General features: G+C 34.0%; 4 protein-coding genes across 4 annotated transcripts; 1 reads left to right on the plus strand and 3 right to left on the minus strand.

The window, feature by feature from the left end:
- Positions 1 to 5,124: 5,124 nt before the first annotated feature.
- Positions 5,125 to 12,634, plus strand: LOC127878619 (putative nuclease HARBI1). Its single transcript, XM_052425145.1, has 7 exons — positions 5,125 to 5,351; positions 5,579 to 5,616; positions 5,876 to 5,976; positions 8,073 to 8,305; positions 10,930 to 11,083; positions 11,768 to 11,868; positions 12,416 to 12,634. The coding sequence occupies exons 1-7, from the start codon at positions 5,125 to 5,127 to the stop codon at positions 12,624 to 12,626; spliced, it is 1,065 nt and encodes a 354-aa protein (XP_052281105.1). The 3' UTR covers positions 12,627 to 12,634.
- A 1,385-nt stretch (positions 12,635 to 14,019) lies between these two features.
- On the minus strand, positions 14,020 to 59,722 carry LOC127878620 (serine/threonine-protein phosphatase 6 regulatory ankyrin repeat subunit B-like). The gene is made up of 6 exons (XM_052425146.1): positions 59,360 to 59,722; positions 58,744 to 59,071; positions 40,839 to 41,272; positions 40,089 to 40,410; positions 24,885 to 25,887; positions 14,020 to 16,017 (listed from the first exon to the last, which is right to left on the minus strand). The coding sequence occupies exons 1-6, from the start codon at positions 59,720 to 59,722 to the stop codon at positions 14,982 to 14,984; spliced, it is 3,486 nt and encodes a 1,161-aa protein (XP_052281106.1). The 3' UTR covers positions 14,020 to 14,981.
- Positions 59,723 to 80,586: 20,864 nt separating this feature from the next.
- LOC127876410 (uncharacterized) lies at positions 80,587 to 86,163 on the minus strand. The gene is made up of 2 exons (XM_052421643.1): positions 85,707 to 86,163; positions 80,587 to 81,500 (listed from the first exon to the last, which is right to left on the minus strand). Exons 1-2 carry the CDS (start codon positions 86,145 to 86,147, stop codon positions 81,480 to 81,482), a joined length of 462 nt encoding a protein of 153 aa, XP_052277603.1. The 5' UTR covers positions 86,148 to 86,163; the 3' UTR covers positions 80,587 to 81,479.
- Positions 86,164 to 95,599: 9,436 nt separating this feature from the next.
- On the minus strand, positions 95,600 to 103,980 carry LOC127878621 (ankyrin-3-like). The gene is made up of 4 exons (XM_052425147.1): positions 103,002 to 103,980; positions 96,407 to 96,670; positions 96,035 to 96,200; positions 95,600 to 95,882 (listed from the first exon to the last, which is right to left on the minus strand). Exons 1-4 carry the CDS (start codon positions 103,978 to 103,980, stop codon positions 95,600 to 95,602), a joined length of 1,692 nt encoding a protein of 563 aa, XP_052281107.1.
- Between the last annotated feature and the right edge of the window lie 24,159 nt (positions 103,981 to 128,139).

Genomic DNA, 128,139 nt, shown 5'->3' on the forward strand with positions numbered 1-128,139 from the left:
TATGAAATCTTCATTTCATGACGCATTCGTCTCTAAATAAATCACCGAAGGTGTTTTAGTGGGGCAATGCTATATTTTGAAATGATTTTAATTGTTTTTATTTCAATGATCAATAAAAATTGACAGCGCAGCCACACACATGAAAATCGATAGAGCGCATAGGATAGGTCCGTATCAACATGGCAAGAAAAGACCAATAGTTGTCAAGTTTAATTTTTATGGTGACAAAGAGACCGTGAAATCATCGGCACGGGAAAAGCTTATAAACAGTAATTTTCGCGTTTGTGACCAGCTTCCAAAACCAATCCAAGATCGCCGAAAGAAACTGCTGCCATATTTAATTGAGGCGAAGCGGAATGGAAAACAGGCGAACCTATCCTATGACGCGCTGTACATCGACCGCGTCAAATATACTCATGATCGTCCACCCCCTGGCCCAGTACCGGAACTGCCCCCTCGTGGCCGTCGCGAATACGGAAGTCAGCGTCCGAATAGCGCCGGAAGTAACCATGACCATGAGCGTGAACTACCTTAGGGAGACGACCGGAAGGAGCTAACTGTGCTATCATGGAATGTGCAGGGTCTTATTTCAAAATTAGAGGACAGTGATTTTTTAAACTTTATTAATTCGTATGACATTTTAATATTTACAGAAACTTGGAATGCCAAATCTACTAATATTCATATTGACAATTTTGAGTGTTTCTCTTGCCCTCGTCCAAAATGCAACAGAAACGCGAAAAGACACAGCGGAGGTGTAATTGTTTACTATAAAACTGTATATTGTGATAAAATTGAACTTATAACTTTAAATGACAAAGGGATTATTTGGTGTAAATTATCTAAATATTTTTTTGGCTTTGATAACGATGTATATATTTGTTGTTGCTATATACCACCAGCTGATTCTCTTGTGTACAGTAATGTAAATTCTATACTACAAGATTTTGATTTCTTTGACCAGTTATCAGACGATTTAAAAATGTATTCTCAACTTGGCGATGTTATTTTAACGGGCGATTTTAATTCACGAATAGGTCACAGATCAGATCTTGTAGATAATTTAAATCTCGACCGCTATGTTGATATGCCTGAGCCTGATTTACCTACTGATTTTTTACCGCAACGATTATCGGCGGATATGCAGACGAATTCGTTCGGACATAAACTTCTTACGCTTTGTAAAGAAAATAGTGTTTTTATTGCGAATGGGCGTTTAGAACCAGGGCTTAATACATGTTATAATTTGTGTAGAAACACTGTCGGTGCAAGCACGGTTGACTATGTGATTGTTAATTACAATATGTACTCGCGTATAAGCTCTATGAATGTACTTGATTTGACCGAATTCTCTGATCATTGCCCGATTGATTTTACTTTACTTTGTGATAAATGCTTATCAACAAACCAAGGTCATAGCTTTATAAAAATTGATTGGAAACAAAATAATGTAGATTTCTTAAATCATACTTTGGAAGATAAAAGATTAGTTTTCGACGAAATAACAAATAAATTGCTATCGGACCGTGACACTATTGATAACTGTGTAGACGCTTTATCGAATATAATCTTTGATATCTCTTTTCAGCTTAACGGTAAAACTGTACACACAGGCAGTAAACAGGGTAAAATTAAACGCGTGAAAAAATCATTGTGGTTTAACGAAGATTGTAGACTGAACAAAAACGAGTTTTATGATTGTAAAAGAATTTATAAAAGTTATCCTTGTGACGCGAACAAGATTAAATTTTTAGATTCCAGAAATAAATATTGCCGCGTTAAAAGGGAGACAAAACGTACATTTTTTAATAAAGAAAAGCATACTTTAGCTAAACTAAGCAAAAACAATCCAAAACATTTTTGGCGATATATAAACAAATATAAAAAGAAAAATGTCTCAAACAGTAATGGGATCGACATGGATCAATTTTTAAACCATTTTAAACAATCATCAAATACTGCACATAGCAGTACATTTAATCCTAATGACACCTATGACTTGAATTTGTTGCCATCTATTGAAACGCTTGATTGTGCATTTACTGTAGAAGAAGTGAAAACAACGATATCTAACATGAAGCGTAATAAAAGCTGTGACTTGTTAGGCAATGTAGCCGATTTCTTTATTGATTCTAATGATTTTATCTCACCATATCTTACTAAAATTTTCAATTATATTTTCGATCGTGGTATTTATCCAGTTTCTTGGTGTAAAGGTGCTATCATACCAATTTTTAAAAAAGGGGACAAGAAAGAGCCTTCCAATTATCGAGGAATCACACTTGTTAATATAATTTCTAAAATATTCTCATTATGTCTACGCAACAGAATCAATTGCTGGTGTGAGGGAGAAAATATGTTTAATCCTTCTCAATTCGGTTTTAGAGACAAACGTAGTACAAGCGATTGTATTTTTATCTTACATAGCATTATACAAAATGTTCTTTTGCAGAAACATAAGTTATATTGTGCTTTTATTGATTATGAAAAGGCTTTCGATACAGTAATCCACGAAGCATTATGGATTAAATTAATTGAATCAGGTCTCAGTTGCAAAATAATAACAATGATAAAAAGTATATATGCAAATGTTAAGTCATGTATAAAAAACACACAGGATATGTCGTACTCCGACTTCTTTGATGTATCTCTTGGTGTTAAACAAGGAGAACCCCTGTCGCCGCTACTTTTTATATTGTTTATAAATGATATTAAAGATTGTATAAATGTTCAAAATCTGTCAAATGCAGATTTGCATCTGCTATCTGTCTTTATGTTGATATTTGCTGATGATATTGTATTATTTACTACTAACCCAGTAAGCCTTCAGAACCAACTTAACAATTTATACCTTTACTCTACTAAATGGGGTCTTAAAATTAATATAAATAAAACGAAAATATGCATATTTGAAAAACGAAAATGCAGGTGCAACTACACATGGTCAATAAATAACGAGAACCTTGAAATTGTCAACAGTTTTGTATATCTGGGTATAAAATTCCTTTACACGGGAAATATGTCTAATACTGTAAAAATATTAAATGAACAAGCACTTAGAGCATATCATCATCTTGTATCTATTTTTGGCCGTGTCAAATTAGATGTCAAAACCAAACTAGCTCTATTCGATGCATTAGTAACACCAATCATACTTTATGGTTCTGAAGTCTGGGGCATTTATGACAACCCTGATATTGATAAATTACATTACAAATTTTGCAAAAATATTCTTTGTGTAAAACAATCTACTTCTAACTATGCTGTTCTTAGTGAATTGGGTAGATTCCCTCTAGCCGTTTTATGCAAACTTAGAGCATTACGTTATTGGATGAAAGTCGCAAATAACCAAAATTCATTATTGTACCAAGTTTTTATGGAACAAATGAATGTTTTAACCAATTTCAATTGTACGGAAAATAATCGATGGTGTCATGCTTTGAAGTCAACTTTAGACAATCTTGGTTTGGGTTATACGCTTTATTTATCTGATTTCACGTGCGACATTTCTCACATGGTAAACCAAAGATTAAAAGACCAATTTGTTCAAGAATGGAGCGATACTTTAGCTTCTCAGTCCAAAATGGAAATGTACTTGAAATTTAAAAAAAGCTTCGAATATGAAAAATACCTTGATTGTATATCTAATGAAAAGTTAAGAATCCAAATGAGTCAATTTCGTCTAAGTTCCCATTATCTAGAAATAGAAGTTGGCAGATATAGTGGGCTGTCCCGAGAAGAACGCAAGTGTAAACTCTGTAACCAAAATGTTTGTGAATCCGAATATCACTTTTTATTATGTTGTCCATTATATAATGATTTGCGTGTAAAATATAATGTCAGGACACCATGGCCTTCCATAAGTAAATACATATTAATGATGTCTTCCAAAAATGCTCTTAAGTTAAAAAGCATTGCGAAATATTTAGTTGAAGCGTTCAAACTTAGATGTGATACTTTAAATCATCTAGCTGTTGTATAATTGCATGTTAAAAGACATAACTGTATTTAATAGTCAAACATATATGTTTTTGATTGACATATTTGCTCATGTTTAAATTGTATTATTGCATGATTCCCTGTCTTGGCCATATTTCTATTGTATATATGTTCTTGGCCAAAGGCAGAATGCCGGATTGCCAATAAACTTTGAAGTTGAAGTATTATTACAAATATTTATTAAAATATGTAAGCGCACAGGAGGTCGCACGCTCTTCAAAAGTGTTTATCCTGTCCATTAAGATTACAGTCACCTACATATGATATCTAGTAAGATACTAACAAACTGTACAATCAAGTTCTGAGTACGTGACGTGGTTTTGGTGATATTTATTTACATGAAAATGCTCATCGAAAAACACACACTCAATCCTTACACTAGAAAGCAATATCCAGCAAATAACAGTTCTCTGTTTATCGTGAATAAGAAGGTGAACATCACGATTTTTTCATGTCACGTATACACAAGTTGTGTCTCTGATTAAATGATGCACAGCCCTATATGGACCGGTATATTTTGGACCAGGAAGTCGGCAGTAGAGTTCATAATGCACAAAACGACCTATGTAACGTACAAAACCTTCATAATACGAGTAGATTTAATACGGATGTACTTTATTAAATGTTTACTTTGATGTTGATAGTATTTGTTTTACGCATCTCTTTACTTTACTGTCCAGGAATCTCTTTACACTGAAAAAATACCAGACAATTGATAATTTATATAAACTGTGACTACTTTTTTTCTCTTCCATATGGTGGGCCATATCCATTTTGAATGTATAATTGTCTGTACTATATGTCTTTATTTCTCAACATTCTATGTAAAACTAAAATAAAACCGAGTATGTGATATAACAATAAAATTAATATCTCATATTCACTCTCTTTTATCGATTATCGAGAGGGGACCAAGAAATACTGTTGAATTACAGTCTTAGAGTGCGTTTCACTAAGATGCGTACGCAAATAGTCTCCGTAAATATTTGCGTACGCAAATGTTATTCTCAAAAACGCGTTTCACTAAACAGCGTAAATTAACGCTGTGCGTTAATTCTGGCGTACATTTACGTCACATATGTACTTCGCGTAAATCAGAAAAATTGGCGTAAATCTGGAAGTGTCATGGCTGCCATTGCTGAAGCGTTCGCAGTACGCGAGATTCGTCCTCGAATATTCCGAGCTCGAATCGACACCTTAAGCTATCTGAGCGAAAAGCAAATCGTTGAGAGGTATCGTCTGTCGACGGAGGGTATTATTTACCTCGAGGAGTTAATTCGTGCCGATTGCGAGCCTATGAGTGACAGGAGTCACACACTGAACGTCAGAACAAAGGTCGGTGTACGTTGTTTGTTTGTCTTTTCGAACATGAATACCATATTATATATTATAATCCTTTTTTTGTGCAATTTAGTACCACATAACCGACACCTGTTTTCGTTGTTATTTCCCTTGAATACACGGACGCCATATTGTTGTGAACGAAAAGCTGATGTGGTATCTCCACAATTTAGTTTGGAATTTTATTCTTGTTTGTTTCTCTATCTAAACATATAAGTCTTAACATTATATACCGTAGAACATGCACGAAATGCATTGATTCATCTGCTTCTTATGGTACGAGTTTATAGACCTTCAGTTGAATTTTTTTTTGAAGAGTAACTGATTTTGACAATGACATTTTTTTGTGTGTTATTTATTAATATTATTTACAAACAAACTTGTGTTTGTGTAGTCCCATTTTATAGTTATTTCTGAACAAACGTGGATAAACTATTGTTCAGGAAATTTAATAAAGGTTATATATCACATAAGTAATTTTGAGAGACAAATTTTATTAATATTTTGTATTGGATTGCATGGGTCTCTTTTTCAGCTCCTAGTAACACTACGTTACCTTGCAAAAGGAGATTTTTTAGCGAGGTTGGAGATCTCCATGGAGTCAGCAGGAGCTCTGTGTGCCGGTGTATTCAACAGGTATGCCTTAACCCTTTGCATGCTGGGAAATTTGTCGTCTGCTAAAATGTTGTCTGCTAAATTTCTAAAATAAGCATTTTCTTCGATTTTTTTCAAAGAATACTCTCTGAATAGCAAACAGTTCGGATCCTGATGAGACGCCACGTTTTGTGGCGTCTCATCTGGATCCAAACTGTTTGCAAAGGCCTTCAAATTCCGGTTCCAGCGCTCAAAGGGTTAAGAAAACTTTATTGTGAAAACGTTCTCCTAAATTAATTAAACAATTTTCAATTAAAAGCTGTTTAATTCTTCTGCGGTTGAAACGCATCATTGCTAAAACGAACTTAGCTAAAGTATGCCACTAACCAGGCTGACATATTCCAACCTACAGCGATATAATGGTTAACTAGAAATGGCGCGGCAGAGGCCGACGCGTATCCCCACGCCGAATGTTTGACCTAGGTGTGCCCCAGGGTTGGTAATGGGGCCATGCATAGCTGAGATTGACCGTATTGTCATAAGAGAAGTTCATCATCAATTAGAAGTGAATTGGTGTAGAAATGAAGAAGTTATAGTAAAAGGCAATTTTGGGTGGGTGTGACATATGTGGGCAGGGCGCCCCAGGGTTGGTAATTGTGCCATGCATAGTTGAGATTGACCGTATTGTCATAAGAGAAGTTCAGTATCAATTTGAAGTGAATCGGTGTAGAAATGAAGAAATTATAGTAAAAGGCAATTTTGGGCGGGTGTGGTCTATGTGGGCGGGGCCCAAGGGTTGGTAATGGGGCCATGCATAGTTGAGATTGACCGTATTGTCATAAGAGAGGTTCAGTATCAATTTGAAGTGAATCGGTGTAGAAATAAAGAAATTATAGTAAAAGGCAATTTTGGGTGGGTGTGGTCTATGTGGGCGGGGCGCCCCAGGGTTGGTAATGGGGCCATGCATAGTTGAGATTGACTGTATTGTCATAAGAGAAGTTCAATATCAATTTGAAGTGAATCGGTGTAGAAATGAAGAAATTATAGTAAAGGCAATTTTGGGTGGGTGTGGTCTATGTGGGCGGGGCCCCAGGGTTGGTTATGGGGCCATGCATAGTTGAGATTGACCCTAATGTCATAAGAGAAGTTCAGTATCAATTTGAAGTGAATCCGTGTAGAAATGAAAAAATTATAGTAAATGGAATTTTTTGGTGGGTGTGGCCTATGTGGGCGGGCGCCCCAGGGTTGGGATTGGGGCCATGCATAGTTGAGATTGACCCTAATGTCATAACAAAAGTTCAGTATCAATTTGAAGTGAATCCGTGTAGAAATGAAAAAATTATAGTAAATGGAAATTTTTGGTGGGTGTGGCCTATGTGGGCGGGGCGCCCCAGGGTTGGGAATGGGGCCATGCATGGTTGAGATTGACCGTATTGTCATAGGTGAGGTCCAGTATCAATTTGAAGTGAATCGGTGTAGAAATAAAGAAGTAAATGTAAAATAACCTAAAAAAATGAGTGATAATTTCTGACGCGGCCCCACCCCAACCCCTATAACTTTTGACCCAGGGGTCAGATCAAAATTCCAAATAGTGCAGGGTCGCACATATGCTCATAGATACCATGTGTGTAAATTTCAAGGTTCTAGTGCTTTTAGTGTAGGAGGAGATAGTGGCCAGGACGGACAGACAGACGGACGGACGGACGGACGGACGGACGGCGGAGATCACCACAATATCCCCACCTTTTTTTCAAAAAGCGTGGGGATAATGAACGTTTTGCTGATAAAAAATGATTTTATCGGGTTTGTACCCTTAAGGCAAAAAATGGTTCATGTATACTAATGCACCTCAATGTATGCACAAATTATGTCTGTTTCCAGCATCTTATTTGCATAATTTCCAAAGCTTTATTAATAAATTAGATGCCCTAACATTCATGAAGCGACTATTTATTACTGCTATTTACTATTGTGTAAACTGATATATGTTCTAATGAATTCATTGAAAAAAAGGAATTATTTGCATATATGAATAACATTAGCACATTCTTTGTGGAGGCCATCTTCTTCATCAAAAAATAAAAACCAGTCGATTGTAATATTTAAGATTATAATATGAGACATTCTATAACTTTCAGGTTATAAGTGCCATTAACCGAAACCTGAACAACATCACCTTCCCAACATCTTTGCATGACCTTGCTGCAACAAAACAGAAGTTCCATCGTGTAGCAGGAATCCCGAATGTTATTGGCGCTGTAGATGGAACACTGATCCCAATTCAAGCTCCATCTGAAAATACTCAGACGTATGTGTGCCGAAAAGGATACCATGCTGTAAACATTCAAGCTGTTGTGGATAGCAGCTTAAGGTTTGTTTATTTTGTTGTACCCCATTGGTAGGGAGAGGGGGGCTATATGTGTAGTTTTCTAAGCATAATGCTTGTGCGTAAATTGTCATCCCTAATCATGGACGACAATTTATGCTTTAACCCATTTATGCCCAGTGGACTCTCCCATCCTTTTAGATTGGATCAATTTATTTCCAAAATAAGGGATGTCTAGTATATTTATTTCTATATTTATGCCCCCCTTCGAAGAAGAGGGGGTATATTGCTTTGCTCATGTCGGTCGGTCTGTCTGTCGGTCCGTCCACCAGGTGGTTGTTAGACGATAACTTAAGAACGCTTGTGCCTATGATCATGAAACTTCATAGGTACATTGATCATGACTAGCAGATGACCCCTATTGATTTTGAGGTCACTAGGTCAAAGGTCAAGGTCACGGTGACTCGAAATAGTAAAATGGTGATTTGAATGATAATTTTAGAATGCATACGCGGCCAACAGGGCACACTCTGAACAATATTACTGAAGCAACTGGTCTGTAATTCTAAATCTATAATTATCAGTCCAATGAAACATCATCCTTTTAGTAAAATACAGTGGATCAGTAAAAATATTATCAGAATATGAGATTTTTTGTATATTTTGTATATTAAATATTGTGTTAATGTTTAATTTTGTTGATTAATATAAATATAAGCAGGACAGGGGAGGTAATACACTACAGGGGAAACAAATGCAATAAGTTTAAATTTATTGTTACAGATTTGCCTCCCTTGTAATATATTTAAATTTTACCAAATGTAAGGCTAACTGCATTTTTGTAATGCATACTACTACTACTACTACTACTACTACTACTACTACTACTACTACTACTACTACTACTGCTACTACTGCTGCTGCTGCTGCTGCTGCTGCTGCTACTACTACTACTACTACTTCTTGTACTACTACTTCTTGTACTACTACTACTACTACTACTACTACTACTACTACTAGTACTACTAGTACTACTACTGCTACTACTACTTCTACTGCTACTACTACTACTACTACTACTACTACTACTCTACTACTACTACTACTACTACTACTACTACGACTACTACTACGACTACGACTATACTACTACTACTACTACGACTACGGCTACGACTGCGCTACGACTACGACGACGACTACTACTACTACTACTACTACTACTACTACTACTACTACTACTACGACTACTACTACGACGGCTACTACGGCTACGACGGCTACTACTACTACTACTACTACTACTACTACTACCACTACTACTACTACTTCTACTACTACTACTACTACTACTACTGTTTCTTTTGCTACCACCACCACCACCTACTACTACTTCTACTCTATTACTACTACTACTACTACTACTAATACTACTACTACTACTACTACTACTTCTTCTACTTCTACTTCTACTACTACTACTACTACAACTACTACTACTTCTACTACTACTCTACTACTACTTCTACTACTACTACTACTACTACTACTACTACTACTACTACTACTACTACTATTTCTTCTGCTACCACCACCACCACCACCACCACCACCACCCACATTGACAAAAAACGTATTCAGTGACAAAAAACGTCTTCACACAATTGCTGCTACTACAACTGATAGCCCATATAGGGGGGGGGGAGGCATGCATGTTTTACAAACAGCCCTTGTTAGAATATTACTTACTACAATTCCTGTAAGCAAACAGCGTAGACCCAGATGAGACGCCGCATCATGCGGCGCCTTTCTGTCTACGCTGTTTGCAATGTCCTTTTTTCAGGACACTAGGCATGAATGGGTTAATTGAATTTATTGTTTAAATGATGTAAGAGACATATAATCTTATCGAAAATCTAGTTAGGCGAAAAGTGTCCTCCCTGATTAGCCTGTTGGGACTGCACAGGCTTATCTGGGCTGACACTTCACGCACATGCATTATGCCCAGTTTTCTCAGAACGCCACAAATATTGCAGTCACTCTGTCATGGGAAAGAATTACATCGATATCTCCATGGTGGAGGTCACACTTTGTACTAATTCCTTAGAAATGCCATTAATTAGCTTCTCTTTTTTTGTGAAGACAACATGCAAAATATTCTGTTTCAATGTGTCATGTGGAGGTATTCATAACGTCTATGAAAAAGCTTTAGTTTTGTTTTGTTCCCTTAGAACCAGTTTCAATAACGACATAGATGTTTGTATTTAAATAAAATTACATCACTAATTGTATAAACCTTTTTCATATAGTTATAATAATTATGTATTTTTTTTTTTAAATAATCAACAATAAAGTACATCATTAACTTAAGGGGCATATTGACAGTATTAACCTATATAAATGCTACCATTAAGTATAGCACACAGTCCAATTTTTACTAATATAAGAAAATGAGGAACACTTCTTTATTGATGAAATAATTATTACAACAACTTAAAACGCCTAAAAATATTATTCCCAACACGATTCGAACTCTAGCTCAACGTAACTTCTAATTTTCAATGAATATTTTGTACACTGAAGTATTGTTCAAAGTCCATTTTAGTCTGTTAGCATGCGGTTTGAAATGCACTTTTAAGCATTTGATACATTGTCAAAAATATGCACAGGTTTACCAATGTCAATGCAAAGTGGCCTGGTTCAACACACGATGCAACAGCATTTGATAACTCTTCACTGAAGGACCACCTTGCTACCAACAAGCCAGGATGGCTATTGGGAGATTCTGGTTATCCATTGAGAGAATACCTGATAACACCCAAGGTATTTTCATGGATTGTAGGTTTTTGTTATCTTCTTGTTGTATTAAAGGGGCATACTGACGGCTTATGCTCTACAATATTATCAACAATAAAATAACCTTTTGATCAGTAATTGAAATTAATGGAATTTTGTCAGTACAGAGCTATTTTCTCAGCAATTATTGCATGAAATGTAATTAAACTAAAATAAATGTGAATCATCATAATGCGGTGGTTCATTACATAAATGTTGTAGGGCTCGACTTCGTATTTCAAGAGTACTGTCCTCTTAATTGATTTAAATTCAGTATTTTTTTGGTGTTCATTTCTAGAGTTATGGACCTTTAAATGACTGATATTGAGCATTTTGTATGTCTCGGCTGTAGTATGGAATTTAATGAAATTCAAACTAAATGTGTATTATCATCCTTAGTGTATGCAGGATGATTATGTCTTTTCGGAGTTGTACCTTTTATTAATTACATCTAAAGAACTTTTTATTCGGCGGCGGATACCAAGTAAATGAATTTGCTTGTTTATATGGAAATAAACATTTCCATTATTATTTTTTAAATTTCAGAATAACATTCTCTAAACATTTATTTATAATTTTTAATTTGAAAAATATTTACAATAGATTATTCAGATTGTTTATGAACTACTTTGCAATTTTCAATGGTTGAAATGAATTTTCCATTTGTTTTAGAACAACCCACAAACAGCACAAGAATTGCAATTCAATGGGGCTCACAGCCGAACTCGAATTTGTGTTGAAAGAGCATTTGGACTTTTGAAGGCTAGATTTAGGTAAATTTGAGTGTTTGTTCAAATTGCATACTTAGTATATTATAAATAAGTATTCTGTTTTTCTTAAAATTGTGTAGCTTGGCAGAATTAATGTCAGTTTTTTTCATGTTGATTTATTTACATGTATCACTATTTTTTAACTCTTTTTTTTAAAGCAATTTAAAATAAAACGGGTACGTGTTATGCATGCCAATAACTATTGTTATCAAATAAGAAATATTGTAAGGATTGTATTTAAATCTTAAGCTTGAGTAGCCGGTCAAAATTGCAGGATTGTATTGCTTTATTTGATTACCATAGAACTATATATTTATATATTTCAATGACAAAATCTTCCAAATGCCCTTGAAGCATTGAATATTTCTGTGTATTTCCAAAATTAGCACAATTCTAATTATGAGAAAACGGTCAAGTTTAAAAAAACATGTTGAAAAAACAGTAAATTCTTTCATTCTAATCTCTACTTGGGAGAGTAAAAAAACGGTTGGGTCAGTTAGAAAAAATTAGGGTTTGCCATGTTAGTGGTAATATGAAAAAACAATTTCAGGTGTCTGCATAGAAGTGGTGGTGTCCTTCCATTCCGTCCTGGCAAGTGTATGGAGGTGGTTGTGGTGTGTGCCAAACTCCACAATTTGTGCCTTGACCTCAAGATACCTTTTGACAATGAAGAAGAAGTGGACATTGATGATGATCCACAGAATCTGTATCCTGAGGGCAACAATCAGCAATGCAGGCAGAGACTAATTGCAATGTTTTAAAGGATATGTTCTTATTACATGCTTCATTCAAAATTTAAAGTCAGTCGAATGATACGCCTGCATTGTGTTCTGATTGACTAGGGCGTATCATTCGACTGGCTTTTAATTCCCACATGGAATTGTAATTATGTGGTTGATGTTGGTGATTATGTTCAGCAAGTGAAAATTTACCTGTTTCACTATTGATTAAGGAAAATTAAGTATGTACTTGTAATTATAATTGTATGCCCCCTTTAAAAAAAGGGGGTATAATGTTTTTGGCCTGTCTGTCTGTCTGTCATTGTGTGTGACTGTCCCAAACTTTAATCTAAGTTAGAGTTTTGTCATAACTTTTGCAGTATTGATCATAGCAACTTGATATTTGGCATGCATGTGTAACTCATGGAACTGCACTTTTTGAGTGGTGCAAGGTTGAAATGGTTTCAAGTCATTAACTACAAGTACTGGAGTCCTGACGATTTATACTCTATTTAACACTGATTTAGCATAACAAATGACAATAGGGCATCCACAGAAGTATGGATCTGCTTCAATTCCTCCAGCTTCTGCTCTTCAACCTTTCGCATCTTCTGCATTTCCTCTATTTTCATTCGCTTTAGTTCGAGCTGCTGCTCTTGTAAGTCCATGTAAGATTTTTTTCGCAATTAGTTTTTTTCCAAAATTCATCATTTTAAATTAGTTTTTTTTCCTACAATGAAACCATGTAGAAGAAAACGGCAGAACGTGTATTATTTACAGCTTCTCTATGTTCTGTACTTTTGTTGTGCTTGACTATGGTGTCTCTTTGAATGTTGCACGAGCCCTCTCTCGCCCAGACAGACGCCACATTGTGTTTTATACGAGGAGAACACCTCAAATGAATCAAATGAATATCGGCATCCGAGCCTTCAATCTGTAACCAGGGAAAGTCATTTTCCATGCTGAGATCTGTTTTTGCGTGATACCGCGATGTTTGGGTTTGGAGATCTTTGATTCCACCGTTTTTGACACTATATAAGATAATAGTCTGCCAACAATAGACTTTGGACTTTGATCTCGTCGCGAAATGAAACTAAGTATACTTGGCGCTGTCACCGAATGAAGTTTCTTTTGAACTCGTCCACGCTTTACAGCCGCCATGTTCAATTTTGTAAACAGAAGAGCGGAAACGTAAATGCGAATATTATTGGTTAGAATCAACTAATTCGCGGACACGGTATTGGAAATCTGGTTATCATTTAAGTTTCGCTGCGCAGAAGTCGGAAATTCTGTACGATCAAACAGCCGGTCATAATTCGGATCCGTCTGTCTCAATTCGTTTTGATACGATGGATTTTGATTTTCTTTTCGTTTTTCTTTCAAAACAAATCGTAATAACGATAAAACGATGCTTATCTGGAGCTCTGTTAATTTATGTATTAGTCATTGTACATAGAAAAATAGAATATAATAGTAATTACACGAATGAAAGCTTCGAATAGTACCGATGAACACTTGAAATTCCGATAAAATTACACAATAACAGACAAATGCTTTATGAAATACACACATGCATTGTATGTAAAGTATACATATGAACATAATTACATTTACTTTTTCATGTTCATTGTAAAACACCAAAATATATTCAAACGACGGATTTATACTAAGACAATTATACAATAACGTCCCATTCCCAAATAGCACGAACAACCGCGGAATTTATGGGGCAGCCATCTATTTTATACTAACAAACAACAAGTCATATGAACATGTTTGCTAGGACTGAGATTGATATAATGCGATATAATACTGATAATTAGGTTGAAAATACAAAACAATGATTTGAAATCGTATATAAATGAACAAAGACCTCCTTATAAAAATAAAATTGGCTACATGAATACAAAAAAGATATACTTAACAACGTGAACCATGCAGTAATAACCATTGACTACATTAAATATGCATACCATTTGCAACATGTTTCATGCAAAAACAACATGAATAGATTGACATTAATTAAAGACAACAATTGAAATATGATGTTAACAATACAACATGACATCTGGGACAGAAATATACATGTATATTCAAGATCAATCGTCACGTGGTATCTAGCCTATCTCCGGACGACCTGAGTACAACCATCACTTGTCAATAGCAACTGATCCGTTTGGAGTACTTAATAAAGTGTATGTTTTACTAATAACGCGTTGGACCAAGGGCACAGTTTACAGTTAAACTGTAAGTATGACTAGAACATATATACATGTAAGAAACCGAGTGCAGAATTAGTTTATATGGAACCCTATTCAAGGGATATGTAAAACGAAATGAGGTAAATGTGAATTCAACAAAAAGATAAACTAACGTTAACAGAAACATATTGATACTTCAATCTGTGTCACTGTCCACAGATTCGGTGCCATGTTTCGCGCCTGCAGCCGCAAGGATCGTGTATACCCCGTCCTGGTGATGGTCACGCGCAAGGTCAAGGGGCGTGTACCCGCTGTACGTCCGTGCGTCTATATTGCACGATCTAACACTCATTAACGTCCGCACCAGTTTGACGTTACCGCTAATACACGCCATGTAAAAAACAGTTCTACCCGCTTTCCTCTCAATTATGTTTAAGTCTACGTCGCGTTCGATGAGGAGTTGTAATATGTCCACGTGTCTATTTATGACTGCAAGATGAAGACAGGTCAAACCATCATAGTTCGCGATATCGAAATCCTGTGGAATGTTTTGATAAGGTATATCGAAAGAATGGCATTGGATTTCGCGGTTTCGCACTGGCTCTAACAAACAACGAGCAATTTCGTACAAACCATCACGAAAAGCTATATGAAGCGGCGTATTTCCGTTCCTATCGACTGCCGTGACGTCTGCGCCTGTGCACACCAGCTGCCGCGCGATGTTCATTTTGCGCATTATAACCGCCAAATGTAGCGGCGTTTGAAAGAGTTTGTTTCGTATGGACAGAAACGTACACGCTGGGGCCATTTTGATAATTATAGTAATCAACCACAGCTTGTCCAAAATAATTGCAAGATGCAAAGGCGTATCGCCGTCATCGTCTTTTTTAAACATTTCTGCAGTATTACGCACGATGTCCTGTTGAAGTACATTATTGACATTCACACTATTAACATATTGTTGTCCATTAGCTTGAAGGTCGGACAAGTTACATGAGTCTAGTTCATCAGACAGCGTTGTCACCGTTGGATATTTGTCCGTCGCTGAGTATGGATCAGTTGTTACTTCTGATGACGGTGATTCGTCTGCCCGAAGGCAATACTCCTCCTCCTCTGATATTTGCCGGGCATGCGTTGGCATGGCTAATCTGGATTTCTTGACATTGTGGTGCGTTCCTTCCATATTGCAGTTCAAATGTGGTTGGTTGCTTTTCGTAGAACGTCTCCAGTATCTTTATCTATGTTATATAGATTTACTTTCTGAAATATATAACATTGATAATTAGTAACATTTATTAAACGTGATCATTTAAATACCAATACCATCACAAAGGCGACAGCTACACTAATCGTGTTGAGCATAAAAGCTATTTTCGAAAATCATAATTATTGAAAGAAGTTCTCCTCTTTGACCCGTGTCCGTAACTATTATAGACATGGTCCCAAATCTTGATCAACTAACTATAACCAGAACACAACCATGGAGAATCGACCGTTTCATGATTCAAATATAGATTCAAATCAATATATATTAGAACTATTAAATAGACATGCCAAAATATGTTAAATCATTATTTACGTTACAAAGCCCCTTGTAAAGTCAGTCAATTGAACGCATTCATCTCAATTTTTTACCTTTCGGTGCGACTAATAATAATGTTTACATTAAACGTGGGTTGTAATGATTTGACATTTTATCTCAAGGTTACTGGGACATAGATTGTTAGTTTCTTTGCTGGTAGCTATCAGATAAACACCCCACATAACAACTTAAGTCTGCACGTGTGACGCGTCCCGCCTAGTTATGCAATACAAGGCGGGGGAGTAATTACATGTAACTCGAAACATTAATTAAACACTGAACAACACTCTATCTTCAAGGGGCTCCTGAACTCTATATTGGACACTCGGATGTATGTACTTAAACATTCTAAGCACCGGCTTGAGCATTAAACGGCTTGAGCATTGTTACATAAAAATGTATACAAGTTTGTGTTCAGTTGAGAACTTGCCGAAGTTGTTTTATTAAAATAAAAAATTCATGCTTCTAGTTTACTTTTTCATTATTGAATGCATTGAAATATGTGTTGCAACCACCATTTCATTTTTATTTTCTTTAATATCATTTGTCATAACCAACAAATGGAAATTTATAATTGTAATGTTGGTAGATAAATATCCGTTCAGACGTGCACGTGCGCATTTAATGACCGATACGTGCACATGTGGAGATCTGCAGTTACGCACGTTAAGACTTGCTCGAGGAGACCAGTACACGCGCACGTTCGGAACACAATAGTTAGGATGTCAAATTCATGCCACCTTAAATAATATCGTATACTATCACACTGTATTTAAATATGTGTTCGTTGCTGACTTAAGTGAAATAAGCTATCCAAATTACCGCTACGTTTAACTAAAATTGTATTTGCTTATAACTAGACAAATATTGCACAATCTGTCGCAATTTAGGATTGTATAACTCTTTAGCCAATTAAGTGGTTAAAATACCTAATCATAAAATATATTTGAGGACCGTAATCACAGTTTATTTGTCGTTTAAATTTCACTGTTGCTATGGTAAACAAGCTCCGCACTAAATGATGATATGGTTTGTTCTTCAACTAGCAAATTCATAACTGGTCAATGTTAGTGTTATTGTATAGGCATTTCGTATGCGCTTCGTTTAATGTTTTTAGGGAATAGGAAATATGTCTGTTGGATGCTTATTTAGTAATACGAATCTATGAAGAAAAAAACACTCACGAAACAAAACATTAAAAGAATCATTCGACCAACTGTGGTAGTTTTTTATACATATTTTGTGTCAGTTTGTATTTGTCACAAAAATCCACAATATTTTTTTTGCTGTCATAATAATACGGTGAATACCTGTGATTTGAGTTCAAAATTGAAAATAAGACATAATCCTTATTATTAAAGGCCTTTTAATAAGTTTGATACACAAAATTAACAGTAAGTGTTATCACTTGGTTTACTTAACGAAATACAGTAAAAATGGTGTATTTGTTCAATTCATAGAACCTGTCACTGAAATATCCCTCAAGTTTACAGCAATACATGTATGTACATCTAAATGAAAAAAAAATGATACTTTTAAAAATCAAGTAATCTCGCAAAAATGAACATATAGTTCAAAATTGATAAAATGGAAACTTGGAATAAATAAACAAAGATATATTAAAAACACCATCTATATCATAGTATATGAGCGACCAATACAAAACCTCAATTAACAACGGCACATATGATACAACAAACTTAAACGTTTATGTAAATAAAATACACAAATTAGTAGACAAAATTCTTACCACGTGCTAACCATGCTTGTTTATGACAACTGCTTACAAAAGTTGTATTTATCTCGTCTGCACTTGGAGATCGTACTCTTTCGACTAATTTCGGTTTATTCCGGAACAATCCGGTAGATCGACGTACGCAGTGAATCACCATTTATATATATTTATAGAATCCGAGTTTGTTTTATTTCTGTTGAAATAATGGGATCCCAGGATGTTCTATGTTTTAATGTCGAATGATCGTTGATTAACTGCAATAAATAACGATTTGCAGGTCTGATGTGTTAGTAATTAAATTTGATATGTGTTCCAAATACCTATTCCGAAGTGCAGGAGTGTCGATAAAAATATTTCACAGATTTTGGCATGTTTTGAAGTTTGTCATTAAATGCTTTATATTTATAAATGTTATCATTGGATATAAAAAGCTCCAGTAAAAAATCAAGAATAAAATAAGAAAAAAAATGTAACCCTCAGCAGAGCTCGAACCACTGACCCCTGGAGTCCTGAAGTAAAAGGCCTCACGCCTAGACCTCTCGGCCATCCTTCCAGATAAAATGTTATGTGTTTTTTATACTTCATAAAACCAATCCTCGTAATTTGACAAAATATAACGACAACAACAGAACTATCCAAATTATAAATTCGTTTCGCGTTGCAACGCTTTATAATTTTCGGGTTTTTCAACCGTCAAAAGATGCATATAATGGCTATTTTAGAGCATGGTAAATGTTCAGTATTACTGTTTCCTCACAAATATCATAACTTAAACGTACATTTGCGAATCTGAAACAACTTCTTTCGGCGTAGCTGTATAAGCCAGCTTTTCGCCTTAACTAACCTTTGTAAGTGTCCAATAAAATTCAAATAAAATTTCCCGCGGCTAGATACGAATGAAAACACTTCATTTTTTCAATTGGCTGATTTGAACATACAACCAGAACATTGGAAACATGACCGCGTCTTTGTAACAATATTTTACTGCGTTTTCAGCATGAAACAATTTTTATTTGTGAGCTGGCTCACAAATAATGCAGACGCAAAATTTCAAATCGCTTCGGCTTATCTACGGGGAGCCTAACTACGCTTTACACATGCCGTATCCGCGCGAGAAAGAGTTGTATAATTTATGAAAGAGGTTTGAGTTCTCCAACCATATTCATTCACAAATGGAAACATTATACGAATATCGTATTAAATGTAATAGTTTCGAACGGAGCTTATATAGAAAATCAATCAATAAACAATGATTGTATTATACCTGTCGCGGAAGAGATTGTTTATGAATAAATAAAATAGTCCACTTTCTGCTACGTCTTCATGACGTAGTATTTTTGCTCAGTTCATTCATAATTTGAGGCTATTAATAGATGCGCCTGTCGATAAACAAAGGAGAGTCCACTTGCACGGGTGATAACAACGCAATATATTACGCTTGTTTGTATTCACAGTTCTCAGTTTATAAAACGTTGAACATGAGTTCAACAATTACTACAGGGATACGATAGACAAAATCAAAAATGCTTCATTATCGCTAAAACCGATTATAACAAACAATTATGTATAACAAGAATTATCTTTTCAAAAGGTAGTCTTGCTGTTTTTTTAAATAAAGTTTGAAATTTTGTTTCTAAATAATTTAATTGAAAACAATAGTTAAAGTGATATTATGGGCATTTTTCACTGTTGAATTTAGCTGAAAAGAATTAACAGGTCAAAAGAGTTAGTTAAAATGTGGTTACTGACCAATTATCTGCAACTCATAATGCTACCAGTTGTTTATAAAAATATATATTTTATATTTGATATTCTTACGTGACTCACCCAGTCCTCTAAGCCGAAATGATACGAAAAACAAAATTGTGTCTTTGTGTCGAATCTGCACTAAAACTCAATTTAGGTTTACATGCATGATCAGTTGTCAAACGAAAGTACGGTTGATATTGAAATGCATTATTTTTCTCTTTCCGGTATATTGTTTTAGTATGTTGATGCTGCATTAACAAATATAAGTGTATATGAAGTGAAAATACCAAAAAATAAACAACGATTGCGATATACACCTATAAACTGCAAGATGCCCATAATATCACTTTTAACTATTGTGTTGTTGTTTTTTTTACTTGTTAGTCGCATATTCACCGCATGAAATGTGTGTTATAATAGGCAAACCATAGATCTACATTAGTATAAGTAGATACAAATTATGCTATGACCGCCATCATCGCAACATATCGTATGTTAATATTTGATTAACATGCAGTTTTCTTTCCAAACATTTGAATCACACTTGCATTACCGCGTCATGCGAAAATTAGTCTTGTGGTCTTTCGACCAGCGTAGCTCAAGTTTTAATGTGTTTTGCTTGAAAATTTAATACAATGCTGTTTATTACCAATACATTTTTATTTGTGAGCGAAGCTCACAAATAATGCAGACGCGATTTTGCAAATCAGTTTGCCTTAGCAACGGAAGGGCCCGTAACCCATGACTGCCTGTGTGGATAACTCCAGTCAAATTTAGCAGACGACAAAATTAATGCTTAAAGCGTTTCTGTTTATACTTAACTGGTACACTTCAGCAGACGACAGCCTGTAATTAGTAATTATGTAAACAATAGGTTTAAGAGCTTGTGGGACGTATTGGCCAGTCTAGTGTTTAAAACAGCGTGTGCGATGACATTGGTAAGTTTATCATTGAAATCTGTACATATTGGCTGCTTTCAGGGAAAACGGGGCTTAATGCAGCATTTAAAGTCACGTGGGCAAAATTGTTTCTCAATAATGTAAAGAAAATAGATAAAGTATTAGATACACATATCACAACATGTACATGATTATAGGCTTGTTATTCTTTAGCAAGGCAACCACAATTCTGAAGATGGTTGCCAGTGAAGCGACAAGTTGTGAAAAAAGACAAATTGTTGTTATTTTGTCAAAGTTATCTCAATAACATAAATATGAGGATAAACAGTCACACATATCTCGACATGTGCTTTAAGACACAATCTTTAAAATTTGAATGGGTTGTCTTCCTTTCAAACTTGCGATATAAAAAGCTATAACATTAGTTTGAAAACTGAGTTGCTTCTAAGATTATGCAATAGCGAACAACTTCAGTGCCTTCAGCGCTTTGATTCAATATTTATAAACGTATGTATACACGTAGAAATCGACTGCTGTTAAAAACAGCCTTAGTCACCTTACTTTAAAACGTGATATGTAAACTAAATATATACATTATGTTTACGTTTATGTTCTCCTATGATCGGGTATTGCGTAACATAAGCTAGACATTGACAAAACAGATATGCTGTAGCAATAGGTCATTCGTCTAGGACGGTGCAATATGACTATGCATTTCTTATTTTAAGACAAACATTAATGAAAAAGAATTAATTTTAGTACGATTTAGATGATAATCGAACCATGATATTATTTGTTAACTTAAATTGGCGTATTCCAATCAATTTTACACATCGAGTTGAATTACTTTGTTCAATAACAATTTAGAAGGTATTGTACGACTATCCATTCAAAACAAAACTTAATAATACTGTTTTCAATATCAAACGAAGACTGTAAGTTTATGGGACTCCAAGTGATCGGTTTAGTTTGTTTATATGCATACTTAATCGTTGTTATTCGGAACTCTCCAGTCTGGGTTTTTCCGATATTTGAGCACGCGCGGTAGGTACAAAAAAAAGCTGACTAGCGTATTTTAAAAGAGAGTGAATCAATAATTTCTCTTATCGCTGAATAGTAAAAACCACTTGTTCTGCTCAAACGTTCATTATAGTTGATAACAATACCATGATTTAATCATTTTTCATTAGGTGAACTAATCTCGATCGTGTTTAATTTGTAAGAATACTATGTAACACAATATAATGCTGCATGTACATATCAACAGCTTCGGTCACGTAACTATGTCATTGTATTTACTGTGCGTAGGCCTGGGCATAGAGTGTTAATGGAAGTTTGTCAACGAAACTACCAAGACATTGACTCCATCGTATATATATTATACTATTCAAATATATTTTAAATCATACAGACAAGTACCAAACAACAAAAACCTTACTATCCTCAGTCCATTCGTATTACTAGAACTGATATATCGTTCCATATCAGTTGGATATTTATATGTCTATTGATAAAGCTCTATTGCGATGCTTTTCTTTAATCTAATATGTAAAGTAAAGAAAATGATTCGCTTAAGACTAAGACTTTAAGTTTAGAAGGCACTTCAATAAAGAGCTTTACCATACATTTCTTTTATTTGCCATATCTATAAAGCATGCCAAACAAAACAAGAACATGAATAATGTTTTTCAGAAGAAATATTGCATATGTCAAGCCGTTTGCATAGGTTCCTTCATTACCACACAGCTGAAAAAGTCTGTTTTTTCATGTATTTTAAGGATGTTAGCTACTGGACCCATTCGTATAGGCGGCTTTACATCTGAACGGTGTATTTAGACTTTAATCATGTATTAAACGTCTGACATTCATGTATATCATTGTTGGATTTGTTATGTGTAATTATTAATAATAATAGTTATAGTAATAACAGCAGACTTGAATTTTGACATTTCCTAAAAGAAACACTACTGTCGTTTAAATACTTATTATCCACTACTGATTAGGAACCAAATCGGATATCTACGTTACTGGTCATTACTGTATTTATGAAAATGTTTGTACCTCCCGCGCGCGCTCAGCAGAAATCGGAAAAACCCACAGCGCGCGAGTTCCGAATTATATCTATTAGACTACGCTGTTATTTTGTTTGCATTCATAAACAGTAAGATAAGACTTTGCAGTTAGTTTGTTTACTTGCATGATCAGTAAGACAAGACAAGGTTTTTAGTTTGTTGAAGAATGTAAGACGTGTACACTTCATGCGTCAATAGTGCATTTTGCATCAGTTTGCATCGGTGAAATTACTGGACAAATGAAGCTGAAATGTGGTATGTCTTGAGACGGATGTTTCTTTAGAGCAGTATTTGAATTTCATACATGTACTTGCATGTAAAATATTTGAATTTATATTGTAACTTTAATGTACTAATATCACACTATGATGTAAAGATAAAGCTGTTTTTTTTAATTAATAAATCAATTACTGAAATAGAACATACACACGTGGTTCTGTAAAACGTTCATATTGAAAACGCATTTTTAAGTATCATATTTGTATAACCCAAGCCATCACATTCGCTACAAATGTACAGTGCTTAGACAGTATAATCGAAAAACTAAATTAAATATTATACCTACACACACAGTCAGTTAAATCTGAAAAACTGATGCACAAAGTTGTAATTCATTTTAATAACAAATCCTTAAAAACGTAACATACTCATACACACTTACAAAAAAAAATTGCTAAAAACACCTATCCCTTGGGACTTGATTAACATAACGACAACACATAGATTGACAGAGGATATAATGGTTAGTTTTTAATTATCATTTTAATAGCAAAATGCTGATTCAGATCTTCATGTTCATAATTAAGCACCATTCTGCAAGTATACACACGCAGACAATCATCTTATAATTTGGTACAGGTAAAAAAAATGTTTTGGAATGTTCCAGACGTTATACCGAAACACAAAAGTATTGCACTTCGCCCTCAAACATAAACCAACAGAAATCTAAATTATTGGTGTTTGCTCAAACTGTTAAACAGCCCATGAATGTAAAAGTACACTGAATTTAATTCAATAACAGGTAAATCAAAACCATATAGTCTTAAATTATACAGAAATACTGCATATAAGCCACTGTTGGTGTTAAATATGACAACCTACAGAAGTACATTTGAAAGTGTATATAGCAAGGGAAATAGAAACACGAATTTAGAATTTGAATGCCGATGAACACCAACTTATTGCAGATCTAATTATGTATTATTCCGATAAAACAATTACACTTAAAAACGAATTATACAATTACGTACATGTATCTATTCTAAACTTAATGAACAACCATGGAATTAGTGGGACAGCTACACAATAACCAATAATAATTAACACGTCATATCGCAACGTTTGTTAAGCCTGAGGCTTACATCATATGAGCTAATATGGATAATAGTACAGAAGAACAATTTACAAACAAACGGGAAAACAAAATTCATATAATCACAAACAATAGGCACAAACACGTATTTACAATAACTTTAAATCGTGTGTAAATTGATAAAACCCTTCATGTTTAAAACAAAGTTGGCACCATGGTTACAACGATGAAAAACTTAACAACGTGAACCCTATCGAGCCGACGGCTCGATAAAGGGGCACTAGCAGTAATATAATCAGCGAAAAAAGATGGGCATATAATTTGCAACACGTTACTTGCGTTCAAAATGTTAGTTCAGCAATATTTAAAGACAACAATCGCATTATGCTATGTACAATACAACCTTACGCCTGAGACAGTAATATAAACAAAAGATTAATTGTCAAGTGGTATTCTTAGTTTATCCAGTCTATTTGTGGACAACCTGAGTACAATAATCGGTTGCCATAGCAACACGTTTGCAGTACTTAATTAATAATATTGTAAGTTGTTTTACAAATAATGTGTTGGAGCATGGACACAGTTTACAGTCAAACTTTTAAGTATGACTGAAACTTAAACTTAACACTTACCGAGTACGAAATAAATGTGCATGGTAACGTATATGATATGTAGGAATACATTAGGTAATAGTGATGCCAACAAAAAGATAAACTAACGTTAACAAAAAACAACATATTGATACTTCACTTTGAGTCACTGTCCACAGATTCTGCGCTATGCTTTGCGCCTGCAGCCGCAAGGATCGTGTATACCCCGTCCTGGTTATAGTCTCGGGCTAGGTCAAGGGGCGTGTACCCGCTGTACGTCCGCGCGTCTATATTACACGCTCTAACACTCATTAACGTCCGCACCAGTTTGACGTCACCGCTAATACACGCCATGTGGAAAACAGTTCTGCCCGCTTTCCGCTCGATCATGTTCAAGTCTACGTCGCGTTCGATGAGGAGTTGTAATATGTCCACGTGTCTATTCGTGACTGCCAGGTGTAGACAGGTCAAACCGTCATAGTTCGCGATATCGAAATCCTGTGGAATTTTCTGATACGGTATATCGTACGGATTGCATTTGATTTCGCTATATCGTACTGGCTCTAACAAATGATGAGCAATTTCATTAAACCCATCACGGCAAGCTATATGAAGCGGCGTATTTCCGTTCTTATCAACTGCCGTGACGTCTGCGCCTGCGCACACCAGCTGCCGCACGATGTCCATCTTTCGCATAATGACCGCCAAATGGAGCGGCGTTTGAAAGAGTTTGTTTCGTATGGACAGAAACTTATGCGCTGGGGCCATTTTGATAAATATACTAGCCAACCACAGCTTTTCCATAATAATTGCAAGGTGCAAAGGCGTATCGCCGTCATCGTCTTTTTCAAACATTTCTTCCGTATTACACAAGATGTCCTGTTGTGTAGTCCGTTGAAGTAAATTATTGACATTAACACTATTCAAATCTTGGTGTCCATTAGATTGAACGTCGGACAAGTCACATGATTCCAGTTTATCACACAGCGTTGTCATCGAGGGATATTTATCGTTCGCAGAGAATGGGTCTGTTGTGACTTCTGAGGACGGCGATTCGTCTGTCCGAAGGCAATGCCCCTCCTCCTTCGATTTCTGACAGGCATCCGTCAACATGGCTAATCTGGATTTTTTCACAGTGTGGTGCGTTCCTTCCATGTTGCAGGTCATTCAGTTTCGTCATATTCGCTTTCAGTTATTTTCTGAAAAATATTACATTACCCTTACGTTAATTGTGAAACGTGAAACAACAATCGCTACATGTATACCCATACCAACAAAGTGACTGAGGCCACGGGTAATATAACCCAGCTTTGAAAATCGTTAATTGAAGATGATTTCTCGATTACCCGTGCCTGCAACTATACTTGACATGCTTCGTCGAATATTGGGAAATGTACAAAAATGGAAAATATAATATTTTAAATCCACAAGCAAACTATCAAACAAAATGCCAAAATGTAAACATATTCTTAAACTTCCAAAGTCCCTTGTTAGCTAAATGCAATGCATTGTTGTAAGATATATTGAACCACACGGTGCATGCGATATTAAGTTGTCCAACGTTGGTTGGTATTCTTTTGTCATAAATCATAAGTTTTCGTGTGGGTTGCTGTGGAAGAAACATCCACCACAACGAGATACACCTTTCCTGTTATGCGTCCCTCCCTGTTATTCAACACCAGGCGGGGGAGTACTTAGAACATGTTAACTCAAAACACAAATTAAACACTTAACAGCACTCTTGCTGTAAGAAGGTTCTGAACAGTATTGTGCTCACTCAACCTTATGTACTTCAAAACTAAATGGATGTCGGTACTAAACGCTTATCGTTCAATAAACTACAGATGTTGTAGGAGGAACTGTAATTAAGCCAAATAAGTAAGTTGTTTGTTTGCATTATCATCGGCAATAACCGGTTGGTAGATCGGCTTAACGGTTGTGTGTGCATTTCGAAATTTATGACGTCCTTCCACCGGAGGCTACATTATCAGAGGGCTCGGTTTGTGTCCGATATCTAAGTCAGATAGTATCATATCTCTTACCTAATATATTAACTAGAGTCACGAAAGTCAGGACAAAGTTTAAATTATTGCTGAAAATACGCCTGCTATACAAGCTCTATTATGTATATTGATTATATTTTATCTTAATCATGAAAACTGATACCAAGTCGGTATAAGTATTTTGTCATGGGTATGACGTATGAGCTTCGTTGTTTAAATTAAAAAAAAATGTAAGTTGGTCTTTTGTTTTCGTAATTGCTATATTTTTTTATCTTAGAGAGTACACACATACAAACTGTACAAAAAAAATCATACGACCATCTGTGGTAATTGTTGTACATAGTTTGTGTCAATGTTTTGGTCGATAATGATATTCTCCCAAATTATTTAGCTTAAGTTTAATTTTGAATGACAGGCATACTCTTTATTAGATATGGCCTCCAAATATGTTTGCTATTTCTTACGATACTTCGTGCTATTACCGGGTGAAATGAACAAAATTCATTATATATTTCCAATTTATAGGAATTGATGTCTATTGTATATCCCAAAAATTAACTTTAACACAACAATCTTACTCAAGTCACTGAGTTTCTTATAAAAAAATAATTTACCTGGACACAAATAAGATACATTTTGAAGGAAATTGCTAAATGAGAAACTTGGAATATATAAACATAAATATGACCCCAAAGCAAGTATACGAGCGGCCAACACAAAACCGTGATTATAACGACACTTTACGACACTTAAAATACTAATACATAATTTTTAAGTACCTGAAAACTCTTACCATATGCTGACCTTGCTAGTTTATGACTACTTTTAAAACATTCAGTATTTATATCATGACAAGGTGATCGTTACACATTGTTATGGCATGTTGGAAATCCAGTGTTTCACAGTTTGAACTTCGACCTTGTATTAAACGTCATAAAATATTCATGGTCGATATTCGAGATTTGAATTTAATACATAGACGAAAATGTTTGCAATAATTAATGCAAAATATCAGTTGTATTTAAGTGCCATTTTCATTAACCCAGCAATCTGTGATTAAATGCTAATGCTTCTACACAAACACAATTTATAACTTTTGTCTCAAAATTAGTCGTTTGATGGGCTTTTTGCAACGCTAAGATTCCCGGCTCAAAAATGGGTTTCCGTTCATTTAGCATTTGTATCATCCACATGTATCCCTTCAAACAAATTTAACAGGCTATGGGGTTAGAGATCTACTATTTACCGCTATTGTAAGTCGAATGGAATGACCGCAGTAGACCAAGAAAAATTACGAACACATTTTCATTTTGAATGTTCGAACATAAATGTTGTACAATAATTTTTGAAATTGATAAAGAAACCCGTAGATGGTGGCTTACAACAAACGCTTTACTTAGCTGTGTTTACATAAAATATTCTGGAATTCCGTCAAGTTTCGATTTGTATAGTTCGAGAATATTTCACTCAGATGAAAATAATACGTTTACTAAAGAGGATTATTAAACATGATTTTTTAAGAAATTTGTTTTAATGTATTCCTTTTCGAGAAAGGTTGGTACTGTGATCTTTTAATGTATTATTCGACTATTTTTATGATTGTGTTGAAATGTTACGCAATATTCAATTAACACAACTAGTATATGGATAAATTGGTTGTACATGTTTCGATTTAGAACAGTGTAATTATCTAGGGTTTCGTGTGTCCTTAAAAACTTACGTATTTAAAAGTCTTCATTTTAATATTGAGAATGACACACTTTGTAACTAAAATATGAACATTGACATTTAGTATTTTGAAAGGCAAACATCAGCTATGATATGTCTTAATTGGTTGTACATGTCTCGATTTAGAACAGTGTTATTATCTTGGTGTTCGTGTGTGCCTTGTTGTTTTACTTATTTCAAGGCCTATATATTTATAGCGAGAATCATACACTATGTAACTAAAATATGAACATTAAACTTAAGTCAGTTGACAGGCAATGATAGGTACAAACGTGTTTCATTTTACCAATTATATGAAGCTTATACATCTTCATGTATATCTTAGCTTTTTAAAAGTAAAAAGAAAATCGAGCTATTTAAGTGTCTGTTTCAAAATAGACAATATTACTCCAACGCACATTCCGTTTTTAAGATTTAATAAACGGTCTATTAAGCAATTTTTTTGTCTAAAGATAGATTTTGAGACATGACGTATACTAAGTCGCAATAACGAATAGCTATTTATGTACTGTTTTCCATAACTGACCGTTTTTGTGTTTGACACCTATTCTTTTTTAAGCATTTTGTAAACGGTCTATTATGCTATGTTTATGTTTAAAAATAGAGTTTCAACTATGACTTAAATCTGGGACGCAATAAAAAATTAAAGTCAACGGAATAACGTGCTTGAAATAAAAACAAATAATTATTGCTAATCATCTTATAATTGATAACTTCAAGTTTACCCCCCCCCCATAATTCAGCGTTATTTGTTCGTGCAATTTTGCTAGTAATTCGCAAACCGTATTTAATGTTATATTGTGTTATGTAAATAGAGTTATTACTTTGAAGATCCATAAACACGCAAATTCAACGAATACTTCGTAAAATTAAATTTAACACATACAAATCAGTATTCCTGATAACGATAGTCACAATTTCATAGCTAGATGTGATCTGGTAACATTGATTTCACGAGATACAAAATGCTTTTTTTATTTTTTGTGGGACAATATATTCCATTTGAATTTCCCGCGACGATATCCGAATATTTACGAGCTGCTCTTAGCAATTCAGCAAAAAAAAAGGAAAAGGAAAGAGAGCGTGCAAAAATGCAAGTGTATGTGAAGCAAAACATAAATGAATGGAACTTCTTCAAGGAAAGAATGCAATTGCCCGTTATCTTAATAGCGCGCGGACCTAACAGGAAGCACTGGCAATTGCGATCCAAATTATTCAAATTAACGCACACCGTATGAATCCGATCCAGACGCGAGTTCATCCGTTAAACGAAGCAAGATGACATATTGAAACATTTTTTAGATGCTTACTTGTTGAGGATGTTTGTATTTTTACGTGTTTACACCAATGATGATTGTTTTAGAGTACTTTACCTTCGTATGGCACTTTTTGTTGTTGGAAGTTTTTATAAGCATAATAGTAATGGGCAGTGCTTAGGGATCTTTAACATTCAAATTACGCCAATCGTAAATTAACTAACACGCATTTATGTCTTTAGTAAAACATCGATGCGTTTTTTATTTGTCTAACTCGAGGCCAATATATATCAATACATTGATTTGGTGTAGTGTGAAGTCAAAGAACCAAGGCATTATTATAACTTACATTTTATCAAGGTTAATAATTGTCTCGGTTGGACGTGTCGTACCAAAAATAAATGTATTAACACATGAATTGTTTTGTTTTGTAGATATTTTTTATGAAATCATATATTGTCATTAATATGATATGGTTGTGGAACTCTATTCAGGGGCCAAGAAATCTCCCTCAACTAGAAAATAAGAACACATGCTGGTAAAAGTATAAAATCCTAACATAATATTTACTTTACCTTGCTGTCTTTTACATGATAGTTCATATCCATTGATATTGTAATGCAATTGTGTATGATGCTTATAAGATAAAAAAAAACTATCCTTACGCGGTTTCTTCATAACATCGCCTTTATATATACGTAAAGCATGACATACATCTGAAAGAATAGGTAACTACAAAATAAGAAATTGTACAATAAAACAAGAATAACATGATTTTCCTTTTTCTTGCTCCATGTGGGCGTATAAAGTGCTTTGAAATCACGACCACTTCATTGGAGTCTCGCTTATTATATTTGTTAAATTCCACAAAAGATATCTGACTCAAGTTCTATAAAATATATCTTCTACGTAAGAAACATCAGTTTCTCTTAGGAATCTTCTTACTTCCGGCACGAATAACACATGACACATTAGGAAAGTATGTCTTGTCAAACAGCTGACCTTGTATAAACCGTTCTGTGGTTGCATTGGCTTAAAAAATGAAATAATTTAAATAATCTATTATTATAGTTGATAAACATATTGGTTATCAAACTTAAATCGCTTACATGTAAATCATTTGAGTTTTTCTCTAACCTGGAAAAATTAAAGGACGTGACAATTGTAGTGTAATTTATTGCTAATTTCTTGCGCAAGGAGTTCATCCGGGAACTAAAATGCGATTAATAATATCGTTTGTTTACGTGGTTTAACAAGTGCTTCGTGGAACAAATAGGGAAGATGATTTGCTTGTGTGTGGCCATTGTTTATTTGTTTATAAAATCCGGAAATTGTGCTCTGTTTAAACCGGAAAACAAGCTCCGATAGTTTATCTATTTCAATACAAGTATCCGGTACAAATTAACCTAAATACTACAATAAAAATAGTCATTAGTGAACATGATTGTGTATAGTCGCATGGTAAGCTTAAGCAAACCCATTATAAATAGCTGAAAATAACTACTTAGAACTAATGTTCATGTTATTTCCATATACACGAGCATTTAGCATTACATTAATTGACAACATTGAACATTGAACGCATGCCTTATGCACTAAACAATGGACAGTTATTGTTTTAACGTATGTATTACAATTCTCGTAATTCGATCGTGAAGACGCCCATCAGATTTTTGTATTTACTGAGAATATATATTAAATGTTGTTGCAGTAATCTTATGTAATGTCCGAAGACAAATTAAATTTCAAGCAATGCGTTGTATAATTATTTCCAACATACTAAACATTTTAGAAATATTAGTATAGATACGTAATCATTAAAAATAAAGCTACTGTCCGAAGGCAGGAACATGGACGCAAATACCCTCGACCGCTTAATCGAAACAAAAAGAAAGAGGGTTCAGCACAAAATAATGTTCTTGCTTAAAATTATTATTTGGATTTTATATTATTCCTTACATGTGTTGTTTAGGCATGCAGAGTAAAACGTTATTGTGTTTAATTATAAAATAAATGTGTACGTCAAACTAGTCATAAAACTCAGTAGTATTTCCATTTACAGAATTTACAAGATTTTGTCGTTCTATCCTGTCAGTCAACTAGCATAGTCAAAGTGCAGATCACTGTTGTAGTTATCGCAGTTATCGAGCAAAATTATTCACGATGACAATATTGTAGCGACAGTTAATTATGTCTTTTATATAAATTCGAAATTCAAATGATTACGTTCCAATATTAGACTGCTTACGATGTCTCAAATGTCTCAAACCGGCAACATTTCCAAAAACAGCGTTTTTCGTTCATACACTTTAAGTAATGATACATATATCGCAACTAAATTCCTCTCTATATCTTTTAAATAAATCAGCGTGCATTTTCGGGACTTTACTTAATGTTTGATAGTTATCGCCTTTTAAATATTTTGATACATTTCCTCATAACATAAATCTTTATTTGTTACAATGGTATATCTCGTGTGTAGGTGAATTCCCGTTAAAGATCGAACATTAAAGCCTCTATAGTGTTCATGTGTCGTATGAATAGATATCGTTGCGGGAAATTAAAATAGAATTGTATATGCTAACCAATAATAAAAACGAGCATTTTTTATCTACAAACATCTATTTTACGAGATACCATGTGGCGTTGAAATTTCGGCAATTGCCATAAGGAACACTGATTTTTAATTGGTTACGTTTATTTTACGAACAATTGTACGAAATTTTCCTTGATTATGTGTAGTAATGTTACTTTAACAGTTCATAACAGCCGGGTTTGATAAGTGCATTAAAGTTATGTATTTTCTTCCCCCGTACACACCGGTACTGATTATATTTGATATTCAAACGACGTAACACATTTTGAAGAACTCGTATTGTTTAAATAAGACAGTGGTAAGATTTGCTGTGGATCATGTGATCAGTTTTAGGGGATATTTTCCTTGATATGTCGTGCAGGCATGCTTAAATTGTGTGTGTTTTAAATTATTAAGATATTATATTGAGACATGAAACAGGACTTTTAAAAGATATCTTCAATTTGTTTTCTTTCTAATCAGCAATTTAAAACATGCATGTCAGTATTACATCAAATGTAAATAACATACTTGTTTAACAATAGACACAATGTAACGTACAGTGATAACAGAGAAAGATAATCATTGAATAATCTCGCCTACTTTCGATATCCTGTGAGAAACAAAATATATTTAATAAAACATTTGGTTGAAGAGTAAATGTGTGATGTGTTTAAGAAATAATTCGTGTACGTTATAGTTTGTTGTCGAATAACCCACGACCGGAAGTTTAGATGCGTAGGGATTAAATCACGAGTGCGAAGCACGAGTGATTTGAAACCACGCATCTAAACTTCCGGCCGTGGGTTATTCGACCACAAACTATAACGTACACGAATTATTTCGATTCTAACACGATTTTTACTAAAGATTTATAGAATGTATCTTATTTTTCTTGCATACTATTTTATGTGAAGCTCCGCCCATAAAAATAGCTTTCGGCTGTTCTGTCGATCAGATCTCCGCCCTCAATAACAGCCAAACTGGATGGAAAAAACCCATTTCATTTCTCACGTTTGGTTAACTAAGAACAACAACTTGCGTAAACTAACATGTTTTCATTGTACTCTTTAAATTAACGCAAGAGTGTTGAATCTACAAGACAACAACTCCGATTCGAACTTTAGCCATTTCAGTATCGAAGCAGCAGACGAACACCGTGGGAAATTGGGTCAAGTTTACGCATTTCTGTTCATAGCGTAGTATTTTGTCACGTGACTTTCATTCATAAAATACCGGATTATTACGCTGGTGGAAAATGTATCGGCATGTTTTGTTTAGCTACAGCGCGTGCTTTCAGTGTATAAGCTCCGCCCATAAGTTATTGCAGAATAACCCACGCTTGATTTCCTTCTTTGTCTATAGAAAACAAGTCACGTGCCGTGTAAGAATATTTAATAAACCATGTTAAAAATCCAACTGCTTGGAGATTAATGTATGTGCTTTAAATCGAGGCGGCTTGACGAAATATATACCGAGTTATATGTATTTTATAATATATTCGTGTATTATAAATCATGTGAGCACGGAAAAAAAAATCATGCCCATCTTTCAAAGTGGTAAAAGAAATTGTAATTTATTGCAGCTTACTTTAACACTATTCAACAACGAATTTTCAATTTCTGGTTCACTAAAAAGGATCTGCTAACACTGTGAGGTGTCATTTTCATTTAGATGATTGGCTTTAAACAGTCCGTCAAAAATGTGGCACCCTTTCAAACATGTGTTTTGGCTATCATACGTTAGTAACTTACAGATTTAACATGTTGTAACATGATAGGGATATTAATTCGAATAAAACACTTGTTCTTGATTTAATTTGCAGTATTTTCATTAAGTTGAAATATGCACTAATGGTGTTTATGGTGACTTTCGATAAAAGTTTCTAGTTTTTTAAATGAAATCCGCTGTTCTTTTGCAAATTTCATTCTTTGGAATTCGAAGTTCTTTACAACTTATCGGCAAAACAATGTTTCGAATGAAACAAGAGAACAAAAACGAACAACATAAATGCAAAAAGCTAAGAACTCACTAGATTCATTTAACATGCCTATACTTATAACTATTGTATCGTAGAGATATGCGTGTTGTTAATTCAAACTAGCGCGTGTCTACACTTTTGATGAGCAGGCTGAAATGATGCTATCTAGGCATTCAAATTGAAGTCACTGATGCAAACAATCGAACACTTTAATCGACTATTGTTAAATTACTCAAAACCTAACGTTTATGATAATATAAGTGTAAGTGTAAGTGAACTTGAATCGTTGTTGCGCGTGTGTCATGTAAGTAAAACTGAAGTGAACGGAAGGAAATTGTTAAGACGTCTTTGGGCATTGGACGTTTTGTTACACTAGACATCGGTTTTTAGCTTATATGGCAGTAAAACATGATCAATGCTTATTACTCATAGATAAACTATTAGTCGTGGGTTATTATTTAATCATGTCAAAGTTCATGGTGGTGACATGAGCAGATTGGAATTGGTTTAAGATGGCGTGTCTGTCAAATGCACGCACTTGAAATCGAAACTAAAGAAACACAGCCTCATTGTTAAGAATGTTATTTGGATCGGAAAAAAAATACTATAAGTCATTGCGTACATTACTGAGATGTTTTCTGAAAGTGACTCTACTCGGGTTTTTGTCGAGACAATCGAGCTAATTTAACTGATACGCACATTCAGGTCAAGTTGTGGTACAAATAATTATGTTACGTCATTATTATGAAAATGTCCAATTGCTTGTTTCTACGGCACCGATCTTAATGGTCAATTCTTAGAAGTCACGTTACGTATAATATGCTTGGCATGCGTGTTACTTTGTGGTAAAGCGTGCGCTGAGTGCAATGTTTAACCCATTTATGCCTAGAGTCTAGAAAAAAGGTCTTGGCAAACAGCGTAGACCCTGATGAGACGCCGCATGATGCGGCGTCTCATCAGGGTCTACGCTGTTCGCTTAAAGGGATTTCTGTAAGAAATATTCTAAATATCGATATAAATATAGACTAGACATGCCTAATTTTTTTAATAAATTGATCCAATTTAGAAGGATGGGAGAGTCCAAAAGGCATAAATGGGTTAATTACAATAAATAAATTATTTAATACACTGAACACGGAAAGCTTGCATATTATATTCCGAACCGACCTGATAGCAAAGTTATTTACACGGTTACCGCAAAGCAGAACACTAAATCTATACAGGGGAAATACAATATGATTTCCACCTTACGTCTGCGTAATAAATTAAGTTGTTTTGTGTCTTTTTACTATGCAGTTTATTCATTATATCTAAAAAGCCTTTCCATAAATTATTATAAAAACACACGATTTTAATTTTTTTTAAATCATATTAATTGAAATGTATTGTTGAAATATGTAAAGTGTAGGAAAGTGTATGAAGCCACTGAAATCTCCTTCACATTTTCACACTCTGCGTTTAAACATATCATTATTACAAGCTATTTAATGCATGACATCAAACGGAATTCGAATTATCATATCCATTTTAAGTCATCTTGTTTGAATATAAATAATAGCATAGTTCGTTTTCATTCGCTGCGACGTGTATTACCGCCTACCAGTTTGAATTTTAAACATTAATTCATGCGTGTAACTTCGAAATATTTGTCACGCGGGTATCGGGCTGAGCGCATACCACAGCTGATACAAACTGTAACAAACTAACATGTGTTCCCAGAAGAAGTTAAACGGGGGTGCAGTGTATCTATTCACCGGAACTTTAAAGAACCAGGAGTGCCTCTGAATTCGCGGCGTCGTCTGTATGCCACTCAAACCCTCACTAACACCTGACTCGGTGCGGAGTCTGGAGAGAACATTATCAATAATCATATAAAGTATTCAAACTATACCAAATAGCAAAACTTATTTAGTGAAATTTAATTCGTAAAGTATTATAATAGCCATATTAGGATTATACCCATAATCACTATATAACTACCGAAAATTAAAAGCGAATATGTATTGAGGCAATACATAACAATAACAAGAGATGTGTTCGTCAGAAACAGAATGCCCCCTATTGCGCCGCTTTGAAATTAAACATTTTTTTTTACCTTTGACCTTGAAGGATGACCTTGACCTTGAACTTCCACCAATCAAAATGTGCAGCTTCATGAGAACGCCGCTTTGAATTTTATTTTTTATTTTTTACCTTTGGTCTTGAAAGATGACCTTGAACTTGAACTTCTACCACTCAAAATGTGAAGCTTCATGAGATACACATGCATTCCAAATAATCAAGTTGCTATCTTCAATATTGCAAAAGTTATGGCCAACGTTAAAGTTTTTTTTTTGGACGGACGGACAGACTGACATACTGACGGACAGTTCAACTGCTATATGCCACCCTACCGGGGGCATAAAAAGTAATTATCATGTTTTAAACGTAACACATAATAAATAATAATTTATTAAGAGTTCTAAACTCTTTCGGCTTCCAAAATATTATTATTACATATAAACTGTAAGGTTATCTCCGTATATTATGATATTTCATAGCGCCTTTATCTTTCAACATCCCAATCACCGTCTGATGATCCGCAGATGAAACTATCTGCCACAGTACATCGACCACCTTGCAATGTTTTCCTCCAAAATCCAGTTTTGGAATAATTAGAGAAACTTTGAGTTTTTAAACAAAACTTTATGAAGAAAACTTTGTTAACAAGTCATTATTTTAAAAAGTTTCATGTTCATGTACACTTTACTGTAGTACACGTTTACTTAAACACGACGTAGTATGAATTTACTTCTTTACACCACGATTACAGTGTAATCTTTAATTGATATGCATTATGCTTTGAGAAAAATTCCAAAATAAACCCCACCAGTCATTTACAATATGCAAATGACACATAGTGTTCACTCTAAAAAGATATCCATGTAAATACATTGCATATACTCATATAACATAATATAAAGTCCACTTGGCCAAACAAATGAAGGATACAATCTATGACAATATATGAATTGACAAAAATAAATGTGAACTCAATACTAAGTAAATACAATTAATTATTAAATGCTTATGCACAACTACATAATATATATTGAGCAACGTTATGCGAGAAAAGACGCACATACAATTTGGCACAGGACATAGACATCAGATATGTTACCTGTTTTAGAAAGATCCAGGAGATAAACACAACTAATTATCATTTCCCTAAGCGAAAACACATGCAATAATAATCACAGGCGTAGTAGGTTTGCTCCAGCTAATTGCAAAATGAAGAATGGATATACACACTAGAACAGTGGCATCGCAACTTGTTCGATCAAACTGAGGACTTATATTGAATATATTTGCAACGTCTCATTATAATCTGAAAAGCCTACTACGCCAAGTTTACAAACAAGCATAAAATTAACAACACACAAAAAAAGAAGACAATATAACCTTGTTATAAACGCAAATATTATGCACGTCATTTAACTCATTCGTAAGTTACTATACACGTACACTGATTTAAACCAACTATACATGGCAAAAGACACAAATATGTGAGATTATATGTCATCAAAAAATCAACTGAATCATAAAAAGTACATGTTTCATTAATGTGTTTGTGTGCTTTATTTTTTCCGTTTTCACACACGCTGAATCAAAATTTGCATCATTTACTCCCAAATCGAACAAAGAAAATAACATGTAAGCCACTGTATATAAATAATTATATTTTATATCTACCAAGACCAATTGCCCACAAAAAAATCAAAAAGAAGGGATGAGCGCCAATCAAATGTAAAGGGATAAAACAAATTTTATAATATCAAACGAACGTTGTATGAATTGTATGAGGGTAGTTAATCATTTAAGTATAAACCTGTTTGAAATAAGAAAACAACAATTCAGTTTTAATTTTCTAATTTTCTAAATAAAACAAATATATGAATTCCAAATTGCATAAATATAGGTTGATTTAATGGAACAACCTTCACACTTTCATAAGAAACAAAATATCATACCAAAATTTTCAACGACTTAAATATTACATCATATGAGTTGAGACTACTAATATAATACTATACCAAAAAAGCGCATAAAGCAAAACATAATAACACAAAAAACGTACTTAAACGTTCATACAATATCATGAAATCTTTATAAACATGCAACGAACGTTCTTATTTTACATTATAACATTTTAACTTTACAAAAATAATTTGAAAAGCACCATCAAAATAAAGAAATATCAACATAAGATTACTTTCAAGTCATAGACTGAAATATATAACAACAGTTATAACAACAACCTTGATCAGAAACATTGAACACGTGAATTTGCAACAATTTTTTAACGGCACATAATTTTAAACCTACACAATAATAAAAATAATTATCGCACAAATGTTTCAAAAATGCCATATAACGTATGTTATGTATCAATTAAATAATAAGTGTAATAATCTCGTATACAAATATAATAAACTTACAATCGAAGCCGTTCGACTTTACCTGTTACATATTTCCCTGACCAGCAGGACACAAACACTGAGACAGGTCATTTAAATACGTTCCAATACGGCAAAAGACTTATGATGACTATATATCCACAAAGTAAATATGACATTACAGCGTATTAACTGCTATATATAAAAAATATATGACTACATGTAGAACAGAGAGAATAAGTGTTACAAAATGTAAATCAATTGATCATATTTTGGAATGTATTTAACAAGTATATCTTACTATAAACTGAATTCAATTATAATTGATGTACATGTCTTAATATTATTTGTTATTGTCGATCTATCCTGGTGTTGTCCGGCTAGCGCAGTAGCTGGTACACTCGCTTTTCACCCAGGCGACCCAAGTTCAATGCCCGTTCCCGGCAGCATGTGAGTTTGGTTGGTGGTCACCATACCAGACAGGTGTGGTTTCCACCAGGTACTCCGGATTTCTCCCACAGCACAAGACCAAGCCAAAATTTAAAAACTTTCAGTAACAACGAAATAGCTTGAAATTGCAGCTATGATTCACAATTTGTCCCAATTTTCATGAGTCTAGTAAGTTAATTAGGTAGGAGTGCAGGGGCACACTCCGGGTCCATACAAAATGTAGCCTCTGGCTCGGAAAGGATCTCATAAACTTCGAACTACAGATATATTGTCAGTTTATCCAGTCAAGAACAAGCATCGATTTTCAATAACAAGTGATTTTGTAATGGATTAGTTTATTTAATTGTAATTATTATTTGCATGCATTTTGATGATATTCAAATGTAAAGGACGCTTTTATTGCTATGTTTCCTTTAACACTATCAAAATTCAATCAATACGAAGACACGTATACGTATATCCAATGTTAACAAGCGAGGTAAGCTAAACGTTGATGTTTTAGGTACTTTCAATGGTAGATTGTAAGACGTTTTTTGGAATTCTAGTACCTAAAGCTTAGGTCTTTATTTGCTATGTTTCCTTTAACACTATCAAAATTCAATCAATACGAAGACACGTATACGTATATCCAATGTTAACAAGCGAGGAAAGCTAAACGTTGATGTTTTAGGTAAATTGTAAGACGTTTTTTGGAATTCTAGTTACTAAAGCTTAGGTCTTTTACAGTATACAATGTATAAATACATAAAAAGAACGTAATTGGTGCAGCATAAACACACGATAAAACGTAGTGAGCATTTACACTGAAATAAATTAGGTAAATATCAATGGAACACATATGCCATTTACCCTCAACCGAAAAAATAATTTGGTTATCCTAGCTAATAAAATAATATTGTTGCTCTAGTCCGAGTCACTGTCCATCGATTCGGCACCCGGTTTCGCGCCTGCAGCCGCAAGGATCGTGTATACCCCGTCCTGGTTATAGCAAAGGGCCAGGTCCAAGGGCGTGTACCCGCTGTGCGTCCGAGCGTCCATATTGCATGCCCGAACACTCATTAACGTCCGCACCAGTTTGACGTCACCGCTAATACACGCCATGTGAAGAACAGTTCTACCCGCTTTTCGCTCGATCATGTTCAAGTCTACGTCGCGTTCGATGAGGAGTTGCAATATGTCCATGTGCCTATTAATGACCGCAAGATGAAGACAGGTCAAACCGTCATAGTTTGCGATATCAAAATCCTGCGGAATTTTCTGATAAGGTATATCGTAAGGATTGCATTGGATTTCGCTGTATCGTACTGGCTCTAACAAATAACGAGCTATTTCGTGTGCCTATTAATGACCGCAAGATGAAGACAGGTCAAACCGTCATAGTTTGCGATATCAAAATCCTGCGGAATTTTCTGATAAGGTATATCGTAAGGATTGCATTGGATTTCGCTGTATCGTACTGGCTCTAACAAATAACGAGCTATTTCGTACAATCCATCACGACAAGCTATATGAAGCGGCGTATTTCCGTTCCTGTCGACTGCCGTTACGTCTGCCCCTGCGCACACAAGCTTACGTACGATGTGCTTCTGGTTCATAATGACCGCCAAATGAAGTGGCGTTTGGAAGAGTTTGTTTCGCATTGAAAGATACGTATACGTTGGGGCCATTTGAATTATTTTACTAACCAACACAAGGTTATCCAAAATGATTGCAAGATGCAAAGCCGTATCGCCATCCTTGTCTTTTACAAACAATTCTTCACTATTACAGGCTACACCCTGTGCATAACTTGAATTGTTAATGTGAATACTGTTTGATTCTTGTTGTCCACTAAATTGTAGATCAGACAGGTCGCATGAGTCAAGTTCTTCACACAGTGTGGTCAAGGAGGGATATTTGTCCGTCGAAAAGAACATATTGGTCGACACCTCCCTTGTCGGGGATTCGTCTGTCCTAAGGAAGCCCACGTCCTCGGGAATAAGAAAAGCAACAGAGAACGTACGCCTGTACTTTCTTTTAGTGTGATATCTAACACCCTCCTCCATATCGGATCTCTGTGGACAGCTGTCGTTATGACCGTGGTCGTTCTGGTTTCCTAAACTGCCGTCGGTTCCTGTTACTGTCATGGTTGCTGTATACTATGGTCTGCAATAGACATTAATCAGACGGTTGTTTATCAGAGATATATCTATACAATTTAGTAGCGTGTAATAAATGAATATAGGAAGCTTACATAATTTACATTTATCGCCACCAATAAAAATAACATAAACCTATGATCAACAACATGTCTTTTAAATGGAATACGATACAAAATTAATGTATGAGAATGTGTCATTAAAGGCATTTAACCGTAAAGAAAATGCCCTTTGTTTTTTATATACATCGCAAAAAGTAAATGAGGGTAAGTAGTCGGCTAAACTTTTATTGAGATATTTTTACGATTCACCATTTGAAAAAGATTAAGTAATGATATGCAGAAATCGTCCCAACATCTATTTACTTAGGTTTTATAGTTATTGTGTGCTTATTACAAGCCAAAATGTAGCAAAATTGTGTGCAAGCTTAATAGTTTATATACTGAATATCATCGAATTCAGCAAAACTGATCACAAATTCAAACTGGAATATCAAAAACAAAATTAAGGATATGCACAAAAAAGAAGTGTTGGTCGGTTTAATGGAAACTTTTTAACGCCTTTTTCAATTGAATATAAACAAGCAAAATCCGCTTGTCTACATGTAGATTGTACTTTACGTCTACATAGCGTGTACTTCACTTGATAATACGCATTATTGGCTGACGAGAAACCGCATCAGTCATTAATGTGCAAGGTTGTTCAATTCAGGTACATTTTATCAAACATAACAGCGGTTGTAACCAACGGTGGAACTATTTGAATTTATATTATGAAATACTGAAACTGGCTAGGCGCGTATAATCTCCTGTCTTAATATTTGGGATACATACTTATATGTACAACTAATATGCAAATATGTTGATTTTGTTGCACAACACAAAGTATATTAATAATATTTAAACACGTCTTTAAACTACTAATTATGATGAAATAAACACATACTTCCGCTAGTCACAATTAATGAATTAAAGCCATTGTATACGAGCATTCATAGGTTAAATTAAAAGTACAATCAAATTTAAATGTTACTTAATTTTTATATAAAATAAAAGTAATATATTTGTACACTATTTCTTCCCTTTTTAATAGCATATTGATAATATTTGTATCAACAAACAAACAACGCGTTACCAACCGTTCAAACGTTGATAAACCCCTATTGCTACTGCTATTGCTACTGCTTTACCTGTTATGAATAAACCAGTTTTCGGTTTGTATCAATCGACATTAGCGAGCTATTTTATACACAACTGAAACTATTAATAGGTGATTATACGTCACTACTATTTAACTCTGGACCCAACCGGCTTTTTGTTGCATAAACCAGTACTCTTTACGGAGACTCCGGAAATGGACGTAGTGTTACGATTGCTATTTAACTGCGAATTGTCCAATCGTGATAGATCGACTATCTCAGGAATCCTCCGTAAGATTTAAGCAATAAATCGTCTGCTGATCCAGAGTTAGTGTTTTCTTAACGCTATGGGAGGCCTGGTTGCCGGTTTGTCCGAGAATAGTACGCCTGGTTTGTCCAAGAATAGTTCGCCTGGCACATACAGAACCCAACACAGTATGGATAAATTTCGTCTGAATCATTCGCCGTAATCAAATATTATTTCTATTACGTATTAATGTTTTGGTAAAATTCCGGAAATGCTAAACGTAACGTCGACGCTAAGGAAGCAAACATGTGCGGGAACCGCAGCTTGTTAACGGTGGAAGTCGGCCGACTGAGCGATTGGATATCGGGAAATAGCAATAACAACGTTTCAATTTTAACAAGTATGTTATTGAGAAACATTACGCAATGAAATAACATGAACAGCTCTAAAGCCGCCCAATATCACAAGGTCTACTTCATCATGGTTACATTATTTTTATATCCTGGGATCCCATGCAGTTTCTATAAATTATAAGTCGGAATATCCAAGCTCACTTGAAAGTGTAACTGTTACTATATGAAGGATATTTAAGAATGTTTTTTTAAGAAATCTTAGTTGGACTATAATTCCTATTTAAGCAGGTATGTTGTGTGTTATGTAATTAATTTAAATGTTCTTCTACTGTGTCTTTAGATAAAAACAATTTGCATTATTTTTGCGTGGTCTTATTCGTGCAAGTTTCCATTCAAAACACAGTACGATTATTTTGGTTTTTTGTTCATGGTGTGAGAAAACGTAAATAAATGTATTATAATAAAATATAAAAATGTTATTATCTCTGTATAAAATGAGAGCTGTGAATGTCAGTACTGTTGAGATAAAAACATTAGTAAATATATGTTTTATTGAATAAATATTAGCTATGTTAGACCACGCTCCATTATTGACATGTTGTCCAAAGATTAAGATTTTAAATTATATATATGAAATTCATATGTCTTTACATCCTAGTTTCATCGGCGTATAACCGGATTATCAAACCAATTTATTACGTCTAAATTTAGATTCCAGTGCCTGACCGACAATTAATATAGGACGCGATTAAAACTAATATGTTTTCATGGATATGTTCTGAACTAAATATAATCAAACAATCGTCATATTTTATATGTTTTATGCAAACAAGTTAAATCAATTTATTAAGATATTTTCCTTGCAAATATTCATTGACATGTCCTATTTTCAGTCTATGTTGTATTGACGTATTAAATCTATTTATGTATGTGTGCTGTGCGCAGTGATCATGAGCGGTAGCCAATAAACAACATATCCGATTACGATTTTATAAAGAACACACGATTCAACGTGATTAAAATGACTCATTCGTCTCCAAATAAAACAAACAAAAACACTGAAACTGTTATATTAAGCCATTATTATATTTTGTAATGAGTTTGTTTTTGAAATTCACGGAAGAGAACTATAACAAATATTTATTTAAAGATGTGGGCGAAAACGAGGTCGCACACTCGTCAACTAAAAACGTTTATCTCTGTCACTCAACAGTACAGTCACCTTCATATGATAACTAGAAAGATTGTGACAAACTGTGCATTCATCAACCTGTACGTGACGTCGGTCTGGTGATATTGATTAATAAGCAGATATAAACTATCGAAATGACTCCAATTTCGTGATTTATAAATCAATGAACGTTAAAAAAAATTCAAACTTCTCTGATTCTCAAGCATAAGAATGTAAAACATCACATGCACAAGTCGGTTCGTAGTTCAACAGATACGATGTCCTGAACCAGTATGTTTTGGACCCGGACATTACTGTAGTTTAAAATGAACTAAACAACCTATGTAAAGAACGACAAGATCATTTCACGAATCGATGTAATTAACTTGTATTTTCTTAAACGTCAATGTTATTTCGATATGATTTGCGTTACGCATCTCTTCACATTTCCTGTCAAGGAATCTCTTTACGGTTAAAATACCAGACAATTATAATACAGATTGTATTCTTCTTCTACCTTCGTTTCTTCCATATTTGGGCTCATATTCATTTTTATGTTATGATTTGTTTGATTATTCGTCGTTATTTCTTTGTGTTTTCCATAAATATAAAATAGTTATTGTGACCGCAATGTTATTTTAAGTATCATATTTTTTAATAAAACATAAAACACAAATCAAATAATTTACCTTGATTGCTTGATTTCATCGATTGGCTGGTGGGCACCTGTAAATTCTTCAAATTTTAAGTCTAAATCATTGATATTTATATTGCCTGGACGGATATAAAACTCCACTTCTGATTAATTGAAATGTCCATGAACAAAAAGGACTTCCGGTTTTGAACATTGTTAATTACATGAATCTACTTCTAGTAGCTCTTTGGGAAAACATTCATTGACACATTTTTGTTACCTGAGCATGAATGTTAAGAATGTTGATGTTCTTAACGAGAACCAAGTACATTTTATTTAACTGGAATAAGGAGTTGTTTTAGATATAGCTGATATTTTGTAGGTAAATAAGCATGTATAAAAAAAAAAACACGATATTGTACGTTATGTTCCTTAGACAAAATTCTGTTCATTTGTGTTGAATCACGCTCAGAACTCGCAAACGCTGTTTTATACTTTGATCCTATTGTAAGTAAGATATTTGCACTATGAAAAGTGCAATCGCAACTTAAGTTATTGCTAAATTATATTACAACTTCCAGAGAAGTAATAGGACGGATTTTTACAATAATATTGCGAATCTAGGTTATTGTAGTTTTATTTGCATGTGCAATCGTTTCGCAGAAACAGAAAGGGAAGCGCAATTGTGTTAACTGCACACTATGTTAAAGAAACCCCGAAATATTATTAAATACTCTTGATACGTTATGTGTAGGTCAGATGATGAGTTAAAGTCCGTTCAACATACACATAGTTCTAGAGAAAAATAATAGAAACACAACATTTGGCAGAGATCTTTTCTTTCAAGCATCGTACTGATAAAATACGATAGCAGCATACCCAGTTCAGACACTTTTTGGTACATACATGTATTTATTATTTAACCGATATAACAAGGCGCACATTCACGCAAATACCATTAATCACTATGAGAGCTAAAGCGGATCATCCCGAAACACTTCTTGAGACAACCCTTGCTTAAAATATTAATAATAAGAACGTTTGTAATAGAACACTACTTGCCTATTTTTGTCATTTAAAGTTATAGTGTTGTACTTTGTATTATTAAATGTATAATTATTTCATATTTTATTTCCATCATAAAACATGTGTCTTGCCGTTTGAATGTAACCTCTGAGCGTTAATCATGGGTTTCGATGTCGACACTTTTTTCAAATTGGCGAATTTAATTACTGACACTATAATTGTTGTCTGTGCTAAAGATGGAACGTTATTATGACAAAACCAAAAAAACAAACATTTTGTGTTTTTGTTTATTTATGTAACTGAACAATATTAGTAATAATAGTTTATTAATTTAATTGTTTGGTTCACATTTAATATAATATCAGCATTCATGTGCCTTTTATAAATGTAAAGCAAATCTATCGTCACCTTATTATGGAAAAAATTCACGGGACTTTACGTAAAAGTGTTCAGGTATATTTTTAATTCGAGTATTTTATTATTTATATTTATGATATACCTTATTTGTTAAAAAATGATACAACGCCCATATTGATAACGTCCTCATCGGTTTTGAAGTGTTAAATACACTTAAAATACAGGGACAGACACGTTATAGGGGTTGCTACTATAATCAAACTAACGAATTCTCTTGTATATCATCATTCTGATAAGCTATCTGGTTGAATTCAGCATATTTGAATTATTGGGTCGCTGGCTGAAATATTAAACACAGGTATTATTTACTAAATTTCAAAGCAAAAACACTGTGAACTTGTATTTGCTATATAAAAGGGATTTATTGACAGATGTTCGTAATATTTAAAATGTCATTAAATATGTTAACTCAAACATGTAAAATGTTTTGAACAGTATGATATAATTATAAAAGCAAAAAATGAATAAAAAAATGTACCTTCCCCTTGACATCTAGAAGCAAAAGTGAATGTGCTACGATTACGCCACGAAGGTTTACTTCCTGTGTGCGAAACATGAACGTTACATCAGTAATCGATGCATTTGCCAAATTATCGAGGAAAAGCGTTACAAACGCTTTATTAATTTACCGAATTCGAATGATGATTATGCATTAAAGAAACAATATTTCATGTCAATTGTGCAAGTTTGCTAGTTAAACATAATTTGTACATACTCTTTAACCTTTGACCATTATTTTTTTTAAATCGGCATATTATCACATTGTGAGAAAGTCCCTTTAATATGGAATTTAGCAGTCGTCCTAGTTTGTGAACATATAATGGTGGGATTCCACACTTTCTTTTCTAAATTTAAAAACTAACTGCAAAAGTTCTTTTAAGACATTTTCTTATGGTTTTATATTCCTTAAATCAGAAGTTTGACATGTCTGTCCGGTATATTAGGTTAATTACTTTATACATTTAACGATTTCTGGGTAATATCTTTACATTGAAAACTTTATCGTATGAAATGTGTTGATCGTTCTCACCTTCTTTCTATATCCAATGTGAAACGAAAAGCTTATGTAAGGACAACATTTATTACTTGTATTTATAAACGTATACTTGAGTTCCAAATGTTTAACTCATCTGTTCAAAGCTGTGTGACTTTTTTTGTTTTTAAATGAGATAAGTGCATGTTATATATACATAATGTTTAGATGTTCTCGTATGTTAGAGTACTGTAAATTGCATAAGCATGATATTGAAAAAAATATACATAATGTTACATTGCGTCCTGAATCTAGGACGGTGAATTTTTTTTTACTTTACAGAGGTTGACTCATCGGTGTTCTCATTTAAAACGTAAAAACATGCTTCTAGAAAACTCTACTTATACAATATCCAATTATACTCTTAACAAAGTCTAGTTTTATGAAAGATGATTCCAGAACGAACCAACTTACGTATATATGTACAATTATATCTGCAAAGCAATGAGCACCAGTAAAGGAGAACGAGTAGTTTCCCCTTTGACAGAGTATGGCAAGTGGACTTCTATTAAAGCTATCATCATTGGGTATAGTACATTTGCTTCTAAATTGTTTTAAATCATTTCAATCACAACGTATACAGTGAGTCCATTAGCGACTGAAACGAAAATATTTACTCAGAAATTCGGTAATTTGCTGACGATACCAGTCTGTTCATTATTGTTGAATCACTCTCATTAACCTTGATCTCGATTTCGTTCATACTTAGTCTCTATCCTTGATCGTCTCATTTATAAACACACTAAAAAAATTTAACAACGTAAACACAGTAGCTTCATTTTGTCTCACGACTCCCGATCAGGCCGATGGTCTGAACACATATCTGCCGCTATAGCCAAAACCTAGAAACGAATCGGCATTTTGAGATCTTTGAAACACACTGTACAGGTCTAACATTTAAAAATGTGTGTTCATTTTCACCGATTGCTTCTAGAATATGGAGAAACAGTCTTGATGACTGCTTAAGGGAGTTAGGCGCATAATTAGAGGCTGTACAAAATGAAGCAGTGCGAATATGTCCCGGCGCAACTATAATTTGTAATATTAATTCGCTTTTAATCGATTATCGGTTTAATCGATAAAACATAAGCTTTCCTAAAAAAATATTTAAAAAAAGACTTACCCTAAATAACTTTTAGTACTCATTCCATTCAATCGACAAAATATTTTTCGAGTTTAGATATAACATGTTATACTGATATAAATATATGTATCATAACTACACACTGTTGTGCCTAGATTTAGACGACACTACATTAAATCATACTATATGCTTCCATCAAAACAATAAGCTCGGATATACTCGCTTAAAATATCTTTGAATGAAAAAGGTATACACGAAAAGAAATGTATGCATATGAAAATGCTTACTAAAAATATATTCAAATGAATGGTAAAGCTTTCTGCATTAGTCGCACACATACAGAATCCCGCCTTTATAAGAATTAACAATGTCTTTTCTTTTTCCTTCCGCAGTTCACTTGGAATAAGTAAAGCATGTGTCTGTGGAATTGTTGTCTAAAAGCAACCTTTCATTTATGATAATTATTGAGTCTTAAGTTGCTGGTAAGAACTGTCAAACGTAATGTAGACCAATAGCGAGCAAACTGTTGAGGGAACTCTGCATTTGTATCAAGTGTGTTAATGAGTGTGAATTAGTAATGAAATTGTTAGAAAATATCAGTAGCTGACCAATAGTTGTTATTCGGAACTCTCCAGTCTGGTTTTTTCCGATATTTGAGCACGCGCGATAGGTACAAACAAAAGCTGACTAGCATATTTTAAAAGAGAGTGAATCAATAATTTCTCTTATCGCTAAATAGTAAACGCCACTTTTTCTGCTCAAACGTTCGTTATAGTTGATAAAAATACCATGATTTAATCATTTCTGTTAAGATGAACCATTCTCGATCGTGCTAAATTTGTAAGAATACTATGTAACAAGATATAATGCTGCATGTACATGTATACATCTTCGGTCACGTAACTATGTCCTTGCATATACTGTGCGTAGGCCTGGGCATACAGTTTTATTGGAAGATTGTCAACGAAACTACCAAGAAATTAACTCCTTCGTATAATTATAATATTCAAATATATTTTAAATCATACAGACAAGTACCAAACAACCAAAACCTTACTATCCTCAGCCCATTCGTAGTGTAAGAACTTATATATAGTTTCATATCAGTTCCAGATATTTATATGTCTATTGATTTAGCTCTACTGTGATGCTTTTCTTTAATCTAATCTGAAAAGTAAAGATAATTATTAAGACCTTAATATTAGAAGACACATCACTAAAGAGCTTAACCATACCTTAGTTTTATTTGCTATATCTATAAAGCATGTCGAAAAAACAAGAACATCAATAAATGTTTTTCAGAAGAAATATTGCATTTGTCAAGCCGTTTGTATAGGTTCCTTCATTACCATACAGCTGACAAAGTCTGTTTTTCATGTCTTTTAAGGATGTTAGCTACTGTACCCATTCGTATAGGCGGCTGTTCATCTGAAAGGTGTATTTGGACTTAAACCTGTATTAAACGTCTGAAATACATGTATATCAGTGTTAGATTTGTTTTGTGTAATTATTAATACTAATAGTAATGGTTATAACAACAAAAGACTTGAATTTTGACATTTCCTAAAAGAAACACAACTGTCGTTTAAATACTTAATATCAACTACTGAATGGGAAGCAAATCGGATATCGACGTTACTGGTAATTACTGTATTAATGGCAATGTTTGTACCTCCCGCGCGCGCTCAGGAATCGGAAAAAACCCACATCGCGCGAGTTCCGAATTAAAAGGTCGTATAAGATTTACGCAGTAATGTGAACACATACCGCATCCTGGGATCCCATGCAGTTTTGATACATAATTCGGAATATTAAAGCTCACTGGGAAATGAAACTGTAACAAAGAATGATAATTAAAACAGGGTTTTAGGAAATCTTAATTTGACTATATTCCTATTTTAAAAAGGTTATTTTGATGTGTTTTTATTAAATTGAAATCTTCGACTAATTTGTTTTTGTAGAACTTTATAAAAATAAGTAAATAATGTTAAAAAAACACATAAAAAAGTTTTACGTGGTCATGGTCGAACAATTTTCGATTTTACACATTTTGATTATCTTTGTTTTTTGCTTATCATTTGATATTTTTAAGCAAATTTATTATTTTGAAAACTGAAAAGTGTATAAACTCTAATTTAATATGAACTTTGCATATCAGTAACGCTTAGAGGACAAAATAGTAAATAAATGTTTTATGGAATGCATTTAAGCTGAGTTAGACTACACAACATTATTTACTTGTTATCAGCGTCGTAGCCACGCTGAGGCACAACGAGGCAGTTGCCTTGGCTAAAATTTGCAGAGCAATCGTAAGATTACAAGAAAAAAAGGAATTTTTATGTCAAAAAATAAAATCTATATAAGAGATTGAGGCAATTTAATGAATTTTAGGCACTATGATATTCATAAACAAATATTATCGTTGAGTAAAACTGGTTTATGTTGAGGCAGATAATTATTGCAATTTAATAACTTCAATTGATGCCAAAATGGCTCAGCAAATGATTTGGAAAATCCGTATATTTAAAAAGCGTGTCACTGTACACTTCGATGCTATAATCATGGTGGACATCGGAACGTTCCGGGCTAGAATCCGGTGTTTCTTCACGGCCAGATCTGGGTCTATTTTGGACCTAGACACACTTCGGGTGGTTGGCGTTTTCGGCTTTATTCGTATTCTCCTCTTTATGGCCTGCGTCGAGTAAAATCCGGGACCGTTTCAATTGGTACGATTAAAGAATCTTTGTTTACATTAGAATTTTCAAATTATGATATCCCGCGTATTAAACTGTTTGATATAAAGAAGCTCAATTCTTTTATTTTTAATAGTCAATGTAGCTGATTATAGAAGTGACAGAAAGAAAATGATGACGCGGTGCTAAAACACAATTTTACACAAGAAAATGGAAAAAAATGGCCAGAAACTTTACTGATTTAAGCTCAATATTTGTACTCCTCATGATAATTCCTGTGACGCAATTGGTAACGCGTCAGACTCTGGATAAATTGACCACTATTATATTGTATATTGTCACTGCGTTGGTTCGAACCCCAGTATTTCCGTTTTTTTCCAAATAACTATCATCAATGATCCTTTTTATATGTGCTTATCATTGTAAACGCTTTTGATTTAATGTATTTAAACATTTTTTAAAGCCCTATGGTGATTTCAAGCTCTAAATGGAAAAAAATTGTCCATGAATTTTTTCACGGTGAACTTGTCTGAATTACAGCAGCAAGTTTGCGGAAGCTGATTTGATGTAAACTCAAAAATAAAATTTATAAGAAAACTCTTAACGAATAATATTTAGGTAACAGAATCTAAAATTGACAATACACTTTTAGCAGATATTTGTGTTAACTTTATTGATACTAAACGATCATATATAGCGTCATCTATTCCGATGATTTAGGTATAAAATGTGGTTTAAATGGCCTTTAAAACGCAAGAGACGTTCTAGGTATAAACAAATTTCCTGGGGGGGGGGGGGCGACATGCCGGACCCCCTAGAATGACCAAAGATACTCGGGGTTCTATCGACTGCTGTGACGTCTGCGCCTGCGCACACCAGCTGCCGCACGATGTCCATCTTTCGCATAATGACCGCCTAATGGAGCGGCGTTTGAAAAAGTTTGTTTCGTATAGACAGAAACTTATACGCTGGGGCCATTTTGATATTTATACTAACCAACCACAGGTTTTCCATAATAATTGCAAGATGCAAAGGCGTATCGCCGTCATCGTCTTTCGCAAACAGTTCTGCAGTATTACGCACGATGTCCTGTTGAAGTACATTATTTACATTCACATTATTTACATATTGTTGTCCATTAGCTTGTAGGTCGGACAAGTCACATGAGTCTAGTTCATCACAAAGCGTTGTCACCGAGGGATATTTGTCCGCCGCAGAGAATGGATCAGTTGTTACTCCTGAAGACGGTGATTCGTCTGTCCGAAGGCAATACTCCTCCTCCTCCTCCGATATCTGCCGGGCATGCGTTGGCATGGCTAATCTGGATTCCTTCCCATGGTTGTGCGTTCCTTCCATATTGCAGTTAAAATGTGGTTGGTTGCTTTTCGTAGAACTTCTCCAGTATAGTTAAGCTTTTAAATATTTACTTTCTGAAATATATTGCATTGATCATTAGTTACATGTGTGAAACGTTACCATCACAAAGGCGACAGGGACCGCGGTGTCCGCGGTCTCGGCTACACTAATTGTGTGGAGCATAAACAGCTATTTTCGAAATTTATCATAACTTAAAGAAGTTCTCCTCTTTGCCCCGCTCCGCAACTATTATAGACATGGACCCAAATCTTGATCATCTTACTATTACCGGAACACAACCTTGGAGAATCGGCCGTTTAATGATTTAAATATTGATTCAACTTAATAAAATAATGAAACTATTACATAGACACGCCACAGATGTTAAATAGTTATTTACGTTACAAAATCATTTTTTAAGACAGACAATTAAACGCATTCATCTAAAAAATTTTTACCTTTCGGTGCGAACTATTAATTTTACATTAAACATGGGTTGTGATGATTTCGACATTTTATCTCAAGGTTACCGGGACATACATTATAAGTTTCTTTGTCGACAGCTGTCAGGTTAACATCCCACACAACAACTTAAGTCTGCCCGTGTTACGCGTCCCGCCTAGTTATTAAACAAAAGGCGGGGGAGTATTAACATGTAACTCGAAACATTAATTTAACACTGAAAAACACTTTTATCTTCTAGGGGCTCCTTGACACTATCTTGAACACTCAGATTTATGTACTTGCACATTCTAAGCACCGGCATGAGCATTAAACGGCTTGAGCATTATTACATTAAAATGTATACTATGTATACATGTGTTTAGTTGAGAACTTGTTAAAGTTGTTTCATTAAAATAAAAAGTCATGCTTCTAGTTTACTATTGCATTATTGAATGCATTGAAATATGTGTTCCAACCACCATTTCATTTTTATTTGCTTTAATATCATTTGTCATAACCAACAAACGGAAATTTTTAATTGTTATTTTGGTAGATCAATATCCGTTAAGAGGCTCACATGCGCCTTTAATGACTGATACGTGCACATTTGGAGATCTGCAGGTGTGGACGTAATTAAAGTGTACACGTACAGATTTGCACATGATTGTAAATACCCGCAATTAGGAGATATTAATTAGAAGCTCATAAGCCACAAATAGATTCGCTGATCTAAAATAACGTTAGCAACTGAAGGTGCTCGAACACACGTCATGGACTTATATTCACTGTTCGGTTTATTCTGTGTGGATAATTGTATAATACACTTTTAATGAAGTTTTGCATTTTTGTAAAGTATTTATTCAGGAAACATTATTTTTTAGAGAGCATACGTGTACATTGTATGTATAAGTATTATATCTGTTTATGTTTTAGCTTCACAAATAAGATGCATTACATATACTATGTACATCAGAAAATATATCAAAATATATAAGAATTAAGGCAACTCGGTTTTGGCGATTTTCTTTAACATATAAAATTAGATAGTACCTTTTTATATTTCTTGTTGCATTTAAAGTCAGTAAATATTAATAGTTGACTTTCGAGATTTCCATGTAATTTATTAATGAAAGTTTTATCAATAATACATGCAATGTATAGATGTCTTTGAATTACACGGACGTTTATATTCAACAACTAAATATACCTGTTAATTATCAATTGAAGCTGAATGTCAACATAATACCGATGAATAATGCTATCGGTAACTTTTTTTTTTGGACCGGCTCATTTCACAAAAGTGAAAGCTTGTTTGATTTGAACCTCAAACAATTATGACTCGTGGAAGTAAGTAGTTTGTTTCCCATTCCGAAGATTATTTTATATAAATTATATTTATTTGCATTGAGTAATTGAAAACAGAATATATTGAATTTATTATCCGAAAACATAATACTTACATGGTTTGTTCACGCGTGATGCTTTATTCTCAACCTCTATTACATATTTGTCATTTCATCTGTATATGGAAAATATACACATTCAACAATTTTGCAATCAGTAACAGGACTTAACTTTAAGTTTTCAAGTTTATACCTTATTGTTTTTTTCTCCTTTATAATGTACTTAAACTGCTAAAAAAGATCAAGCGCCGATGTTGGTGAATTCCCTAGATAAGGGCATATTCGAAGCAATTTAAAATACAGAAAAAGATACAGATGCATTTTAGCACATTTAATCAGAGTAGACACAAACACATGTATGTTTTTTCATCATAAGATCAGAAAATACATGAGTATATAAGATTTCATGCGACAGGCTGAATTCGGTATAGCTTTCTATTTGAAATATGCTTCGTTGGCTGAATCCCTTGTATCCCATTTTTATTCCGCTATTGACGGTTTAACACCCCATGTAATAAACCATCCTGTATCCCACCTTGTTGAATATACCTGTCGCGTGCACGGACTACTTTTTTTTCTACAACTGAATGATTTTTCATAAGAAATCTTTAGAGTCGAGAAAACTTTAGCTTTAAAATTATACGACCTTCAACCTTTAGATCTAGTCAAGGGACATAATTTTTCGCTATCCGCATAATGAATCAGCTGATTGATGGCGTCATAAAATGACATACTTATTGCGTCATTTTCCAAAAATATGTGATGTCATCTTTTGGTGTACACGAAACTAGTATGCGATGTCTGGGAATAAAACATTGAAGACGCGCATTTTTTCGTGTTAATTTATCCTGGATGTAATTATGAAAAATGCATATTCTATGGACTACTTACCTCGGGTGGAACGGTGAGACGAAGGATTTAGATCTACATGTAGATCTTGCTTATTCGTGTTATTGATTTTCAGAATAAGCGTGCCTATTTGGATGTGAAATTGTGTGTGTAGAACATACTGATGGGTATGTATTTTGGTTCAGTAATCTATTCGAATTGTTTTGCGTTTGGATGTAAGTTAACGTACGGGTATTTTCTTTGATGAATAAATTTTGTCTTCATTATTTTATCAAAGAAAGTCTTTTCAGTAAGAATAACCCGTCTGCAACAAGTGTTTCAAAGCTTAATAGTCTAGAATTATTACGGATTATCTTGTGTTTGGGTCACAAACAACAGAATGTGAAGGCTAGATCTAGACGTCATCAAAATCTGCAGCGTCCATACAAAATTAGGCGAGTGTAGTTTTTTATCATTTATGTTTAGAACGGCTCTGTGTGTAAATCTACATGTACATGTATGTTGACATCGACATCATTTTGTCAAGAGCGATCGCCGCCATATTGGATTTTGATCATTTTCTTTCGAAAATAAGATAAATTATATTTAAGTAAAATCTTCTTTTCGCGGCAGTAATGTGTTACAATTTGCATGGTGCGTAAAGTTAAATCGATGCATATGGTGATAAAGTTTCAAGTTTAACAGTTTTTGTGTGAATTTTTTAAAGACTATTTTGCGTACCGCATGGTTACATTCGTTAGATTTTAATTGCTTTTAAGATTGACTTAAAATTATTGTTAAGGTTATCAGATCTAGTTATGCTAAATGTCACGTTGAAAAAAATAAATGGGATAAATATAATACTAAGATAAGCGTTGAATAGACAGAAGTTTATGTTGCTCGGCTCAAACACCGAAAGCGCTCACCAAGGCTCGCGCTCGCGGTGTTCTAAGCCTCGCAACATAAACTTCTTTCTATTCAACACTAACCTAGTATTCTCTATATAAACCAACAGCATTGTACTTCCATAGTTTTAAATAAATGCAATTTGTTTTGATAAATTTATAAACGTATGTATACATGTAGAAATCGACTGCTGTTTTAAACAGTCACTTTGCTTTAAAACGATATACGTGGAGTAAATACGTACATAATGTTCACGTTGTGTTCTCCTATGTTCGGGTATTGTGTAACATACGCTAGACATTGAAGTAGTAGGTCATTAGTCTAGGACGGAGCAATATGTCTATGAATTTCTTATTAAAAGACCAAAACTTAGTGAAAAAGAATGAATTTTAGTACGATTTAGATGATAATCGAACCATTATATTATTTGTTTACTTAAATTGACGTATTCTAATCAATTTTACACATCGATTTGAATTACTGTTTTTCAATATCAATTTGGAAGGTACTGTACGATTATCCATTAAAAACAATAACGTAATAATAATGTTTTCAACACCAAAACGAAGCCTGTATGTATATGGGACTCAAAGTGATATACTTAGTTTGTTTATATGCATACTCTGTTGGACTAAGCTATTATTTTGTTTGCGTTCATACAGTCAGATAAGACTTTGCAGTTAGTTTGTTTACTTGCATAATCAGTGATAAAAGACTAGATCTTGTAAAGCGTCAATACTGCATTGTTAAATTAAGTTTGCATCGGTGAAAATACTTGACATATTATGCAGATGGAATGTGGTACATCTTAAGACGGATGTTTCTTTATGACAGTATTTGAATTACATAAGTGCATGCTCAAGATTTGAATTGATGTTGTAACTGTAATGTACTCATATTCACACAATGATGTAAGAATAAAGAAGTTATTTAGATCTATAAAACATTGACTAAAATAGAACATACACACGTGGTTCTGTAAAACGTTCAAATTGAAAAAGTATCTTGAAGTATCATATATTTATAACCAGAGCCATCACATTCACTACAAATGTACAGTGCTTAGACAGTATAATTGTAAAATTAAATCAAATATCATACTTACACACACAGTCGTTTAAAATATAAAACAACTGCTGCATAAAGGTGTAATTCATTGTAATAACAAATCGTTATAAACGCATAATATACTATTACACACTTACACAAACATACATGTATTGATAAAACACCTATCCCTTTGGACAGGATTAACATAACAACTATAAATAGATTGACAGAGAATATAATGGTTAATGTTTAATTATAATTTAATAACAAAATGCTGATTCCGATCTTCATCTTCATTATTAAGCACCATTCTGCAAGTATACACACGCAGATAATTATCTCGTAATTTGGCACAGGTGAAAAAACAAGTTTTGGAATGTTCCAGACGTTATACACAAAACAATAGCATTGCACTTCGCCCTCAAACATAAACCAACAAACTTTTAAACCATCAATGAATTTAAAGGTACACTAAACAATTACAGTATAAATATCGTGAAAGGAATTCAAATTTAATTCATCAACAGCTAAATGAAAAACATATAGTCTTAAAAAATCCAGAAATACTGCATATAAGCTACTGTTGGTGTTTAATGTGACAACCTACAGCAGTTAATTTAAAATTGTAAAAAGCAAGGGAAATATAATACACGAATTCAGAATTTGAATGCCGATCAACACAAACTTATTGTAGATCTAAGTATGCATTATTCCGATAAAACAATTACACTTATAAACGATTGCTTTACGGAATGTTAACATGCATTGTATTTATAATAAACGTATTAACAATGAAAACATTTTAATGTTATTATACTGTGCAAAATGCATTTAAAAATACGTACAATTATACAATTTCGTTTCTTTTATAAATTTCATGAACATCCGTGGAATTAGTGCGACAGGTACACAATTAAACAATAATAAACAACTAGTCATATTGCAAAGTTTGCTAGGCCTAAGACAGAATAACAATACACAAACAAACAGGAAAACACAATGCATATAATAACAAACAATTGGTACAAACGCGTTTTTACAATAACTGGAAATTGTTTGTAAATGAACAAAACACTTCATGTTTAAAACAAAATTAGCACCATGAGTACAAAGATGAAAAACTTAAAAACATGAACGCTATCGAGCCGACGGCTTGATAAAAGGGGACTAGCAGTAATAAAATCAGCGACAAAAGAAAGGCATATAAGTTACAGCACGTTTCGTGCGTTAAAAATGTAAAGTTAAGCAATAATGAAAAACGATAATCGAAATGTGCTATGTATAATACAACCTAACGCCTGAAACAGTAATATATATATATACAATATCAATTGTCACGTGGTATTCTTAGCTTAACCAGTTTATTTTTGGACAACCTGAGTACAATAATATGTTGCCATAGCAACACGTTTGCATTACTTAATTAATTATATTGTAAGTTGTTTTACAAATAACGTGTTGGAGCAATGGCACAGTTTACATTCGAACTTTAAGTATGAATGGAACATACATACATTATAAAATACTTACCGACTCCGAGTACGAAATAAATGCGCATGGTAACGTAATAAGGAGATTTGTAGAAATAAATTAGGTAATAGTGAAGCAAAAAAAAAAAGATAAACTAACGTTAACAGAAACATCATGTTGATTCCTCAATCTGAGTCACTGTCCACAGATTCTGCGCTATGCTTTGAGCCTGCAGCCGCCAAGATCGTGTATACCCCGTCCTGGTTGTAGTCCCGGGCAAGGTCCAGGGGCGTGTATCCGCTGTACGTTCGTGCGTCCATATTACATGTCCTAACATGCATGAACATACGCACCAGTTTGACGTCACCTCTTATACACGCCATGTGAAGAACAGTTCTACCTGCTTTCCGCTCGATCATGTTCAAGTCTACGTCGCGTTCGATGAGGAGTTGCAGTATATCCATGTGCTTATTCATGACTGCCAGATGAAGACATGTCAAACCGTCATAGTTTGCGATATCGAAATCCTGTGGTATTTTTTTATAAGGTATATCGTAAGGATTGCATTGGATTTCGCTGTATCGTACTGGCTCTAACAAATAACGAGCAATTTCGTAAAACCCATCTTGGCAAGCTTTATGAAGCGGCGTATTGCCGTTCCTATCGAATGCCGTGACATCTGCGCCTGCGCATACCAGCTGCCGCACGATGTCCATCTTTCGCATAATGACCGCCAAATGGAGCGGCGTTTAAAAAAGTTTGTTCCGTATGGACAGAAATTTATACGCTGGGGCCATTTTGATAATTATACTAACCAACCACAGCTTTTCCATAATAATTGCAAGGTGCAAAGGCGTATCGCCGTCATCGTCTTTTGCAAACATTTCTTCCGTATAACACACGATGTCCTGTTGTGTAGTTCGTTGAAGTAAATTATTGACATTAATTAAATCTTGGTGCCCATTAGATTGAAGGTCGGACAACTCACATGAGTCTAGTTTATCACACAGCGTTGTTAATGAGGGATATTTATCTTTCGCAGATAATGGATCTGTTGTGACTTCTGAGGACGGCGATTCGTTAGTCCGAAGTCTATCCCCCTCCTCCTTCGATATTTGCCGGGCATCCGTAAACATGGCTATTCTGGATTTCTTCACAGTGTGGTGCGTTCCTTCCATATTGCAGGTCAAATGTGATAGTTTACTACGAATAGCATCTGCTTCTTTTCCATTAGTATCATTCAGTTTCGTTATATTTGCTTTTAGATATTTTCTGCAAAATATTACATAACACTTTAATTAATTATGAAACGTGAAACAACCATCGCTATACCACTACCAACAAAGTGACTGAGGCCACAGGTCATATAACTCAGTTTTGAAAATTGTTTATTAAAGATGATTTCTCGATTACCTGTGCCTGCAAATATACTTCACATGCTTCGTCTCATATTTGGAAAATTACACAAATGGAAAATATAATATTTCAAATCCACAAGCAAACTATTAAACAGACATGCCAAAATGTTAACACATTCTTAAAGTTCCGAATTCCCTTGTTAGCTAAATTCGATGCATTCTTGTAAGACAGATTGTAACCTCACGGTGCATGCGATATTAATTTTTCCAAACGTGCGTTGCTATTTTTTCGGCGTGGCTGTTTAACGTCACTTTTGACCTTACCTGACCTTTGTAAGTGTCCAATGCAATTCAAATAAAATTTCCCGCGGCTAGACACGAATGAATACACTTCATTTATTCCATTGGCTGATTTGAGCATACCACCAGAACATTGGAAACATGACCGCGTGTTTGTAACACTGTTTTACTGCGTATTCAGCATGAAACAATTTTATCTCTAATAAAAAGGCTTGATAGATAGAACAGTTTTACACTCAACTCTTGACATCAATACAGTTTGTGCGTGCACCTTTTATTTTCAGAGGATTGCCAGCGCTAGAGCGTTTGTACTTAAAGGCTATATTCTCATATTTAGTAATTACTTCCATATTCCTGTCTGTGTACTAGTTTATTTAAGTTCATTAAAGTATCGTTTTTCCATATCCTGATAATCGTTTTGGCCAAACCATTTTAAATTGTTTTCGAAATTGAACATTTAACATGTAAAAGTTTAAAGTTTTAAACAAGCCGTCGTTCCAGCAGTGGAAGCGTGGTCTTACTTTAATGCATTGCATTCCAACCCGCAAGGAATAAGGGTCAGTTCGCGGCCAGTAAAATAATCTTTATATAATATAGACGCTATCGCGTGAACTAGGTGAACTGGAATTTTCTTTAGACCAGAAATATGTTAAATGAAGATATTTAGCGATATAATTATGGTATGTCAATAATAGATGCTTAATGTATTTTCAACAATACCATGATAAATATTATTTTTGATTAATTTAACAAGAAATATTCCACCATATTGACTAATGTATTAAGCATGAGCGCAATGATTCTCGATACTGTTAATAATCGAATCAAATAGCAATGCCCGACAAACCACTAAAACAGTTTTGTTCGAAAAACGCGCGTATAAATATTTAGAATATGTACGGATACTTCGCGTGTGGACGGTTGACTCATATGTTTTAATTTCACTTCCATTCTTCTTTTGGTTTTCTGTATTGTATCTATAGGTTTATGACAAGCAATATGTAATAATGTAAAATAAGCCGCGAAAACTCCGCGTAAAATCCCGTACTGCGTTTGATGCAGCTAAGAACTGCACAGAAAAAGACATTCGCTATCTTTGATCTCATTCATTTAACTCTTTACCTTTCACCAACTCCAACCACAATCAACGCCGTATATCTTTTTTTAAAGATATTTCTTGTTGACACTTAACTGGGACATTTATCGTAAGTTTTCGTGGTGGTTGCTGTTGGATAATATCCCTAACAACGAGATACATCATTGCTGTAATGCTTTCCTCCCTGTTATTCAACACCAGGCGGGGGAGTACTTACATGTTAACCCCCTAAAAAAATTAAACACTTAACAGAACGCTTTGTGTTACAAGTTTCGGAACAGTATCGTGCTAACTTATCCGTATGCACTTCCAAACTAAAACGGATGTCGGTACTAAACGCATATCGTTCAATTAAATACAGATGTTGTAGGAGGAACTATAATTACGCCAAATAAATAAGTTGTTCGTTTGCATTATCATAAGCAATAAACGGTTGGTAGATCGGCTTAACGGTCTTGTGTGCATTTCGAAATTTATGACGTCCTTCCACCGGAGGCTACATTATGAGAGGACTCGGTTTGTGTCCGATATCGATTACCTAATATATTAACTAGAATCAATCACGAAAGTCAGGACGAAGTTTAAATTATTGCTGAAATTTGCCTGCTGTACAAGCTCTATTATGTATATTGATTATATTTGAACTTAATCATGAAAACTGATACCAAGTCGATATTAGTATTTTTGTCATAGGTATGACGTATGAGCTTCGTTGTTTAAATTAACAAAATGTAAGTTGGTGTTTTGTTTTTGTAATTGCTATGTGTATCTTAGAGAGCACACACATTCAAAATGTACACAAAAAACAATCATACGACCATCTGTGGTAATTGTTGTACATAGTTTGTGTCAAATTTTTTGTCGATAATGATATCCTCCCTAATAATTTAGCTATCTAACATTGTGGCCAATACCGGTGATTTAAGTTCAATTTTAAATGACAGGCATACTCTTTATTAGTAATGGCCTCCAAATATGTTTGCTATTTCTTACGACAGTTCTTGCTATTACCGGGTAAAATGAACACAATTATTTATATATTTCCAATTTATAGGAATTGATGTCTATTGTATCCCATACATTAACTTTAACACAAAAATCTTACTAAAGTCACTGAGATTCTTTTAAAAAATTAAATTATCTGGACACAAATAAGATACATTTTGCAGAAAATTGATGAATGAGAAACTTGGAATATATACACATAAATATGACACCAAAACAACTATATGAGCGACAAACACACAACCGTGATTATAACGACACTTAACGACACTTAAAATACAAATACATAATTTTTAAGTAACTGAAAACTGAAAACTCTTACCATATGCTGACCTTGCTAGTTTATGACTACTTTTAAAACATGCGGTATTTATATCGTGACCAGGTGATTATTACACATTGTGTTGAAGTGTTGGAAATCCAGTGTTTCACAGTTTAAAGTTCGACCTTGTATTTAACGTCATAAAATATTCATTGTCGACATTCGAGATTTTAATTTAATACATAGACGAAAGTGTTTGCAATAATTAATGCAAAATATCAGTTGTATTTAAGTGTTCTTTTCATTAACCCAGCAATCTATGATTATACGCTAATGCTTCTACGCAAACACAATTAATAACTTTTGTTTCAAAATAAGTCGTTTCATGGGCTTTTTTAAACGCGAAGATTCCCGGCTCAAAAATGGGATTCCGTTCATTTAGCATTTGTATCATCTACATGTAACCCTCCAAACAAATTTAACAGGCTATGAGGTTAGAGATCTAGTATTAACAGCTATTGTAAACGAATGGTATGACCGGAGTAGACGAAGAGAAATTACGACCACATTTTCATTTTGAATGTAAGAACATAAATGTTGTACAAGAAAATTTGAAATTGATAAAGAAACCCGTAGATGGTTGCTTTTAACCGACCAACAATAAACGCTTTACTTACCGGTGTTAACATAAAATAATCTGGAATTCCGTCAAGTTTCGATTTGTATAGTTTGAGAATATTTCACTAAGAGGAAAATAATACTTTTACTAAAGAGGATTATTAAACATTATTTTTAAGAAATTTGTTTTAATGTATTCCTTTTCGAGAAAGTTTGGTACTGTGACCTTTTAATGGATTATTCGATTATTTTTATGACTGTGTTGAAATGTTACCCAATATTAAACCAACACAACTAGTAGTATATGGATAAATTGGTTGTACATGTTTCGATTTCGAACATTGTTATTATCTAGGTTTTCGTGTGTCCTTAAAAACTTACGTATTTAAAGGCCTTTATTTTAATATTGAGAATTACACACTTTGTTTCGATTTAGAACAGTGTTATTATCTTGGTGTTCGTGTGTGCCTTGTTGTTTTACTTATTTCAAGGCCTTTATACTTATAGTGAGAATCACACACGGTGTAACTAAAATATGAACTTTAGTCAGTTGACAGGCAATGATAGGTAAAAACGTGTTTCATTTTGCCCATTATATAAAGCTTAAACATCTTCATGTATATCTTAGCTTTTTAAAAGTAAAAAGAAAATCGAGCTATTTAAGTGTCTGTTTCAAAATAGACAATATTTTTCCAACGCACATTCCGTTCTTAAGATTTAATAAACGGTCTATTAAGCAAATGTTTTCTGTCTAAAGATAGATTTTGAGACATGACGTATTATTTATAAGTCGCAATAACGAATAGCTATTTATGTACTGTGTTCCATAATAGACTGTATTTGTGTTTGACACACATTCTTTTTTAAGCATTTTGTAAACGGTCTATTATGCTATTTGTTATGTTTAAAAATAGAGTATCAACTATGACTTAAATCTGGGACGCAATTAAAAATTTAAGTAAACGGAATAACGTGCTTGAAATAAAAACAAATAATTATTGCTAATAATCTTATAATTGATAACTGCAAGTTTAAAACCCCCACATAATTCAGCGTTATTTGTTCGTGCAAGTAATTCGCAAATCGTATTTAATTTTATATTGTATTATGTAAATAGACTTATTTATTTTAAGATCCATAAACACGCAAATTCAACGAATACTTCGTAAACTAAGTTTAACCCATAAAAATCAGTATTCCTGATAAAGATTGTCACAATTTCATAGCTTGATGTGATCTGGTAACTTTGATTTCAAGACATACAAAATGCTCTTTTTTATTTTTTTGTGGGACAATATATTCCATTTGAATTCCCGCGACGATATCCGAACATTTACGAGCTGCTGTTAGCAATTCAGCAAAAAAAGGAAAAGAAAAGAGAGCGTGCAAAAAAGTGTATGTGAAGCAAAACATAAATGAATGGAACTTTAAACAAAGCGGAGTGTATTATGACAAGTTAAGTGCAGATAAACTTTGATTGTTTTTTTGCGATACACAAGCCCGTAAAGGAGATGTTGGAAAGCAGATATAAGCACATTTAACTATGTTTACTTTGTATGTCAAGGAAAGAATGTAGTTGCCCGTTATCTTAATAACGCGAGGAACTAACAGGAAGCACTGGCAATTGCGATCCAAATCATTACAATTAACGCAAACCGAATGAATCCGATCCTGACGCGAGTTCATCCGTTAAACGAAACAAGATGACATATTGAAACATTTTTAGATGCTTACTTGTTGAGGATGTTTGTATTGTAACGAGTTTTCACCAATGTTGATTGTTTTAGAGTCTTCATATAGTACTTTACCTTCGTATGTTAATGTTTGTTGTTGGAAGTTTTATAAGCATAATAGTAATGGACAGTGTTTAGGGATCTTTAACATTTTAATTACGCCAATCGTTAATAAACTAACACGCATTTATGTCTTAAGTAAAACATCGATGCGTATTTTATTTGTGTAACTCGGCCAATATATATATATATATATATATATATTGTGTAGTGTGAAATCAAAGAACCAATGCATTATTATAATATACATTTTATTCAGATTAATAATTGTCTAGGTTGGACGTGTCGTACCAAAAATAAATGTATTAACACATGAATTGTTTTGGTGTTGAAATATATTTTATGAAATCATATATTGGCATTAACATGATATGGTTGTGGAACTCTATTTAGTGGCCAAGAAATCTCTCTCAATTAGAAAATAAGAACACACGCTGGTAAAAGTATCAAATCCTAACATAATATTTACTTTACCTTGCTTTCTTCTACAAGATTGTTCATATCCATTGATATTGTAATGCAATTGTGTATGGTGCTTATTAGATAAAAAAAACTATCCTTACGCGGTTTCTTCATATCATCGCCTTTATATATACGTAAAACATGACATGCATCTGAAAGAATAGGTAACTACAAAATAATAAATTGTACAATAAAACAAGAATAACATGATTTCCTTTTTCTTACGTTCTCCCATGAAGGCGTATAAAGTGCTTTGAAATCAAGACCATTTCATTGGAGCATCCTCGCTTATTATATTTTTTTCAATTCCACAAACGATATCTGACTCAAATTCGATAAAATATGATTTCTACGTAAGATACATCAGATTCTCTTAGGAATCTTCAAACTTCCGGCACGAATAACACATGACACATTAGGAAAGCATGTCTTGTCAAATAGCTGACCTTGTATAAACCCTTCTGTGGTTGCATTGGCTTAAAAAATGAAACAATGTAAATAATCTATTATTATAGTTGATAAACATATTGGTTATCAAAACTTAAATCGCTAATTTGTTAATCATTTGAGTTTTTCTGTAACCTGGAAAAGTTAAAGGACGTGACAATTGTAGTGTAGTTTATTGCTAATGTCTTGCTCAAGAAGTTCATGTGGGAACTAAAATGCGATTAATAATCTCGTTTGTTTCCGTGGTTTAACAATTGCTTCGTGGAACAAATAGGGAAGATGATTTTCTTGTGTGTGGCCATTGTTTATTAGTTTAGAAAATCCGGAAATTGTGCTCTGTTTCTTACTAATACATTTAACCCGGAAAACAAACTCTAATAGTTTATCTATTTCAATACAAGTATCCGGCACAAATTAACCTATATACTACAATAAAAATAGTCGTTAGTGAACACAACATGAGTGTTTATAGTCACATGGTAAGCTTAAGCAAATCCATTATAAATAGCTCAAAATAACTACTTTGAACTAATGTTCATGTTATTTCCATATACACGAGCATTTAACAGTAAATTAACTGACAACATTGAACGCATGCCTTATGAACTACACAATGGACAGTTATTGTTTTAACGTATGTATTACAATTATCGTAAATGGATCGTGAAGACGTCCATCAGATTTTTGTATTAACCTCGAATATGTATTACATGCTATTGCAGTAATCCTACATAATGTCTGAAGACAAATTAAAGTTCAAGCAATGTTTTGGTAATTAAAGCATATTGCGTTGTATAATTACTTCCAACATGCGTAACATTTTTAGAAATATTATTATAAATACGTTATCATTAATGATAAAGCTACTGTCCGAACACGCTTCAGCAGACAGACGCATGAACGCAAATACCCTCGACTGCTTCATCTAAACGTTAAGAAAGAGGGTTCAGCACAAAATAATGTTCTTGCTTAAAATTATTATTGATATTTGGATTATATATTTTTCCTTGCATGTGTTGTTTAGGCATGCAGAGTAAAACTTTATTTTGTTTAATTATAAAATAAATGTGTATGACAAACTAGTCATAAAACTCAGTAGTATTTCCATTTACAGAATTTCCAAGATTTTGTCGTTCTATCCTGTCAGTTAACTAGCATAGTCAAAGTGCAGATTAATGTTGTATTTACAAGCTGTATATTCTTTTAAACTGAAACCTTATATTTAGGACACATCGAAGTTACCGAGCAAAATTATTCTCGATGACAATATTGTGGCGAAAGTTAATTACGTCCTTTTTATATATTCGAAATTAAAATGTTTACGTACCAATATTAAACTGCGTATGATGTCTCAAATGTATCAAAGCGGCAACAAAGAAACAATTACAGTACGTATCATTTTATAAGAGTATGTCCGTTACCATGTTCCTTTAATCTTGTAGACATTATGCACTTGTGCGTCTTTCAATATCTATTCAAATGAACTTTTTCCATCTTTTTTTTAATATCCAAACACAGCATTTTTAGTTCATACACTATTAGTAATGATACATTTATCGCAACTAAATTCCTCTATATATGTAATAAATAATTGCGCATGCATTTTCGGGACCAAATGTTTGATTGTTATCACCTTGTAAATATTTGTGTTACATTTCCTCATAAGGTAAATCTTTTTTTGTGTGTATGTGAATTCCCGTTAAAGATCGAACATTGACAGTTCATAACAGCCGGGTTGGATAAGCGCATTAAATAAATTTACTTTCTTCCGCCGTACGCACCTGCACTGATTATGTGTTGATATGCAAACGATATAAGCAGATTTTGAAGAACTCGTATTGTTTAAAATAAGCCAGTGGTGAGATTGCTGTGGATTATGTGATCAGTTTTACGGGATATTTTCCTTGATATATCGTGCTGGCATTCTTAAATTGTGTGTGTTTTAAATAATTTAGAGATTATATAGAGACATTGAACATGACTTTAAAAAGATGAATATGAATATTACTTAAGTTTGTTATATCTCTGTCTCACTAAGCTTTGACTGTAATATGAACATGCTTATTTAAAGTCAGTATATACGATCTTAATAGAGTGTTCAAAACAGAATAAAATAGTGATGGATGCAAAGCTAGAGTAAGACTTCACAATAAGTGGTACAATACTTTCAACGAAGTTTGAGTCTTATACTATTGCTAATACGTTCCGTTTGTACTGTTCATGTACAGACGACATGACTTATGGTTGGAAATCAAGACTTTCCTGCGCAATAATGGTAACTTAACCTAACATGATGTCAACGTAACCCAACAAAATATCCACTTTACGCAATATAATATTACCTTAACCTAACATGATGTTGAACGAACACTATTTCAACTAACTAAACGTATAAAACATATACATTTATCACAATAAGTCAGTTTTGCCTTTCCAAACTTGTAACGTTGTCTAATTATATTCACAACATAGATTCACCTCTTTTAATCAAACGACCGTTATTCATAGTGCAAGGGACTTGGTGCTTTTAAGTAAATTCTTTGTAAAGACTTGTATTGCTAAATTTGCAAAAGTTAAAAAACGCCATGCACTTTTAAGAAGCTTAATTCGTTATTTATTCATACATGTTATTACGTAGTATTGTCAAACGATATTAATCGTAACATGGAAGTCATTTTCAAGTAATGTACACTTTCTTCATCATAATTCACCATGGTGCAAGTTTGTAAATTGTTTACCATACTCATTACTGTTACATGTTGTCATTTGTCATTGATTTTAGATCGAACATAGCAGACAACCACCGTGGGAAACTCAATAACATTTACGTATGTACATTGATAGCAACTAGGTCTACTATTGGTTGTCAGCGATTGACGTAAATACACATAGCAGGTATGGCCTATGAATTAATGAATCAATCAATCATCGAATTGTTTACCTTTTTTATGCGTGAATCATCAAGCGTAAGCAGGAACATGGCTGTTTTTTATCAAGCATAGGCACAATATGATTTTTTTGCAAATGTTGCATCATACTGACATCGTTAGTAGCAGTAATTTAAAAGAAAGCATATACGATATTTTTTCCAAACAGATAAATCAAGAATTAATAAAACGAAGGAATAAAAGCTCGTAGACGTATTAGTAATGAAGATCAGTAAACAGGTCAGATTGAAGTGCAGGTTAATAAGTAAGTGTATATACGAGTATAAACACTTAGCTGACATGAAAAACAACAAAGAAAATTGAACGAGGTCAGTCAATCAGTATCAGTAAACACATGCACGTCGTGGTCAACAACAGGTTTGCACTAACATCTTTCGATCAAGTTTATGGCGTGCATAGTATATCAAATGGCCATATAAGGTAAGAACGTAATATTCCATATGTGATTATAATTGTTACATCCATATGTTAACCCGGCCACATTTGGTGTTGAAATGAAATACCTTCCCGTAGAATGAACTGGTGAAGACATATTCAAAGTTGCCCCACAAAAGATATTGGTATCTTTCACCATGATTGTTTTATGCATAAGAACATAGTTTATATTACGCACCTATTTATAAATGAAAGATTTAAACAAGTTAGGATTTTGATAAAAAATACAAATATGTATGAACTATAAAACCGAGACTTTGGTTGATATGCTAACGAATGTTTCTCTAATAGTACACACTCAACATCTGGATAATTCGCTATACGGATGGCTCTCTTATAACAGAGAAAATCAACAGCCAAGTCCAAGAAGGAAAGTACCCACTTTTTTATATATTTTTATTCTTAAAATTAGTTTTTTGAAACACCGGACATGATGGAGTTGTTAAATAGTATATTGTCATACGTTATTTTCCTATCTTTTCGTGCGCTATTAGATTTTCCAATTTATTCAATTATAATTTCATTGTGTTGTGTATATCGGGATCTTCATTAATTGTCGTATGACAAATTATTAAATTCTCAATAATTTATAGTTCTATGCGTTCTTCGATTGTCTGTCTTAATATAATATTCCTTAAATAACGAATATTATTTCTACCATTTTTAGCTCACCTGATTGCTCAGGTGAGCTTTTATGACCGGTCTTTGTCCGTCGTCCGTCCGTCCGTTAACAGTTGTTCGTAAACACTCTAGAGGCCACATTTATTGTCCGATCTTCATGAAACTTGGTCAGAAGCTTCTTCCCAATGAAATATCGGTCGAGTTCGAAACTGGGTCGTGCCGGGTCAAAAACTAGGTCACTAAGTCAAAAAAAGAGAAAAAAACTTGTAAACACTGTAGAAGTCACATTTCATGCCCAATCTTCATGTAACTTTGTTAAAATGTTTGTCTTAATAATATGTTGGTTGAGTTCAAAAGTGGTTCCGGTCCGTTGAAAAACATGGCCGCTAGTGGGCGGGCAGTTTTCCTTATTTGGCTATAGAGAAACCTTGTAAACACTCTGGAAGTCACAATTTTTGCCCAATCATGAAAGTTGGACTAAACATTGGTTTTATTGATTTCTCGGACGAGTTCGAAAATGGTCCAGATCGGTGAAAAAACATGGCCGCCAATGGGCGGGGCATTTTTCTCCATATGTACATAGTGAAAACATGTAAACACTATAGAAGTCATATTTTTGGCCCAATTTTCATGAAATTTTGTCAGAACTTTTGTTTCCTAGATACATGAGTTAAGTTTGAAAATGGTTCCGGTCCGTTGAAAAACATGGTTACCAGGGGGACCGGGCAGTTTTCCTTATATTTATATAGTAAAAAGGCTTGTTAACAATCATGAATTAAGGTCATGTAACATGCGAAACAACTCTTATAAATATTGCATTTAAGTTTACAGTAGTTACTCCCCTTTGATTATTGATGTTTTCATAATAAAAATACAGTGTAGTTGTGTGTATCATTTATGTGTTAATTGTTATTCGAGGTTGGATGTTTTTTTAAGCTCACCTGATTGCTTAGGTGAGCTTTTATGACCGGTCTTTGTCCGTCGTCCGTCCGTCCGTCGTATGTCCGTCCGTCCACATTTGTTCGTAAACACTCTAGAGGCCTCATGTATTGTCCGATCTTCATGAAACTTGGTCAGAAGATTTGTCCCAATGATATATCGATCGAGTTCGAAACTAGATCATGCTGGGTCAAAAACTAGGTCACTAGATCAAAAAAAGAGGAAAAGCTTGTAAACACTGTAGAAGTCACATTTAATGCCCAATCTTCATGTAACTTTGTCTAAATGTCTGACTTAATGATATTTTGGTTGAGTTCAAAAGTGGTTCCGGTCCGTTAAAAAACATGGCCGCCAGTGGGCGGGGCAGTTTTCCTTATATGGCTATAGAGAAACCTTGTAAACACTCTAGAAGTCACATTTTGGCCCAATCATCATGAAAGTTATTAAAAACATTGGTTTTATTGATATGTCGGACGAGTTCGAAAATGGTCCAGATCGGTGACAAAACATTGCCGCCAGTGGGCGGGGCATTTTTCTCTATATTTATATAGTGAAAACATTTGAAAACTCTAGAAGTCACATTATTTTGCCCAATTTTCATGAAATTTGGTCAGAAAATTTGTTTCCTTGATACGAGAGTTGAGTTGAAAAATGGTTCCGGTCAGTTGAATAACATGGCTGCCGGGGGGGGGGCAGTTTTCTTATATTTATATAGTAAAAAAGCTTGTAAACACTGTAGAAGTCACATTTGTTGCCCAATCATCATGAAACTTGGTGAAAAGATTGGTTTTATATGTATCTCAGATGAGTTTGCAAATGGTCCCGATGGGTCAATAAACATGGCTGCCAGGGGGGTGGGGCAGTTTTCCTTATGTGACTATATAGAGAGAAACGTTGTGATCGAACACTATAGAAGTCACATATTTTGCCTAATCATCGTGAAACTTAGTCAATACATTGTTTTATTGATTTCTTGGAAAAGTTGAAAAATGACTCAGATCGGTGAAACACCCTTTTTAGCTCACCTGATTGCTCAGGTAAGGTTTTAGGATTGGTCTTTGTCCGCTGTCCGTCCGTCCACATTTGGTTTGTAAACACTCTAGCATTCACATTTCTCAAGCATTCTTTATCAAAGTTGCTGAAAGATCTCAGTCAAGTTTAATGATGAGCAAAATCAAATAATTAATGCCATAATTATATCCCTTAGATTGTCCAAATTCAAACTCAAAATATAGGTCACCATTGCAAATCTTACAAAAAACAAAAACACTCCTTACGCCAGAGTTTTGGTTAAAAAATGATGAAACTTGACCAGGATGTTTGTCTGGTCAATATCTAGGTCAAGATTGACATTAGGTAAAGATTGAATAAACCGACTCCTCACAGGTGAGCGAACTAGGGCCATATTAGCCCTCTTGTTCTAGTTAAGTGAGCGCTAAGCGCTAATACTCTCTGATGCATGCGAGACGTAAATAACAAAGTCGGTGTAAAACAGCCCATTTCATTCCTTGAAATAACATCAGAAGAGCACTGTATAATATATCAAAACAACATAAATATTTGCATGCACAAATATTATATGTAGAATATATTTAAAAATATATGCACCGATATTGATACTCATTATATATTAATAAATCATACAAAATATTATTCTTATTTTTTTCAACTATTACCATTTTTCAAACATAAACATTGTTCTATCAAATCATAAAACATAGAAATTATTAATTTAATAGAAAACTGTACTATAAATTTGTTGCTGGTATAATACTTATGAAATAACGACAATCATAAATACATGTACATAATTTTATTCGGACATTGTGCAGTTAAATAATTTTCCTAATACCCTATATTGAACTTAGTTAAAATGAATGAAAGTAGCGAACAATAGTTAAAGTATGAAAATATTCATTTACAGCAAACAATAATTTAAGTGTGAAAATAAGTAAGTAGTAACAGAAATCTTACCAGAAACAATATCAAAACAGCACTTACCTGTTCGCCTGCGCACTGTCTTAAATATCATTTCAGCATCGATTTCTGAAAATTTCGATCAGTCATTTCCTTATTCGTATCTCACATGATCTCACGTTATTCCGACGTTCCCAACATTGAAAGAATTTGGATAGGAATGTGATACTCATTCCTGGTTCCTTTTGTACCCGGCTTGTGTATCACTGTATTTGTACAGAAAAGTCAATCACCACTGTCTCATTCACATTTCATGAAGCAGGAACGGAGCTATACAAACTCATGAATATAAAATATATCCCTAAATTGGTTTAAGATTGCGTGCCTGTCTTGTATATTATACTCCGCTGGCACCGATCTTATAACAAAGTTATGCACACGGAACACCAAATCTATAAGGGTGAAAACAATATAGTGTCGCCCTAATGCCTGAGTAATAAAATACATATTTTTTGCCTGTGTTTAGCATGCAATTTATTAATTCATTTCCTAATACCCTGTCATTTATGAAAAAACGATTTTAATCCGTCATACAAAAATTGAAATGTATTGTTGAAATATGCAACGTCTATGGAGCCAAATGCGTCACTGAAATCGCCTTCATATTTGCAAAATCAGCGTTTAAAAATATCATCATGGCAAGCTTTTTTGTGCCTGACATCGAACGGAATTCGAATTTTCATATATAATTACAGTCATTTCGTTTGAAGATATATTCATTCGCTGTGACGTTGATAACCGCCTGCTAGTTCGAATTAAAAAAAATCATGCATGTAACTACGCAATATTCGTCAAGTGGGTATAGGGCTGAGCGCATACCACAGCTGAAACAAACTTTAACAAACTAACCTGTTTTCCGAGAAGTAGTTAAACGGGTGTACAGTTTATCGATGATATTCACCGGAAACCAGGGCTGCCTCTGAAATCGGGGCGTCATGTGTATCCAATTCAAACCCCACTCACACCTCTGAAGAGAATAGGATGAAGACCCAAGTAAAGAATTTAAATTTATCAACGAGTAAAACTTATTGAATAATTTTTCAGTCGTAAAGTATTCCTATAACCATAGTATAATTATACCCATAACTACTGCAAATTAAAAGCGTGTACGTATGGAGGAAAGTCCTGAAATAAAATATAATCAGGTTTTATACATAACACATAATTAATAATAATTCATTTATAGTTTTCACATATTCGGCTTTCATATCATTACTTTAACACCTATACTGTAGGGTTTTCTCTGTGTAATATAATATTTCATAGCACCTTTATCGTTCGACATTTCAATTACCGCCTGAGGAGCCGCAGATTAAACTATATGCCAAAGTAGATTGACCACCGTGAACCGTTTTTCTACAAAATTATATCTTTGGCAACCGGGGTAAAATTGACATATACTGTCTCAACATAAACATTTCCCCAGAAAATGAATAACACACACACGGCGATAAATACTAAATATGTAGTCGAAATAGTTAGCAATATTTAAAGTTGATGTTTGAAATAGAATAAAGTGAACATTCGGTGTCACATAAAATGAGTCTGAATGGATATTTATCACTATCTTGAATACACAATAAACTAAAAACTGTCTGTCTGTCTGTCTATAAAGGCCGATCGAACAACAAGTACCTTCCTATATAAGATAAAAAAAACACTGTAAAATGTGGGAAAAATGGGTATACATAGTGTACTGGAAGCATGAACACGCAAAATTATATGAAAGGTTTTCTTGAAATTAACTAAGTGTAACAAACTTGATGTTGGTATCGGTAGTGTTATTTTAGTTCTTCTCAAAACAAAACATATTACACAGAATACATACGACATTTCAATAGCAAATCAATCGGTCTTCCATAGCTAAACTATCGATTTTGTAAATTGTGCTCTTAAGAACGCAATACAAATTGTACTGGCATACTAAACTACTTTCAATCTGGTTCACTTTTATACATCCTTATTACTTTTTTCGACAAAGCCGAATCGTCGTTTACTATAAAGTTAGTAAATTTTACATTTGCTTTTTTTTAACTTTCCAGTTTAACTTTATTCTCATACTTTTCAACTTCTTATTTAAGGAAATATTATTAACAGGCTTCCAAGCAATGAAAAAGAAACTCTATGCGACCACAAGGGACCACGCGATTGTCAAGATGACTGGTGGTGGGCTGAAAATCGAATTTAGTACTGGTATGTATGAACTTTTCAAAAGCTGTGCTGATGAGTTTTACCAGTCTGAAACTTTGAAATTTAAATGTCAAAAAACACCAGTGTATGATAATATTGGTAGTTTAGTGGAAACTAAATACAGGCTATCATCGGGAAGAAATGGTGTGTATACAATTAACTTGTATCACACAAAATGTTCGTGTCTGGTTAATGGGAAAATGGTGAAACAGTTTGCGGAAAGTGACTTATTAGAAATCATACAACTCACTTCAAATAAATTAATATCAGAAAACTTGACCGTCGATGAAGTGAACGCAAAATTTCAAGAAATTCTTCAGGAATGCATGCTAGTGTTGACAAATAAACAAACTGAAGAAAAAGATGTATGTTGTTTGAGACCGGAAATAAATGATTTCAATTTCATGGTAAATACCAAGCAGCCTGAACATTTTGAATCGGTGTTAAAAGTTCAACACGTGAAAATTGACGCAAGTACTCAAACGGAGAGCACTGGGATTGAATTTGATTTTGAAACACTTTTTTGTTTGATTCAAACCATTCAAAAGTCTGTAAGTGATATGCGCAAAGATGTATGTGAGCACAGCTTAAACACCAATCGCGGATTCAATGAGTTGAAAGACATTATCCATAGTGTAAAAGTAATTAGTACAACGAATTCCCGAGGTACGGACGACAAATGCGATTGTTTACAGGAAAACGTTCAATACCTAAAGCAAACACTAGACCAATTAAATATATCTGTACAGAAAAAATTTCAATCGCTCGGAGATATACTTAAGGCAAACTCCCTACCAAGTGTTTTTTCCAAAGGTTATAGGAATGGCTCTGTAGAAGCAACAAGTAAACGGATGTCCGATGATTCCGTTGAAAATGACACATTACTAGAAACCGAACAAATGACACTTGAGCCTAGCCCACAAGCGATCTCCGATATACAAGAAAGTACTGTGCATTTTGAAGAAGAAACCAATAAAGGCGAGCATAGATCGAACATTACGCCACAAACGTCGAAGACGTTACTGATTGGAGATTCAATTTTGAGAGGCATAAATAAGCGAGGATTATGCGAATCTGTGGACATATGTACTTTGCCAGGGAAAACAATGCTGGATATCTGTGAAAAGCTGCAAAAAATGAATATCTCTGACTTATCAAAAATAATAATATTTGCTGGTGGGAATGATGTCTCGAATGGCCAGCCAATTTCAATAATCAAAGATGTAATCTTGCAGACTTCGCAATGCATTCAAGATCAAACAAATTGTGAAATATTTATTTGTAAAATAAGTCCTCGACGTGATGTTGATGTACGCGATTTCAACTCAATGCTAGAAGATGTATCAAGCGAACTTCCGGTAAAGCTGATCGATTGTTATAATTGTTTTGTGTACGGAAACGGACAATTGGTGAATCGACTATTCAGACCTGATGGAATTCACCCAAGTAATTATGGATCAAGTTCACTTGTGGCAGCAATCAATGAAGTAGTGCATATAACTAAGAAAAGAATGCAGCAGCAACAACAACAACATCGTCAACTTGATCAAAATCAGCGGAGGCGAACTTCTAACGGTGACTTCAAAAACGGGCATCGTGAATACCGGAGCGCTAAACCGAACTTCCAATACGGGCTTCATGGCTTTAGGAACGGGCATCGTGACTTCCGGAACGGTTATCATGACTTCCGGAAAGGGCATCATGACTTCCGTAATGGGCACCATAACTTCTTCAGGCAGCATGATCTAAGGAACGCACACCTGGACACCCGGAGTGAATATCAGGATTGTCATAATGAAAAGCGTAACTTCCGGTACGTTCGTCGACACGTCAATCATGAAAACAGTCGACACTGCACGAACTGTGGACGTCAAAATCATATTACACGTGACTGCAGACTACCCAAAAGACAATAGGTTACTGATGACAGACGTACTACATCGTTATATAGCACAAATAAATTTGACATTCTTTCGTCGGTATGTAACCAATGTGACTCGCTCAAATGTAAGTGTAGTTTAATTATTGCTAATGATGATACAAATCAACATAAACCACATTGCTTAAGATTGAATAATGTTAAATGTAGCACAATAAATAACTTAGACACTGATATATCATCCCTGGATAGTAACGTTCTTATGGAATCTCACATACAATCTACTTTAAAATGTAACATAAATAATGATTATTATATTCCATTTACATATAAAGGTTTGCATATTATGCATTTGAATATCCAACATTTATTGCCTAAATTGGATGAAATTCGTGTTTACTTACACGAAAATAGTTCTTTAGATATAGTAGGCTTTTGTGAAACATTTTTAAATGATAAAACGGAGATTAATACAATATCCATTTCCGGTTACAGCATTGTAAGACGTGATAGGGCTATTTCTGCTGGAGGCGGTATAATAGTTTATATAAAAGATAGCATCTCTTTTGTACGTAGACATGATTTAGAAAGTGACGATATTGAATCTATTTGGCTACAAATCAACATTGTAAAGTACAAACCATATCTAATTAACTTTGTTTATCGCCCACCAAATAGCCCTCAATCTTGGATTGACTCATTTGAATTACAGATAAATAAGGCAGACATGGAAGATTGTAATATGTATTCAACCGGGGATTTTAATTTTCACTGTTTAAGCCAAAACATATTTAACAATAAGAAATGGGAAAAACTCATCACTGATTTTAATTTAAAACAACACGTGTCTTTTCCAACAAGGGTTACGGAACGTTCATCATCAATATTAGACCATTTGTATTCAAAATATGACAACATTTCTGAGGTAATCATACCAAAAATAGGCATAAGTGACCATTACCCAGTAGTTTTTACATTAAGCGTCAAAGGTAAAATTGTTAAAACAGATGATCATAAAATTATTAAGTACAGATGTTTTAACAAATTTAATGAAATCAATTTTCAAAATGACTTAGCAAATGCTAATTTTGATATGGTTGAAACAATAGAGGATGCTAATGAGGCATTTGAAGTATTTTATAACATATTAAACTCAGTCCTTAATAAGAATGCCCCTATCAAATATAAAAAAGTGAAGAGATTACAACAACCTGGTTGGTACAACGAAAACGTAAAACAAGCAAGGTCTTTAAGGGATAAATATAAACGTGAATCTAATTGGCCACAATATAAGTTGTGGCGTAATAAATGTAACAGTGCAATCAAAATGGCTAAAAAAGAATATTTTTCGAATGCGGTACAAAACAAAACAAGTGCGAAATCGCTCTGGAAAACTATTAAATTAGCATCAAATGAACACACAGAATCCTCTATTTTGCCAAATGTAATAAGGAAGGATGATCGGATAATATCTGGTAAAACAAATGTAGCTAATGCACTTAATGATCACTTTGTTGACATCTCGAAACTTATTAAAAAGACTAAATTTGCTGAACACGATTTCCACTCACTAAAAACATATCTAGATGCTAAGCTAGAGTCTAAGCATTTCTCTGTTCAGTTTATTACCACATCAGAAGTTAGTACTTTAATTAATCAACTTCATTCAAACAAATCTGCTGGGGCTGATGGTATAGGACCCAGCATTATTAAACTTTGCAAAGATTTCATTATACAACCAATCACTACTCTTATAAATAACTGTATATCACATGGAACTTTTCCCGACATGCTTAAAATTGCAAACGTAATACCTTTATATAAGGGTGGATCGGTAGAAGATCCCAATAATTATAGACCAATATCACTTTTACCTACTATATCTAAAATATTTGAAAAGCATATAGCTAAACAATTGCATATATATCTAGAATCTACAAGTCTATTAAACAAAACCCAGTCGGGTTTTCGCAAATATCATTCTTGTCAAACAGCATTGATTAATATAGTTGATTCATGGCTTAAACAAATTGATAATGGAAATCTGGTAGGTACAATTTTCTTGGATTTTAAAAAAGCATTTGATCTTGTGGACCATAGGGTTCTTTTACACAAATTAAAACTTTATCATTTTAATGATAGGTCATGCGACCTATTTTCTTCATATCTCCGCAATCGACTTCAGTGTATCAAAGCAGAAAACACTACCTCTACTTGTAAAAGCATCATTGCTGGTGTTCCCCAAGGATCTATTTTAGGACCTCTTCTATTTCTTATTTACGTTAATGATCTTTCGCTAGATCTTACATGTGATTCTGCAATGTATGCTGATGATACAACATTGCACACTGTGGGAACAAATATTCAAACACTTCAAAATAAGCTACAAACAAATCTTTCAATTGTAAATGATTGGTGCCAAACTAATAACATGATTATTAATCCACTAAAAACTACTTGTATGGTATTAGGGTCAAAACGGAGAGCTCAAAACATGACCGATCTAAAACTTAAAATTTCAGATACGGTGATCAAAACAATAAATTGTCAAAAACTTCTTGGCCTTTATATTGACAATACTCTATCTTGGAAACTACACATTAACAGCGTTTGTTCAAAAATGTCATCACGAATGTTTCTTTTGCAAAAAATAAAACCATATTTAACCCTTGAAATGCGTAAGCTCTTCTATAATGGTTATATCTCACCTATATCCGACTACGCATGCGTTACCTGGGGTTCAGCGGCCAAAACGGAAATTAATAGAATAGTCAAAATACAAAATTTACTATTTAAAGATCTACAATGGTTGACTTTCGAACAGCGTAATCACTATTTCATGTCAGTTATTGTATTTAAAGCATTTCACAATCAAACCCCAACATACATATGTGACCTTTTGACACCTTCACAAAATATTCACTATAACTTGCGATCTTGCGAAAAGGGGGATTTAAAGCTAGTGCGAATACCCAAAACAAACTATTTCAAACAATCGTTTGAATTTTCTAGCAAAACAATTTGGAATTCGTTACCCCAATCTATACGTCAAACAAACAATTTAATTACATTTAAGAAAAATATAAAAGCTTATCTTTCTTCCACACTTTATGAAATAATCTGAACATGCTTCATGTTGTTTTAGTAAATAACATTAGTTTAATGTTTAAATACTGTTCTTGCATAAATGGTTATTGTAGTTTTATGTCTGTCATTTGTTTTTAATTATAATATATATCATTATATGTGTATGCATATATGATTCTTTATGTTTTGTTCTTATTGCTCAAGATGAAATATGATGTATTTGTTGTAAATTGTATCTTGTTAGAAGACCTTGTTGAAAATAAGAAATGTATTATATAAATCGCATATTATGGAATTTCATCTGATGTATTTCTTAACAAGTCTATCTTCTTTAAATAAAGATTTTATTATTATTATTATTATTATAAGCGATCACTGACAAAAAATGAATAAAACAATATAGAATAGTTTCGGAATAAGTAAAGACAATTATGGATTTTTTAAAGGACAAATTAGAGAGAAAAGTTTTTTGAATAACAATTGTTGAGCACAATTAATACGAAACCTAACATCAATCGAGTTTACAGCTGTATAGTTTGGCACTGGAATAGAAAAAACTTTAATAAATCCGATTGCATAACGTAAAGAAAAAAATATGCTTATAACAAACAACTACCAGACAATGGAACTTTGTAAGGCATCATATTAATGCTTTAGAAACGTGATACGTTATCATACTCATAGTACAGTTAGAATGTTAAATGGGGCTTTTGTACACAAATAATTCAAACACAAAAGGCATAATGTGCATCAATTAACTCTTTCACCACATACCATTTCTAGTTATATCTTCAGGATATCAAAGCAAACACAACAACACGCTACAAACATATAAAGCTTCGTTGTTTATACTATTAGTACCATGTTAACAATGTGTTCTCAGAACTAGAATACCATGCAGGGTTAACATTGATTTCGTAAGAAATCGTACATATAAAATCAACATAAAAGAAAGATAGAGCTTGACATCAATACAGTTTATTTGCATGTTTAAATGCTTCTTAAATCTAGTACGTCAACCAGGATTAAGAAAAAATCCCAATTTGGCGATCGTTTTGCATAAAGGGCACTCTTTTGAGTAGCATAACTTCACTGTATTCTCTTTAGCTGCCCTCATCTGATCTAGATTTGGCGAAGCTACATCTGAATACTTTTTATCGTTCAAAAATTATCTATCATTGGTTTCTTCAGAGTGTTGTGTTGCTACTGCTTCATATCCTCTAAACGATACGATTCACTGCCATTAAACTTGTCTCCGTTCTGAACCAGTCACCTTTCCTCAAATATTTCTCAATCAATATGTTCTTCGTTTTCATTTCGATCATTTTGTTGGTTGTTTAAAGGTTTTATTGACAATGTGTCCATCACTTCCGATGACACAAGTTGAGAAAATGACTGACACCCGTGCACTCTGATCATACCTATTCGTGTTGTAGCTATAAAGACATTCCAAAGATCTACACACAAACTCAGCTGTACTGCACTCAGCTATACGGGGCTTCATGCCGGCCTATCTTTTCAACCGGATACCCGTGCATTCTGAAAAAAAAGGGGAAAAGAAGAAAAAAGGTGAAAATTGGTGCCCGCTTGAAAGTCTTTTTCTACAATAAAATGTGTCAATGCGTCTAGTAGCCATGAATGTGTGTTGTTCTACGCCTGTAGTAAAAACTCAGATATACCTATCATCAAAACATGTTCGGTTTAAAATATTTACACTGCCTTTTCCATTAAAGCGACAAACGTTTTTGAAATGTACGCTCCAGATCCCAATATTTTTATGAACATGTATGTGTACATACAGTACACATTTACTTAAACACAACATTATATGTATTTACTTCTTTATAACATTAGTACATTGTGAGCCATAATTGATATGTATTATCCTTATAACTTAAGACAACTAATTCTTTGTAAAGACGTTCAATGCTTTGAATCTAATTAAACGGTAAACCCCACAATTCAGTTACAATACTTACATGATGCATAACGTTTTCACTGTCAAAGTGTTAATTGTAAAAACAGTTCCTTTAAAATGCATAACATATACCCATGAACACGTATGTAACCTCAATTTGAACACAAATGAAAGATAACATTTAGGACAATATATGAATTGAAAAAACTAAATGTTAACACTAATATTTCCTTAAAGGGGCCTTTTCACAGATTTTGACATGTTTTGAAGTTTGTCATTAAATGCTTTATATTGATAAATGTAAACATTGGATCTAAAAAGCTCCAGTAAAAAATCAAGAATAAAAAAAAAAGGTAACCCTCAGCAGGGCTCGAACCACTGACCCCTGGCGTCCTGGAGTAAAAAGTCTACCACTTAGACCACTAGACCATCCTTTCTGATGTAACGACAGATTATTTGATACTTTATATAAGCAATCCTCGTAGTTTCACAAAATATAACGACAACAACAGAACTCTCCAAATTATTCATTCTTTTCGCGTTGCAACGCTTTATAATTTTCAGGTTTTTAAATCGTCAAAAGATACATAATAATGGCTGTTTTAGAGCATGGTAAATGTTCAGTATTAGTGTTTTCACACAAATATCATAACTTAAACGAAAATATGCGAATCTGATACACTTTTTAAAAATTTTGTCAATTTACCCAAACGTGAAAAGGCCCCTTTAAAAATGCTTAACATGATAAATATTGAGCAACATTAAGCGGGAAAAGATGCACATACATGTTGACACAGAACGTAGAATAAGACATGTTTCTTGTTAAAGAAGTTTCCAGAAGAAATTACACAACTCATTATTATTGCCCTAAGCGAAAACACATACAATAATATGCAATAAAGAATGAAGTAGGTTTGCTTCAGTTAATTGCGTAATGCATAGTAAAAATACACACTAGAATAGTGCCATCCCAGCTATTTCGCTTAAACGGAGGACTTATTCTGAATATATTTGCAAAGTCTCAATAGTACAATCAAGCTTAAAATTAACATCAATACCAAATAGGAAGACACGATAAGCATATTAAAACGCGAAAATCATGAACGTCAATTAATGCACTAACACTCATGCATAAGTAATTAAACATGTACATGGACTTAAACAAATAATAAAGTTTAAAGGACACAAATTTGTCATATTTAATAAAAAAGCAACTGAATAATGTAGAATTGCACTTTACATTAAAGTGTGTTTGTGCTAATTTTTTTCTGTTTTCACACGCACTTAATCAAAAGTTGCATCATTAACTCCAAAATCGAAAACAGAATATAACATGTAAGCCATTGTATAAAAAAACTACTTTATAACTACCAAGACCAATTGCACACACACAAATCTTAATTTGTAAAATAAGGGTTTACCGCCAATCAAATGTGAAGGGATAAAATCGATACAAATTTAATAAAATCAACTGAATGTTGTACGAATTGTATGCAGGTATTAAATACGTCATTTAAGTATAAACATGTTGCACAAAAATAAAACGACAATTAAGTTTTTATTTTTTAGATACGCAAAATAAAATAAAATATATAGATATTAATATCAAATAGCATTAATATACGTAGATTTAATGGAACAACCGACACATTTTAATAACAAACAAAATATCATACCGAAATATTCGATGACTTTGAAATGACATCATATGAGTTGAGACTACTTATATAAAACCATACCAAAACAAAACAAAAACGCATCAAGCAACAAATTATAACAGAAAAAAATGTACAAAAACGTACATACAGTATCATGAAATCTTTATAAACACACAAAGAGCTTTTTAAAATTACATTTTAACATGTAAACTTTACAAAAACATAATCAAAATAAAGAAACATTTATATGCGATTACTATCAAGGCACACACTAATATAGATAAGAACAGTGATAACAACAACCTTGATCAAAACAATTGAACACGCGAGTGGTTTGCAACAGATTTTATGCCACAAAATTGTAAACATTAACGATAATAACAAATGACAAAAACTTCAACGGTGCCGTTTAACGTCTGTCATGTATCAATTGTATAATAAGTAGAATTATCTTTATAAAATTATAATAAACTTACAATCGAAATCGTACGACTGTAGCTACTGTTAAACATTTCCTGGACCAGCAGGACTCAAAAACTCACACAGTTATTCAGTTTGAATCGTTCATTGAAATAAGTTGCAAAAGGAACAAAGCTTTATGATGACCACATAACCACCAAGGCAATATGGAAATACATATTTTAAACTGAAGTAGTATATGACAAGTTCGGAGAGCATACGTGGTACAACATGTAGATTGATTTATCAACACAATTATTGATTAAAATGACGGTATAACAATTCCATTATAGATATAACAAATAAATGCAAAATATCGATAAGAGGATAACTGAAAACATACATATCTATCAACAACATGTAAACTTAAAAATGTGTTGGTAAATTAGTAGGATAAAGGAATTAAATATCGCAACTAAAATCACTAAACAAAATTCAAGATTGTTTTACATGTATAAATAAATTTATGAAAAATAAAATGTAATTAGAAGCACTATTTAAAAAAAAAACAGTTTTCTGAACTCAAATGAGTAATATAAATAAACGTCAAATATGTGTAAAACACTGTCATTTTATGTGTAGTAATCGTATGAACTTTTGCATATTCAGTTTAGAAGAAGCATCGCTTTTAAATTACAATTGATGTGTTTGAATGGCTTACTTAATATTTTTGTAAATATTATTTCCGTGCATTTTGAGTATATTTCTAGGATATGACACTGTTATTGAAAGCTTTTCTTTAAATATATTAAAGTTAAAACAATAAGAATACAAGTATATGTAAAAACAATGTTTACATGTGTGTCAAGTTAAACATTGATGTTGATGTTTTTCTTGCAACTGTAAATTGTAACACGGGAGATTGACTTCTGGCTATAGAAACTTAAACTTTTACAGTTACTGTTAGTGTGGGTATAATTACATGCAAAGATCGTACTGGCTACAGCATAAATACACATGAAAACCTATTAAGTATATATACTAAAATAAATTATGCACATGAAAATGGAACAAATACACCAATTTACCTCAAAAGAAGAATTATCTGGTTACCCTAGCAAATTTAATAATATTGGCGTTCTAGTCTGAGTCACTGTCCACATATTCTGCGCCATGTTTCGCACCTGCAGCCGCCAGGATTGTGTAAACAACGTCGTTGTAATAATCACGGGCAAAGTCAAGGGGTGTGCATCCGTTGTAAGTCCGCTTGTCCATATTGCAACCCCGAACACTCATTAACGTACGCACTAGTTTGACGTCACCGCTAATACACGCCATGTGAAGAACAGTTCTACCCGCTTTCCGCTCGATCATGTTCAAGTCTACGTCGCGTTCGATGAGGAGTTGTAATATATCCATGTGCCTATTCATGACTGCCAGATGAAGACAGGTCAAACCGTCGTAGTTCGCGATATCGAAATCCTGTGGAATTTTCTGATACGGTATATCGTAAGGATTAGATTGGATTTCTCGGTTTCGTACAGGCTCTAACAAATATCGAGCTATTTCGTACAATCCATCACGACAAGCTATATGAAGCGGCGTATTTCCGTTCCTATCGACTGCCGTTACGTCTGCGCCTGCGCACACAAGCTTACGTACGATGTTCTTCTGTTTTACAAGGACTGCCAAATGAAGCGGCGTTTGGAAGAGCTTGTTTCGCATTGAAAGATATGAATACGTTGGGGCCATTTGAATTATTTTACTTACCAGCAAAAGGTATTCCAAAATAATTGCAAGATGTAAAGCCGTATCGCCGTCCTCGTCTTTAACAAACAATTCTTCACTATTACAGGCTACATTCTGTGCATAACGTGTATTGTTAATGTGAATGCTGTTTGATTCTTGTTGTCCACGGAATTGTAGATCAGACAGGTCGCATGAGTCAAGTTCATCACACAGTGTGGTCAAGGAGGGATATTTGTCCGTCGAGAAGAACGTATTGGTCGACACTTCTCTTGTCGGGGATTCGTCTGTCCTTAGGAAGCCCACGTCCTCGGGAATTAGAAGAGAAACATAGGATGTACGCCTGTACTTTCTTTTAGTGTGATATCCAGCACGCTCCTCCATGTCGGATCTCTGTTGATATTTGTCGTTATGAGAATGGTCCTTGTGGTTTCCTAAACTGCCGTCGGTACTTGGTAATGTCATGGTCGCTTTATGCTATAATCTGTAACAGGCATTGATCAGGTTATTATTCATTAAATAAATATGTTAAGAATTTAGACATATGTTAAACGACAAATATATAAGCCTAGTGTAGGCTTTACGGAAAAGCAGTATTTTAATTTTTCCCACCTAACATATCGTAGTAGTATTACTTCAATTGATTAGACGACCAAACAGTGAGGCGTAACAAACACCACATTCCTTAAATATCTTAATGATCTTACTGCTACTATTTGCTAATGATCGACCTTTCTCAACATTATATCAACATATCCACAAACATTGTATTATTAAAATTAAGATGAACCATATATCACTTCCATGGATTACGATACACAATCTATGTAAACCACCAGGCATCATAATACGTTTAAAATATTAAGCCGAAAATAAAATTGCGTTTGTTTCAAACAACATATCCAAAAACGTAATGGTAGGTTGGTTGGCTTCAATTAACAACATCCAGTTAAAATAAGAATTTGCAAAACTATTTCCGATTTCCCCAGTTATAATGAAATATATGGACGCATTTAAATTTAGCAGAATATTTCCGATAGTCACATCAATAAATTCCATTTAATAGGAAAATGCTTTTAGAAAACTATATAATAACCAAAATTACAATAGACTTTACGTATAAAATAATGTTTATTTAAAAATTAAAGTTATAAATCATAGTGTGACTACAATCTTCTTTCTCCCTACACTACTACTACAACTATTACTACTACTACTACTACTATTACTACTACTACTACTACTACTACTACTACTACTACTACTACTACTACTACTACTACTACTTCTACTATTACTACTACTACTACTACTACTACTACTACTACTACTACTACATCTACTACTACTACTACTACTACTACTACTACTACTACTACTACTACTACTACTACTTCTACTACTACTACTACTACTACTACTACTACTACTACTACTACTACTTCTACTATTACTACTACTACTACTACTACTACTACTACTACTACTACTACTACTACTACTACTACTACACTACTACACTACTACTACTACTACTACTACTACTACTACTACTACTACTACTACTACTACTCTACTACTACGACTACTACTACTACTACTAAACTACTATTACTACTACTACACTACTACTACTACTACTAGCTAACTACTACTACGACTACTACTACTACTAATACTACTACTACTACTCTACTACTAACTACTACTACTACTACACTACTACTACACTACTACTACTTACTACTACTACTACTACTACAACTACTACTACTACTTCTAATATTACTACTACTACTACTACTACTACTACTACTACTACTACTACTACTACTACATCTACTACTACTACTACTACCTACTACTACTACTACCTACTACTACTTCTACTACTACTACTACTACTACTACTACTACTACTACTACTACTACTACTACTACTACTATACTACTACTATTATACTACCACTACTACTACCACTACTTCTACTACTACTACTACTACTACTATTACTACTACTACTACTACTACTACTACTACTACTACTACTACTACTACTACTACTACTTTTACTACTACTACTACTACTACTACTACTACTACTACTACTTCTACTACTACTACTACTACTACTACTACTACTACTACTACTACTACTACTACTACTACTAGTACTACTACTACTACTACTACTACTTCTTCTACTACTAGTACTACTATAACAACAACAACTATTGCTAATACCACTAGCTACTACTTCAACTACTGCAAGTGTACCGCCACCGTCAATATGGCCACAATCACCACCACCACCATCACTTCTATTACTACTACTTCTTTCAAGAAAAATACCATTAATTAAAATAATAAAACATATTAAAAACAGAATCAGTCAATCAAAAATAGAACAATTGTATAAACAACTAAACTCATTATATAAATACATATAAATACATCATACATATAGGTTTTAATTAAAATGTATAAATACGTATAAGTACAGCATACCTATAGATTTTTTTTATGTGGTTCATGATTTTTATTTTTAAATTGATTGTCATTCAATGTGGTTCAATGTTAAAGCGAACATTATACCTGCTGTGTGTAAACCAAAGTTTGATTTGTACGTTAGTGTGATAAAGCGAACTATTTATACAGAATAGCGTTCTAAATATACACTGATCTCATAGATACGCTTGGTCTAGCTCGTTCTAACTGGTTCTTAAAACCGTTCTAAAAATAGCGCAGCATTCGATAAAGATGTGTAAAATGATCGTTGAAGTGTGGTCATGAACGTCTTAAATATAAACCTATTACAAATGTATCTAAATATCAATAATATTATAGCATGTTGAACTTTATTTATGCGCAGGAATCAGTTGTCCAACCGTGTACAACAATACCAATATACACACGTAATACACAATTATTAAGACGTCTCCGGCAGATGTGTTTAAATATATAATGTTTAACAACTTTCTGTTATGTAAAATAAGTTAATAGAAGTGATTAATTTGCCGAAATGTATTCATGTTGTTTAATTCACATAGCAAAAGTACACGTAATTTATAAGTATGGAGCTCAATTAATTTCACATAACTCGATCTGAATTCACTTGTTTGATATTGATTAAAATTATGTTATTTACTCTCGCTATTATTTTCTGACAACATTAAATCGCTAAATTTGCCTGTGAATTTATGAATCAATTATGTTAACGAAAATTACCGTAGTATTTACGTTATTTAAGCGATTAAACTATGGCTGTATCTGATCGCATTATTCACAGAACAAATTATGTTTTGCGAATGAATTTATCCCGCCGATTGTCCGGTTACATATTGTGGAAAATACGACCATAACTTTTCATTTCCATCAAGTATGTTATTGAATACAATATCTGCTTACATAAGTAATACAATTTGGTAAAATCACAAAAGGATGACAAATAGTATAAGTCTTACGTGGCAAGGTTAACACGTAAGAAATCATTGGATCCAATGAAGTTTGGGTTTATAATGCGGAATAGTCAAGCTCACAAAGAATTGTAACTGGTACTAGGCCTATTGAGGATTATTAAAGATTGGATTTTATGGATTCTTAGATTGACTATAATATTCCTATTTGTTTTGTGCTATTAAATACAGTGAAATTGGTGACTGATTTATGTGTGTAGAACTTTAAATTAAATAAATTAACGCATCCTTTATTTAAACGGGGGCGTGGTCACACAAGTTTCGATTTTACAAACACATGCCGATTGTCATGGTTTTATGGTGGTTTATCGTTTGAACATACTTTAAAAAAAATATAACATTTAAAACTGTATAAACCTTGTATAAAATATTAACTTTTAATATAAGTGACGTTGTTCGGCAAAATTAGTAAATGCATGCTTTATTTAATACATTTAAGCTATTTTAAACTGAAATTAATTATTGACATAATATACATAGAGTCTGGAGATAGAACTTATATTTTTAACAAATAATTTTCTATACGTCCCTGTTTCATAAAAATTCATTTCAAAACATATTCCTCTTTGCAACAGTGTTTAACCGGACTATCAAGCACACTCTATTGCGTGATTTATGACAAATATGGGACGCGATAAAAACTCATGTGTTTTAAAGGCAATTTTATAAACGTAATATTATCAAAGATCGCTAATACTTTAGATCTTTCATAAATAAAATATTAAAACTTAGCATTTGGACACGTTCCATGCAGTATTTCCCATGTCCTATTTCAAGGGCATATTGTATTGACGCACATGGTTAATGTGTCTACTTGTAAAAATACTATCGGGTGGTAGACAACCCGTATCGAATTACGATTACATTAAACACATACAATTGAATGACGCGTTCGCTTCCAAATTAAACACATTCAAACAACGACGATGTTATAGCGATTTATTGTTATTTTAAAATGACGATTTGTTTGTCCATTTCACTAATAATAGTTATTTCAAATATGTTATATCCCATGACGAAATACGAATACAATATTGAATCTTAATGTAATGACGCATTCGTCTATACATAAATAACCACCGGTGTTATAGTGAGGCAATTCTATATTTTGAAATGATTTAAATTGGTTTTAATTCAATGATTGATATTATTACACATATTTATTAAAACATGTAGGCACACAGGAGGTCGTACGCTCTTCAAAAAGTGCTTATCCTGTCGATTAAGATTACAGCCAGCCGCATTTGATATCTAGTAAGATAGTGACAAATTGTATATTCAAGTTTCGAGTGCGAGACGTGGTTTTGGCGAGATTACTTTACTTGTAATTTCCCATCAAAATAACACTCAATCCTTAAACTATAAATCAATGGACGTTCAGCAAGTTCACACTTCTCAATTTATCAAAAATAAGAAGGTGAAACATCACGATTGTTTTCATGTCACATATACACAAATTGTGTCTTGGATCAAATGATACACAGTCCGATCTGGACCGGTATATTTTGAACCAGGAAGTCGACAGTAAAGTTCATAATACACTAAACGAACTATGTAAAGTACAGAACCCTCATAATACGAGTAGATTTAATACGGATGTACTTTATTAAAGTGTTACATTGAATTAGATAGTATTGGCTTTACGTCTCTCTCTTTACGTTACTGTCCGGGAATCTCTATACACTGGAAAAAAAGACAATATTTTATAATTATAATACTGACTTGACCTTTTTTTCTTCCACATGGTTGGTCATATCCATTTTGAATGTAATGATTGTTTGTCTTTATTTCTCAACATTCTATGAAAACATAAAATAAAACAGTCACTGTGATATAATAATAATTAAATATCCCATGTTTACTTTCTTTTATCGAATATCTAGTTGGGACCAGGAAATGTTGTTAAATTTAAGTCTTAATCATGACTGTTTATATTTCCTTGACCGTTATCAATGTCCCGAGTCATTGAAATGTCAATGAACAAATAGGAAGTCGATTTTTGTAGGTTATCAATTACAGGAATCTATTGACTTATGGTAGCTGTTTTCGAACGTTTTGCACCAAAGTATTAATGATAAGAATTTTGATTTTCTTAATGAGCACAACTTACATTAAAAATAACTTGAATAAGACCATTTGATTTGTAAGGAATCATGTATGCGCGATCCAACGAGTGTGTTTGTTATGTGCCTTACACAAAACACCAGTACCATTTTCATTGTTAAAACACTCTTAGAACTCACAAACAAGGCCATATTTTTAAATATGTAATTGAAATGTTAGAAATATAGAAAAAGTACGCATGCATTCCTAGCTCTTTAAATAACGATAAACACATGCACATTTATGCTATCATCTTGATTTGATATCGCTGGTTAAATTCGGTATATTTGAAATATGCGTTGTTTGCTGAATCCGTTAAAAACCTACACAATTGTATTTCCGAATTTGTTTAATGAAGGTAAAATGTTTTGATATATTTTTAAACGTATGTTTACATGTAGATATCAACTGCTGTTTTAAACAGTCTTAGTCACTTTGCTTTCAAACGTTGTATGTGGACTAAATATATAGTACATAATGTTAACGTTTATTATCTCGTATGTTTGGGTATTGCGTTATAAACACGTGATATAGGCAAAACAGATATCCTGTAGAAATTTGTAATAAATCTAGGACGGTGCAATATGACTATGTATTTCTTATTTTAAGACCAAAAATTAATGAAAAAGAATTAATTTTTGTACGATTAAGATGATAATTGAACAATTATGTTAATTGGTTACTGGGCGTATTCAAATCAATTCTACACTTATATTTGAGTTATATTTTTCAACATCAAACGTAAACTTTACGCTTATTCGAGGCGACGTGATGTTATAAGTGTGTTTACATGCATAATTAGTTAAATACGACTCTGTTATTTTGTTGAAGAATGTAAGACGTGCAAAGTGCACGCGTCAGAAGTGCAAAACTATATTCCGTTTGCATCGGTAAAATTACTATTCATATAAAGCTGAAATGTGGCACATCTTGAGACGGTTGCTTCTATGTGACAGTGATGGAATAACATTATAGCATGCCTTATATCTGTATTGATATTGTAAGTGTTATGTGCTCACCTTAATACTATGATGTGAATATAAATAATTTATTAAATGTATTAATAATTGACTTATATACAAAACACGTGGTTTTGTAAAACTTTCACATTGAAAACGTATCTTGAAGTGAAATATATTTATAACCAAAACCATCACATTCGTGGCAGATGTACACTCTTAAAATCATTATCACTGAAAATCTCGATCAAATATCATATTAACAAACACAGTCTTTTAAAATATGAAAAACTGCTGCAAAAGGTTGAAGTTCATTGCAATAACAAACCGTTATAAACAAAATAAAACTTAACAAAAATTCCTATCCCTTAGACCAGTATAAACGTGACGAAAACTTGACAAAGAATATAATGGTCATTGTGATTTTAAGAACACAAATCTAATTCATCATGTTCAGTAGTGAGTACTATTGTGCACGTATACAAACACACACAATCTTATAATAAGTTGACACATGTGAAATTCCACAGTTTGGAACAAACCACTATTATTGCAATTCCCGATAAAACAAACAACAACAGAAAATATAATTCACTGTTGTTTGCTCAAGCTGTTCAACACACAATTAATGTGAAGGTACACTATAAGTATCTCTTACGAAAACTTAAATGTTGTTTAATATAAGCTACATGAAAGGTACATAGTTTCAAAATAGACTCAAGTAATGTATATACGGTACTTTTAGTATTACAATACAATGTCAATATATGTATTGGTCAATGTACAAAGAAAAAAGAATATAATAGTAATGACACGAATGAAAGCTTCGAATAGTTCCGATGAACACTTGATATTACAATAAAATTACACAATTACATACACATGCTTTATGGAATGCATTCATGCATTGAATTAAAAGTATACATATAAATACATTGACTTTTTCAAGTGCATTGTAAAATCCCAAAATATATTCAAACTACGTATTTATACTAAGACAATTATACAATAACGTTCCTATCCCAAATAGCTTGAACAATCGCGGAATTCATGGGACAGCCACTTATTTTACACTTATAAAACAACAAGTCATATTAACATGTTTGCTGTGACTGAGATTGATATAATGTGATATAATACTAATTATTATATTGAATACACACAAAAAAACACAAGAAAACAAAACATATAATAACTAAAATGGGCACATAAACGTACTTGCAATAACATGAAATCGTATATATCAATGAACAAAGACCTTCTTATAAAAATAAATTTGGCTACACGAAAACAAAAAAAGATAAACTTATAAACGTGATCCATATGACTAACAAAAGCTACTGGCCATCAAAATAACCATTGACCACATTAATTATGCATAACATTTGCAACATGTTTCATACAAAAACAGCATGAAAAGATTGACATTAATAAACGACAACACTCGAAATCTGCTGTTAACAATACAACATGACACCTGGGACAGAAATGTATACATGTATATTCAAGATCAATCGTCACGTGGTATCTAGCCTATCTTCGGACGTCCCGAGTACAATTATCACTTGTCAATAGCAACTGACCCGTTTGGAATACGTAATAAAGTGCATGTTTTACTAATAACGCGTTGGATCAAGGGCACAGTTTACAGTTTAACTTTAAGTATGACTAGAACATGTATACATGTAAGAAACCGAGAGCAAAATTAGGTACATGGATACCTATTAAAGGGAATATGTAAAAGTAAATGAGGTAAATGTGAATTCAACAAATAGATAAACTAACGTTAACAGAAATGTTATTTATCCCACTTTTACAGCGAATTCGGTTGATTTAAGCCTCATTGATTAAATTTAATCTATAGTCAATGGCACATCTATAATCAACGGCACGAAATGACGTCATCAACTGCCGAACCGGGACTACTTTTTCCCACGCACCTCGTCACCTGTATTTGCCAAGCGCATCAATAATAAAAACAATCTCAAATGTTTGTCAATCTTTATGACCTTAAAACAAAGAAAAGCATTAAAAAACGTGTTTGTTGTCATTTATTGTCATTAAAACCTCTAGTATTAGGTAAATTTAACACTATGTTGCAAATAGGTTCTGTTGTTGTTGCTGCCCTTTGAAGAAGTCAGTTCGAGTTGCTCCCCTTTTACCGTAGAAAACAATCGTCTGGACCAAGAAATCCTGTGTTAATTTACAAGCTGTACTCTGATATGCGTCCATCTGATTTTTCTTCAAGTTAGCACCCTTTCTACCTGGCAATACGCACAAATCATAAAATGACACTGCATACCAGTGGTTCTTGCGTCAACAATTGGGTGTCAACAAGCTAGGCCAGATGCTGAAGGCCATGGCAAAAGACGACGGCTTTCTCAAGCACAAGAGAATAACGAACCACTCAGTTCGCAAATTCCTGGTCCAAACACTTCGAAATGCAAACAATCCACCCACTAAAACCATGGCCATAACAGGGCACAAAAATGTCCAGTTCATAACCAATTATTCAAACATATCTGTTGAACAGCAGCAAACGTGTTCAAACATTCTTGCTCAGTCCAGTAAATGTAACAATCCAGCAGATTCCTCTTGTTCACCTTCATGCACCGAACCTACGGCCGAAATGCAGCCTAGACAACCACTGTCTACCGTCGAACAAGTTGTTCTTGATGTTCGCCCCACCCAGTCACTTCACCAGCAAATGTCTTTCTCTAGTTCGAACAACTTTGCCTTACAATTCTTTTGTGCCATTTTCCACATTCAAAATGTTAATGTATATAACTAGCTTAAATCCAAGTTATCTTTGTTATTTCGTCACAAAATGACCACATATTATAACAAAGAAGCAAAAACTGTGCACCTCGTGATCGAATTGATAGTTTGATATCGAAAGTGAATTGTGTGTGGTGTTAGGCTACGTTTTAAACAAATGTAGTTCCTTGTATATAACAACTTAATGTCATATTGATATTATAAAACTTTAAGATTTGCAATTCAATATGATTAAATTTGTAATTAATAACGCTCGACTCTTTGTTACAGAACGATATTCTGATTTAAAAAAAAAGATTATTTGATCAGCGGTTTTTTTTTGGAACGCAGAGTAATACACTGACCTTGGTTACACTACAGTCATTATCAAAGTACGACAAACACTCATAAAAACTAATTTTGTTTAAATAAAAAAAGTTTACTGAATAAAACGTGGGATAAATAGAATAATATGTTAGTGTTGATTATAGATCAGGTTTATCATGCTCGGCACGAAAACGAAAAAGCACTCGCCAAGGCTCGTGCTTTTTGTTTTCTAAGCCTCGCATGATAAACCTGATCTATAATCAACACTAACATATTATCCTCTGTATTGATACTTCAATCTGAGTCACTGTCCACAGATTCGGTGCCATGTTTCGCGCCTGCAGCCGCAAGGATCGTGTTTACCCCGCCCTTGTGATAGTCACGCGCAAGGTCAAGGGGCGTGTACCCGCTGTACGTCCGTGCGTCTATAGTGCACGATTTAACACTCATTAACGTCTGCACCAGCTTGACGCCAAGGCTAATTCTCGCCATGTGGAGAATAGTTCTACCCGCTTTCCTCTCGATCGTGTTCAAGTGTACGTCGCGTTCGATGAGGAGTTGCAGTATGTCCACGTGTCTATTCATGACTGCCAGGTGTAGACAGGTCAAACCGTCGTAGTTTGCGATGTCGAGCTCGTGTGTACTTGTTGATAAGGTATATTTTACGGATTGCATTGGATTACTCCGTGTCGTACTGGCTCTAACGAATAACGAGCAATTTCGTAAAACCCATCACGGCAAGCTATATGAAGCGGCGTAATGCCGTTCCTATCGACTGCCGTGAAGTCTGCGCCTGCGCACACCAGCTGCCGCACGATATCCATCTTTCGCATAATGACCGCCAAATGGAGCGGCGTTTGAAAGACTTTGCTTCGTATGGACAGAAACTTATGCGCTGGGGCCATTTTGATAATTATACTAACCAACCACAGCTTTTCCATAATAATTGCAAGATGCAAAGGCGTGTCGCCGTCTTTTTTTGTGCAAACATTTCTTCCGTATTACACACGATGTCCTGTTGTGAAGTTTTTTGATGTAAATTATTGACATTAACACTATTTAAATCTTGATGTCGATGAGATTGAATGTCGGACAAGTCACATGAGTCTTGTTCATCGCACATCGTTGTCACTGAGGGATATTTATCATTTGCAGTGAATGGATCTGTTGTGACTTCTGAGGAAGGCGATTCGTCTGCCCGAAGGCAATGCTCCTCCTCCTCCGATATCTGCCGGGCATGCGTTGGCATGGCTAATCTGAATTTCTTCTTAGTGTGGTGCGTCCCTTCCATATTGCAGTTCAAATTTTGAAGGTTGCTGTTCGTCGAACGTCTCCAGTATATTTTAGCTTTTTCGTATTTACTTTCTGAAATATATTACATTGATCATTAGTTACATGTGTGAAGCGTTACCATCGCAATACCAATACCATCACAAAGGCAACAGGGACCGCGGTGTCTCGGCTACAATAATTGTGTGGAGCATAAAAATTATTTTCGAAAATCATCATTCTCCTATTTGACCCGCGTCCGTAACTATTATAGACATGATCCCAAATCTTGATCAACTTACTATTACCAGATCACAGCATTGGGAAATCGGCCGTTTAATGATTTAATATTGATTCAACTTAATAAAATAATGAAACTATTAAATAGACACGCCACAGATGTTAAATCATTATTTTCGTTACAAAATCATTGTTTAAGTCAGTCAATTAAACGCATTCATCTCAAATTTTTACCTTTCAGTGCGAACTATTAATTTTACATTAAACGTGGGTCGTGATGATTTCGACATTTTATCTCAATGTTACTGGGACATACATACTAATTTTCTTTGTCGACAGCTGTCAGGTTGTGTCGGTCAATAGCTGTACATAGCTAATGTTATACTGTTATTTATTGTAAACCGACTTGAAATAAAAGTTTGTATCTTGTATCTTATATCTTGTCAGGTTAACATCCCACACAAAAACTTAAGTCTACCCGTGTTACGCGTCCCGCCTAGTTATGCAACAAAAGGCGGGGGAGTATTTACATGTAACTCGAAACATTAATTTAACACTGAAAAACACTACTTCTTCAAGGGGCTCCTTGACACTATATTGAACACTCAGATTTATGTATTTACATATTCTAGGCACCGGCATGAGCATTAAACGGCTTGAGCATTATTATATAAAATGTATACTATGTATACATGTGTTTAGTTGAGAACTTGCTGAAGTTGTTTTATTAAAATAAATAAGTCATGCTTCTAGTTTACTATTTCATCATTGAATGCATTGAAATATGTGTTCCAACCACCATTTCATTTTTATTTTCTTTAATATCATTTGTCATAACCAACAAACGGAAATTTTTAATTGTAATGTTGGTAGATCAATATCCGTTAAGAGGCTCACATGCGCCTTTAATGACTGATACGTGCACATTTGGAGATCTGCAGGTGTGGACGTAATGTTAGTGTACACGTACAGATTTGCACATGATTGTAAATACCCGCAATTAGGAGATATTAATTAGAAGCTTATAAGCCACAAATAGATTCGCTGATCTAAAATAACGTTAGCAACTGAAGGTGCTCGAACACACGTCATGGACTTATATTCACTGTTAGGTTTATTCTGTGTGGATAATTGTATAATACACTTTTAAAAGAAGTTTTGCATTTTTGTAAAGTATTTATTAAGGAAACATTATTTTCTTAGAGAGCATACGTGTACATTGTATGTATAAGTATTATATCTTTTTATGTTTTAGCTTCACAAATAAGATGCATTACATATACTATGTACATCAGAAAATATATCAAAATATAAAAGAATTAAGGAAACTTGTATTTTGCGATTTTCTTGAACATATAAAATTAGATAGTAACTTTTTTTATTTCTTGTTGCATTCAAAGTCAGTAAATATTAATAATTGACTTTCGAGATTTCCATGTAATTTATTAATGAAAGTTTTATCAATAATACATGCAATGTATAGATGTCTTTGAATTACACGGACGTTTATATTCAACAACTAAATATACCTGTTAATTATCAATTGAAGCTGAATGTAAACATAATACCGATGAATAATGCTATGGGTAACTTTTTTTTTGGACCGGCTCATTTCACAAAAGTGAAAGCTTGTTTGATTTGAACCTCAAACAATCATGACTCGTGGAAGTAAGTAGTTTGTTTCCCATCCAGAAGATTATTTTATATAAATTATATTAATGTGTATTGAGTAATTAAAACCGAATAAATCGAATTCAAATCCGAAAACATAATACTTACATGGTTTGCTCAAGCGTGATGCTTAATTCTGAACACATAAACACATGCATGTTCTCATCATAAGATGTAGATAAGATATCACGCGACAGGTTGAATTTGGTACATTTGAAATATGCGTCTTTGGCTGAACCTTTTATTACCAACAACATTGTACTTCCCAATTTTAAGTAAATGCCATTTGTTTTTATATATTTATTTCCCCCTACGAAGAAGAGGAAGTATATTGTTTTGCACATGTCGGGCCGTCCGTTCACCAAATGGTTTCCGGATGATAACTCAAGAAAGCTCACGTCTAGGATCATGAAACTTCATAGGTACATTGATCATGACTCGCAGATGACCCCTATTGATTTTGAGGTCACTAGATCAAAGGCCAAGGTCACGGTGACTAGAACTAGTAAAATGGTTTCCGGATGATAACTCAAGAATGCTTACGCCTAGGGTCATGAAACTTTATAGGTACATTGACCATGACTTTCAGATGACCCCTATTGATTTTCAGGTCACTAGGTGAAAGGTCAAGGTCACGGTGACTCGACACAGAAAAATGGTTTCCGGATGATAACTCAAGAACGCTTACGCCTATGATCATGAAACTTCATATGTACATTGATCATGACTTGCAGATGAACCTTATTGACTTTCATGTCACTAGGTCAAAGGTCAAGGTCACTGTGACTCGAACCAGGAAAATGGTGTCCAGATGATAACTCAAGAACGCTTACGCATAGGATCATGAAACTTCATAGGTACATTGATCATGACTCGCAGATGACCCCTATTGATTTTCAGGTCACTAGGTCGAAGGTCAATGTCACGGTGACTCGAACCAGTAAAATGGTTTCCGGATGATAAATCAAGAACGCTTACGCCTAGGATCATGAAACTTCATAGGTACATTGATCATGACTCGAAAATTATCCCTATTGATTTTCAGGTCACTAGGTCAAGGTCACGGTGACTCGATCCAGTAAAATGGTTTCCGGATGATAACTCAAGAACGCTTACGCCTAGGATCATGAAACTTCATAGGTACATTGATCATGACTCGCATATGACCCCTATTGATTTTCAGGTCACTAGGTCAAAGGTCAAGGTCACGGTGACTCGACACAGTAAAATGGTTTCCGATGATAACTCAAGAAAGCTTTCGCCTAGGATCATGAAACTTCATAGGTACATTGATCACGACCGGCAGATGACCCCTCATGATTTTCAGGTCACTAGGTCAAAGGTCAAGGTCACAGTAACAAAAAACGTATTCACACAATGGCTGCCACTTCAACTGACAGCCCATATGGGGGCATGCATGTTTTACAAACAGCCCTTGTTTTATATACGTATGTATACATGCAAAAATCAACTACTGTTTAAACAGTCTTAGTCACTTTGCTTCAATTAAAACGTAACATGTGGACTAAATATATAGTAAAAACATAAGGTTTACGTTTATCATCTCGTATGTTTGGGTATTGAGTAATAAACACGTGACATAGGAAAAACAGAGGTTTACTCACGAATTTCCCACATTTTTATTTTTAAGATTAAAATTCGATATCGGAAAATCCAGGTAAGTCGCTAAAATCCAACTACAGTAAGATTCAAATTGTGGTCCACTTTCTACACTACGCGTAGTCGGTCTCGATCGAAAGGGTTTTACTGCGGAGTTTTTCTCTCATCGTTTTTTTTGCATTTATTACATGTGATTAAATAAACATAAGAAACACCAAAATGCTTCTTAATACATTTTTCTTTTCTTTATTAACATATTATATTTAACAACTCATAGATTTCATATCCATAGAAAGTGTAATATGAATGTATTAAAATACTCAGACAATTTTTTATTTTCTTTATTAACATATTATATCTAACAACCAATATTATTTTAATATTTACATGCGCCAAAATCAATACATTCACAGATGTACAAAGTATAAACACGCATCGGCGTACTGAACAACAGTAACAGTCTGATCACGAAGTCGCCCCTTCATGGCATTAAGTTGCTGGTCGAAGTTTCGGTATTTTATCTTCCTGGTGGGTCGGTGTCCCCCTTTGAGCACTGTAGCTGTCTGATGTAGCTCAATACTTCTATTTCTTTTAGCGTTCGGATGATGCCATATATGTTTGAGTATGGGTGATGGATCACTTTTACATCACCAACACAGATATCCTATAGACATTGGTGAAAATCTAGGGCGGTGCAATATGACTATGCATTTCTTATTTAAATACCGAAACATAAGGAAAAAGAATGAATTTTAGTTGGATTTAGAAGATAATCGAACAATTATATTATTTGGTTACTTAAATTGCCGTATTCCACTGAATTGTAGACATCGATTTGAATTACGGTTTTTTCAATAACTGTTAAGAAGGTATTGTACGACTATCCATTAAAACATTAAAACGTAATAATATTGTGTTCAACACCAAAACGAAGCCTGTATGTAAATGGGACTCAAAGTGATTTTGTTTTGTAGTTTAGTTTGTTTATATGAATACTCAGTTAGACTACGCTGTTATTTTGTTTGCATTCATAAACAGTTAGATAAGACGTTGCAGTTAGTTTGTTTACTTACATAATCTATAAGACAAGAATTGGTGTTTTTTGTTTGTTGAAGAATGTAAGACGTGTAAAGTTCATGCGTCAATAGATCAATTTTAAATTCCGTTTACATCGGTGAAAATAGTTGACATATGAAGCTGGAATGTGGCACATCTTTAGACGGATGTTTCTGTATGAGTTGTTTGAATTACATAATTGCATGTCAAAGATTTGAATTTAGATTGTGACTTTAATGTACTAATATTCAAACTATGATGTAACGATAAAGAAGTCAGTTAAATTAATAAATCATTGACTGAAATAAAACATACGTAGTTCTGCGAAACGTTCACTTTGAGAGGAATTTACAGTGCTGAGACAGTATAATTTAAAAACTAAATCAATATCATACCTACACACACACATTCAGTAAAACTATGAACAACTGCTGCACAAAATTGCAATTCATTGTAATATGAAATCGTTAAAAAGGAATAACATACTCATACACACTTACACAAACATATTGATAAGAACACGTATCCCTCGGGACAGGATTAACATAACAACAATACATAGATTGACAGAGAATATAATGGTGAGTGTTTAATTATCATTTTTAAAAAAAAAATGCTGATTCAGATCTTCATGTTCATGTTTAAGCACCATTCTGCAAGTATACACACGCAGAAAATCATCTCAAAATTTGGCACAGGTGAAAAAAACAACAGTTTTGGAATGTTCCAGACGTTATACACACAACGATAGTATTGCACTTCGCCCTCAAACATAAACCAACAGAAATATAAGGTATTGGTGATTGCTAAAACTGTTTAAAGGCCAATGAGTGTCAAGGTACCCTGAAGAATTACAATATACATACCGTGTTACGGAATTTAAATTTAATTTAATAACAGCTAATTGAAAAAATATATATAGTCTTAAAATATACAGAAATACTGCATATAAGCTACTGTTGGTGTTAAATGTGAATACCTACAGAAGTAATTTTGAAATTGTTTAAAGCAAGGGAAATAAAAACACGAATTCAGAATTTGAATGCCGATGAACACCAACTTATTGCAGATCTAGTTTTGTATTATTCCGATAAAACAATAACACTTAAAAACAAATGCTTTACGGAATGTACACATGCATTGTATTTACAATAAACATATGAAGGTATTAACAATGAAATACTTTAACTTTTCATGTAATTTAACTGTGCAAATAATGCATTCACAAATACGTACAACTATACAATTACGTATTTATTCTAAACTCCATGAACAACCGTGGAATTAGTGCGACAGCTACACAAAAAACGACAATAAACAACACGCCGACGGCTCCATAAACGGGGACTAGCAGTAATAAAATCAACGACAAAAGAAGGGCATAAATTTGCAACACGTTTCATGCGTTAAAAATGTAAAAATCATAAATAATAAACAAAAAACAATCGAAAAATGCTATGTGCAATACAAACTAATGCCTGAGACATTAATATAAATACAAGATCAATTGTCACGTGGTATTATTAATTTATCCAGTCTATTCTTGGGTGGCCTGAGTAAAATAATCGTTGCCATAGCAACACGTTTGCAGTACTTATTTAATTATACTGTAAGTTGTTTTACACATAACGTGTTGGAGAATGGGTAAAGTTAACAGTCAAACAATAAGTATGACAGGAACATATAAACATCACAAAACACTTACAGAGTACAAAAAAATGTGCATGGTAACGTATTTAGGAAGTATGTAGATAAACATTAGGTAATACTGAATTCAACAACAAAACAAACTACATGCAACTTTAACAAAATATTTTATTGATACTTCAATTTGAGTCACTGTCCACAGATTCTGCGCTATGTTTTGCGCCTGCAGCCGCCAAGATCGTGTAAACCCCGTCCTGTTTATAGTCCCGGGCCAGGTCTAGGGGCGTGCATCCGCTGTAAGATCGTGCGTCCATATTGCATGTCCTAACATGCACGAACATAAGCATCAGTTTGACGTCACCGCTAATGCACGCCATGTGGAGAACAGTTCTACCTGCTTTCCGTTCGATCATGTTCAAGTCTACGTCGCGTTCGATAAGGAGTTGCAGTATGTTTATGTGCTTATTCATGACTGCCAGATGAAGACAGGTCAAACCGTCATAGTTCGCAATGTCGAAATCCTGAGGAATTTTCTGATAAGGAATATCGTACGGATTGCATTGGATTTCGCTGTATCGTACTGGCTCTAACAAATAACGAGCAATTTCGTAAAACCCATCACGGCAAGCTATATGAAGCGGCGTATTTCCGTTTCTATCGACTGCCATGATGTCCGCGCCTGCGCACACCAGCTGCCGCACGATGTCCATCTTTCGCATAATGACCGCCAAATGAAGCGGTGTTTGAAAGAGTTTGTTTCGTATGGACAGATACTTAAACGCTGGGGCCATTTTGATAATTATACTAACCAACCACAGCTTGTCCAAAATAATTGCAAGATGCAAAGGCGTATCGCCGTCATCGTCTGTTTCAAACATTTCTTCCGTGTGACACACGATGTCCTGTTGGGTAGTTCTTTGAAGTAAATTATTGACATTAATTAAGTCTTGGTGCCCATTAGATTGAAGGTCGGACAAGTCACAAGAGTCTAGTTCATTACACAGCGTTGTCAAAGAGGGATATTTATCCTTAGCAGAGAATGGATCTGTTGTGACTTCTGAGGACGGCGATTCGTTAGTCCGAAGGCAATTCCCCTCCTCCTCCGATATCTGCCGGGCATCCGTAAACATGGCTAGTCTGGATTTCTTCACATTGTGGTGCGTTCCTTCCATATTGCAGGTCAAATGTTTGTTAATAATAAAATTGGCTTCTTTCCCATCAGTATCATTCAGTTTGGTCATATTTGCCTTCAGTTAGTTGTTTTCTGAAAAATATTACACTACCCTTAAGTTAATTGTGAAACCTGAAACAACAATCGCTATACCCATACCAACAAAGTGAATAAGGCCACGGGTAATATAACCCAGCTTTGAAAATCGTTAATTGAATATGATTTATCGATTACCCGTGCCTGCAAATATACTTGACATGCTTCGTCGAATATTTGGAAATTTATAAAAATGGAAAAGATATTTTTAATCCACAAGCAAACAAACATGCCAAAATGTAAACATATTCGTAAGCTTCCAAAGTCCCATGTTAGCCAAATGCAATGCATTGTTGTAAGATATATTGAACCTCAAGGTGCATGCGATATTAATTCGTCCAAACGTTGGAATTATTTTGACATAAATCGTAAGTTTTCGTGTGGGTTGCTGTGGGAGAAATATCTCTCACAACGAGATACACCTTTCCTGTAATGCGTCCCTCCCTGTTATTCAACAGCAGGCGGGAGAGTACTTAGTACATGTTAACTCAAAACATAAATTAAACACTTAAAAGCACTCTTGACGTTAGAGGGTTTTGAACAGTTCGTGCTCACTCAACGTTATTAATTTAACACTAAAACGGATGTCGGTACTAATCGTTCAATAAACTACAGATGTTGTAGGAGGAACAATAATTAAGCAAACTAAGTAAGTTGTTCGTTTGCATTATCATCAGCAATAAACGGGTGGTAGATTGGCTTAACGGTTTTGTGTGCATTTATAAATATATGACGTCCTTCCGCCGGAGGGAGGCTACATTATGAGAGGACTCGGTTTGTGTCCGATAGCTGAATCAGATACTGTATCTCTTGCCTAATATTTTGTGACTAGAGTCACAAAAGTCAGGACAAAGTTTAAATTATTGCTGAAATTTGCCTGCTATACAAGCTCTATTATGTATATTGATTATATTTAATCTTAATCATGAAAACTGATACCAAGTCGATATTAGTATTTTTGTCATAGGTATGACGTATGAGATTTTTTTGTTTAAATTTTTGAACATCTGTAGTAATTGATGTACATAGTTTGTGTCGGCATACTTTTTATTATATATGGCCACCAAATATGTTTGCTACTTATTACCACAGTTCGTGCTATTACCGGGTGATATGAATGAAAGTAATTATATACACTTTTTTTTAATATTTCCAATTTATAGGAATTGATGTCTATTCAATTTCCCAAAAATTTACTTATACACAAAAATTTAACTTAAATCACTGACATACTTATACAAAATTAATTTATCTGGACACATATAAGATACATTTTTAAGAAAATTGATAAATGAGAAACTTGGAATATATGTACATGAATATGACACTTAAACAACTATATGAGCGACCAACAAAAAAACGTGATTATAACGACACTAAATGACACTTTAAATACTAATACATAACTTTTAAGTAACTGAAAACTCTTACCATATGCTGACCTTGCTAGTTTATGACTACTTTTATAACATGCGGTATTTATATCGTGACCAGGTGATTATTACACATTGTGTTGAAATGTTGGAAATCCAGCGTTTCACAGTTTGAAATTCGACCTTGTATTTCACGTTATAAAATAGTCATTGTCGACATTCGAGATTTGACTTTAATACATAGACGAAAGTGTTTGCAATAATTAATGCAAAATATCAGTTGTATTTAAGTGCCATTTTCTTTAACCCAGCAATCTATGATTAAACGCTAATGCTTCTACACAAACACAATTTATAACTTTTGTTTCAAAATTAGTCGTTTCGTGGGCTTTTTGCAACGCTAAGATTCCCGGCTCAAAAATGGGTTTCTGTTCATTTAGCATTTGTATCATCTACATGTAACACTCCAAACAAATTTAATAGGCTATGGGTTTAGAAATCTAGTATTTACAGCTATTGTAAGTCGAATGGTATGACCGGAGTAGACCAAGAGAAATTACGAACACATTTTCATTTTGAATGTTAGAACATAAATGTTGTAGAATAATTTTTGAAATTGGTAAAGAAACCCGTAGATGGTGGCTTACAACAAACGCTTTACTTAGCGGTGTTAAAATAAAAAAAATTGGAATTCCGTCAAGTTTCGATTTGTATAGTTCAAGAATATTTCACTCAGATGAAAATAATACGCTTACTAAAGAGGATTATTAAACATGAATTTTTAAGAAATTTGTTTTAATGTATTCCTTTTCGAGAAAGGTTGGTACTGTGATCTTTTAATGTATTATTCGACTATTTTTATGATTGTGTTGAACTGTTACGCAATATTCAATTAACACAACTAGTATATGGATAAATTGGTTGTACGTGTTTCGATTTAGAACAGTGTAATTATCTCGATTTTCGTGTGTCCTTAAAAACTTACGTATTTAAAGGTCTTCATTTTAATATTGAGAATGGCACACTTTGTAACTAAATATGAACATTGACATATAGTATTTTGAAAGGCAAACATCAGCTATTATATGTCTTAATTGGTTGTACATGTTTCGATTTAGAACAGTGTTATTATCTTGGTGTTTGAGTGTGCCTTGTTGTTTTACTTATTTCAAGGCCTATATATTTATAGCGAGAATCACACACTATGTAACTTAAATATGAACATTAAACTTAAGTCAGTTGACAGGCAATGATAGGTATAAACGTGTTTCATTTTACCAATTATATGAAGCTTAAACATCTTCATGTATATCTTAGCTTTTTAAAAGTAAAAAGAAAATCGAGCTATTTAAGTGTCTGTTTTAAAATAGACAATATTACTCCAACGCACATTCCGTTTTTAAGACATAATAAACGGTCTATTAAGCAAATGTTTGTGTCTAAAGATAGATTTTGAGACATGGCGTATACTAAGTCGCAATCACGAATAGCTATTTATGTACTGTTTTCCATAATTGACCGTATTTGTGTTTGACACATATTCTTTTTTAAGCATTTTGTAAACGGTCTATTATGCTATGCTTATGTTTAAAAATAGAGTTTCAACTATGACTTAAATCTGGGACGCAATTAAAAATTAAAGTCAACGGAATAACGTGCTTGAAATAAAAACAAATAATTATTGCTAATAATCGTATAATTGATAACTGCAAGTTTACCCCCCTCCCCCCACAATTCAGCGTTATTTGTTCGTGCAAGTTTGCTAGTAATTCGCAAATCGTATTTAATTTTATATTGTATTAAGTAAATAGAGTTATTTATTTGAAGATCCATAAACACGCAAATTCAACGAATACTTCGTAAAATAAAATTTAACCCATACAAATCAGTTTTCCTGATAACGAAAGTCACAATTTCATAGCTAGATGTGATCTGGTAACATTGATTTCACGAGATACAAAATGCTCTTTTTTATTTTTTGTGGGACAATATATTCCATTTGAATTTCCCGCGACATTATCCGAACATTTACGAGCTGCTCTAAGCAATTCAGAAAAAAGGAAAAGGAAAGAGAGCGTGCAAAAATGCAAGTGTATGTGAAGAAAAACATAAATGAAAGGAACTTATTCAAGGAAAGAATGTAGTTGCCCGTTATCTTAATAGCGCGCGGACCTAACAAGAAACACTGGCAATTGCTATCCAAATTATTCAAATGAAAGCACACCGTATGAATCCGATCCTGACGCGAGTTTATCCGTTTAACGAAGCAAGGTGACATATTGAAACATTTTTAGATGCTTAGTTGTTGAGGATGTTTGTATTTTAATGTGTTTACACCAATGATGATTGTTTTAGAGTCTTCCTATAGTACTTTACCTTCGTATGGAACTTTTTGTTGTTGGAAGTTTTTATAAGCATACTAGTAATGGGAAGTGCTTAGGGATCTTCAACATTCAAATTACGCTAATTGTAAACTAACTAACACGCATTTATGTCTTTAGTAAAACATCGATGCGTATTTTATTTGTCTAATTCGAGGCCAATATATATCAATAAATTGATTTTTTGGTGAAGTGTGAAATCAAAGAACCAAGGCATTATTATAACTTTTATCAAGATTAATAATTGTCTCGGTTGGACGTGTCGTACCAAAAATAAATGTATTAACACATGAATTGTTTTGGTTTTGATATATATTTTATGAAATCATATATTTTCATTAATATGATATGGTTGTGGAAATCTATTTAGGGGCCAAGAAATCTCTCTCAACTAGAAAATAAGAACACACGCTGGTAAAAGTATAAAATCCTAACATAATATTTACTTTACCTTGCTTTCTTCTACATGATAGTTCATATCCATTGATATTGTAATGCAAGTGTGTGTGATGCTTATAATATATAAAAAAACACTATCATTACGCGGTTTCTTCATAACATCGCCTTTATATATATACGTAAAGCATGACATACATCTGAAAGCATAGGTAACTACAAAATAAGAAATTGTATAATAAAACAACAATAACATGAGTTTCCTTTTTTTGCGTTCTCCCATGTGGGCGTATAACGTGCTTTGAAATCAAGACCATTTCATTGGAGTCTCGCTTATCATATTTGTTAAATTCCACAAACGATATCTGACTCAAGTTCTATAAAATATAATTTCTACGTAAGATAAATCAGTTTTTCTTAGGAATCTTCTAACTTCCGGCACGAATAACACATGACACATTAGGAAAGTATGTCTTGTTAAATAGCTGACCTTGTATAAACCGTTCTATGGTTGCATTGGCTTAAACAATGAAATAATTTAAATAATCTATTATTATAGTTGATAAACATTTTGGTTATCAAAACTTAAATCGCTTACATGTAAATCATTTGAGTTTTTCTGTAACCTGGGAAAGTTAAAGGACGTGACAATTGTAGTGATATTTATTGCTAATTTCTTGCGCAAGGAGTTCATCCGGGAACTAAAATGCGATTAATAATCTCGTTTGTTTCCGTGGTTTAACAATTGCTTCGTGGAACAAATAGAGAAGATGATTTTTTTGTGTTTATTAGTTTATAAAATCCGGACATTGTGCTCTGTTTAACCCGGAAAACAAACTCCGATAGTTTATCTATTTCTATACAAGTATCCGGCACAAATTAACCTACATACTACAATAAAAATAGTCATTAGTGAAAATGATTGTGTAAAGTCGCATGGCAAGCTTAAGCAAACCCATTATAAATAGCTGAAAATAACTACTTAGAACTAATGTTCATGTTATTTCCATATACACGAGCATTTAGCATTACATTAATTGTCAACATTGAACATTGAACATTGAACGCATGCCTTATGCACTAAACAATGGACAGTTATTGTTTTAACGTATGTATTACAATTCTCGTAATTCGATCGTGAAGACGCCCATCAGATTTTTGTATTTACTGAGAATATGTATTAAATGTTGTTGCAGTAATCTTATATAATGTCCGAAGACAAATTAAATTTCAAGCAATGCGTTGTATAATTATTTCCAACATACTAAACATTTTTAGAAATATTAGTATAGATACGTAATCATTAAAAATAAAGCTACTGTCCGAAGGCAGGAACATGGACGCAAATACCCTCGACCGCTTAATCGAAACAAAAAGAAAGAGGGTTCAGCACAAAATAATGTTCTTGCTTAAAATTATTATTTGGATTTTATATTATTCCTTACATGTGTTGTTTAGGCATGCAGAGTAAAACGTTATTGGGTTTAATTATAAAATAAATGTGTACGTCAAACTAGTCATAAAACTCAGTAGTATTTCCATTTACAGAATCTACAAGATTTTGTCGTTCTATCCTGTCAGTCAACTAGCATAGTAAAAGTGCAGATCACTGTTGTAGTTATCGCAGTTATCGAGCAAAATTATTCACGATGACAATAGTGTAGCGACAGTTAATTATGTCCTTTATATCAATACGAAATTCAAATGATTACGTACCAATATTAGACTGCTTACGATGTCTCAAATGTCTCAAACCGGTAACATATCCGAAAACAGCATTTTTCGTTCATACACTATAAGTAATGATACATTTATCGCAACTAAATTCCTCTCTATATCTTTTAAATAAATCAGCGTGCATTTTCGGGACTTTACTTAATGTTTGATAGTTATCGCCTTTTAAATATTTTGATACATTTCCTCATAACATAAATCTTTATTTGTTACAAAGGTATATCTCGTGTGTAGGTGAATTCCCGTTAAAGATCGAACATTAAGCCTCTATTATGTTAGTGTTCATGTGTCGTATGAATAGATATCGTTGCGGGAAATTAAAATAGAATTGTATATGCAAACCAATAATAAAAACGAGCATTTTGTATCTACAAACATCTATTTTACCAGATCACATCTGGCGTTGGAATTTCGGCAATTTCCATAAGGAACACTGATTTTTAATTGGTTACGTTTATTTTACGAACAATTGTACGAAATTTTCCTTGATTATGTGTAGTAATGTTACTTTAACAGTTCATAACAGCCTGGTTTGATAAGTGCATTAAAGTAATGTACTTTCTTCCCCCGTACACACCGGTACTGATTATATTTCATATTCAAACGACGTAACACGTTTTGAAGAACTCGTATTGTTTAAATAAGCCAGTGGTAAGATTTTCTGTGGATCATGTGATTAGTTTTAGGGGATATTTTCCTTGATATGTCGTGCAGGCATGCTTACATTGTGTGTGTTTTAAATTATTAAGATATTATACTGAGACATGAAACAGGACTTTTAAAAGATATCTTTAATTTGTTTTCTTTCTAATCAGCAATTTAAAACATGCATGTCAGTATTACATCAAATGTAAATAACATACTTGTTTAACAATAGACACAATGTAACTTACAGTGATAACAGAGAAAGATAATCATTGAATAATCTCGCCTACTTTCGATATCCTGTGAGAAACAAAATATATTTAATAAAACATTTGATTGAAGAGTAAATGTGTGATGTGTTATTTAATAAACCATGTCAAACTCGAACTGCTTGGAGATTAATGTATGTGCTTTAAATCGAGGCGGCTTGACGAAATATATACCGAGTTATATGTATTTTATAATATATTCGTGTATTGTAAATCATGTGAGCACGGTATTGGCACTATTGTCTTCTTCAATTTATGATTTTATCATCTATTTTAATAATTAAATATGCTTTCTGTATTAGACAGTTGTAACAATTAAACTATAACTCTTCTTCTTGTACAGCTAAACCATTTATGTTCTCCTGAATTTACCCAAACAAATGTGTTCATAGGAGAACTTTTAAAGACTACTTCTTTCGTTCTTAACATCTTAAAAGATGTAATTAGACTAGTATAATGTTGCGTTTATCTGTGGCTGTGCATATACTATATTATTGTTTGAAACGCATATTATAAAACTGAGTATATCTGTGCAAAAAAAACACAAAGAAGTCAAAAGTTATTGTATATCTGCATAGAATATTTTTAATTTGAAAATCTATTTGACACCTCTTATTTCTCTAAACGAACAAAACCCGAAAATACCGTAACCATTTTTTACAAAACACATATTATATACTTATTTAGAAAATACACCTTTCCCATGCATCGATAATCATTAAAAATACTAATCGACTCATGTATCATTCATCAGAACATAACAACCACGTCACAAATGGCATCGAGTTCATGCCATATATGGGGGCATATCACATAGTAATCAATGCCATTATATTTACTTGAATTAAAAACATAATATGTACTACAAAGTTCAGCAATTTTTAAAGCGTGTGGCGATACACAAATATCTGAAATAGGAAAATATTTTAGATATAAACTAATATCACAAGCAACATGATGAAATTCAGCCAATTTAGAGATAAGTTATTGTAACAGTAGCCTCGCTCACATGTTCAATAGAAACGATTAAACGTATGAATACATCTACAATATAATACAGGAAGACAATTTATACAAATTAAACATTAAAGTAACTCGACTTACTGGACCTATTGTATCGTCAGTGCGTACCGTTTTCAATTCCTCATTGCTGTTACAAGCACATATACATTTTTACGAGAAGTTCAATAAAGAAAGATTCGTTACAGTATTGTACTTCTCATAAAGACATGAACGGTGCGTGTTAAACGTTCTGATATGCAATTGAACAGAACTAAATATGATAATCTGCACGTGCTATCATCATCATCATAATCATCATCATCACCACCAACATCATCATCAACATCATCATCATCATTACTATTATAAGTATTATTGTTATATTTTAACAGCAAGTTAGGAATTTTAATTAAAAAAAAATCTGTTTTAAAATATCAACCTTAAAACATTCCGCTGTCAGCCTGTCCTGTATCGAATTAACGTTTACAATTCATAACATATACATGTACATACAGTTCATAAACAACATGATTCGCTGTCATTCCTTATTTGAAACAGAAATATACAAGTAAACGTTCAAGAATCTTACTATGCTATGCGGTATTATACTATAGATAAAGACACATATGTGGTTTTAAAGCGAGATTATACGATTTTTTTATATATGTGTTAAATTGTAATATATTGATAAAATATGTTACAATAACACAAAAAAAGCAAGAAAAATTATACATTGAAGACGAATTTCATAAAATGCAGCAAAGACAAATTAGCGCCCCGATTGTGACAAAGATATTTCGTACATATTTTCCTACAATAACCGAAGCATTCGTCTTTTTAGTTAGTGTTCGTGTGTCGTATGAATAGATATCGTTGCAGGAATTTAAAATGAACCGTTAAACTAAATTTAGATTCACATCGTACATGCATGATTTACATGCTGGCGAATTCGACTGTACAGACATTTTCGATTTCAGAATTAAATATCTGGCTTATTTCGAATTTTTCGACACATGTTATTAATAACTTGTATTTTAATTTGTATTGAAATATGTGTTTAATAAGCTTTTTTTAACATTTTATATAAATTAATAAATATTTGACAAAATCGTATAATCTCGCTTTAAAACATGTAGCGCTTATGATAAAAGAAAGCAAACTAGTTTGAAAACTCAACTTGGAATACCTTAAATATTGCAGATTTGGTGCTATAAAAAGGGTCGAATAAGTGATAATAATACGTCTTTTGATGGACAAAAAACGTTGGTCCTGTCTTGTTTGTTCGTTCGAGGCTTGTCGTGTCTTGTTTTATTTGTGTTGTGCTGATCTCAAGGGCATGTACGTATAATAACACATGAACATATGAGCCTTAAAAATATTATGCACGGATATGAATAATTTAGGCCTTGGTATATACGTGATACACTTCCACGATCTACAATAAGCAGCTGTGAATGTTTAATTGGTATCACTGGAACTTGTCTTGAGTGTCTTGTTTATAAATAGAGCATTCAACATTTGTAAGAAAATTCTAGTCAAGAGAATATGTTTATATTGATTGTTGCTGATTGAGCTTTACGTAAAATTTAAATATAGTCCTTGCATACGGGACTTCTATTATTAGTCAAATTGTTTCTTGATATCTTATGTAACATGATATGCCTGTATTTTATTTTAACCTTATATTGTTCTGCATCGATTGAACAAAATACAGACGGTATCATTTTTCATCATGTATATAATATAAACAAAAAATGCCTTTTTTTCTAAAACAAATGAAAGAAATTACTTTATTCATTACCAAGCCATGCTGAGATATGATTTCAATTTATAGTTTTGTCTGTTATATGCTACAAAAATTACAAGTTTATGAATATAAAACTTTTTCTTGCTCTATATATCAGCCAAACACGTGTGTTTCAACACAAAATTATATAATAACCCATATACATATTGTCGTATGATTGAGTATTGAAAAATGATTTAGCGTGGCATTGACGCAATGGCGGTTTAGGAGAAAAGGTCATGCTTTATTTAGGACGGTGATATTTGAAATAAGACCAAGGCTTTCGTTTTTAAGAACGCCTAATTACGTAGCACGATGTTTTCCATACGCTTATTAAACTCCTAACGAAGAAATTACTTTTTTTCGAATTATTCGGTACGCAATAGTTTCTGGAATAAAGGTAAGTGTGCATTGTAATTAAAAAATTTTTTTGTTACACTCGTACTTATAAAAGTATTTATGTAAAGAAAAATCACTTCGCACGACCATTTATTACAAAGCTAATACTTAAAGATTTAACTGAAAACACGGGAAACTGTAAGTCAAGAAATAAAAACATATTTGTATTAATGTGAACAATATCTGGAAATGTGCAAAACTAATTGCAATAACGTGAGCTCGCAAATGTTAGAGCATCTAGCCAATATTCGCTGAGAAATTCGGCACATCATCAAACAGCAATCGAAAAAAGAACGACTATTTATTCTTCCTCATTGTTGGCATATACAATACTATCGGCGAATGGAATAATTTATCCGATGATATCAGAAAATCACCATCGATCTCTTCATTAAAAATATTACTTAATCGACCGACCATCCCTTATCGTTTGATTTTGTATTGAGGAAGACTCCCAAAAAGCTAACGTACCTGCATAAGAACACGGTATTTAGCCGCATGTTTTCAAGTCACTTTGATATAGTGAAAATTAAAGTGTCATGTGAATGTTTGTAATTATGTTTCCTGGTGCATATCGAACAAATTAGTAATTTAATAGCAATTAATTCGAATTTGATTTTTTTAATACAATTAATATTCGAATGATGATTGTATGAGGTTGATTTTTATTTACACTTGTATGTTATTGATTGATTCTGGGCTAAGTATGTGTGCGTTATTCAACCAGTTTTAACCCTCAATTCTTTGCGTTGGCCGTTTCAATGTGTTGAGCTCAGCTTTAATCAGTTTTATGTTATAAGTAATTGTGCATGTGTCGCCGTTTATATTATAGGAACGTGTCTGCTTTGCTTAGGTAAAAGAATGGCGTCGGTTAATAATTATTTTTCTTCTTACAATGTTTCTAGAATTGAATAATTCATGTACATATTTTTTCTACTACAAAATACAACAATTATGTATAAAAGCGTATGTTATTGGTATCTTTAAACATTATTAAAGGTATTCATTGCAACATTTCCCAACTTTTTAAAAGATCAAATCAAAAGTATGTATAATATAAAGAAAACAAATCAATTAAGGGTAAATTTCGTTTTAGGGATTAAAATATGGGTCGTTTGGGATAAATAAAAGTATTAGTGTAAGTGTTTAAACATACGATCATTATTAGGATGTCGCTTTAAAAAAAAGATTCGATGGCATTTAATCACGAAACTGCACCAAAACCATATACACTAAATGATTAGGCATTTTCATTTATCACGGATGGACATTTCTGGAAACAGGTCATGACGGGAAGAAAATAAATTGCTTTACTCAATATGCTTCATATTGACTGAATTATTTCATAAACCGCAAAGGTGTAATAGGAATATGATAAACGGTATGATTGTAATGATTTTCTTCTTTCTTCAAGCGTGTAGTACACTTTATAAAGTAATCATCTTGGTGTTTTAAATATGTTTCTTCCGGTAAGTCACGACATGTCACAACGTTTGAATATTCAGACCTGCATACTTGCATTTGTAATGGAAACCAGAAGCGAAACGACAAACCATTATTCTTAAAGTCGATGTGATGTTTATATCACAATAAGATTATGGAAAGTTATATAAATTTAAAAGATGATACTTCTACAAAAAAAGTGTCTATGGCACTTTCGTTTTAGTATGTATGTGACAAAATAAGTTTAATCCAATTTTACGAATATTTAAGCCCAAACTTGACATGTTTATATATGAACAAATTGAAACAAAACATTTGCATGAATATTAATTTAGTAACTACTGTGAATAGTTGCTTTGGGCAATACGTAAATAAACCTTTGTCAATCACATAATTTTGAGATAAACTGTGACCTGGAACTATAACATAATCCTATGAATATTCCACAATTCATAATTAATATAAAACAGACAGCTCCACATTCACGCTTGTCAGGGTCTGGTGCAGTCTTCTTCACAAATATGAAACTATTACAACAAAACTAAACGGTGACCATAAAACCTGAGGCAATCTCGGTCCCCATGTCGTTTTCATAACCTAAACCCAACCAGAAACTGACGGACGCATGCCTTATTCACTTCTACCACTGTGCAAAGCGGAAGTTGAACACATTACTTAAACATTTTATTAAACTAAATAATTATGTATGTTTATATTTTAAAGACAATAACGTAATGTCATGAAATAAGACCTTACTGTATACACAACTGTGTGGTACTGTATGTTTTAATATAATGCGTCATATGTAAAATAAAGATGTGAACTAACTTATACTTACCATACAGATGGTAAAAGAGAGTATATCGTATATCCAATATAAAAACAAAGTATAGCGAGGAACGTTAATCGTCTCCTGCAAGTGTTTGCTGTCAGTGAGAATGGTGTAATCGGACAAAATGGATTATATATGCATGGTTTGCGGGACACCATGTAGGTGACCTTCCTCTTGTATCTCAATGAATGTGCATATTTGCTCATATCATTACGGATTTCATCATCAACACGTTTTAGTTAACAATTCGCATGTCTCTACGTTAGGCACAATAGATTTAATTCGGAACTCGCGCGCTGTGGGTTTTTCCGATTTCTGAGTGCGTGCGGGAGGTACAAACATTGTCATTAATACAGTAATGACCAGTAACGTCGATATCCGATTTGCTTCCCATTCAGTAGTGGATAATAAGTATTTAAACAACAGTAGTGTTTCTTGTAAGAAATGTCAAAATTCAAGTCTTTTGTTGTTATTACTATTACTATAAACATGTATGTCAGACGTTTAATACAGGATTAAAGTCTAAATACACTGTTCAGCTGTACAGCCGCCTATACGAATCGGTCCAGTAGCTAACATCCTTAAAAGACACGAAAAACAGACTTTGTCAGCTGTATGGTAACGAAGGAACCTGTACAAACGGCTTGACATATGCAATATTTCTTCTGAAAAACATTATTCATGTTCTTGTTTTTTCGGCATGCTTTATGGATATAGCAAATAAAAGTAATGTATGGTAAAGCTCGTTAGTGATGTGCCTTTTAATCTTAAGGTCTTAGTCTTTCGCGAACAATTTTCTTTACTTTTCAGATTAGATTAAAGAAAATCATCACAATAGAGCTATATCAATAGACTTATAAATATACAACTGATATTGAACGATACATTAGTTCTAGTACTACGAATGGACTGAGGATAGTAAAGTTTTTGTTGTTTGGTACTTGTCTATGTGATTGTAAATATATTCGAATAATATAATATATATACGATGGAGTCAATGTCTTGGTAGTTACGTTAACAAACTTTCATTAAAACTGTATGCCCAGGCCTACGCACAGTATATACAATGACATAGTTACGTGACCGAAGCTGTTTACATGTACATGCAGCATTATATCGTGCTTCATAGTATTCTTACCAATTAAACACGATCGAAATTAGTTTATCTAAAGAAAAATGATTAAATTATGGTATTTTTATAAACTATAACGAACGTTTGAGCAGAAAAAGTGGTGTTTACTATTCAGCGATAAGAGAAATTATTGATTCACTCTCTTTTAAAATATGCTAATCAGCTTTTGTTTGTACCTACCGTGCGTCCTCAAATATCGGAAAAACCCAGACTGGCGTGTTCCGAATAACAACTATTAGTGCAAAATTACTAAATATAGTAAAGTACAACCGACTACATGCACATACGGTTTAATATGATCATATCCTCATAACAACAATACATTTAAAGTGCAACGATAAATTGCACTCTATATCGCAACACATGTTAGGGATTCCAACTCTTATGGAAGTGACACATTATTATATAAATTGGTTTCCAATACTGTTATTTTGTTCTTGTATTTGCGATATTAACTCGTAGTTTGAATGAAAAATTGGAATACAGTTGGTTTTATATACGCATAAGTAAACTGTCTTAATATTATTTGCCAAGTTAAATATGTATATTTAAATGACGTCGGAACAATCTTTTATATTCATCAGTATTAAGAAGTGTAATAATAAATTAGTAAAAAATGCAAAAATATACCAAAACTTTGTATTACAATCATACTAACGAGCAGACGTTATAGTAAAAACGTTTCCCTCGTTTCCTTCTTGTTTGTCTTAGCGGTCTTGCCGCCTGTCTTTTAGTTGAATTGTCTTTATGGCCTTAAACGTAATATGCATGTTCTGTGACATGAGCATCTGTCTCTTATTCATGTTTTGTGTTACTATGAGTTGTCAATGGCGCATACAAACATAAAAATGCATTCTATATTGAAATATCTCGGTGCGGTTCATCTTCTAAACGTCTACTCAATGTGTCGTGGCCTAGCAGTAATACAAAGGTTAGAGTAATGGCACAAGGTCTGTTTTGTTCGAAACGTTTTGTATTCAGTGACATACAACTCATACTGTTGCATATCACACCATATCTGTCATTTTATGAAAGCTTTTTATTTGTCTTAACCAACCCAATATTTTCTTGCAATATTATGTTAGATACAATATTGAACATTTCATTACCATTGAGTTTTCAAGTACACGATAGGTATCACAGTCAATATTCCTACTTAACGTACGGCGTTTTACACCATTTGGCCGTGTTTTGGGGACCACTCTCATTTCATTTTATTTTCAATGTTTTAGGAAACATCTTTTAAATCATTTTACTCATTTTATCAATGCAATGTTGTAAACTATTTAATCTTTCTTCTTTTGAAATGGTTATGGCATTTGTTTCTAGATCATAGTTAGAAAAGCAGGCTATATATTAAAAACTGAACTATAGCACGCATTTCTCACTATGTCTTATAAACGGAACAAACTACGTCCGGAAGTAAAAACGAACATATTTAACCTCTATCAATTTACTGGATGTTAAGGTTAGAAGGCTTTAAGGTTGCCATTAAAAGTCATTTAATGAATAATATTTAACTTTTTATATATGTGTATCTTTTCACTTTTAATAAGCAGATATTAACTTCGTCTTAGGTTTTTATTTTTAATAATTATTAGTTCATACTTCATAACATACATTTTAGCAATATATTTAATTTAAATAATTCATGATAGCTCATATCATCAAATTACAACTGTCAAAATATCTATGTGTTGCAATAATTGATAACATTATCAATTGATCTTAGTTTCCAGCTCCTGTCATATTTTCTGAGCACTACTGTGATAATTAGTTTGATCTCTTTTGAACGGTGATATATATTTTTTATTTCGTTAAATAATTATTTTACTATGAACATAGTTATGTTTAAGGTTAACATAGTTATGCTTAAGGTCTGCCTCTTTTTGTCATGCCACCAATAATAAGGACCACAATGGAAATAAGGGCTTGCTCTTTTTGTGTTATCCTTGGTTTGGTGAGCATGTTATAGTTTATTGTACATGATATAGTTTTTAATAATTGCTTATTATTTTATTCAATGTTATGTTGTGAACTGTGTATATGCTTCCTATGCCGAAATAAATCTATCTATCTATCTATCTATGCTTTTGAGATCTTTCGAGAGAAGCCTAATTGCATTACCGTTCGTAGCCCAATGATGTTTCTACGCACATTCACAATATTGTGTGTCCTTATCTTAAAACAAGGAAAATATATTCATGACATAATTTGTGTACTGAAAACAACGAAACTGATTATAAACAAGCGTAAAAAAATAAATGTATTCCATGCATGTTTTGATTCAGAAATTGTTATGCATAGATAGATACATATGTTGATACATACAAAACTTGTAACTACTTATTAGTTGTTGCTTTTTTCATTTATGAATGGGATGTAAAGCATGTATATTTACAATATCGATACTATGAATGTAGATATATTGTTACTGCAGGACACTACACTCCCCACGCCAACGCTTTTGTAAGAGGTTTGCACTTAATGCGTTATTGTCTTTATTTAAAATAACTTTCATTAATGAACATAAATAGTTTTCTCCGATTTCCTAGATTTCCTACTCGTAATATATAAACTTAAGTAACAGCTTAGCAAAGGAAACTAGCAAGTTTTATAAAATTTGGTTGGGATATCAGTAAAATGAATGTATCGCTACAATGCAATTATGGCTTGATTGAAAACTAAATTATTCATCAATAAGTTTCTGAAAGACGTACCACGTGTACCAGTAAGACTAAACCTTTGTATTTTAATTGATATATTTTGATATTTAAATCAATTAATAATATTATGAAGGCAAATGCTACAGAACATCAAATAGATGTACATTGTTTCCCAAAATGTTATGCTTAGATTTAATTGAGACATTGTTAATTACAATCGATTTATAAAGTAAACTAACATGAATTAGATGGCACATACTTTATAAAAACGGAATTTCCCTTTTTGTATTGTTCATCATTGAAGTATACTCATAATATATGGATTTAACTCTATCACATTTATAATAATAATAAGGAACTGTCACTCTCATTGCGGATGTGTAACGATAGATGATTACGGCTATGTTCGACACGACATTGAAAAAGTAATGTTATCAACACCACAACCTTCACTTAACATGAACAACAACAACATTTTTTCGCAACAATGATAACAAATAACAATAATGTATTCAATCCATAACCACAATCAACACATTGAGACCATTACTAGAAGAGCCAGATCAGCACCATGTTATTTTTAAAAACCCTTTTTTCTATTGCATTATTATAACACATATCAATAGTCAAAACTGTAGAAGACTATATATATTTTTTATCTTTTTTATTCAATCCATAACGATAAGGTATATGTTTAGCTTCAGAAATAACTGTTTTTTTTTCAGAAATATACAACTCCGTCACAGTTTTAGAAAAGTACAATGCAATGAGAATTCAGAATAGATTAACATTTAAAGGATACATTAAATTTTAAATTATTTGCAATCTGTTAATTTGATTGGTCATAATTTTTGTACTGTATCAGCTAACTGAGTCGGTCGTACCAATTGGTTTACTTTATCAGTAAATTGGGTCGGTCCTATCAATTGTTCAGCGTGCTAGCTAATTAAGTAGGTCCTTTCAATTGTTTTAGTGTATCAGTTTATTTGATAGGTCATATCAATCAGTTGATTGTAGAAGATAAGTGTGTCTGTTTAACCATTCTTTTACTATTTTAGTTCAAAAAACATTTTCATCGTAAAACTCTTTTAAGATTTACTATATACTTTGAAAGAAATATATGTATGTGTTTAAAAAAATGTTACAAGTACAACATGGTTAGCTTCACAATAGAAAACGTCATTTTTTTCAGTCTATGCATGGCTTCTGCAAGACTGTTATTTGGGGAAACACTTATTCCCGCTCAGTATCACATAAAACAACCCGCTAGCCTTCAACAAGCGTTAAAGTCCCAACTCTTTTCAATGACCATTCCAATGAACAAAGTTTAATTATAATTGTGTGTTTCCTGTAATGGATACCTGTCTAAAATTGTTTTATATTAATACTAAAACAATAATACAAAATAATGGATACTTTGTAAAAATACCTTTAGCGATGTTTCCTTATTTATGTAATATTATATGGACATGCGTTAAAAGAAGATGATTGTTATATAGCTAAGCTGTTTTCAACATATTTCATGAATCCTCGACATTTAAGTATAAACACACAGGAGATATTACTATTAGCATAGGTGTCTTTCGTACACTATTCATAGACGGGAAAAGTATCGGGAACTTAATATTTCCTTCTGAGCTGGTAGTTTTCGTTTGTTCAAATGACCATGAGGAACTGTCTGTTTGCGTAATGTTGAAATGTTTTCTATTGCCTGTTATGAAATACGAGTGACACTCGTGTTTAATGGGCTTTGCTTTTTTATAACTGTTATAGAAGTCCTTGAATATATCAACAAGGTAAGATCGTGTATCAGTACTTGTTTCGCAATTTTGGAGATAGCGTTGACTGTTTACGAAACTAAAAATAGACTTTTTCAATTTTGTAAGGGAATTTTATTAAACAATTCGCGTGACGGTGACTGTTAAATACGTGGCCAAAATACAGTCTTGTGAAAACGTAGATTCATTTGAATGTCTCAAAATGATCTTTAAGTACGTTTCCAGTTTTTTGTAAATGAAGTGTATCCCTACTGGAGAATATGCTATTTTTGTATTTGAAAAACAGAACATTTCTTATTGTGTACCTGCATTTTATTTAACAAATTTCAATTCAGACATTAATGCATGCATACATCAGTTTAAAAATATATCACTATTTAAAGTTTAACGTAAATGTTAATAAATTATTTTCAAAAAATTAATCGAAAAAGATATGTAAAAAAAGCGTTGTGCATGATAAATAAATTACACCAGCAAAACTACACAACGCAATGCATGTGCACAAAATGTCTCACACAATTTGTAGAAAAGTAAGCAAAAAAAACCTGCCGATTACCAACGAGTAGAACATCATTGAGGGTAAACAGGCTACGTATATTGTAGATCTCTTTTAAACGCTGAAATCGCAAAATCATGGACAGTATTCTCTTTTAACATTAATATAATTCGTTGACAGGTTTTCCGTACTGATAACTTTAAATACCATTAATACCTGATGACGGTATTAGCAATGACCTTTATAGTCGGGCTACTCATTGAACATAATAATTATAGTTAACACTTAAAAATCACGTTGACTTGAATTGAAGAGAATAAAGTACTTGTCAATGCCTTCATAAAATAATACAACTATGTTATTGATTTTTTTCAGATGGTTAACCATTGCCATGAAAGCGTGTTGCATATAATTTAGTCAACCTTAACATCAAATACATTTTAAATTACATGTAAGTATGACTCGACGTGTCGCAATACAAAATATTATACATTTCTGACATTACTTGTAAACTGTAAACTTTACACACGTTCCACACACTCAAACAGAATGACCACGCATTGTGCGTTTGAACAACAGGCGCATAAGATAAAGAAACGTGAGATGATGATTTCATGTATGTGCACTATCGACCGAGAAAGTGATCTTCATAACAATTGGTGTTGTATTAATCAACACTTAGGCTTGAAACTATCATAGCATATGGATTAAGTCATGCTGACAACGTGTGTTGTTGTTGTACACGGATCTATGCAAAGCACATTGGGTGTAAGGGTACTCGAACCTCACATTTGATTTGTTTCACATCATTACACCTACATCTATAAACGTTTTGTTAAAAAAAACAACAACATTGGCATGTTAATAGTAGGACGATTGAATTAAAATGGTTATTACAATCATCTGGACGGTTGTATATACTTCAAACACGCATTGAACCTATTTATAAAAGTATGTAATACAGTGTATAAGCATGCCGAAATTATTATGTTGTATAATAACATCATACAAAGATTACCTGAGCCTCCGTCAAGACATTTACATTTGCAGAAATCTTTTGTAATTGACATCTAACCCTTAAAATGTGTGTACAGTTCAGACTCGTAATAAGCTTTCCGGTTAGCACAGTGGTTGGTACAAGCGCTTTTCGTTCTCGTTATCGGCGCATGTTAGTTTGGTTGGAGGTCACCATACCGGATAGCTGGGGTTTCCACCGGGTATCGCCCCCACCCCCGCACACACAGCACAAGACCACATTAAAACTGAACATGTTTCAGAAAAATTAAACAGCTAAAATAAGACGCTATATTTCAAAATTCGTATCGTATAACAACTCGTCTGTTTAACAACGTTTAATAACAGTACTATATTTATAGATTTCATTCTCCATATGTATCTGTACACGTTCTAATTAAAAGTTCTATATATTCATCATCTGTATATTCACTATATCACAACTAAAATATTATAGTTACTTTTTTGCAAATTACTGTAAAGCGTGGACGCATTTTCTAAGTTTAAAAATATTGGGACAAAGTTCCTAAAATATGAACAAAATAAGTTTTCTTCATTTTACAGTTTTTGTTTCATATTCACTTGTTCTGTATAACGCTTTAGTAACTTCACTATCTATGTGGCTTTCATCCTCCAAAATTTCTATACATGATAATAACATTTCATTCATCATTTGTATGTTAGTCTAGCAAATTGCTAAATCTATATTTGCTTATTTAATTATGTGTAAGACAAACCATTTTTTCACAACTTTACATTTAAAATTCATGTATGTATGTATTTAATCCTTACGCTATCAATATGCTACGTACCTATACGTATTTGTACTCATATTGACATTATGATATGTATAACTATTTGTAAATGACAAAACTTTGCGTCAATAAAAAATTATGTCTTCTGTCTGCCTGTCTGATAGATAAGATAGATATAGATAGATAGATATATAGATAGATATAGATACAGATAGATATAGATACAGATATATAGAGAGATAGATATATATAGATATAGATAGATAGATGTACAAAGATAGATAGATATCGATAGATAGATAAATAGATATAGATAGATAGATAAGATACAGATATATATAGATATAGATAGATATCAATAGATAGATATAGATAGATAGATATAGATAGATAGATAGCGATAGATAGATCTAGATAGATATAGATATAGATCGATAGATATCTATAGCGCTAGCATAGATATATCTCTCGCTCTTTCTCTCGCTCTCGCTCGCGCTCGCTCTCTCTCGCTCTCGCTCCGCTCGCTCTCGCTCGCGCTCGCTCCCCCGCGCTCGCTCGCGCTCTCGCCCGCGCTCGCTCGCGCTCGCTCCCGCTCGCTCTCGCTTCCGCTCGCTCTCTCGCGCTCGCTCGCTCGCGCTCCCCCGCTCGCGCTCGCTGGCGCTCCCTCTCTCGCTCTCTCTCGCTCTCTCGCTCTCGCTCTCTCGCTCTCGCTCGCTCGCTCTCGCTCGCTCTCGCTCGCTCGCTCTCGCTCGCTCGCTCTCGCTCGCTCGCTCTCGCTCGCTCGCTCTCGCTCGCTCCCTCTCGCTCGCGCTCGCTCCGCTCTCTTCCGCTCGCTCGCTCTCGCTCGCTCTCCCCCGCTCTCGCTCGCTCTCCCCGCTCTCGCTCTCTCTCCCTCGCTCTCGCTCGCTCTCCCTCGCTCTCGCCCTCTCTCGCTCCCTCGCGCTCGCTCGCGCTCGCTCGGGCTCGCTCGCGCTCGCTCGCGCTCCTCGCTCGCTCTCGCTCGCTCTCTCTGGCTCTCGCGCGCTCGCGCTCGCTCTCGCGCGCTCGCGCTCGCTCGCTCGCGCTCCCTATCGCTTAGCTCGCGATCGCTCGCTCGCGCTCTCGCGCTCGCGCTCGCGCTCTCTCGCGCTCGCTGCGCGCTAGCTCGCTCTCTCTTCTCGCTCGCTCGCGCTCGCTCTCTCTCTCTCTCTCTCGCTCTCTCTCTCTCTCTCTCTCTTCTCTCTCTCTCTCTCTCTCTCTCTCGCGCGCGCGGCGCGCCGCGCGCCGCGCGCGCGCGCGCGCGCGCGCCGCGCGCGCCGCCGCGCGCGCGCTGCGCGCGCGCGCGCGCGCGCGCGCGCGCGGCGCGCGCGCGCGCGCGCGCGCGCGCGAGCGCCGCGCGCGCGCGCGCGCGCGCGCGCGCGCGCGCGCGCGCGCGCGCGCGCGCGCGCGCGCGCGCGCGCGCGCGCGCGCGCGCGCGCGACGCGCTGCGCGCCGCGCGCGCGCGCGCTGCATCTCGCGCGGTCAGCTGCGCCGCTCGCGCGCGCGCGGGCGCGCAGCGGGCGCGCGCGCGGCGCGGGCGGACCGCGTCGCGCGCGCGCAGCGCGCGAGCGCGCGCTCGTCAGCGCTCGCCTCGCTCGCTCTCTCGCTCTCGCTCGCTCTCGCTCGCTCGCTCGCTCGCTCGGTCGCCGCTCGCCTCGCTCGTTCTCGCTCGCTCGCTCGCTCGCTCGCTCGGCTCTCGCTCGCTCGCTCGCTCGGCTACGCTCGCTAGCTCTCTGCTCGCTCGCTCGCTCCGCGCTCGCTCGCTCGCTCGCTCGCTCGCTCGCTCGCTCCTACGCTCGCTCGCTCGCTCGCTCGCTCGACTGCTCGCTCGCTCGCTCGCTCGCTCGTCGCTCGCTCGCTCGCTCGCTGCTCGCTGCTCGCTGCTCGCTCGCTCCGGCTCGACTGCTCGCTCGCTCCGCTCGCTCGCTCGCTCGCTCGCCTCGCTCGCTCGCTCGCTCGCTCGCTCCGCGCGCTCGCTCGCTCTCTCGCTCGCTCGCTCGCGCGCTCGCTCGCTCGCTCGCTCGCTCGCTCGCTCGCTCGCTCGCTCGCTCGCTCGCTCGCTCGCTCTCGCTCGCTCGCTGCGCTCGCTCGCTCTGCTCGCTCGCTCGCTGCTCGCTCGCTCGCTGCTCGCTCGCTCGCTCGCTTCGCTCGCTCGCCTCGCTCGCTCGCTCGCTCGCTCGCTCGCTCCGCTCGCTCGCTCGCTCGCTCGCTCGCCGCTCGCTCGCTCGCTCGCTCGCTCGCTCGCTCGCTCGCTCGCTCGCTCGCTCGCTCGCGCGCTCGCTCGCTCGCTCGCTCGCCTCGCTCGCTCGCTCGCTCGCTCGCTCGCTCGCTCGCTCGCTCGCTCGCTCGCTCGCTCGCTCGCTTCGCTCGCTCGCTCGCTCGCTCGCTCGCTCGCTCGCTCGCTCGCTCGCTCGCTCGCTCGCTCGCTCGCTCGCTCGCTCGCTCGCTCGCTCGCTCGCTCGCTCGCTCGCTCGCTCGCTCGCTCGCTCGCTCGCTCTCGCTCGCTCGCTCCTCGCTCGCTCGCTCGCTGTGTCCCCCTTTAATCCCTTCGCCTCGCTCGCCCCTTTTTTAAATCGTTATTCCTTGCTCCCCCTGTTTAACTTGTAAACTTCTGTTCCCGCCTTTAGCCCCTCTTACCCTTTCCTGTATATCACGTTTTCCCCCCTACCCTCTATTAGTTAACCCATAATTTATTCGAGTTCTCACATAACTTCTTTTAGTTAACGCACAGTATCCATAAGATAACAAAAAACTTTAACTAGTTATCACATAACGTCAATAGGACACAATAATTATTGCGACACATCAAAACCGTTGTGTAATATTGTTTCTGATTCCACAAAATCCTGAATATATTATTATCTAACACTGTTTCACATACCAATAGCAACTCATTTACAAGTATTCATTATGATAAGTCTTTAATTATAATTTAAGTATATTGAACATAAAAACCGTAACAATGTTTCCCGTTTCATAATTGAAAAATTAATTTTAAATGATTAATGAAAAATAGTTTTTTACTTTAACAATAGACTTATGTACCAAATCGAATGACAACTAAAATTAAAGCTGATGAAAGAACGATAACAAGTTTAAATAGCGCCATTTTACACATGATAAAGCCGACCCTGTTTAAACAACGTGTAAGCAGAATGGTATTTTAACAGTGTCTGAGTTAAATTATGAATACTTGGCCGTCCAAACGTTTAAAAAATCTATGGGGAAGACAAATCGTGAGTTGAATTTAATGTCTCCATTTAATGTAAGTTAACGTAATAGAGGTTACTATTTATTTGTACACAGATGTTTTATAAAACACGAAATACCGAAATGTTAACGTTAAATTTGTTCAAAGTCACCAGTTTATATTATCAATTATTGCTTCATTAATTAGATGTGTAAACACGAATATATATATAACGTTGTACTAGCACTAAGTCGCATAAGGCTATCGATTTACTGTAATCATTTTACTCGTAAAATTACCAATCGCTATTTACCATACATTATCTCAAACAACACGAGTTTAATATCAATTAGCCAGTCGTGCAGGTAAACATATAGTTAAACATAATCATACGTACCTAAAGTATTCTGCAATAATCATCGAATACATATTTGAAAGCGGGTTTACAGGAAGCAACATGACATAAAGGAAGTAGTTTAAATGAAAATATAGTAACATAGTAAAACACATTTCTTTTAAGGTTTCTTAAACGCACAGCACGTTACAATCAATGAGTTTCTTTTTCAAATCCTGATGTTTTAACCGTACACGCCACACTGATACATATTATTCAAGCAGCGAACAAATGTTATACAACCAGTTATACTGTACGACTTAAGTTTAAACAAACAACATCAACCGGTATCTCCGACCGTAACTAGCAATACAATTCTGTAGTTTGTTGGAAGATATAATGTACATATTTTGCTCAATAT

The sequence above is a fragment of the Dreissena polymorpha genome, chromosome 4, assembly GCF_020536995.1.
Source record: "Dreissena polymorpha isolate Duluth1 chromosome 4, UMN_Dpol_1.0, whole genome shotgun sequence".
NCBI lineage: Eukaryota > Metazoa > Mollusca > Bivalvia > Myida > Dreissenidae > Dreissena > Dreissena polymorpha.

Coding starts and splice junctions, on each gene's coding strand:
- LOC127878619 (XM_052425145.1), top strand. CDS start 5,125: ATGGCTGCCATTGCTGAAGCGTTCGCAGTACGCGAGATTCGTCCTCGA. Junction 5,352..5,578: donor AAGGTCGGTGTACGTTGTTT/GTTTGTCTTTTC, acceptor TATATACCGTAG/AACATGCACGAAATGCATTG. Junction 8,306..10,929: donor GTTGTGGATAGCAGCTTAAG/GTTTGTTTATTT, acceptor AAATATGCACAG/GTTTACCAATGTCAATGCAA.
- LOC127878620 (XM_052425146.1), bottom strand. CDS start 59,722: ATGGAAGGAACGCACCACACTGTGAAGAAATCCAGAATAGCCATGTTT. Junction 40,411..40,838: donor TTTTGGATAACCTTGTGTTG/GTTAGTAAAATA, acceptor ATACCTTATCAG/AAAATTCCGCAGGATTTTGA. Junction 16,018..24,884: donor TCTGTGGACAGTGACTCAAA/GTGAAGTATCAA, acceptor ACATAGATAAAG/ATACTGGAGACGTTCTACGA.
- LOC127876410 (XM_052421643.1), bottom strand. CDS start 86,147: ATGACATTACCAAGTACCGACGGCAGTTTAGGAAACCACAAGGACCAT. Junction 81,501..85,706: donor TTTTGGAATACCTTTTGCTG/GTAAGTAAAATA, acceptor CTTTTTTTTCAG/AATGCACGGGTATCCGGTTG.
- LOC127878621 (XM_052425147.1), bottom strand. CDS start 103,980: ATGGAAGGAACGCACCACAATGTGAAGAAATCCAGACTAGCCATGTTT. Junction 96,671..103,001: donor TAGCGCAGAATCTGTGGACA/GTGACTCAAATT, acceptor AATATATTTCAG/AAAGTAAATACGAAAAAGCT. Junction 96,201..96,406: donor GTGCGATGAACAAGACTCAT/GTGACTTGTCCG, acceptor AAATGGCCCCAG/CGCATAAGTTTCTGTCCATA.